We start from the raw sequence: 144,179 nt of genomic DNA on the forward strand, positions 1-144,179 counted from the left end.
AGAACATGAATAGACACTTCTGCAAAGGGGGCATAACAGGTCAATAGACATATGAAAATATTCTCAATATCAATAATCATTAGAGAAGTGCAAATTAAAAACTCATATTAATGATCAAGTGCCTTATGTTTTGAAGTGTTTCCTTTTGATGCAACCAAACTTACACAGTGATTTGCATAGTAAATTATTAACCAGTCTTTTCTTTAAAAAAGATTGTGTTTATTTGCTTTTAGAGAGAGGGGAATTGAGGGAGAAAAAAAGGGATAGCAACTTTAATGTGTGAGAGAATCATTCACCTGTTGCCTCTCAAGTGCTCCCAAAATAGGACATTAGCATATGCATCCCAGGTATGTGCCAGCGAACTTTGGGTTCACAGGGTAAAGCTCACTATGCTGAGCCACACCGGCTAGAGCAATAAAATTCTTTATTAATATTTATGATGTCACAAGTTTTAAAGTGGCAGTTAAGAATTACTGTGAATTATATTCACAATTAATATATTAACACATAGTATTATAAATGAAAATTACTACTTTTTAAAAATTCCATTCCACACACATTTGGAATAATGTGTTTATTATTCCAAACACATTTTGAGTCAAGTCCATTTTAATCTCAGTATTTCAGATAAAAATCACAAAATGTAAGTTTTAGACATTAAAAGGACCACCTATCTTGGGCACTTTCAAAATTTTAGACTTGGAACTATGTACACTTTCCGCTCTTCAAATCCTCTATGAGTGTACAAATAAACTCAAGGAGGATTTGGGTAAACCTGGAAAGGAAATGAACTTTCTCACCAGTGGTTCTAATCAGGTTTTATACAAGTGACTCTGTGGAACTTGACTTTACAGGGTCTAGCTGCATGTCCTTTTATGGCACAAACCACTGATGGTGAAGATACTGGTAATGAACACCACAGTGGAGCCAGCACCTGAAATGAGAACAAATAGAAGAAGACACAAATTAGGATTGACTTGGAGCAAATCGAGGATTCTGCCATGCCTTACTCACTCACAAACTAATGCTCTCCAATTAACCTATGTTCTGTAGAAACATGAGGTTTTTCTTCTGGATACAAAAGTCACTCCCTTTTTATATGGTCCTGTGTCCCATCCTGATCCATCCCACTAGTCACCATTCAAAAAATGTCACCGGATGCAAAAAAGACTATGAAAATACCATAAGTGACCTATGGCAAGAGATTTCAAATAATGACTTCTACAACTGCCTAACTCTTCTACTGAAACTGAGGTTAACAGATTTTATTCTGCCCCCTTCAATAGTGTTGCAGGTTGTCTCAGAATGTGTTTGCATTAGCAGGTGTACAATATACAGTTTTCAGAATGAATTGTATGCAAAATCATGAAAAAATCTGAGTGGGCCTTGGGATTTTGGCTCCTTATATGAATGCCTTATCTGGTCACTGCAAAACACCAATCAGGACCCCTTAAATGGCATCACAAGCTCCTTTAGAGTTGCTTTTCGTGTGCTTTTTGAAACTCATAATGGCCACAGGTAAATAAGCATAAAGATAAGCAATTTTTGAAAAGTTGAAATTTATGAAATATAACAACCACAGTTGGGCCAGCTGCATATTCTGCAGAAAAAAAGCATAAGGGAGAAACCTGCCATGACTTATGCATTTAAGCCATATGAAATTACACAAGGTTTATTTTTTACCATCAAATTTTCAGACATGCAAACTTTGTCTCATACAGATAAGGGGGTACTCCCATGACATGGACTAAATGTTGGCAGAGTCACCTTGAGCCAAGGGGATGACCCGTGCCCACTTTCTGAAAAGCAGGTCTGGAATGTGTTGTTTCATGTTATGCCACAAAAGTGAGAACTTAGGTAGTCATATAAACAATGCTTGTCCATAGGAAGATTGGTGTCATACAAGATTTTATCTCAACAGATTCACTCAGAAATGGGTCTGTGGATAAGAAAGACAGCCAGATGAAATATTTATACATCAAGAGCAGCCTGGATCACCTATGATCTTTAAGTCCACTTTGCTGGGACTCACACCGGGAACCTTCAGATTGACTTCTCAGTCTTCCCCTTGGGGCATGGAAGCAGGACCCCACATCTGCCATCTGGCTGCTCCTGTGCAAGTTGTTTCACTCAAATCATTGAGGCTTCCATTATGCCTACAGGTTCCTTTTTAGCCTTCTTTCAGGAAAGCAACCTTTGTTACTTCCCTGAAAAGACCACCACTAACCGCACAACCAACCAAAGTACCAGGCTTCTCTGGTGGGCACTCACTAGCTTTGCAAGTCAGTCCCAGTTCTGGTAATGACCAGAATCCATACATGCCTCCTTCAGGTGTGACATTCCACTCAAAATCTCAGTGAACAAAGCCACTATTAATGACTGGTCTTACTGGATTTATGCAAAGAAACCTTATGTTATCACTCACTCCTTCAAAATGCTAAATTCTGGAGGGATCAGGTAGTGAGAAAAATACAAAGTGTGAAGGAAAATCCTTCTCCGACCAAACTGAGATATGCCCTTAGACTTCCCTCTGGACTGAATTATAACCTTTTATTTTCAATCTCTCTGGGGTGCATACCATTGCAAGTCATAGTATTTGGCATTTCTCAACATGAAAAACATAGGCCAGTTGTAGGGAATCGCTTGACAGGACATGAAAATATAGTTCAGCATCCACGTGGAAAACCAGTGGGGGCAAGTCAGCAGCAGGATCACACCTGTGAAGAAGTTCTCCTGTGGAAAATCAGGCCTGCATTATACCTAGGCTGCTTTGTGACTTGCTCTTGCTGAAACTCTCTCACCCTGAGTTCAGACAGCAAGCACTTGCTGCATTGTCTTTAATGTAGCTTCCTGAAGTCTGTGTTAGTTCTCCCAAGGACTGAAGTGTAACCAGACCTGTTACTCTTGTCATTCCCTTGCATTTGCAACATTTCTCAATGTACTGACTTTACAAGTTTCAGTTCTAGAAGCCCTTGGGTGCTTCCTTGTCTTAATCCTTATTTGTGTTTTATGATGTGTGTGTGTGTGTGTATAATTTTCTTAAGATCACATTCGAGAATAGCAAATAATGGGTTTTAAAAGCTTAACAACTACAATTGATTTCACAAACAAAAAAGGGGGAGATGTTAGGAACCACCCTGCCTGGTTTCAGAAGCTGTAACACCTGCCATGGCTAAGGCTGAGTGAGCGACCGTTGGACCATAAGCCACTATGGAGACAAAGCTTATCTCCCTGGCAGAGGTGCTCCCTCTGCTCCTTTTACTTCACCCTTCCTGGCCCCCAGTGCTTGATCTGTTAGCAAAAGACAGGTAAAATTCCCCAAGGGCAGAACAACCTAAGACAAGCACAATCACAGGGAGGCCCCAGGGAAGGACTTGGGGGGACTATAGCAAAAGGAAGGGGTGATGAATCCTCACCTCTCAGCTTTGACATAGCCTGAGTCCTCATTCTGTCTCTGAGAAGTCTCCTAATCTCTTGGCCACCTTACTTCCCCTGCCTGACTTAAGCCTGAAACAATGACAGAGGGTAGTGCAGCTCTGTGCTGGAAAGCATAGGTTCCCCAGGTGATCAGGCCTAAGAAGGAATACATGAAATCCTGTGAAACCTGTTTTGCTAAGAATGCTCTCAATTAAATAATAAGGGTCTGAGCAGGAAATAAATTTGTTTCCCAAAGTTTTGTAGCCCTTTAGCTAACAGACCCTGACTCAGAATAAGCCCTAGTAGTTCTCTGTATATTATCTATTGTTTGATCCTTACTGCCTGACAGTGATTGATGAGCTTTACCTATATCCCTGGGCAAAATTAACCTAATAAAAGCCCATTGAAGAAAAGCTCTTGGTCCTTCTCCTTTGAGAGATCGGCCATCTTTCCTCCCCAAGCAGATCATGTCTTGGTAGACTTATTCTCATCCACAGTGGACAGGGGGCTTTGTGGACAAAGCTCCTCCACAGCAGGTCCCCAAGCGCAGTATTTCAGGGAGTATTGATTAGGCATCTAATTCAGGCCCAGGGTCCAAAAAAGCAAATAGTGAGGGAAGGGGTTGAGAATAACTTGCCTATTTTATAGCTCTGTGTGTTGGCTTTAAAAAAAAAGATTAGTATAATAATCAGTGTGTATTTATGAAATCCTGTTGATCATACAATTAAATATTTTATTAAATTGGAAGATTGCAACTTATCTGTAGTATGCAACCTAAATTCAACAAGAGTTGTTTTTTTTTATTTTATTGTTGTTCAATTACAGTTGTCTGCATTTACTCCCCACCACTCCCCACCCAGCCCAGCCAAACCTCCTCCCTACCTTGCTTCCATACCCCCTTGATTTTGTCCATGTGTCCTTTATAGTTGGTCCTGAAAACCCTTCCCCTCTTCCCTCCATTATCCCCTTTCACCTCTCCTCTGATTACTGTCAGACTGCTCTTAATTTTAATGCCTCTAGTTATATATTGCTTGTTTTTTCTTTTGTTGACTAGGTTCCAGTGAAAAATGAGATCATATGATAGTTGTCCCTTACCGCCTGGCTTATTTCACTCAGCATAATTCTCTCCAGTTCCATCCATGCTGTAGCAGAGGGTAGGATCTCCTTCTTTCTTTCTGCTGTGTAGTATTCCATCGTGTAAATGTACCATAGTTTTTTTATCCATTCACTTACTGATAGGCACTTATGTTGCTTCCAGCACTTGGCTATTGTAAATTGTGCTCCTATGGACATTGGGGTGCACAGGTTCAATTCAGGGGTTGGATATAATCCCAGAAGTGGATGTTTCAGAGTTCTTAGAATATAATCTCAGCAGTGGAATTGCTGAATTGAAAGGCAGTTTCATTTTTAGCTTTCTGAGGAAATTCCATACTGTTTTCCACAGTGGCTGCACCAGTCTGCATTCCCACTAACAGTGTACTAGGGTTTCCTTTTCTCCACATCCTCTCCAAAACTTGTTTGTTAATCTGTTTATGCTGGCCATTCTGACCATTGTAAAGTGGTATCTCACTGTGGTTTTAATTTGCATCTCTCTGAAGGCTAGTGATACTGAGAATCTTTTCATATGTCTATGGGCCCTTTGTATGTCCTCCTTGAAAAACTGTCTGTTCAAGTCTTTTGTCCATTTTTAATTGGACTATTTGTCTTCCTGGACTGGAGTCATATGGGTTCTTTATATATTTTGGAGATCAAACCCTTGTCCAAGGTATTATTGGCAAATATCTTTTCTCCCTGTTCAAGTGGGATTCATCCCAGGGATGCAAGGATGTTACAATATTTACATATCAATAAATGTAATACATCACATAAACAAAACAAAAGTCAACAACAGTTTTTTAAAATGGGATCAACCTGTATCCTTGATCAATTTTTCAATTGTGTGTGTGCGCATGCAATATCCCATCCATTTTGATTTCTACCATATATATGTTTCATCACTGCCTAGGATTCCTTCTAAAATCTTGCACATAATGATGCTCCTCTGTTGTTCTTGCTGCTATCTCCCTCCAGCCAACATACCATCTTTTTCTCTGAAAGTGGACTTCACCTCCCACCATCCCCAAGCAGTTTGTCAAGCTAGAATTATTCACTGAACATCCAGAGCCCTTCCACTTGATTGTTTTATCCCACAATGCCAGAAACATCATGTTATGTCTTTTCATCTGTGTTTTATGTGGAGTTTCTCCCAGACCAACTGCTTCTCAATCAAACTGCACTTCAGGCCTTGGTACACTGCTTGGCATACAGTAAATGCCATTACTGGTTTGAAAAATACTAGTAATCTGAATGAGGTACTCATTGTGACAGAAAACTTTAGTCCTGAATCAAAAGCCATTCTCCTCTGAGGGTACACAGCTGGACAGCCTCTCCCAGCCTTTCTTGTGAACACATGGCAGTGTCATCCCCTGCCAATGCAAGAAGAAAGACACTACTATGTGCCATCATACACCTGACCTATAAAATCCTCCCACATCTCTCTCCCTTTGCCATATCAATGGCAAGGATGAAGAACATTCTCAGCAATCAGATCACTGACATCCCAGAAAATGTCATCCTCGCTCTAAAGGGATGCACAGTTATTGCGAAAAGCCCTAGAGGCACACTGCAGAAGGACTTCGGTCACATCAATATACAACTTAGTCTCCTTGGGGTGAAAAAGAAGATGCTCCAGGTTGACATATGGTAGGGAAATAGGAACTGCCACCATCTGGACTATCTGCAGTCATGTACAGAACATGGTCGGGGGTGTTATATGGGGCTTCCATGACAAGATGAGGTCTGTGCACACCCATTTCCTATCAACATCATTATTAATAAGAATAAGGGTACAGGAAACCCTAGTCATTGCTGACAGGAATACAAATGGTACAACCCCTTCAGAAGTTATCTTGCCAGGTTCTAGGGAAGCAAAGCATAGTGTCATCATATGGTACATCAGTTGTGCCACACGGTACTGACTTAACACACAACCACATAAAAAACTAAGATAATACATGAGGCAGTTTTATTCACAAAATAAAGGCCAAAACCTGCAAGGACCCAAGATGATCTTTAATAGGTGAACAATAACCAAGTGTGGCACCGTGGTTCGGGACACCAGAGGCACACAGGCCTACGGCACAGACAGAGGAACAGGAAAGGGAAACCCTGGGTGTCTAGATGGACTAAAGGTGGAGAAAATGTAGATAAACTTGAGCTGGTATAATCTGAAACACAGAAGATAGACATACTCAACCCTGGCTGGTGTAGCTCAGTGGATTGAGTGCGGGCCTGTGAACCAAACGATCGCGGTCCGATTCCCAGTCAGGGCACATGCCTGGGTTGCAGGCTGGTTCCCTGCAGGCCAGTTCCCAGCAGGGGACGCACGAAAGGCAACCATACATTGATGTTTCTCTCCCTCTCTCCTTCGCTCCTTCCCCTCTAAAGATAAATAAATAAAATCTTAAAAAAAAAAGAAGATAGACATACTCAAAAGATGGAATAGGCCCTGGCTGGTGTAGCTCAGTGGATTGAGCAGAGGCCTGTGAGCCAGAGGATTGTGGTTCGATTCCTAGTCAGGGCACATGCCTGGGTTGCAGGTTAGTTCCCAGCAGGGGAAGCACAAGAGGCAACCATACATTGATATTTGTCTCCCTTTCTCCTTCCCTTCCCCTCTAAAAATAAATAAGTAAAATCTATTTTAAAAAAAAGATGGAATAGAATGCAGACACATGCATCCTATTGCAGTGAGAAATGTCAGGTATGGAACCATGTGCAGGCCCAGTAGTTAGAGAAACTTGAGAAAAGATCTGTGCTGCAGGAACAGGGGAAAGTGACACTAGTTGCCTAAAATTAGTTTTAGGAACAGGAGAAGGAGACTCATGTGGGTTGGCATGAGCTGCAGGAACAAGGAATGGAAACTTTTGAGGACTGCATTGGACAGCATACACAGACATACATGGGGTACACTTACATGAGATGGTGCTACTGCCCAGAAGATACTGGCTCAGAGACATGAAGGCTGGTATGGCTTCAGGCATATGGGATGGAGACATTACAGGGCAGATATGGCTGCAGGTACAGAGTTTGTAAATACACTAGGGAAGGCAGGGGATGCCATCTAAATCTGTGCTTACAAGGAAATTATGCATAGTGTTAAACGAATGTATTAGAATGGAAGAAAAATAATCAATCATCAGTTTCCATTCCAAAAAATTAAAAACAGGGACTACATCAAATTAAAATGTTTTTTTCACAACAAAAAAACAACCCACAGATTAAAGAAGATATTACCAATAATACCAATAATAAAAGGTTAATATACAAAATTTAATTTCCAGCTAAGATGGAAGTGTAGGTAGACACACTGTGCCTCCTCCCATAACAAAAACGAAGACAACAAATTTAAAAACAAAAAATAACCAGAACTGCCAGAAAATTGAACTGTATAGAAGTCCAAAAACCAAGCAGTTAAAGAAACATTTATCCAAACCAGAAGGGGGTGCAAAGACAGGCAGGCAGGCGGAGAGGACTCACAGCAAAGCAGTGGCTGAGGACCAGTGCAGGCAAGGCAGCAGCTGGCAGACCCAGTGAGGCAGCAGCTGGCATAGCAGGCAGTTCCACATTTGCATGGGGATAAACTGGGAGGAATAACTGGGGAGCAAGATAGACCATGAAACTCAGGAGTCCAGTGCAGAAAAATAAAGCCTCAAAACTTTTGACTGAAAAAACCTGTGAGGGTTGCAGACATGGGAGAGACTCCCAGACCCACAGGAGAGTTTGCTGAAGAGACCCACAGGGTCCTAGAACATAACAAAATCACCCACCTGGAAATCAGCACCAGAAGGGCCCAATTTGCTTGTAGATAGTGATGAAGGTAACTGAAAGCTGGCCAAGAGCCAAACAATAGGCATTGTTCCCTCTCAGACCACTCCCCCACAGAGTCACAATGTAGCCATGTGGGTTGCCCTACCCTGATGAACACCTAAGGTTCCATCTTTTACTATACATTATAAGTGCACTGAGACAAAAAAAAAATGGCCCAAATGAAAGAACAGATCAAAGCTTGAGAAAAAATATATAACTAAGCAATGAAAAGATAGCCAACCTATCAGATGCACAGTTCAAAATACTGGTAATCAGGATACTCACAGAACTGGTTGACTATGGTCACAAAGTCGAGGGAAAAAAAATGAGGGTATGAAATAAAGAAAAATAAAGGGAAATGTACAGGGAAACAACAGAGACAGGAAGAAAACTGGACTCAAATCAATGATTTGGGGCAGAAGGAAGAAATCATTATTCAACCAGAACTAGGAGGAAACAAGAATTCAAAAATATGAGGAGAGGCTTAGGAACCTCTGAGACAACTTTAAATGTTCTAACACCCAAATCATAGGGATGCCAGAAGGAGAAGAGGAAAAGCAAGATATTGAAAACTTATTTGAACAAATAATGGAGTACTTCCCCAATCTGGTGAATAGACTTCCAGGAAGTCCAGGAAGCTCAGAGAGTCCCAAAGAAGTTGAACCTAAGGAAACACACACCAAGATACATCATAATTACACTATCCAAGATTAAAATCAAGGAGAGAATCCTAGAAGCAACAAGAGACAAGGAGACAGTTACCTAGAAAGGAGTTCCCATCAGACTGTCAGTGGATTTCTTAAAAGAGACTTTACAGGCAAGAAGGGGCTGGAAGGAAGTATTCCAAGTCATGAAATCCAAAGACCTACAACCAAGATTACTCTATCCAGCAAAACTTTCATTTAGAATGGAAGGACAGATAAAGTGCTTCTCAGATAAGATCAAATTCAAGGAGTTCATCATCACCAAGCCCTTATTATATGAAATGTTAAAGGCACTTACAACCAATCAGAACAAGAAGAAAAAAGATGCCAAAAAATGAAGGATAGTATAAGCAGCTCCTGGGACATTTTCAAGCATTCCAAGATTTACATAATAGGGGTACCAGAAGAAGAGAAAGAGCAAGAAATTGAGAATCTATTTGAAAACATAGTGAAAGAAAACTTTCCTAATTTGATGAAGGAAATAAACATTCAAATCCAGGAAGCACAGGGAGTCCCAAACAAGATAGATGCAAAGAGGCCTACACCAAAACACACCATAATTAAAATTCCAAAGGTAAGAGTCAAAGAGACTCTTAGAAGAAGCAAGAGATGACACTTAGTTACTACAAGCTGCTTATACTATCCTTCATTTTTTGGCATCTTTTTTCTTCTTGTTCTGATTGGTTGTTTTTTGCTTATTTATGTTCCAATCATTGATCTGATTCTCAGCTTCATCCATTCCACTGTTTTTTCCCCCTATGAATTGTTCTTTATTTCAATTAGTGTGTCCTTCATTTCTGACTGGATCTTTTTTGTACTATTGAGATCCTCAGTAAATTCTTTGAGCATCCTTGTCAGTGTTTTGAACTCTGCATCTGAATGATTACTTATCTTCATTTTGTTTAGTTCTTTTTCTGGAGTTTTGATCTGTTCTTTCATTTGGGCCAAGACTGTCAACTGATTTCTCAAAAGAAACTATGAAGTCTAAAAGGGACTGGCAAGAAATCTTTACAGTCATGAAAAGCTGGGACCTACAGCCAAGATTGCTCTGCCCAACAAAGCTATCATTTTAAATCAAAGAGAAGATAAAGAGCTTCCCAGACAAGAAAAAACTAAAGGAGTTCATCATCACCACACCATTATTATACAAAATGTTAACGGGACTTAATCAAGAAAAAGAAGATCAAAACAATGAACAATAAAATGGCAATAAATACATATCGACAACTGAATCTAAAAAAACCCTAAGCAAACAAAAACAGAGACAAATCATGGATACAAAGAGCACTTTGATGTCTTCCAAATGGAAGAAGGGTATGGGGGAATTGGGTAAAGAGGTTAGGGGATTAGGAAGTAGCAATAGGTAATTACAGTATAGCCATGGTGCTGTAAAGTACAGCATAGGAAATGAAACAGCTAAAGCATGTATATGCATGACCCATGAACATGAACAATGGTTTGGGGATTGCCTGAAGGAGTAGGGGGTGTTAAGTGGAGGGGGAGAAAAGGGAAATATTTGGGGCAATCGTAATAGCATAATCAGTAAAATATAATTTAAAAAAATAAAATATAGCCCTAGCTGGCATGTCTCAGTGGATTAAGTGCCAGCCTGCAAACTAAAGGGTCGACAGTTTGATTCCCAATCAGGGTACATGCCTGGGTTGCAGGCCAAGTCCTCAGTTGAGAGTGCATGAAAGGCAACCACACATTGAAGTTTCTCTCCCTCACTTTCTCCCTCCCTTCCCTCTATCTAAAAATAAATAAATAAATAAATATTTTAATAAAATATAGGCATATGAAAAGATGTTCAATGTCAATAATCATCAGAGAAATGCAAATTGAAACCAAAATGAGGATATCACATCACACGTGTCAAATTGGCTATCATCAATGTGAGTAAATCAAAAGTGACAACTTTTGGTGAGAGTGTGGAGAAAAGGGAACCCTCACGCACTTTGGTAGAAATGCAGATTGGTGGAAATACTATGAAAAACAATACGGAGGTTCCTCAAAAAATTAAAAATGAAACTATCTTATGATCCAGTGATTCCTCTTCTCTGTACATACCCCAAAAAACTCAAAATACTTTTTCAAAGACTATGCACCCCTATATTCACTGCACCATTAATTCCAATAGTCATAATATGGAAGCAACCCAAGTGCCCATAAATAGACAAATGGATAAAAAAGCTGTGGCACATATATATATGATAAAATATTACTTGGCCATAAAAAAGAATGAAATGTCACCATTTGTAATAGCATGAATAAATCTAAAGGGTATTATGCTTAGAGAAATAAGTCAGAGAAAGACAGTGATTTTACTTATATGTGGAATTTAAAGAGCAAAATAAACAAAAATAGAAACAAACTTATGAGTACAGTGCTCAGACAGAAGGTTGCCAGAGGAGAGAAGGTTGGGTTAAGAAAGGTGAAATGATTAAGGACTACAAAACAGTCACTGGGATGTAAAGTACAGTACAGGAAATATATTCAATAATATTTTAACAACTATGTATGGTACAAGGTAAGCACTTGAAATATCAAAGGGACCACTTTGTAAATGATATGATTGTTTAACCACTTTTCTGTACGCCTGAAACTAATACAAATTATTGAATGTAAACTATAATTAAAGGAGAATTTAAGAGAGAGATATTGGGCACTGTGCTTTCCCTGCTTGGGGTGCAGTGCTAATGCTGACCACCAGGGGTATTTGAGTGCAGGATCCCTTGCTGTCCATTTCCCTGTCCCAAAACAAATGTGTGCTTCCTAACACGTTTGTTAGCATTCTTAACATTTCCTCCTAATATCTAAGCGAGTCAATGTTGGGATGACTCCTCTTATCTCTTGCATCAGCAACTCTATTCTGAGCATGTTAACAATGTCCATGATTTAAAAAATCAATAGCATCCCTGCCCTCTAGGTGCTCACAGCTTGGAGGGCAAGGTGGACAAACCCACAAAACAAAAACAAACAAAAGAACTGATGCCACTTCAAAATACACCAGGAAGCCACCAGAAATGCTAGGCTTCAGCAGATCAGAGGGTCTGAAAAGACTGTACTGATGTGTCATCTCTATTCTCAGCAGCACAAGAGAAAGCCAGTCCTGCACAAGTCTAAAGATAGTTAGCCTGGAAAAAAGCACAACTGAGCAAGGACTGACAAGAATGTATTTGGGCAGAGAAGAGATCAGAAAAAAAAGACCATTTTGACTGCAGAAAATTTAAAAGGAAATAGAAAAGGGTAGGGCCAGGGTCTGGTGCAGGCATGGCTGTATCCATGTCATATTGCCATGTGACGGCATTGACCCACACTTAGTATTTAAACCAATAAACGCAGACTCCCTCAGAGTTTCTGTGGGTAAGGAATCAAGCACGCCTCAGTGGATGGATGCTCCTGCCAGTGCTCTCAGTTCCCTGGGGCTGCGGTCCCAACTGCAGGAGGATCTTAGCTCACTCAGGGAGTACTGGTGGGATTCCATGTGGATGGGAGTTCTGACTTCCTCTCAGTCTGCTGGCCTGAGCAAGGCCTCAGAGCAAGGCCACATGGTCCTCAACAGGTATCAACTCATAACTAGAGCCTTATTCACCAGTGTGATGAGTCTGAGAAAGAAACCAAGAGGGAACATGGTTCTAAGTGACTGAGAGATTCAGCACTGACTTTTTATAACCACATCTTGGCAATAACATTGGATCATTTTGCTCTCCTCTCTGAAGTCATTGAATTCATTCTACACTTAAGGGGAGAAGAATACACAAGGAAATGCCCACCAGAATCTGAGGATCACAGGAAGCCACTAGAGGCACAAGTGGAATGCCCCAAGAGGTTCATGCCTTTCCCAAAATCACAGACTAGTAAGAAGGCAGTCCTAGGTATGAACACTATTCTTTGTCCTCAAAGTGCAGTCCTGCCTGCACAAGGGCTTTTTTGGGAGCTCTGGAGGAGCTTGTGCTGCTATACCCATGCACAGACATGGAAATGGCATGCACCCCTGCCCATACCTCACCCTGTGTGGAGTCAAGGCACTTTTATACTGAGCCAGCCCTAACACAGTTCTAGCATGGCATCCCTTCTCATCCCTTATTTGATACTTGAGAAAATGAGGCCCACAGACAGGCAGACACATGAGAAGCAGACTGGGGAAAAGTTGGGTTCCAACCTGCCAGGTCAAGGCTCTGTCCTTTCCCATAGGTTTGGTGTTAGAAATCAGAGATCCAAATGTTTTGAGAAAGTTTTGCTTATTTCTCCCACATTGGGGATGTTTTTTTTTTTTTCTGGGCATCCAGATTTTGAGCCCCAGAAACACACAAACACATCCACACTCACACGCACAGTAGGTAAGAACTATGTGTTCCTACTGTGTGTTTTTACACATATAATAAGAACTATGGATGGGAACAGAAAAGAAGCATACACACAAAGTGACAGGAAAAAGGAAAAAGACTATAAAGGCACTACCCACATGTGACAGCACTCCTTGTTTTATAGGTATTATTCCACAACTGCCTGTGGATATCCCTAGAAAGTACATGCCAAAATTAAAATTAAGGACTTCTGGCCAAGACCGAGGCATAGGTAGACACACTGTGCCTCCTTGCACAATCAAAAGAAGGGCAATGACAATTTAAAAACAAAAAACAACCAGAACTGACAGAAAATTGAACTGCATGGAAGTCCGACAACTAAGGAGTTAGAGAAGAAACATTCATCCAGACTGGTAGGAGGGCAGAGACGGGCAGCCGGTTAGAGAGGACTTGAGGCGAAGCGGCAGCTGGAGGACCCGGCAAGGCAGCGGCTAGTCGAACAGGTGGTCCCACATTCACAGGCAGATAAACTGGGAGGAACTGGGGAGTGAGACAGACTGGGAAACCCAGGACTCCAGCGTGGGGAAATAAAGCCTCAAACCTCTGACTGAAATCACCAGTGAGGGTTAAGGCAGCAGTGGGAGAAACTCTCAGCCTCACAGAAGAGTTCATTGGAGAGACCCCACAGGGTCCTAAAATGTACACAAACTCACCCAGCCAGGAATCCAGCACCAGCAGGGCCCAATTTGATTGTGGGTAGTGGGAGAAATGACTGAAATCCAGCAGAGAGCAGAGCAAGCACCATTGTTCCCTCTCAGACCTCTCCCCACATACAGAATCACAATGCAGCAATGTGGGTTGCCCCGCCCTGGTGAACACCTAAGGCTCTGCCCTTTACTACATAACAGGTGCACTGAGACCAAAACAAACAAACAAACTAACAAAAAAACCCTGGCCCAAATTGAAGAACAGATCAAAGTTCCAGAAAAAAATCCAACTAAGCAACAATGAGATAACCAACCTAGAGTATGGTCACAAATTAGATTAAAAAATGAAGGCTATGCTACATGAAATAAATAAAAATGTACAGGGAACCAATAGTGACTGAAAGGAAACTGGGACTCAAATCAGTGGTTTGGAGCAGAAGGAAAAAAGAAACATTCAACCAGAAAAGAATGAGAAACAAGAATTCAAGAAAATGAGAAGCTTAGAAACCTCCAGGACATCTTTAAACGTTCCAACATCCGAATCATAGGGATACCAGAAGAAGAGTAAGAGTAAGAAATTGAAAACTTATTTGAACAAATAATAGAGAACTCCCTAAACTGGCAAAGAAAATAGACTTCCAGGAAGTCCAGGAAAATCAGAGAGCCCCAAAGAAGTTGGACCTAAGGAAACATACACCAAGGCACATCATAATTACATTACCCAAGATTAAAGATAAAGAGAAAATCTTCAAAGCAGCAAGAGAAAGGGAGACAGTTACCTACAAAGGAGTTCCCATCAGACTGTCAGCTGATTCCTCAAAAGAAGCCTTACAGGCAAGAAGGGGCTGGAAGGAAGTACGCCAAGTCATGAAAGGCAAGGACTTACATCCAAGATTGCTCTATCCAGCAAAACTTTCATTTAGAATGGAGGGGCAGAAAAAGTGTTTCTCAGGTAAAGTCAAGTTAAAGGAGTTATCATCACCAAGCCATTATATGAAATGTTAAAGGTACTTACTAAGAAAAAGAAGATAAAAAATATGGAGAGTAAAATGACAGCAAACTCACAGTTATTAACAACCACAAAAATAATAACTAAGCAAACTAGAACAGGAACAGAGCCACAGAAATGGAGATCAAATGGAGGGTTATCAGCAGGGGAGTGTGTTGGGAACCACCCTGCCTGGTTCCAGAAGCTGTAACCCCCCATTGCTAAAACTGAATGAGCTACATTCGGACCACTAAGCCACTAAGGAGCCACTAAGGAGACAGAACTTATCTTCCTGGCAGGAGCACCACTTCTGTTCCTTTTACTTCGTCCATAACTGGCCCCCAATGCTTGATCAGTTAGCCAGTGACAGGTAAGATTCCCCAAGGGGGAAATAACTTAAGACAGGCATGATCATGAGGAAGCCCCAGGGAAGGACTTGGGGAGCCGTAGCAAAAGGGGGTGATGGACCCTCACCCTTCCACTTTCTGAGTCCGAATTCTGTCTCCTCATCTCTTGGCTGCCTTACTTCCCTTGCCTGACTTAAGCCTGAAACAATGCCTTAAGCCTGAAACAATACCAGTGTGGGTGCCACCCTGTGCTGGAAAGGGCAGGTTCCCTAGAGTGATCAGACCTAAGAAAGAATATGTAAAATCCTGTGAAACCTGCTTTGTTAAGAATGCTCTCACTTAAATGTTAAGGGTGCAAGCAAGAAGTTTGTTCCTCAAAGTTTATGGCTCTTTAGATAACAGACCCTGACTCGGAATAGGCCCTCCAAGTTCTTTGTATGTTATCTATTGCTTGATCTTTTCTGCCTAACAACAATTAACGAGCTTTACCTGTATTCCTGAGCAAAACGAACTCAATAAAAGCCCATTGAGGAAAAGGCTCTAGGTCCTTCTCCTTTGAGAGATTGGGCATCTTTCCTCCTCAAGGAAGTCATGTCTTGGTAGACTTATTCTCATCCGTGGACCCCTGGGGAAGTGGGGCTCTGTGGGCAGAGCCCCCACAGGAGTGGGAAGGGGAGAGAGGGGGGAAAGGTACAGAGAATAAGTAGCACAGATGGTAGGTAGAAAATGGGGGGGGGGGTTAAGAATAGCATAGGAAATGTAGAAGCCAAGGAACATATTATGATCCATTGACATGAACTAAAGGTGGGGGATGTGGGTGGGAGGGGGTGTGCAGGGTGGAGGTGAATAAAAGGGGGATATGGGACAACCGTAATAGCATAATCAATAAAATATATCATAAAAAATAAAATAAAAATAAAAAATCTCCATGAGTAAACAGGAGACAGGCGTCAAGAGGCACAATGGCTTATCCAGCATCCAGAAGTAAACCTGAGGGTTTGAGTCTGAATACAAGTCTGTTTCAAACCTGGGACCTTGGCTGCAGCAGACCTTCCCTGGAGGCTATGGAGAAAGGTGTGTGGACATCATTGTGTAAAGATATGTTCTTACATAGACAAGGGGGCTGAGTAGTCAGAAACCCAGAGGACCCATTTGGATAGGTATGATTTGAAGAGATGATTCAAGAAAGATGATTCCAGGAAGTCACTTCCTTGGTAATAGAACTTGGAACCCTGTAACTAGGCACCCACATTCTAGTAACAGCCCGAAGCCTGCTTGATAAAGAGACACTTGAAAGATGTTGTCTTGCTGTACCCCAAATTCCCAGGGCTCTTGTTTTAGGAAAGTCTACCATGAGAGCCTTTCCAGATGCTGAAGATGTTTGCAGGACCCTCATCCCCAAAGTGTCTGGTCATTTTCCAGGAGGTTTCCTAAGGTTAACATGAGGCAGCCTAGGTCAGGACAATCCAAGCCAAGTTACTTACCCCTGTGAGCCTTTTCTGGGCAGTCTCCATACCTTCCTGTTCATGGGCTGAGAAGAGGGATGAAGAGAGGGTCTGCCCTGAGCAAAAACAGATTCTTGGGCACTTCATATTCTGGTGGTTCTGTCTGGGTCACAACCCAGGATAGAGCTGGTATGGTGGAAAGGGGATTGGTGAGGAGCCTTTATCTGTGCCAGTGCTCCACTGAGGCCCTCAGGATGTCAATATCATTTCCCTCCTTGGTGGAGGTCTGAGCCCACTGTCAGGGGAGGGAGAGGTCTCCACCATCAGAGAGTAGAATCTGTCTTTTACCTGGAGCTGTGGGTGACTCAGCAATCACGACAAGTGCCAGAACCAAGAACATGCTAACAGCTGCCTGACCAAAGGCAATAGATCCAGTACACTATTCAAGGGGATCAGTGGTATCCTAGGACTTGGAGTGGATACCAATGTATCAAACAGGTGATGCAGACTCCAGCCCTCGGGGTCCATGTGTTGTGCTTGCAACAAACAAATTCACAAGGACTCCAGAAATCCTGTGGAGAAAAAGGGACAGCACAGCTGGTCTCTAAGTGAGAGAGAGGACCCCTACCACTGCCTGGACAGGCTTTTATTGCTTTTCTGGGTACATTACATCAAGGATGGTCCTCATTTACTATGCCCAGGTTTGCTGTAGGTGATTACCTTTTACAGATAACAAAGGAAAGAATGTTGCTAATTACTTCAAAGAGAAGGATGTTGCAAATCAAGGGGAAAAGTGGTTGAACTGGTTACACTCCATACTTGGGAGGTTTAATACAGATTTCAGGAAGTTACTTCAGAGATATGCAGTAAACATTTTCTGCCTCAATTCAGGATGAGGGAGTTTTAGCAAAAGCAAGCCTCAAAGCAGCCTAGGTACAATGAAGGCCTAGTTTCCCATGGGAAAGCCGATCCGTGGGTTTGGCTTACTGTGTGTCAACTCACGCCTGTTGGTTTTCTGATAGAAAACATTCACCACACCAAGCGGATCAGTTCCCTATAGTCAGGGGGGGACAGAGTAAGCAAAAGAAGGCAAAGCAGAATGTTGATTCTTGGAAATCCCTTAAACCAGGTCCACCCTGGGTGAGGGTTGCATTGGGAAGGACGATCACTGCAAAGGGCCTGACAGGACAAAGCAGCCTGGTCTTCATGACCTCACATCTGAACCAGTCAGTAGTCTCCCAATTTCAAATTGACTTACTATGCAGTATGTAACAACTCTTCACTCACAGGTGTGGGGCTAAAGGCCTGAAATACTTTTAGAACCAAGGTGCAGACTCTACTCTCAGATAGTTGAGCAACAATGACAATACCATACAGAGTAAAGACCTACTGTAGTCAGAAGGCTGTATCATTAAAATCGTAATTTTAATTCTCTTCTACAATAACTATTTTTTTAACTATGCTGATTTTGATAATCCTTTAGGATATCAAAGACTTTAGTTACATTCCCCAGGGTAAAACAGACTCAGTGCTTGGAGGGCAGTCGACAGTGGGGGCCCTGCCTTGCCTTGCTGAACAGGAGCTCTCCCCCTTGGACGGACTTCTCTGAGATCTCCTGCCCAACACATGCAACCAGGCTCCCGGAGTTTCAGAGACATTTTCAGTCTTATGAGAGAACAACTTACTATGGAAAGTCTCATATAACAAAGGCCACATGATGGACAAATATGTATAATACAGCATACAGATGGTAAATTTTTATTTTACAGAGGCTTACACATGAATGGAGTGATAGAAAAGATGAAAGTGGACACTCACAGGGGTTGAACATATTTTACACATTTGTTTGAGTCACAAGAACATATTCTCAGTGCCTTACCTAATATTTGGTACTAGCAATGGATTTTCATTAGCTTTCTAATAGAAGCAAAGTGCAGCAATTAACTATTCCTTCAAGAAATTCTCCAAAGATAGGAAACACGTTCTGAAGATGGCTAGCTAGTAAAAGAACCTTGGCGGCAGTGTCACTGTTTTAAGCAGACAGGCACTGCCCCCTGGTGGCCCAATGAGAAGTAGCATGAGTGCTATAGGGCTCATGGTTTTCTCAGCAATAGAAGCCAACATGGAACCAAGACATTTTTCCAAGCTTGCCTCTAAAATCCATTATATCCTGTAAGATTCAATGTTTGGGGGGGGGGGGGGGGAGGTGTACCTTCCAGTGTAATTCATTGTTCTGGCATTTCTCACTGTGAAAAACATAGTCTCCATGTGTAGTATTTCAGGGAGTACTACACTTGGCACCTGAGTCAAGCAAGCCCAGGGTTACACCACAGCAAATAGTGAGGGAAAGTGTTGTGAATAACTTGTCTTCCTTACAGCTTTTTCTGACTGCTTAAAAAGATATCAGTATAACAACCAAAGCATGTTATGAAATCCTCCAAATCATACAAACAATATTTTTTAACTGGAAGACTCCAACTCAACATATGCATTTAATAACATCTAAATTCATAGTTACTTTTTTTTTTTATCAGAGCACCCTATATGCCTGGTCAGTTTATCACTTCATATGAGCAATTATCCCACCCCTTTTGATTTCTACCAAATATATGTTTCACTGCTGCCTTTTAAAATCTCTGACATAAATGGCATTCCTCTGTCATTTCTGCTGCCATCTCCCTCCAGCCAGCATATCTCCATTTTCTCTGAGAGTGGACTTCACCTCATGCCATTCCCAGGCAGCTTCCAAATCCAGAATTATTCACTGACTGTCCAGAGCCCTTCTACTTGATCATTTTCTCCCAGGAAGCGGGGTACATCACACCATGTCTTTTTTATGTAAATGTACACACAATTTATTGAAGCTGTGAATTACAATATATACAGTCTAATGCTAGAATTTCATAAACAATTTACAGTTATTCTCCACACCTCCATTTGTTCCCACAATCTTCTTGCTATTGAAGCAAAATGGAGTAAAAAATTAGAAAAATGTTCCAAGTGTTCATGTCATAAAAAGTTTTTTTTTTTTATTTTTGGTGCTAGTTTCACTGATAGTTGTACAAAATTCTATCTACTGTCCATAAGTCACAGTAAGACAATGAAGCAAAATCACAGTTCATCCTTCATAACCTCTTATAGCACAGATTGTAAGAGGTTTAGGATCACATCTGATACAGAAGTACAGCTTTATCAGAAAATTTATCCATAAAGGAATGAATGTGAGACCTGTCATTCCAGCTATTAAATGTAATCTGACCCAACTCATAATCCAGATAGATGCCAATCCCTCTAGGCTTTTCCTTCAGCACAAGGGCTACAGGAACATACCCTTGTGCCACGTGATGACTATTCTGCAGCTGAATCCTCCAACATCTGTCCCAGTGGGACTGCTTTCTCTTCCTGGTAAAGCAATCTTCACAAACCCCCACAGCCCACTTGGGCTCGTCACCCACCTGGACCTCCCGGTAATGCCAGCCACAATCGAATGCTTTGAAACCCAGGACAACCGATTGGCCATAAATCCCTTTGGATTCCAACAACCTCTGCTTTTTCCTCATAAAGGTCACACACATTTTATCCTCAGATACAAGCAGATTGGGATGTGCTGTCTCAGGATCCAGAGTAACTTCTCTAAATTTCTGTACAACTTTTGGGGAAGCCAAATACTGCTGATGAAGACTGCGCCCTTCTCTCTTTAACTGGGCCATCAGTTGTGGGGTCTCAGGCTTTCACAACTGAGGAGGGCACTCTTGGTCAAGATATTGGTCAAGAATTTCACCCCTGACATCACACTCTTCTCTGCCACCTCCTGTAACAGACCCTTGAGGGTGTAAATGTGGTCTAAAAACGCAGCTGTGTTTGCATTGAGTTTCTGATGCATGTTCTTCCCTTCTTCAATAAGTCTTGAAAGAACTTCCTCTTGCTCATGATCCACAAATTGTGTCAGATATTCAAATTCACAGGCAAATTTCCATCTCCAGTTTTGTACATTCTCAGTTCTAATAGTTCCCCATATGGCGTGGTTACTAGTTTCTGCAAGTCTGCCTTCTGCTTCTTGAGGTCTCGATGTAACTGCTCAGCCTCTGCCTAAAATAAGAGGCAGCCTCCTACATAGCCCTCACATGGTGGCCCTGGCAGTCAGGGGACTGAGTGCACAGGGGACACACCTCTAGGTCCTCTCACAGAAGAGTCCCAGAACCTGGTTGTGCTTCTTGCACAAGTGCCTCTCTTCCTGCCTCTTCTTTTTGTTCCTGGTGGCATGGAAGAAATTGGCAATGTCAGTCATCCTTCCCAGCTGAGTGTGACTCCTCAAGTGCCTCCCTTGGCATGGGTAATGGCAGAGAACAAAGGAAGCTGTGCCTTAGATCAGCCCAAGACTGCTGGATGCAGGAGTGACAGAAGTTGTGCCCACATTTGGTGGTGACAGGGTCTCTCAGGTCATCCAAACATTGGGGCAGTCGGTTTCTGCCTGAAGTGCTGCCAGCGCTGCTTCAACCACCATTAGGCCCTGAATGAAGGACTGGACTGAGGTGGGGGGTTTTCTTGTTTTGTTTTTTCAGGAATTTGGCTCTGTGAGATCTCTCCACTGAGAAGCAGATATACCCTCAGATCCCTGTCCTTCCTGTCCAAATTATTTTTTTTAAGATTTTATTTACTTTTTTTGGAAGAGAAGGGAAGGAGAAAGAGAGGGAGAGAACATCAGTGTGTGGTTGCCTCTCATGTATCCCTCATTTGGGATCTGACCTGCAACCCAGGCGTGTGCCCTGACTGGGAATCAAACCAGCAATCCTTTAGTTTGTAGCCCAGGCTCAACCCACTGAGCTATACCAGGCACAAATTCTTTTTGTCAATTAAGGACAGCCCTTAGTGTCCTACAAGGTACTTAGCGACAGAGGTAGGTATCCAGAAGAGCCCCACTGTCCACCTGCAGCCAGGTATAATAGTTGGAGAACTAGCTGCTCTTGGCAGCTCAGATGTGAATCCAAGCTCAGCAACTCTTTTGGTCCAAAGGCAGTCATGACTCTTAATTACTTATTGGTTTCTGCAGGAGACAGCTCTGGGTAGGTAGGTACAGATGTAAGGCTGGTCAAAGGGCAGGTCTCCACAAGGGTCTTTGAGGACAGTCTGGCACAAGATTGCCACACCATGTCTTTAATTCGATGTGGAGCTTCTCCCAAGCCAACTGTTCATCAAATTGCACTCCAGCCCTTAGCATGGTGCTTAGCATAAAGTAAATACTCATTACTTGTGTTAAAAAAAAAAAAAACCTGTGAATCTGACTGAATTACTCACTGTAGCAGAGAACTTTAGCCTGTCATCAAAATATATTCTCTCTAGCCCTGGCTGGTGTAGCTCAGTGGATTGAGCACGGGCCTGTGAAGCAAAGGGTTGCCAGTTCGATTCCCAGTCAGGGCACATGCCTGGGTTGCAGGCCAGGACCCCAGTAAGGGACATGTGAGAGGCAACCACACATTGATGTTTCTCTCCCACTCTTTCTCCTTCTCTTCCCCTCTCTCTAAAAATAAATAAATATGTTTAAAAAAAATATATATATATATATATATTTTCTCAGTGTGCATGGCTGTACAGCCTCTCCAGCCTCCCTTGTGGCCACATGACAGTGGCATTTGTTGCCAATACAGGGAAAAAATTGCCATGTGCCATTGCAGACCTGGCCCATGAAATCCACATGTGTTTCCCCAAGGTCTTCCCACTCATGCTGATGAACACAGATGGCATGGAGTTCTTAAAGATAAAGAAGGCACATGGTGGAAGAACTCTTCCACCATAGTTCCCTGAATGACGATGTGAACACATGAAGCCTCTCCAAGCTCAACACCCACCCCGCACTTATATTTGCAAACCTATGTAATGATGTGCTGCTGAAATTATGGCAGTTACATGGTAATGCAGCATAACCTAACATGTGAATATGGCTCAGGCTGATGCTTCAGCAGCCATCTGGCACCAAACGAGACCTTGGAATGGACACCAGTGAGTAAGTGCTGGGGCAGAAAAATAGATGATGGCCTCCCATTAGGGTGAGCAGTCAAGACTCAGCAGCGACTGTTCACATCCATAGTTCTCTGGCATGACAACATAGTTCTCTTGTCTATACTCATCCTGAATTTTCTGCTCTGTGTAGGGAAATCCAATCTTAAGGATAGCACTAGCTTTGCCCTGAAGCACTCTTTGAAACTGGAAGTCACTTACCATCCCTGCTATAAATCCTGGTATCTACGATGGTGGATGCAGAGTGACAACACCCATAGGTTTCTAAAGACCCTGAGCTTTCATCTGTTCCGCATCAATTTCATCCTTCCATAGTTGCCAAGCCTCAGTTTTTCTTTGGGGAACTATGCCTTCTCTCTTGAACCACATGATTAAGTGAGGCTGAAGCCCTTTCCTGGCTTCAGGGCAAAAGGGTCCACAGAGCCACTATAGTGCCTCTACCCTTTGAACAAATGCCAGAGGATACCCCTGGTGCCCCTGCAACACTCATCACAAGAAGCTGGGTCCTGGACTGCTTCCAAGCTAGATGCAAGTTTTAGTAGCTCTTCCTCCAACCTACCACTATACATTTCGGAAACTGAGGCCCTGAAAGATGCAAGTACTGGACAAGGCAGAGTGGGTCTTGTCCAGAAAGCAGAGTGGGTCTCCCAGGGCAGGGTTGAACTCTGTCCATGGCATTGACTTTCGAATGAGAGCCCCAAGGTCCCCAGCCCACCCTGTGTTGGGTCTCTTCCATTGGGGATTCACACTGGTACACACACATATGAACACTCATATCAGAGCAGGGAATATTAAAGCATGAGATCACAGCAATTCCACTTCTGGAAATTTATCCAAAGAAACCCAAGATACTAATTAAAAAAACATAAGCACCCTTATGTTCATACCAGCATTATTTACAATTGCCAAGATTTGAAAGCAGCCCAAGTGTCCATCAGTAAATGAGCAGATAAAACAACTATGGGACATTTACATGATGGAATACTAGTCAGCCATAAAAACGAAGAAAACTTAACCCTTTGCAGCATGGGTGGACCTGGAGAACATTATGCTAAGTGAATAAGCCAGTCAGAGGATGGCAATTAATTGCCATATGATTTCACTCATATGTGGAATCTAATGAACAAACTGAACTAACAAGCAAAATAGAGACAGACTCACAGAAAGAGAGCAAGCTGACAGCTTTAGGGGATGCAGGGTGTGGAGAAATAGAGCAAAAAAGAAAAAAGAAAAAGAACTCATGGACACAGAAAAGTATGGCTGATTGTGCAGAGGGCAGGGACGGAGTGGGTAGAAGTGGAAGAGGGTATGGGGGATAAATGGTAATGGGAAAATAAAAATATTTTTTAAAAAATACCTAGGAATTGGGAGTGGAGGGAAGCATAGGGTCAGAGGTGGCATGAAGCCAAAACAAGAAAGAAGTTGGAGACAGCTCTGCCATGAGGCAGGAGCATTCAGTCCCCCAGAACATGGTCATGGGCTTCAGCATGGGAAGGTGGAAAACACCCAGGTGGGGACAGTGTTCCAGGCAGGCAGAAGAAAATGGGAGAAACTGGGGTCTGAAATCCACAGTTCTACATAACAAAACTAGGATAATCCTCTTCCCTTTCCCTACCACCACTCCTCAGGACGGAGAGGGTTAAAAAAGAGAAGTTCTCAAATTCCTCCTCTAAAAATTTGAAGGCTTGCAGTGGGAAACCCTAAGAATCCCACAGTCTCTGAAGCGTTACTGTCAGTTCTCTGTCCATGAACCCCAGGACTCAGGTAAAATGTATGAATTTCATGCTCTGGAGAGCCTTCTGAGCACAGAGGTTTGGCCCCTTGAAGTCCAGGGCTGAGACTATAGCAGCCAGTGGCAGTAAACTGAACAATTTATGTTTGGATTCAGGCAAAAACCACCTAACCTCAGTCCCAGCACCTACTTTGAAATTAAGGACTGAATCACTGTCCCAATCCATATGAGACTGGGTGAGTGAACTAGACACCCCATAGCAGTGCAAACAGGAGAAACACAAGGAAAGCTTCTGAGGCCCCCTCAAGCCCCCCAGATTTTGCATATCTTGCTCATTCGTCTCCCTGAAGCACAGGAGAGCCCATCCTTGGAGACTCTCAAGGAAAGGTGTGTCAGGTGCTATGCTTTTCCTGCTATCACTGACTGCCAGGGGCACTGTGTCCAGTGGGTTCACCTGCAGGAACTGGGGCAGGAGAGTCACTGGACCCCTAGCTTCCTGTTCCTGCTTTGACCCAACACGGACCTCCTATTATTAGCATCCCTCCTTAATCTCTGAGCTGGTCACTGGTGGGATAGGTTCTCTTATCTCTTGCTTCAGCTCTTGGGCCCTGAGTACGTGAATTAGGTCTGTGATAAAAAAAATCAGCAGCGTCCGTGCCCTCCAGGCACTCACAGTCTACAGGCAAGGATAAAAAAACCCAATACACACATACTAATGAAACAAAGAAACAGGTGCCACTTCAGAATACAGCAGAGCGCCACCAAGAGTGCTGGGCTGACCAGGTGAGGAGTGTGAAAAGGCTACACTAAGGTGTCATCTCAATTTCCAGCAGCATGGCAAGAAGGAGCCAGCTCTGCACAAGTCTGGAGATATTTAGTGTGAAAAGGGGCACAATGGAACAGAGACTGGGGGAAAATGTGTTTTGACAGAGAAGAAATCAGAAAGAGGGCCGCTGTGGTTGCAGACAGGTTGGGAGGATTCAGGAGGAAAAGGGAGGACAGCAGGGCCAGGGTCTGGTGTGGGCATGGCCGTATCCATGACATATTGCCGTGTGACAGCATTGCCCCACACTTCATGGCTTAACCAACAAACACATACTCTCTGAGTTTCTGTGGGTGAGGAATCCAGCACGGCTCAGTGGATGCTTCTGCCAGTGTCTCTCAGTGCCCTAGGGCTGCGGTCCCAACTACAGCAGGATCTGAGCTCACTCAGGGGGTACTGACAGGATTCCATGTGGATGTAAGATCTGACTCTCTGTGTCTCCTGCTCTGCCTCAGAGTGAGGCCACGTGCATCTCACCAGTTAGAAAATCGTAACATAAAGGCTTGATCCCCAGGTTGATGGGTCTGAGTGACCACCAATTCAGCACTGACATTTTAAAATCACATCTTGGAAATGACAGCAGATGTTCTACCATCTTAAGTCACTAAATCCAGTCTGCACTCAAGAAATAGGATTACATTAGGATATCCTTACCAGAAGAGGCAGATCACAGGAAGCTACTAAGACAAAGAGAAGGTCTCAAGGGGTACAGTACATGCCTTTCCAGAATCACAGAATGGTCAGAATGCAGACCGAGCTATGAACTTTTCTCAAAAAACAGCAAAGTAGGGTCCTGGCTGAGTGCAACCTGTTTTATAGAAGCTTTAGGAAAGGCCATGCTACTGTAAATGGGTGAAAACATGGAAAGGGCATGCACACCTGTCCACACCCAGCAAGAAAGCAGCTGGAAACAGCTTTATTCTGACTTCACACTTAGGCAGTTCTGAATTCCATCTCTCACTCAATACTTGGGAAACCAAGATTCACAGAGAGGCAGAGACAGGAAAGGGTACATGACAAGCCAGCTTTAGATTTAAGGGTGTTCTGACATGCCAGAACAAGCTCCAGAAATCCTAAAATTTTGAGAAGCTCTTGTCTATTTTTCCCTAGGTGAGGTCCATTCTTTCCTGGGCATCCAAATCCTGCACCTGAAAACACACACACACACACACACACACACACACACACACACGAGGTAAGATCTATGGGAGGATCAGAAGAGGTGATACACAGGAGGTAACAAGAGGAAAAAAACAGTTTGGAAGCACTACCTACATGTGGTAGCACTCCCTCAATTTTATAGGTATTATCTACATAAGCCTGTGGACATTCCTAGGCAGTACCTGCTAGAATAATTCCCATGGTACAGACAGGAGACAGAAAGGCATAAAAGGCATAGTAGGTAGAGTACTTAGGAACAGGTGGAAAGCAAAAAACAATGGTCAAAGCTACTCCCAGGTGTTGGGCCTCAATGGCTGAAAGGTAGTGGCAGGTATGGGAAACAGTGTTAGGCTAAGCTGGGTTTGAACCACAGACAGGCTGGAGGAAAGTAGTCCCTCTGCTCTGATCTTCAGTTTCTTCCTCTATCAGTGGAGATAATGGCCAACACAAACACTGTTGGGCAGATTAAATCGAACGCTGCATGGAACCCCCAGTACAGAACACAACATTTAGTGCTTCTCCTCTAGTGCCACTGACAAAAACAGAAATCATGACCAGCAATGTCGGAAGGTAAATGGCAAGGTCTTTTATATATATATATAATATTAAGATACACCCCCGGTTAGGTTGCATGTAAGAATCAACCAATGAACGCATAAATAAGTAGGGCAACAAATCAACGTTCTCTCCCCCACCCTCTTCCACCTCTCTCAGAAATCAATTAAAATTTTACATATATAAATAAAAGTTAATGCCTGAGTGCAAAGAAATGAAGCCCTAAAGTTCACTGATTCTAGTCTTTTTTGACACTGATTATGGGTCTTTGTCTCAGTTACATGAATTCTGGATCTTATTAGTTTCCTATTAAAATAGGAGAGCTCAATTCACTGACTCTACACTCAAAATAACACCTTAATGATTAAAACTATCTTGCAGTCTTACCCCAGAGAGCAAAAACAAACACCTAGCCCTTTGTATTTCCCAAGTGTAAAAAATACTCTGGCTTCCCAATTGTCAGGGTGAGCAAAAAGTTCATCAATGGCAGGTTTGAAAATAGGGACATACAGAGGAAGCCAAAGGGGAGTCTTTTCTGACTTCTGAAATGGTCTCAATGGAAAGTCCAGCTGGTACATCCAGTTTGTGAGGCCAGATTCTGTCACTGAAACAGACAGTTGAAATGAATGAACACGGAAATTTAGCCAGAGCAGACCACTTTGGGTAAATGTTAAATGACACCAGATGATCATGAGCAACTAACAGAAGGGACAAGGTAAACTAAAAATAAAAAGAGATAACTAATAGCCCAACTTTCTTGTCTGAGGATTCTACATACTTTCACAGGTTTATTTTCCTTCAGCCAAAACCTCTAAGATCTTCAGAGTAAGGTAAGGATTTATGGCAATAGGAGGAAACAGTGTACATATATACATTTCTATCAGTCCCAGCTCCTACATGAACAGACGTGAACTAGACCTTCTGGCATCTCTGGGCCATACTAGAAGAAAAGTCATCTTGGGCCACACATTAAATACATTGCAACATGCAATCACAGAAAAAATCTCACAATGTTTTAAGTAAATTTACGATTTTGTGTTACATCACATTCACAGCCATCCTGGGCTGCATGCAGCCCACAGGTCACAGGTTGGACACCCCTGAACTAGAGAATGGCACAGGCCTCTGCTCCTCTCCCATATTCTCCTCAATCTTCAATTCCCTCCACGGGCTCCCAGGATTGATTACTATTACAGACCTGTCCACTTCTCTCCCACACCTCTCCCACCTTCCAAGAGCTCCTCCATGGTCAGAGATTCAAATATCTATTCTACCAACTCTACTGAACTTCTCATCTCCAACCCCCCCCCCCCCCCGCAAATAACTCCAACTTTCTCATATTTATTTCAGAAGCTCAGACACCTTTGGCTCCTTTTAATGCCTCTTCCCTTCTCTTAGTCTGTTCAGGCTACTGTAACATAAATGTCATAAACTGGGTGGCTTGAATAACAGAAATTTATTTCTTACAGTCCTATAGCCAAAAAAGTTTAAGATCAAGACTGGCAGATTTGGTGTCTGGTGAGGGCCTGCTTCCTGACTTACAGACACCCCTCTTCCAGCTGTTTCCCCACATGATGGGGAGGTTGGAGAGAGCTCACAGGGTCCCTTTTATGAGGATACTAATGCCATTCATTAGGCCTCCACCCTCATGACCTAATCATCTGCCACAGACCACACCTCCTAATACCATCTGATTAGGAATTAGGCTTCAATATATGAATTTGGGAGTAACTTAAACAATTCAGTCTAGCACTGTTCTACCCCCAATTTCAGTCAGCACACTTACTCAGGTTTTTTCTTTTAAGTGTATTTCATCTGTACCTTACCCTGTCATGCCCATCACCAGCTACCCAGCTCACCCTTATAACCTCAAAGACAGCAAGAGCTTCCTCACAGATCTCCCTGCTTTTGCTCTCTCCCCTTGATAACATAACAGAGCCAGGATTCTCCTGCACCTCCTTCTCAAAACAAAAGTATCCTATAGTCTTTCCATGACTACTACTCCAAGTCCAAATTCCCTAACCTGTCACTTTAGGTTTTTCTAAATTTAACAACCCAACCTTGCCATAATTGTTCCCTCCATTTAAAGGGGTGAAATCATCATTTCCATTAAATGTTTGGTACATTTCCGTTTTGGTTTCAATTTTTCTGCCCATCCAAAATCATCTAGTTCCATGCTTCTCTCCTAGTACTATGCATACCTAAATTCTACCTTTCGTGAACCAGTTCAAATGATACCTTACCTCCTAAATTCCTACAGCAACTGTTTCACATTGATTAGCAATTAAGTACTATCATTATGACATCTTGTCTATTAGCATCTTGAATTTTAACTTATACTAGGGAACCCTCAAGGATTGCTATTGAAAAAACAGATTGGCAATTCCTTAAAAAGCTAAACTTAAAATTACCATTTTACCAGACTCCTAGGTATATATCCAAAAGAAATAGAACTATCCATCCACACAAAGACTTGCACAAAATGAGGGAAGATGGCAGTGAGAAAGGTGGGAGCAGAGTCCACATCCCCCTGCTCATCAGGTGGAACACCTAGCCAATCTTGTGAGGAACAAAGTGAACAGCCAACAGTATCCCACATGTATGAAGATTGGAGGCCAAAAACTGTAGAGGACGTTGAAAAATCAGATGGTAAGGAGAAAGCTTCAAGACAATAAGGTCTCTGGGACCAGAGTGGGAACCAGGGAGGCTGCAGCCCCAGGCCCAGCACCCGCTGGGTCTGCCACAGGATTCTTGGGAAAGAGCTGGGTCAGTGGTTCCCTTCCCTGCCAAACAAGGTTTGAGCAGCACCAGGAGGGACCTCGATGCTTGAAGTCACAGAGAGGGAATAAGAACAAAGTGACAAACACACACAAGCAGTGTTCACCCACTAGGACTATGGACGCAGGATGGGAAGAGTTAGGCTGTGATGGGCCCTGACCCAAACAGTCTCCAGTCTGGTTGGAGAGTTGAGCTGTGCAAGAGGACAGGCACTTGTTTGGAGTGGCAGGCTTGAATACGAGGAATTATTCAAAAAGAAGAAAAAAAACAGGCACTCAGCAACTGTTTATGGAATACTCTGGCAGCAGCCGCCCCTACCTCCTGCACCCCTACCCACCCCCCCACTGCCCCCCCCACAGTGGCAGCGCTCCCGCTGCTGCATCGCTGAGGCTGAGCACTCACGCCTGCAGCCCCCGGGGCAGAAGTCACCTCACCTCACAGACATGACCACCACCTGGCCATGGAAGTAGCACCAGCAGAGGCTACACACTCACAGCCGAAGCCCCAGGGATGGGGCATACACCTGACTCCACACTCCAGTGGCTGCCCATCCCGCCCCAGCAGCAGAGGCTGAATGCCCACACCTGCAGCCCTGGAGACCAAGCACACCTGAATCCCACTGCCCAGGGGTGCCTCGCACCCAACCCCAGCACCTCTGAGGCAGCAGCAGAGGAGGCACGCCCACATCCTTAGTGGCAGCCACTATGGCACCACCGCCCTGCAAGGCCAACTGGCTCTCTAAGAGGAAGGCGGAGACACCCTTGAAGAGGAAAAATGCAGGGCTCAGGGACTCATCAATCCTCAGAGTTAACTCAGTGGGGGGTGGGCTGAACTACCCTGGAGAGACTCTGACAGTCCCTAGCATCTATGACAGCAAAGAGTGAGAAGGTGGTTTGTGAGTTACCCCTAATTGGTGCACCTCAAGGACAGCACAACTGGTGGACCAAAGGCATAGACCTGGCACGGAAGGGCACTGAGGGGCTGGCAGCGAACCAAGGAACTGGGCAGGAAGCTGGGCGATGGTGCAACTCAACCTGGCTGCCATCCCTGTAAACCACAGAGAGAAAAGCTACACCAATGCCCCCTCAGCCTGCTACAGCCAGGAACACCAGCAGAACTGGCTTGGCCAGTTTAAAGCCAGCAGGAGGCTTTTATTATTTTTTTTAATTCCTTCTTCCTTCCTTCATTTTTTTTAATTCCCCCAAGTGAGACAATAAAACCTGGAACTGTGAAAGGACCAGGTTAGACCCAAAGAGGGTTCATCCTAACAACTGAGACGGTGAGATAAATTTCACTTTGCTACTCCAGACAGACTTGCAAATATTTGTGTATTTGCAAGTATATTTGTATTATTTGTATATTTGTATTATTATTTTTTCATTATTCTTACAGGTTTTATTTTATTAGTATTTTTTTTATTTCTCTTCATTCTGTTTAGTCTTCTTCCCTTGGTTTGTTAAATTGCATTGACTGACTGGTTTCCCTTGTTCTCTTTCATAATGTATTTTTAATTTTGCTTCTTTCACTTCACTTGGGATCCAACAGCATAGTACTCTAGATTCTGTACTTCCTGTTTTTGCTATTCAGATTACAGATTCTGTCACATGATTGTTGCTCCATTGCTATTGTAAATAATTGCTGTTCCATACAATAGTAGATACTACACAGCAACCCCCCAGATCTTACCTTACTTCACTGTTTTGGGAACTTTACTACTGTTGCGGTGAATTCTATTCTCGTGCACACTAGACATATTTTCTATCCTTTACTCTCACTTTATCTCATAATCTGACCTCCTACAACCTCACTGCTTTATAGATCCAACTCAAAATCCTCACCCCCACAACAAGAGTCTTATCTGTTCTCCACCCTTCCTAAAAAGTGGCAAGTTGGGAAAATATCATGGTTAACATTATACATATCCAAAGGATCTCCTATTTCTTCTCTGTGGGTCAGTACTGTAAATCCCATAAGAATACATTCCCACTGTCTTAAACCATTTTGCTTTCCCCCTCCAAAGGATCACAAAAAAGAGGAGGTGGGAGCTGTGAACACCAGTATACCTGTCAATGAGGAAACCCAACAACAAAAGAACCACCAACAGATAACAACGGAAGAACATGAAGGAGGGAGTGGAAGCTAACCTCAACACTAACCTCAACCCAGGACCAGTCTAGAAATACAATCAAATGGTGGAGAAATAACCTGGAACAAAAATGGAAGAATAGCAAGACAGAAGCCTCAGAGCCTCATACAAACAGAAGAACCAGCTTCAACACAACCTATCCACACCTGCACAACAGAATACAAGACGTAATAGATGGAGTAACCCTCAGTTAACCAGATGAAAGGAAGGTCCCACTAAAGAAAGACCCACCCTGGCTGGTGTAGCTCAGTGGATTGAGCGCAGGCCTGCAAACCAGAAGATCATGGTTCGATTCCCAGTCAGGGCACATGCCTGGGTTGCAGGCCAGTTCCCAGAAGGGGAACCATGAGAGGCAAACGTACATTAATATTTCTCTTCCTCTCTCCTTCCCTTCCCCTCTAAAGATAAATAAATAAAATCTTTAAAAAAAAAAGAAAAAGAAAGACCCAACAACAATCAAAACCCAAAGATATACAGAGAGCCAACATAAACAACAGCCCTAGACCAGTGAACTCAGGAAATTAAAGAGACTGCACCACTGAATCCCACAGATCTTCTACAATAGTTCACACTATAAACCTAGGTAGTCAGAACAGATCAATTTAGGAAGGAGCAGCTAACAAGAAGAGCCTCACAAACAATGGGAAGACAAAGAAACAATCCTGAATAAAAGAAGAGGAAGAAGCCTCAGAAAGAATGCTAAATAAAATAGAGGCAAGTCAACTATTACATATGAGTTCAAAGCAATGGTTTTCAGGAAGCTCAATGAACTCAGAGAATTACCAAAACTACGGGGAAACTATAATAAACTCACTGCAAACTACATCAACATGAAAAAGGAAATAGAAACTATCAGCAAAGGCCAAGAGGAAATGAAGAATACAATTTCTGAATTGAAGAACACAGTAGAAGGAATCAAAAGTAGGCTAGATAAAGCAGAGGACTGTATCAGCCAGCTGAAGGACAAGGTAGAAAAAAACACGCAGAAAGAGCAATAAAAGGAAAAGAGACTCAGAAAGAACAAAGAGAGTTAAGAAAACTGCTGGCTACATGAAACGTAATATTATCCATATAATAGGTATATCAGAAGGAGAAGAAGAGCAAGGGATAGAAAACCTGTTTCAAAAAGTAATGATGGAAAACTTCCTTAATTTAATGAGAGAAAAAGTCACATAAATCCAGGAAACAGAGTCCCAATCAAGAGGAACCCAAAGAGGCCCACTTCAAGACACATCATAATTAAACTGGAAAAATTCCAAGACAAAGAGAGAATCTTAAAGGCAGCAAGGGAGAAACAAGAAGTAACATACAAGGAAGCCCCGATAAGACTAGCAGCTGAGGGGGCTTTCAAGATGGCGATGGAGTAGGACGGAGCAGATACCAGTTCCTAGTACAAAAGGGAGAGAAACCTGTCCGATCGGAGGAGGAGAAACCAGCAAGCCAGCAGTTGCCAAGCATATATGAAAATAAGGAACCAGAAACCTCATCGGTCATGGAGGAACCAGACGGTAGGGAGACAGCAGTGGTACAGTAGTCTCTAGGACGGAGCGAAGAGAAACAGCAGGAATCTCCACCGGTTCCTGGTTGGGGGACCAGCGCCCAGTGGTGAGAGCCCAATGGCACTGTGGGACAGCATTCAGCGCTGAGAGGGCTCCCTCCCTGGGATTTTTCAGCCGGGCTGGCCAAGTAGCCAAGGCAAAGAGGTGTGGAAGGGATTTCAGCTCGCGCACAATTTGGGGGACTAGTCGCCTGACACGCAGTGTATCTGGGCGAGTGCCTGACAGCAACTACGCCAACGTTCAGCGCCCGGAAAGCTCCCTCCCTAGCATTTTTGGGCCAGGACCTGCCAAGAGGCCCAACCAGAAGGGAGCAGAGATTTCAGCCTGCACACAGTTCTGGGTCCAGCGCCTGGCGTGGTGCTGCTCCATCCCTAGGTTTTTTCGGCAGAGGTTGGCCAGGGGACCCACACAAACACAGGAGCAGAAGGGATACACACCACGCAGCGTGCCATGACGTGCTCACAAAGTTTCTAGATCGGCGCCCAGTCCTCGGATCGGCTCCCAGCTTCCAGTCCACCTTCCTCAGATAATCTGGAAGCCCCGGGCGCTGAGGGGTCCTGGGGAAAGAGCTGAGACCCTCAACCCCCTCCCTTTCTGGCCAAGCAAGGTAGGGTGCCAGGAGAGACTTGTTTGATAGAGTTTACAGAGAGGGTGGGGAGGACAAAGGGCCCCAACCAAGGACTCTGCGGTTGCCAGCCCAGGAGAACGGAGAGGTACAGCGTGGGGCTCTAAATCCAATAGACACAACAGCCTGGTCTGCTTCAAACCCAGCTTGGCAGCGAACCCAAGATTGGGCAGAGGGCCTAGAGCTTCCCCACAGAACGGGGGCCGGTCTGTGCTCAATCCCGAGGGAACCAGGCAACTAGGCCGGTGCAGGTGCTCGCAAACACAGCAAACCAGCCCATAGCAGTAACCCCTGGGAGGGGAGTGCTGTGAGGAAGTCCTAGTTCCCCATTGTAGGGAGCTGGGTAGAAGCGCCAAGTGTCTGGATCCTGAGAGGGGCTGGCTTAAAAAAATCACAACAATCGACCCTCAGCCAACTGCAACCAGAATAACCAGTTCAGCTAGTTTGAAGCCAACAAGTGACATTTCCTTTTTTGTTGTTCTTTTTGGGGGATTCTTTTTGTTTGTGTTTTTTGTTTCTTGTTCTTTTTATTTTACTTTATTTTATTTTTATTCTTTCTTTTTTTTTACCTTTCATCCTTTCCATTCCTTTTCTTTAACTTTTTGCTTTTTTAAAGTAATCTGTTATTTCTTTTAAATTTTATTACTGTTTCACCTCCCCATACTTTTGTCCTCTTTTCTCGGATTTTGTTTTATTTCTTCTTCTTTTCTTTCTAAACTTATTGCTCTTTCTTCCATTCCCCTACCCTTTTTTTTCTTTCTTCCTTTTATTTCTTTCCTTGTCATTTCTTTCTTTTACCCACAAGAGTCACAATCAACTTGAAAATATGAAAAGACCAGAGCTGGACCCATAGAAGAGGCCTCCCAATAGTAGAGTCAGAGAGACAAATTGCACATTGCTGTAGGAGAGAAGCCACAAGTTGCTGCATATTTGAGTAGGTGGAAGCAGAAAATGACAGGATAACCGAAAGAGACTGCACCACTGAATTACACAGGCATTCCACCACAAAAGTTCACACCATAAACCCAAGGAGTCAGAACAGATCAATCTAAGAAGCTGAGGCTAACAAGAAGAGTCTCACAAAAAATGGGAAGACAAAGAAACAATCCCCAAATGAAAGGAAAGGAGGAACCCTAAGAAAGAATGTTAGATGAAATAGAGGCAAGACAACTATCAGATACTGAATTCAAAGCACTGGTTATCAGGAAGTTCAAAGAGCTAACAATGAGCTACCAGAAACTATAGGGGAGCTATAACGATCTCACCTCGAACTACATCAACATGAAAAAGGAAATGGAAATTATTAGCAAGGGCCAAGAGGAAATGAAGAATACAATTTCCGAATTAAAAAACACAGTGGAAAGCATTAAAAATAGGGTAGATGAAACAGAAGATCGGATTAGTGAATTGGAGGACAAAGTAGAAAGCAACTCACAGAAAGAACAGGAAAGGGAAAAGAGACTCAGAAAGAATAAAGAGGGATTAAGAGAAATGCAAGACAATATGAAACGTAATAATATCCGAATAATAGGAATACCAGAAGGAGAAGAAGAACAAGGGATAGAAAACATATTTGAAAGAGTAATGAGAGAAAATTTCCCTAATTTGACAAAAGAAAAAGTCACACAAATCCAGGAATCACAGAGTCCCATTCAAGAGGAACCAAAAGCAGGCCCACTTCAAGATACATCATCATCAAAATGGCAAAATTCCAAGACAAAGAGAGAATCTTAAAGGCAGCAAGGGAGAAAAAAGAAGTAACATACAAGGGAGCCCCAATAAGGTTATCCACTGACTTCTCAATGGAAACACTCCAAGCAAGAAGAGAATGGCAAGAAATATTCCAAGTAATGAGAAACAGAGGCCTACAACCAAGGCTACTTTACCCAGCAAGGCTCTCAATCAAGATAGAAGGCCAAATAAAGAGCTTCCAAGACAAAAGAAGTCTAAAAGAATTTGCTGCCACCAAGCCAGCTCTACAAGAAATACTAAAAAAAACTGCTTTAAGGAAAAGAAGGAAAAGAGACAGACAGAGAGGAACACAGGTACAAAAATGGCAATGAATAAGTACCTATCAATAATAACTTTATATGTAAATGGATTAAATGCTCCAATCAAAAGACACAGAAAAGCGTCATGGATAAGAAAGCATGACCCACACATATGCTGCCTACAACAGACCCACCTCAGGACAAAAGACCATCACAGACTAAAAGTGAAAGGCTGGAAACAAATTTTCCAAGCAAATGGACAAGGAAAAAAAGCTGGGGTAGCAATTCTCATATCAGACAAAATAGACTTCAAAAAAAGGGCCATAAAGAGTGACCCAGAAGGTCACTTCATAATACTCAAGGGAAGAATCCACCAAGAAGACATTAACATCATAAATATATATGCACCCAACATAGGAGCACCAAAATATATAGAGGAATAGAAAATCTTAGAGGAATTCAAGAAAGATATAGACAGCAACACAATTACAGTGGGGGATTTTAACACCCCACTATCAAAAATGGACAGATATTCCAAACAAAATATCAACAAAGACATTGCGGCATTAAACAACACCCTTGATGAAATGGACCTAACTGATTGATATATACAGAGCTCTTCACCCCAAAGAAGCTAAATACACATTCTTTTCAAATGCACATGGAACATTCTCAAAGATAGACCACATGATAGGGCACAAAACAAGCCTCAACAAATTCAAGAATATTGAAATCATACCAAGCATTTTCTCTGACCATAAAGGACTGAAACTGGAAACCAACCCCAAAGGAAAAAACCCAAAACACCCAAAATCATGGAGACTGAACGGTATGCTATTAAACAATGAATGGGTCAAGAATGAAATTAGGGAAGAAATCAAAAAGTTTCTGGAAACAAATGAAAATGATCTCACAACAACCCAAAACTTATGGGATACAGCCAAGGCAGTCCTGAGAGGGAAGTTTATAGCAATACAGGCCTACCTAAAAAAAAACAGAAACATTTCAAACAAATGACCTTACTCTACACCTGCAAGAACTCGAGGAACAACAACAAAGACAGCCCAAAGCAAGTAGAAGGAAAAAAATAACCAAGATTAGAGCAGAATTAAAGACATAGAAAATAAAAGCACAATTCTAAGGATCAATGAATCCAGAAGATGGTTCTTTGAGAAGATAAGCAAAATAGACAAGCCTTTAAGTAGGCTCATCAAGAAAAGAAGAGAGAAGACACAAATAAACACATTCAGAAATGAAAGAGGAGAGACTACAACTGATACCACAGAAATAGAAAGGATTGTAAGAAATTACTATGAAGAACTGTATGCCAAGAAATTTGAGAACCTATGTGAAGTGGACACATTTCTAGAAAAATATAATCTCCCAAAACTCAATGAAAAAGAAGTAGAAAACCTGAATAGACCAATAACAGCAAAAGAAATTGAAGCAGTAATCAAAAAATTCCCATCACACAAAAGCCCTGGACCAGATGGGTTCACAGGAGAATTCTACAAAGCATTTAAAGAAGAGCTAACCCCCATTCTTCACAGACTATTCCAAAAAATCCAAAAGGATGCAAAACTCCCAAACTCCTTTTATGAAGCCAGCATCATCCTAATTCCAAAACCAGATAGAGATACAACAAAGAAAGAAAACTTCAGGCCAATATCAATGATGAACATAGATGCTAAAATCCTCAACAAAATATTGGCAAATCGCATCCAACAATATATCCAAAAGATTATAAACCACAACCAAGTGGGATTCATCCCAGGAATGCAAGGATGGTTCAACATTCGCAAATCAGTAAATGTAATTCATCACATAAACAAAAGCAAAGACAAAAACCACATGATCATATCAATAGATGCAGAAAAAGCATTTCATAAGGTACAGCACCCATTTATAATGAAAAGACTCAGCCAAATGAGAACTTAGGGAGCGTTCATCAACATAATAAAGGCCATCTATGAGAGACCTACAGCCAACATCATATTCAATGGGCAAAAACAAAAATCCTTCCCACTAAGATCAGGAACAAGACAAAGATGCCTGCTTTCACCACTCCTATTCAACATAGTATTGGAAGTCCTAGCCACAGCAATCAGACAAGAAAAAGAAGTAAAAGGCAACCAAATTGGAAACCAGGAAGCAAAACTGTCAGTTTGCAAATGACATGATAATAAACATAGAATATCCTATAGACTCCTCCAAAAAACTACTCAACCTAATAAGTGAATTTGGTAAAACAGCAGGATACAAAGTCAATATCTAGAAATCAAAGGCATTTTTGTACACCAACAATAAAACATCAGAATCAGAAATCAGAAAAAAATTCCCATTTGATACAGCAAAAAGAAAAATAAAGTACCTAGGAATAAACCTAACCAAGGAGGTAAAACACCTGTACTCACAAAAGTATACAACACTGAAGAAAGAAATTAAGGAAAACACAAACAAATGGAAGCATATACCATGTTCATGGACTGGAAGAATTAACATCATCAAAATGTCCATTCTACCCTAAGCAATAAAATTACTCGAAATGTCCATATTACCCAATGCAATCCCTATTAAAGTACTAATGACATATTTCACAGATTTAGAACAAATATTTCAGAAATGTATATGGAACCATAAACGACCCTGAATAGCTGCAACAATTCTGAGAAAGAACAAAGTAGGAGGGATCACAATACCTGATATCAAACTGTATTACAAGGCCACTATAATCAAAACAGCCTGGTACTGGCATAAAAACAGACATAGACCAATGGAACAGAACAGAGTCCAGAAATAAACCCAAGTCTCTATGGTCAATTAGTATTTGACAAAGGAGGAGGAAGTATAAAATGGCCTCTTCCACAAGTTGTGTTGGGAAATGTGACAAAAAAATGAAAATCGATCATGAACTTACCCCATACACAAAAATAAATTCAAGGTGGACAAAAGACATAAATATAAGATGTGACACCATCAAAGTCCTAGAGGAAAACATAGGCAGGAAAATTTCAGACATTCCACATGGCAACATCTTCACTGATATTTTCCCTCGAGCAAGGGACATAAAGAATAAAAAAATGGGACCTCATCAAATTAAAAAGCTTATGCATGGCTATAGAAAATAGCATTAAAATGAAAAGAGAACCAACTGTATGGAAAAATATATTTGCCAATGACACCTCAGACAAGGGTTTGATCTCCAAAATATGTAAAGAACCCACATGACTCCACTCCACGAAGACAAATAACCCAATTAAAAAATGGACAAAAGACTTGAACAGACACTTCTCTAAGGAGGACATACAGAGGGCTCAGAGACATATGAAAAGATGCTCAGCATCACTAGCCTTCAGAGAAATGCAAATTAAAACCACAATGAGATACCACTTCACAATGGTCAGAATGACCATCATAAATCAACAAACAAGTGTTGGAGAGGATGTTCAGAAAAGGGGACCCTAGTGCACTGTTGGTGGGATTGCAGAATGATGCAGCCACTGTGGAAAACAGTATGGAATTTCCTCAGAAAGCTAAAAATGGAACTTCCTTTTAACCCAGCAATTCCACTGCTGGGATTATATCCTAAGAGCCCTGAAACACCAATCTAAAATGACCTGTGCACCCTAATGTTCACAGCAGCACAATTTACAATAGCCAAGTGCTGGATGCAACCTAAGTGCCCATCAGTAAATGAGTGGATCAAAAAACTCTAGTACTTTTACATAATGGAATACTATGCAGCAGAGAGACAGGAGGATCATGGATGGAACTTAGCATACTTGCTAAGTGACATAAGCCAGGCAGTGAGGGACAAATACCATATTATATCACCTTTACCTGGAACATAATCAACAAAAGAAAAAAGCAAACAAAATATAACCAGAGACACTGAAATTAAAACAATCTAACAATAGCCAGAGGGGAGGGGGAAGAGGACAATCGGGGGGAAGGTTTACATGAACTACTATAAAGAACACATGGACAAAACCATGGGGGAGGGTGAAAGCAAGGGGGGGAGGGTGAAAGCAAGGGAGGGAGGGAGGAAGGTCTGGCTGAGGTGGGGGGAAAACACAGACAACTGTAACTGAACAATAAAATAATTTTTAGAAAAAGACTTGTATAAAAATGTTCACAGCAGCATGATTCATAATAACCAAAATATTGAAAGGTAAATCCTCATCAGCTGGTAAATGTGGAGTATCCACAAAAGAGAAGACTAATCAGGAACCAAAAATAACATAAACCTTAAAACATTATGCTATGTGAAGACACAACAGACCATATACTATATGATTCCATTTATGTGAAATATCCAGAAAAGGCTTATTTATGTAAATAAAGCCTAGGGAGTGGGAACAGCTTATTTATGAAAATAAAGCCTAAAGATCTTTCGGGGAGATAAAAATGTTCTAAAACTAAAACAACAAACAACAAGTATTGGAGAGGTTGTGGAGAAAAGGGGACCCTAGTTCACTGTTGGTGGGATTGCAGACTGGTACATCCACTGTAGGAAACAGTATGGAATTTTCTCAGAAAACTAAAAATCGACCTGCCTTTTGACCCAGCAATCCACTGCTGGGATTATATCCTAAGAACCCAGAAACACCAATCCAAAAGAACCTATGCATCTCAATGTTCATAGCAGCACAATTTACAATAGCCAAGAGTTGGAAGCAACCTAGGTGCCCATCAGTAAATGAATAAATCAAAAAGCCATGACATTTACACAATGGAATTCTATGCAGCAGAAAGAAAGAAGGAGCTCCTACCCTTTGCAACAGCATAGATGGAACTGGAAAGCATTATGCTGAGTGAAATAAGACAGGTGGTAAAAGACAAATACCATATGGTTTCACCTTTAACAGGAAGCTAAACAACAAAACAAACAAGCAAGCAAAATAAAAACAAAGATACTGAAATAGAGAACAAGGTGACAGTAACCAGAGGGGAGAGGGGAGAGAATTTCAGGGGAAAAAGAGGAAGGATTTACAGGAACTAGTATAAAGGATACATGGACAACTAAGGGGGGTGGAAATGGGAGGGAGGTAGGGAGAACTGGGGGGGGGGGGGGGGCTGGGGTGGGGGTAAAAGATAGAAAATTGTACTTGAACAATTACATTAAAAAATGAAAAAAATGTTCTAAAACTGATTTATTGGGATTGTTGCACTACTTGGTAAATTAAATCATTGAATTATACACGTGATGAATCAATTTTATATGTAAAATGTACTTGAATAGTTTTTAAAAAATTTTAATTACAGTAGATGCTCTAGTATTAGTTGACTGTTTTACCTTTTACCTGTTTTTATCTTTTCTCACCACCCTCTCTGCTGCAATTATACAGTAAACATCTTAAGGGTACAGACCAAGTCTCCCACTTATTTTTATGCTAATTTTAATGTGAAAAGCACCCAACCTAAAACTTTACATACACTGTGTTCATAACTATTTGTGGATTTAAACTGTGCCTTATAAGGCTGTGGAGTGATGCCATCAAGAGCATCAAAGAAGAAATGGTGTGTGTATCTGGAAGTCTGAATCACAGTTGTTCCACTTCATAGCTATGAACTCAAGGCAAGTTTATAGCCTAAGCCTATTCCCCAGGTCTCAAATGGGGGAAAATAAGTAGTAACTACCTTATGGAGTTGCTATGAGCTTGAAATGAGGGGATCTGGATAAAGTGTTTAGCCCAGTGCTTGAAACATTAAGAGCTTGTTGAATGTTGGCTTAAAACATGCATACACAAACCATACCACAAACATTGAAACACCAGAAAAATATTTTTCAAACAGGAAAGTACCTTCGACAGGGAAGGCAACTACAGATTGATCTTTCTTCCTGTCATCCACCAGGCATTTCACCTGTGTCAACTGAAATAAAAAAGTAAATTTTAAAATTATAATTTTTTTTTAAAAAAGAGCAGCCCTGGGACTTTCTTCCCTCCCAAGCCCATTTAAGGTTATTTATCACCAGAAATACTACTAATCATTTAATGAAAGACACTAAACACAGCCCACAACTTCAACATACAATGTCTGCCTCTCCCACATTCTCTCCAAGGTGGGAATTCACTTCCTAGGCCCTTTGGTATTTAGCAGGGCCACATGTCCAGTTCTAATCAACAAGGAGAGCAAGTAACATATCACTTTCAAACCCCAGCAGTTGTGCAAGACCCTCCACAGTTCTTTCCCTCTTCCCCAGCAACTGTTAACAGTCCAGTCAGCAGCTGCTCTGTGAGCTGGATAAGAACGTGAAGCAGACCCCCCAGCAACCTGCAATGGCAGGGAGTATGAGAAATAGTTTGTTCTAGGTCTATGAGTTTTGGGGGTTGTTTCCACAGCATAATCTGGACTTGCCTGACATCGCAAGGCTTTCAGGCTGTGAAACTATCCTAAATCTCTCACCACCCATAAAAAACCTTCTGAAGACTTTATTCTCTGGCTTCTGTGACAAGCCACACTTGCCCTGTGTTATGGCAATCTAACCATATCTCCATTTCTTCGTGTACTCCTACTTCCTCTAACTCACTAAATCCTACTATTAACCAGTGTTTTGTCCTCTGCTCATTGCTGTTTCCATTCTACATGCTCTCCAGGGAGACCTTACCCACTCTATTGGTTTATCTAACATATATGCTAAACCCATCCAAAGCTATCTCCAGGATGGCCAAGTTTCCCTCACACCCAATGTCCTGCTGGACCTAGTCAATCCATAAGCATCATAAATCCAATATATCCAAAAGCAAATGCAACATCTGCCAACCGTCCTCCAGATATGCACTTCCTCCTACAACCCCTACCTCAAATAACAGCACCTAAATCCACTCAGTCACCCAGATCAGAAACCTGACAGTTACACTAGACTCCTCCTTCTCAGCCCACCCTCATTCAACCAATCAGTCCAGTCAACATCACCTCCCTTAAATGTTCATTAGTTTGAGGGGAAGGGAGATTGTTTATTTTTGTTTATGCTTATTATAGTAAACACTAAGGAAAGTTATTTCAGGTTCTGAATACATCTTATTTTGGTGTCAGCAACGACAGTGATGCTCTACCAGAAGAAGCAAATAGTTAAGTCCAGACCAAGAAAACAAGAGCTAAGATCTGTGAGTGCACAATTATAAAATTACTCCAGTAGCAACCTGCATTTTCAGATCATCTCCTTAGCTACTAATTTAAGTACACATCTCAGAACACTGGCAAAGAAGCTTTCATTCTTTATTAAAGTCCCTTAAGCAATATTCATATTACTGTTCAAGTTTAAGATAGGGCAAATCTTATATTTTAAGTTCTTTTCTTCTTCTTCTAAGTCTATGAAGAAAGCACCCACTAATTCATCTCTATTTTCTCTAACCTGCTTGATTTCCTAAAACTAAATAAAGCAATTCTGGTACAGTAAAACCAGAGCCAATGCTTCTCAACAACTTCAGTTAAAATACTTGTAATTTCACAGTCAAGGTAGATCACACAAATGGTACCTGCGAGCTATAGAACAGTTATGTGCCTGCTGTCCTTTTAATTATTTTCACTAATACACAGCAGTTTGCGCTTATCACCCCTGGTCTTTCTGCCTCAAAAATTCAGAATTTACTCTCAACTATAATTGAAAAAAAATTTTAATGTGTTTTAATTTTTAAAAAGAATTTATTTTCCATATACACAAGTTCTCACAGCAGCACACTAAATTATGAAAGAGCCCCCCCAAAATTTTTTTATTGCTTTACAATAAGCTAGCAACAAACACAAATGAATAATTATAAACATAACACTTCTAAAGTCTCAAAGGGAGTTACAGGACCAGAATGTGCTCCTACACTTAAAATGCTTTTGTTGAAACTAAAACCTACAACTTTTGCTGAGAACTTTAATATTCTCAAACAGAATCAATTTACCTAAGAGACAAAGAAAACTATTGTCAAATTTTACTGCCTGTGTGTGATCATGTAATCAAAAGTCCATTATACTCAATTCAGACAGTGCTATTACTGCACAATGCAGATGACCATCCTAAGTATTTTATAGATTCTAACAGCTTTTCTTTCTACAAACTGTTTTACACAAAGAGCTGTCAGGAAGTTTTCTAAAATCCAACAATGTAGAGCAATATATGCCTCGTTTCTACCTCTTTCCTCATGATGGAAAATTTGGTCAGTACTTAATTCAACCTGACAAAAGCTTTGATTTCCATGCCAAATATCCCACTGTATGAACAGGAAACTCAAACTGGAATCAGGCATGGAAAGGTGACGTATCTAAAATCTCCAGATTATTCTGAAAATACTATCACCTTCCTTTCACCTCCAAAAAACTGTGGATTGTCACCATATTAATAACTTTAATCCAACAGTAAAAATGACACAGCAAATATTCTTAGATCTAACTGAAAATGGGGAGGGAAAGGAGTGTGCCAACAAGATTTACGTGACTTGCCCAAAACTATAAATCTAAACCTGTTGGAGAGTCGTTAACTACCTAAAACTGCTTACTCTAAAAAACAGTACCAATCAACTGTTTTATATTGTTTGTTTTTTTAATCCAAGGTTTTTCTCTTTCTTCTGGCCAAAGCACAGCATTTTTCTCTCAGAACACACCAATGAGGCAAATTAACTTCACTGGGTGGCTTTATACTCGCACACCAAACAGTCTAGCTGGCTGCTAGGGAAAAGGTTTCAAATCTTAGAAATTTATCATGTGAAGTGCTAAAGATGTGTGTGAAAATGATTTTTAAATGTCTGCAGCAGCAAAATGTTAAGGCAACATCAGGAAACCAAGGTGTTTAAAACTTTAAGCCCTACCCATCTTCCCTCTCAGTAAACAGAGCCAAATGATATGATGTTACTCAATCCTTTAGCATAAAACCTTACCAATATCTTGAACTTGACTTTGCAGTTTAATTCTATATTTTGATGGCAGTGAGAGAGAACCCTGGACCTATAACTCCCTTGCAAAAAATTTCAACATCTGATTTATTCACCAGGCTTAAAATATAGGAAGAAAATATAAGTTTCCTTTGCTTAACAAGCAACCTTTTTAATTATCTGTTTTCATACTATATCCAGGCTATATCTGTGTATGGATGGCTAATTTGGGGATAGAAAATATCAAGGGCCACTTCCAAAGACTCACAAGACAATTGGTACCGGGGTAAACAAGAAAGGAACTTTACCAAGAGACTGAGATTTGCACTTTTTGAAAGAAGTGAATTAGAGAGCAAATTCAAACAAACAACAAAAAAAATACCTGTCCTTGTACAGGCTATTCTTTTACCCCCAAAGAAATGTCTCAATTCTGATACACACCATACAACTGGCCAAGAAAATAAAGCGTGGTGCTTAGCAATGGGGCAGGTAACTATGGTGAGCAGTACTGTGCTCACCCTCACTGGCAACCACTGAGATCACCAGGGCCAGGTATGGGTAGTCTCCTATTTCTCTACACAAGCTGCTACTGTCTCCTTATTGAAGCCCCGGATGGAGAGATCATAGACCACCTCCTCTACTTTCTTCACATCATACTTCAAGCCATCATAGCGCTTCCTCAAGGAGTCGTTTTTCAGGTTGAGAAGGCGGAAACCAGAATCCAGCTCATTGATGAAGGTGGAGATGTGAAGGGGCCGGGAGTAGTCTCCAGCAGTCACACTGTTGACAGACAGCCTTGACTATACAAGGAAAGAGAAACTGGGATGCATTACATCATGGCTCCTTCTTAACATGTCCTCCAAATCATAATTACAAGACCCTCAGGCAACAAAACTTTTCCATACTGTCTTCGATAATTACATTTTTAACAAATGCTTAATATTACTAAATTAGTAACTTAAGAAACCATTCCCTTTTTGTTGGAGTTTTTATGGTCTACAATTTATTTTTCTTAATTATTATTAGTAAACCTATAGTAAATACCCTGTAACAGGTCATGTTTTCATCTTTAGAATTATTTTTATAACATAATTTCTCAGGAAAGAGATTAAAGAATAAAAGCAAAAATAACTCATAAAGTTATGCAGTTAAGTTGTTCTTGAAAATAATTATATGAATTAACAGTTACCAGGAACATGTTTTGACACTATTTTGAAACAAAGCAGTATTATCACCTTTTACAATTCACACATTAGTAAATATGCACAGCTACCTCATCCTTAGAATTGGCATTTCTCTGATGACCAGCAAAACATAACACATACAGTCAGTGACTATATGGTGATCAACAGATGGTTTATAAACGAACAGACACCCTGAACTTTTGTACCCACTTTAAAACACAACAGTGAAGTGGTAAGATCAAAATAGCAAATGGCTCCAGGACCAGACAGCTTCACTACTTAAATCCATCAACATTCAAAGGAAATTTAAGCCCTGACCACTGTGGCTCAGTTGGTTGGGCATTGGTCCAGAGAAAAACGTTGCCGGTTCAATTCCTGGTCAGAGCACATGGCTGGGTTGCAGGTTCAGTCCCAGGTCAGGGCATGTACAAGAGGCAACCAATCCATGTTTCTCTTCCTCCCTTCCCCTCTCTCTAAATAAATAAATAAAATCTATAAAAAATAAAAAGAAAGAAAATATAATACCTATCCATCTTCAACTTTTCCAAAAAAGTGAAGAGGGAGGAATGAATGCTTTCTAACTCACTTTACATGGCCAACATTATTCTGAAACCAAAACCAGGCAGGGACAACAACAACAAAAAAAGGTTACAGGTCACTATCTCTGACAAACATAGATACAAAGGTCCTCAACAAAATACCAGCAAATCAAATACAACAATACATTAAAAGGATCACACACCATAATCAAATGGAATTCACTGCAGGGACACAAAGATGGTTCAACATTTACAAATCAATCAATGTGGCACACATTAACAAAACAAAGGCTAAAAGCCTTGGCTGGTGTAGCTCAGTGGATTGAGCAGGGTGCTGCAAACCAAAGGGTCACAGATTCCCAGTCAGGGCATATGCCTGGGTTGTCTGCCCAGCTCCCAGTGGGGGCCATGTGAGAGGCAACCACACATTGATGTTTCTCTCCCTCTCTTTCTCCTTCCCTTCTCCTCTCTCTAAAAATAACAAAAAAAAGAAATCGAATATTTTTTAAAAACAAAGGCTAAAAATTATACGAACATCTAAATAGATGCAGAAAAAGCATTTGACAAGATACAACATCCATTTCTGAGTAAAAAAAAAACTCTCAATAAAATTAGTATAGAAGTACCTCAACATAATATAACAGCCATATATGATAAACCCACAGCTAGCTAACTTCATACTCAACAGTAAAAAATTGAAAGCTTTTCCTCTAAGATAAGGAACAAGGCAAGGATGCCCACTCTTATCACTTTTATTCAACATAGTATTAGAAGCCCTAGCCAGAGAAATTAGGCAAGAAATAAAAGGCATCCAAATTAAAACCAAAGAAGTAAAACTCACTATTTGCAGATGACACAATTTTATATACGGAAAATCCTAAAGACTCCACCAAGAAGAACTATCAGAAATAATAAAAACAGTAACACTGCAGGTTAATCAATATACAGAAATCTGTTGCACTTCTCTATATTAACAATGAACTATTAAAAAGAGAAATAAAAAAAGGATCCCACTACAATTACAACAGAAATACATAAGAGCCCAGAAATAAACCCATAATGTATGAACAACTAGTTTACAACAAAGGAGCCAAGAATATACAATACAGAAAGTCTCTTCAATAAATGGTGTTGGGAAAACTAGACAGTCTTATGTAAAAGAAAGAAACTAGAACACTATTGTACACCATACAAAAAATTAACTCAAAATTGATTGAAGAGTTAAATCTAAGACTTGATACAATAAAATACAGACAGTCTTAGTAGTGTTTTTGTGAATATCTCCAAAGACTAGAGAAACAAAAAACAAAAACAAATGGAACTACATCAAACTTAAAAGCGTTTTCACAGTATAGAAAACCATCCATGAAACAAAAAAGACAACCCACCAAGTGGGAGAAGATATTTGCAAATGGGATTAATATCCAAAATATACAAAGAACTCATACAACTCAACAAAAGAAAGCTAATTAAAAATGGGCAGAGGATCTGAAGTCATTTTTCTAAGGAAGACATACAGATGGCCAACAGGTACATGAAATGATGCTCAAATCACTAATCATCAGAGAAATGCAAATTAAAACCACAGTGACATTATCACCTCACACCTGTTAGAATGGCTATTATCAAAAAGATAATTTTTTGCTTTATGTAATGGCTTAATATACAAAGTTCTATAGGGATTTTTGGGTCTTCAAAAAACAGAAGAGGGCTCACTGGGTTTAAGAGATTGTGAATAAAGAAACAATTCCAAAACCAAAATGGAAATAAGCAAACTACATGGCAAGATGCACTGAGAAAAATAAGCTATAATAAAACCTCGATAAATAAAATTAATTAGGGACAAGTTTAGGTGACAATGTAAATAAATTTAAATAATATTTAAATTCTCCATTAAATACAAATGTATTTATTTCAAGGATAAAGACTAAATTGAATATATCTAAACAGTGTGGCCTCATAAAAATCCTTGTGAAAGGTATTGTAATGTAATTGAAAAGTGATTCATAATTGGTATATGAACTAGTAAAAGGGTATCTTTTAAAGAGAGCTTTAAAATTATTTAAGTTGTTCACCTGGCTGGTGTAGCTCAGTGGACTGAGCACGGGCCTACGAACCAAAAGATCACGGTTCGATTCCCGGTCAGGGCACATGCCTGGGTTGCGAGCCAATTCCCAGCAGGGGCCAGTTCCCAGCAGGGGATGCACCAGAAGCAACCATACACTGATGTTTCGCTCCTTCTCTCCTTCCCTTCCCTTCTAAAGATAAATAAATAAAATTTTTAAAAAATAAAATAAAATAAAATTATCTAAGTTGTTCGGATAATAAATACTGGTGAGAACGCAGAGAAAAAGGAATCCTCACATACTGCTGATAGGAATGTAAACTGGTGCAGTCACCATGAAAAACAGTATGGAGATTCCTAAAACAACTAAGAATAGAACTATCATATGGTCTACCAATGTTCTTGGTATTTATCCAAAAAATTTTAAAACATCTATTTGAAAAGACATATACCCCCTATACTCAATGAAGCATTATTTATAACAGCCAAAACATGAAAAAAATTTAAGTGTCCATCAATGGATGAATGAACAAGGAAGTGGTACATTTACAATGGAAAACTACTCTGCCCTAAGAACGCAATCTTGCCATTTGTGACAACATGGATGTACCTTGAGGGTATTATGTCAAGTGAAAAAAGATGGAAAACATGAATGCCATATGTTTGCACTTGTACGTGAAATTTTAAAAAGTAAATAAGTAAAACAAAACAAAATAAACTCATAGATAGACTGGTGGTGTTTACTCAAGATGGGGTCGGAGTGGTGGAAGCAAGCATGCAATAGAGTATATAGATACCTAGTTATAACACTGTACACCTGAAATTTCTAGGCTATTAACCAATGTTGCTTCAATTTAAAAAATACAAAAAAATCAAATGGAAAATTACTAAGCATATTACCAGTTCACTAGCAAGAATTAAAATTCCTGAGAGATAATCTTCTACATCCAGATGAAATCCTTTCTCCCGATCTGGCTCAACTAAAAAAATATTAAAGATAAGGTCATGATATGAATACAAATTAAGCCTTAGCATTTTTTTAAATGTGCACACACACACAAAAATATTTCCTCCAAGTAAATGGAAAAGAAATGGATCACAAACCTTTTCTCATTAACTTTTATTTTTAATTACAGTTGACATAAAATATTAACCTTGCCAACTAGACCTTACTGCAAGTTTTTCTAGCTCTTAAGCAAAATTCAATTTTCCCTTCCATTATTCTCTCAAAAAGTAATACCACAAAAAATGGTACCCATTAATGTCAGAAAATAGCTGTTTTCAGAAGATGTAGGGAGAAGACTGCAACTGACTTCATTGGTTGTCTGGAGAACACAAATGCACACATATAGGCACAGAGACATAAGTGAGGAGACTAAGCAAACAGACAAAATGTTAACAAGTAGTAAGTCTAAAGGGGTGTAAACAAGTGTTCACTGTATTATTCTTCCAACTTTTCTACAGCCTTGAAATTTTTTAAAACTAAAATTTACAAACAAAATACCCAGGTACAAAGAACAAGCCCCTACATATTTTTGGTTTTTGTGTTTCCAAGTAACTGGTTTTCCATATAGTTCTCATTTGTTATAATAAATAGAAAGCATAAGCCAACAGCCCCTCCCACCAAAAATTAGCCTACCGTGCCCAAATCTGCAGATCAACACCAATGAAGACACTTACTGCCAAGAATTTCTGTAACTGCTTCTCGAGTCACTAGTGTTTCTGATTCCAAGTACACAACAAATGCTGCCAGGAAGACCAAGCGCTGCAACACAAACCTCCAGTGCTCATGAAATCTACATGAATATAAGCACATTTATGTTGATGGACTAGAGACCTTTAAAAAAGATATGTTTAGTACAGTCAAATTCAAACATTTTAGAATTGGAATCCATTTTCAAATAAAATTTTACATGAAGCCTCAATATATACAATATGTAAGAGCAATATGACACTTAAATGTATTGGATAGATTCAGTATAAATATTGCAAGTTCAAATTCATGACAATTACTTATTAAGTTTAATATATAAGCATGATCCAATTTATGAATACAAAAATTTACAACTGAAGACTATGGATGACAAGTTTAATGAATAAGAACAATGATACTACTCTGAGAAAAATAAATATTGGCAACTGAAGACTAATGTAAACAACTGCACATCAGCTTTAATACCTAACTCATTCCTACATTTTGAGTGTAGGATATCAAGGTAATCCTGATTCATACATACAAGAAATAACTATCACTGCAATCACTAAATAGACTTAAAACCTCAGGATAATACAGTTAAACTAAGCTGGAAGCCTGAAAAAGAAATGGGAAATCACAACCCCTGGATATTTATGATATGCCTCCTGATTTTCAAATGTAGCAAGAAATTTGGAAAAGATTTCAATGCAGTGAGGGCCAAACAAAATCTTCCAAGAATAAGATCAGCTGTAGGGCGGCCTGGGTGTGATCTCTAAAGACCCTGATAATTCTGCCATCCTGATTTTCTATGCTTCAGTTACTAGCTTAGCGGGGGGGGGGGGGGGGGGGGTTTGACAAACTTTCTCCCTGAAGGCCCAGATAGTAGATATTTTAAGCTTTGTAGGTCACTTTCAGTCTGTGTTACATATTCTTATTTGGTTGTTTTTATTTTTTAACAACATTGAAAATATAAAAGCAATTCTCAGCTTCCAGAGGCAACAGGCCACAAGTAGTCTGCCTATTCCTGCTTTAAACAATGCCATGTGATTGTGCTATCCATTTCCCACATACTAATTCTATATATTGCCCATATTTGTGTCTTCAAGGAATCTTTTTTCAGTAAGAAAACAAACTTAAGCAGAAACTTTAGGTTCTTATATTAACCATATTTCATCAATATTCAGATGCAGTTTTTCTGTTTATCATCTGTGAAATCAGAATTCTTTTTACATGTTTCACAATTATGACTGTCAATAATATTTCTTCCATGGAGGTACATAAAATAATGAACACCTTAAAATAAATGGTAGTGTCAGTTCAACAATATATGACATAAAATACTAGGTAAATATGTTACTTGACAGTGAAATTCAAGCTTTGAGGTTAAAGTCCAATCTATATACATTCTGTTACCTAACCCCATAACCTTAATAGCATACAGTTCATCCAATTTCACAAGTAACTTAAATATACTAAAAAGATATTCTCTACTTTGACTTTACATGACAAATATTTCCAACTGCTTTTTCATTGCAAAAATTATACATTTCTAAAAACAATTTTGAAAATTAAAAAATCACTAATTTTGTCACCCTTAAAATACCACCATTAACAGTTTGATTCTTTTTCTTTCTGTTCTTCTTCTATATAGAGAGATTTTTACCTAATTCTAGGCAACTGTTCAGTACATATTACTTTTCTGCCTTTCTTTTTTTATTTAACATAAAATAGTGTTACTTTTTTTACAAACCTGTAATACTGTTCAGCAGGAAACTTGGTCTTCAAAGACATTAGATGTGTTTTTACAGTACCAAAATATTCTCGAGCTTTCAAACACCTCTTTGGAACTGATAAAAAAAAAAAAAAGGTAAACATAAAAATTTAAGACTTAGAAAATTCCAAACATAGTTCTTGCTTAATAATCTATTCAGTCTACCTGGAAATAAATCAACTTTTTTACAAAACCTCATGATTAAATATGGGATATGCATCTCTTCTTTTCAAACTGGCTTCCAAAATTTCACCTCTAGTTTCTCTACTGAGTAACCAATACTGAAAAACAAATAAAAAGCTTCCTGAAAGGGAATGTTAGGAAACACACTAGTAAGCTATCATAAATAATCTCGCCCTTACAGGAATGTGCACCAGATGCTTTCCTAGACAGTGTTCAAAGGAGGCTTAAAGTTGAACTGCTTCTACCCCTCATTATTTGGTCAAAAAGAAGTTTTATCAATTATTCTCAATTAGGCTGACCAACTACAAATCATTAAGAAACATGACTTGCCTCCAACACCTGTAATTTACGTTATTCCATAATTCTCTATCTGAAAGTGTATTTCAACTCTTTTGGTTGTGCTGGCTACATCTTACAATGGAGGTTCCATGTCATAACTTATTATAATTGATCTCCATTCAATGGGCTAACTGTAAACACATTCAGAAAACTTTACATTGGTCATTTCATATCTACAAATACATTAATAAACCACATTCGGCCTGGCTCATGTCTCTCAGTGGATCGAGTGCCAGCCTACAAACTCAAGAGTCACTGGTTTGATTCCCAGTCAGAGCACATGCTTGGGTTGTAGGCCAGGTCCCCAGCTGGGACCATTTGAGAGGCAGCCAAACCATGTTTCTCTCCCTTTTTCTCCCTCCTCTCCTTTCTCTCTAAAAAATAAATCTTTAAGCCATATTCAATGACTGAAAGGTTGGGGCTTTTTTTAAGTGCCAAATAAAAATTGCTAGAAACACAAGTGAGCTATGATACTACCACCATTATCCTTAGTTCATCCAGCACAATAAAAACATTCCACATTAACACAAAAGTGGAAAATCAACCAAAACACAGCATTCGGTAAACCTGTGAAAACGATCAACTCACTGCTTCTCCAAATTTATTCAACATAAAGCATGAGGGACATTTTTCATAATAAAATGATACAAAGTGGAAATGTCTTCTGGATGGAAAGTAACTCTTCAAATGAGATTAATCAATCATATTAAAATCTTCAAAATCAAAACAAAGCACTTACTGTCTTGAAACCCAGCACCCTGATGGACCCCTTGCAGCAGAGTTAAAATCTCCCGAGCTGTTTGTTCTAAACTCTGTACTACTTTTCGGATTTCCTAGAAAAAAAAATCAAAGTATCATATAAATTAAACATAATTATTATCATAGCCTCAAACCAATTCAAAACACTAACAATCTTTACAAGTCCTGAACTGGTACAGAAAACACCCAGTTTTGAATCCTGACTTTCCCACTTACTTCCTCTATGAGACCTTCAGGGAGTCATTCAAAAGCCTTAGGTTTCTCATGTAACCTTCAGAGGATAAAAAATACCCATCCACCCTAACCATGCCACAGGAACACTAAAAAAATTAAAGGAGATAAGGTATCTAAACCTAATTTGTAAAGAGAAGAATGAAATGCAAGACAAGGGATAGGATTTTTTTCATTCATTCATTTTACAAATATTTACTGAGTACATTTATGTGCTATGCATTGTGTAAATACTGTAGAACCAAGTATAGTCCCCTTCTTTCCGGCAGTGTAGAGGACGCTGAGGGAGACAGACGCTTGAAAAAATAAGAATCGTACAAATTTCTTAAAATGTTAATGCGTTACTAGTAAGCATGACAAGCAAAAAGGTCATCTGAACTGTGAAATCAAGAGATGAATATAAGATAACCAGGAAGAGTAGACCGAAGCACATTTCAGGAACAGCAGAGTACAATTGAAAACTCTGAGGCAGGCAACATTATGGGGAACTGGAGAAATGAAAGGGAGGCAAACTGAACATAATATACAACAGAAGACAGCATAAAATGAGAATGGAGAAACACGCCCACGTGCCTGTGGGCCACACAGTGATGGACTTTTATCCTACGTAGAATGAGAAGCCATAGTTTTAAAGAGAGGCCAGATGGTGCTTTGAAAACAACAAACCTAAAATGCATGTTCTCCGAGTCGTAAGAACTAACCAAGCCATTGACGTAAACTAGTGCTAAACGGGAGGAAAACTGAGATTCAAATGAGGTAGGTGACGCCAAGGAGACCAGATCGGAATCGGGAGCGGGAAAAGAAATGCGCCCTAGGCTGACACCAGAGCGGCTTCCCCACAGCTCTAGACTGAGCGAGGGAGAAGGGCCGAGTGCTCATACCCACCTAAGCAAGGAAAGGGAAAGGGATGGGAAGAGAAGGGGCTCACCTCCCGGATATCCTGCTCGGCAGCCAGAAAGCCCTGTAGCTCCACGAAGATCTCGCTCACAGACATGGCGCGGGCTATCAGCACAACTATCAGCGAGGGTGGCCGGCTAAGTGCATTCACCAGGCAACCAGTTTATAGTGGGTCTAAACAGGCACCACTACCACTTCGTTCGTTAGGGCCTGAGCTGCCGCCGTCGCTGGGGTCCTCCGAGGCCATCGGCGCGCAGGAAACGGGGCTGTCCGCCGCGATGCCTGGGGTGCCGCCCAAGGCCTTCAAAGCGGAGGAGCGCGCTCAAAGGGCTGGGAAAGGGCTGGGAAAGGGCTAGGAATGGCCTGGGAGGGTGGGCGGCACTTCCTGGGGGGATCTTCCTCAACCCACAGCCCGAAATAACTCGAAAGAGGTCCTTCAGGAAAGGTGGGACTGATGCAAGTGGGGCCGTGGCTTGGCGGTGGTGCAAGCACTTCAGTGAACTCGGAAAATGTGTAACTTAGATTACATTCTAGGAATGAGAAAGAAAACAATGCATTATATTTGCAACAGTAAAGGGGAAAATAAGAATACGTGGGGTGAGATGGGGGCAAAAATTTTATTCTTGCGCTTTTAACTCCTTCTCTGTATGTATTGATATTACCTGTTTTTAAATTATATAACTAAACACAACTTGTTCTCCAATGGTCGCTGGTGCCAGCATTCAACGCCAACGGGAATAACAATTTGGGATGTGGTGAAAAAGGAAGCTTTATTCAGTGGAAAATAGCAATTATGATGCAGTACAACTGTGAAGAGGCGCTGGGATGATGCTTCTCTCTGCCAGACAGTTCTTTCTACACTATTTCATGCTGGTCTGCCCTGAGCTGGTTAGCTTCCAGCAGAAGGAAACTCATGCTGAGGAAAATGAGCTTCCAGAGACAGGGGACGGGAGCTGTCTTATGTACACAGAAGGCTCTAACGCACCTGGTTCCTTAACGGTTTGTCCACAGAATTTGCTTTGGCCCACTCTTCCTGGTTATCTCATATTCATCCCTTGATTCCTCATGCAAATAAGGGCTCCAAGTTGTCACAGTCTCACTAGTTCACAAGGCACTGCCCTAATTGGTCCTAATGGAGCCACTCTGGGCAGTGAAAAAGCAAACATAGCTGCACAGCTCCAATTGGATGGGGAAAGACTCAGTCCTATGGGTTGAAATAGGATTCCAGGAATTCCTCCAAATTGTTGGCCCAGGTAGCAGAAACAGTGCAGGCAGGTAGTTCAGCACAGCTTTCTCCATGAAGTGCAGTTTGCATGAGAAGTTCCTGTGTAAACATGGTTGCTAGGATCCAGTTTGTTTTGTTTGTTTTCTAATTTAAGACCACTTGGCCACAGTAGCCCTTTTTAGTAAATATTTTCTTTCTTAGGGTCCGTAGTGTAGAGTAGGAAATTTCTCTTATACTAACTAAATTATCTCTTAAATTACTCAACTAACACCTTCCCCCAATTCCACTTCCTTAACAAGAAGCACTGTGAAGCACTGTGAAGATTTCATTTGTCCTTGCATATCAACTAAGTGATAATTTATTGTTTGCTTTGTGCCAGACATTATTCTAAAACTTCATGAAGGTTCATATTTTATCGTTTTATACTTTTGTGAAGTTGATACTGTTTTTGAAGTGAATTGATCATGGTAACAGATTAATTGACTTTCCAAAGGTCATAGGCAGCTAGTAAGTATTAAAATATAAAACGTAATGATTTCGGACTTCTGGCCAAGATGGAGGTGTGGGTAGACACACCGTGCCTCCTTGCACAACCAAAAGAAGGACAGTAACAATTTAAAAACGAAAAACAACCAGAACAAATAGAAAAATCAAAATGTATGGAAGTGCAACAACCAAGGAGTTAAAGAAGACACATTGATCCAGATCAGTAGGAGGGGCGGAGACAGGCAGCTCAGATGAAAGGACTCAAGGCAAAATGGCAGTGGGTGGACCCAGTGAGGCTGCGGATTGTGAAACTGGCTCGGCATGCAAGGCGGCTGGTAGACCAGCAGCCCCACAGTCATGCCCAGATAAACCAGATAAAACTGGGGAATGAGACAGACCACACAACCCAGGGTCCCAGCCCAGGGAAATAAAGCCTAAGACCACTGATTGAAAACACCAGTGGGGGTTGAGGCAACGGTGGGAGGAACTCCCAGCCACACAGGAGAGTTCATTGGAGAGACCCACAGGGTCCTAGGATGTACATAAACCTACCCACATGGAATCAGCACCAAAAGGGCCCAATTTGCCTGTGGGAAGCAGGGGAAGTGATGAATCCAGCAGAGAGTATAGCAAGCACCGTTATTCCCTCTCGGACCCCCCCCTCCGCATATGCTGCATCACTACACAGTGACAGGGGTTACCCTACCCTAGTGAACACTTAAGGCTCCGCCCCTTAGTACATAACAGCTGTGTCAAGACAAAAAAAATGTCCCCCCAAAAAAGAACAAATCAAAGCTCCAGAAAAAATACAACTAAGTGACAAGGAGATGGCCAACTTATCAGATGCACAGTTCGAAACACTGGTAATCAGGATGCTCACAGAATTGGTTGAATTTGCTCCCAAATTAGGTGAAAAAATGAAGTCTATGCTAAGTGAAATAAAGGAAAATGCACAGGGAACCAATAGTGATGGAAAGGAAACTGGGACTCAACTCAAGAGAGTGGACCAGAAGGCAGAAAAAAATGACCAAACAGAAAAGAATGAAGAAACAAGAATTCAAAAAAATGAGAGGCTTAGAAACATCAAGGATATCTATAAACGTTCCAACATCTGAGTTATAGGGGTACCAGAAGGGGAAGAGGAAGAGCAACAAGTGGAAAACTTATTTGAACAAATAATAAAGGAGAACTTCCCCAATCTGGCAAAGGAAAGAGACTTCCAGGAAATCCAGGAAGCTCAGAGAGTCCCAAAGAAGTTGGACCCAGGAAGGAACACATCAAGGCACATCATAATTACATTAGCCAGGATTAAAATGAAGGAGAGAATCCTAGAAGCAGCAAGAGATAAGGGGACAGCACCTACAAAGGACTTCCAATCAGACTGTCAGTGGATTTCTCAAAAGAGACCTTACAGGCAAGAAGGGGCTGAAAAGAAGTATCCCAAGTCATGAAAACCAAAGACCTACATCCAAGATTGCTCTATCCAGCAAAGCTTTCATTTAGAATGGAAGGGCAGATAAAATGCTTCCCAGATAAGGTCAAGCTAAAGGAGTTCGTCATCACCAAGCCCTTATTATATGAAATGTCAAAGGGATTTATTTAAGAAAAAGAAGATAAAACATATGAACAGTGAAAGGACAGCAAACTCAGAGTTATTAACAACCACACCTAAAACAAAAGCAAACTAAGCAAACAACTAGAACAGGAACAGAACCACAGAAATGGAGATCACATGGAGAGTTAGCAACAGGGGAGTGGGAGGAGGAGGGAAGGGGGAAAGTTACAGAGAATAAGTAGCATAGATGGTGGGGAGAAAATAGACAGTGGGAGGGCAAGAGTAGTGTGGAAAATGTAGAAGGTAAAGAACTTATGACACATGGATATGAACTAAAGGGGGGAATGTGGGTGGGAGGGGGTGTGCAGGGCAGAGGGGAATAAAGGGGGGAAATGGGACAACTATAATAGCATAATTAATAAAATATATTTTTTAACTCTGCAAGTTTATGTCTTTTGCCAAATTTTAGGAGATTTTAGACATTATTTAAGTACTTTTTTAGGCCTGCCTTCTTGCTTCTCTCCTGGGACTTCAATGCCTATAATGTTAGATATTTTCTTATAATCTCACAGCTCCATGAGACTCTGCTCATTTTTTATAATCTGTTTCCCTCTGTTTTCTGAATTGGTAATTTTTATTTTTCTGTTTTCTGGTTCACTGATTCTTACCTTGTTTTCTTCATTCTGCCCAACCACCCTACTTTTCATTTTGGATATTGTATTTTTAATTCTAAAATTTCCATTTGATTTCTCTTATGGTTTTTATTTTATTGCTAAAACTTTCTGTTTCTTTGCTGAGTTTATTTCTTTCATTCATTTCAATTATGTTCATGATTGCTTACTGAAGAATTTTTAGCATGGCTGCTTTAAATCTCTGCCAGATAATTTTTTTGTTATCTTGCTTTTGGCATCTATTGGTTATCTTTGTCACTCAGTTGACATCTTCCCAGTTCTTGGTATGATGAGTAATATTTTATTGAAAACTGAACATTTTAAATTATATTATAAGACTCTGGGTTTTATTTAAACTTTGTATTTTACCAGCTTTTTCTGACACCACCTCAGCAGAGGAAGGGTGATACTGCCTGGTTATTGCCAGATGGGGTAGAAGAGCTGGTTATCCAGTTAGCTTCCATTGATACACAAAGGTAGGGGCTCCTCGTTATTGCTCAATGAAAGTGAGAGTCCAGTGTTTTCATAGAGTGTGGTTTGAATGATCTCAACTGGGCTGAGCAGTAATTCTGTAGTTGATGTTAGCTGAAATGGGCTGAAATAAACTGGACGACTTTGCTGTACTTGGCAGGGCTTGCTTGTGTGACTCAGGGTCAGCTAGTATTAGGCTGCTGTAGGCTGGTCCAGCTAGTGTCCAGCTATGTGCCTTCTCTCTCTTCCTTCTGGGAACAGTAGAAAAGCCCAACAGTGGCTTTTCATGGCAATTATAGAGGCACAAGCAAGTCACTAGAGAGCAATTATAGTGGTCCTTCCTTATCCACAGTGGATATACCAAGATTCCCAGTGGATGCCTAAAACAGCTGATAGTACCAAAACTTATATATATTATGTTTTTTTCTGTACATATGCACTATGAAAAAGTTTAATTTATAAATTATGCACAGTAAGAGAATAACAATGACTAATAAAATAGAACAATTATAATATACTTTAATAAAAGTTATATGAATGCAGTCTCTCTCTATAAAAATACCTTATTTCACTGTACTCACCCTTCTTCCTTTTCTCTTCCTTCTCCTTTCCCTTTTCCTTGCCCTTACCCTTGTTGTTGTTGTTCTTGTTGTTCTTCTTCTTCTTCTCTTCTTCTTCCCCCACTTCCTCCTTCTCTTCCTTCCTCTCCTCCTCCTCCTTCTTCTTTCCCATCATTTTCTTCTTCTCTTTCTCTTCCTTCTCCTCCTCCACTGCTTCCTCTTTCACCTCCTTTTTTTCTCCTCCTCCTTCTTATGATGATGTGACATGATAAAATGCCAAACCTATCCCAGAATCTGTGTGACCATCCCCTACTTGCAGTAAATGTCTTGTTGTCACTCATTTCAAGGATTCTTTCCTGAAGTCTTTCTTAGGCTCAATGCTTTCTGGTTCAACATGTTGCTATCATTTTGAACATGTTTTCTGTTCATGTCTTCCATCCACAAATTTAATGCTTTTTTCATCATAGCTAAGCACTTACCATGCCTCAACTTTTGCTAATTGAGGAATAACAGAAAAACTAGCACAAATTTCTTTTTCCCTCTTCACAATTTCACAGATTTTTTTCTTAGAAACCTTAGCACATAATGTTTTTTTCTTTCCTTATAAGTCAAGAACTTTCACCGTTTCACTTAAAGGAAGCACTTTATGGCTTCTCTTGACATATCCAAGTTGCCAGCATCACTACTATACTTAAGTGGTTATATAATTGCTCAAATAGAAGCTCAGTAAAATTATAAGTCTTAAATTGTGTTTTATAAATGCAGTTTATTTTGAAATGCATCCCCTGAGTCATTGTTTCATTTCCTTCCATTTTCAGACAGTGTAAGGGTTGGATTCTGATTTTTGCTATTTACCAAGTCCCCATAACATGAACAGCAGTAGCAGTTTCACATGAGCAATCTTGTCACTGGTTACATTTGGAACTCAATGTCCATTTCCAGAGACCAGTGGCTGAACTGACTCCAGTGATAGGACTAACATGTTTACCAAATAACTTTTCGTTAAGCCCTCGGATTGCTCTCACTATGCTCAGGTGAAATCCAAGCCCTGTTCCCTAGTGCCTATTGTCCTTCCTGGGCCAGGCCTCTCTGCCTCATGATCCCTGTGTTCCAGGCCTCAGGCCAACCCAGCTCTTCCTGCTCTGCCCACACAGGTCCTCCAGCCTGAAACACTCCCCCTACTCTGAGTCTCACTCTTACTTGCCCCCAGTATTATTTCCTTGGGGAAACTCACTGAGTTCCCATTTGAAGTCATTGCTCCTCTTTCTCATCCCACCTTTCAACTTGCCATTAAAGGCACTTACTTCAAAATACAATCGTACAGTTCTTGATGTGATTATTTGTTGACTGTGCACATTCATCACACAACTCCAGGTTTTCTTTTCTCTGTCTGGTGTTTCTGGAGCAGAGACTGGGGATGCTTAAGGTATTTGGAGGGGCAATTCTTTCCCATTTAATGTATTATTTCAGATTATGCCTTGCTGATAATGCTTAGCAAACAAACTCCAAATCTCAGTGCTCACTACAAACACTGATATCCACTCATGGGTCTGGCTTGGCTGTGCTTAGCCAGATTCAGCTCTGCTCCCTTCTCTCACATCTGGTGCTCATTCAAGGACCCAGGCAGAAGGAGCAATGACTGCCTGAGTACATTCTACTTACGATGAATGGCACAAGAGAATGAGAAGAACAGAGAATTCTGCTTAATACCTCCATCTAGAAATAGCACAGTCTCATATCTTCCCACTTTCATCTGGTCAAAGCAAATCACATGGCCTAAAGTCAGTGGGCAAGGAGCTTGGCTGCACCTACAGGCGAGCACAGCAAAAAAGGAAAAGAAAGATTAAACAGTGGACAAATAATTGGATGAAAACACTGGACTGTCCCACCTAGTACATGATGTTCAGTATCTACAACAGGTGGGTTCTATATATTGATTGTACCACCAAGTCAGCACAGAAACCCCAAATGCCCCCAACATTTCGAAATACTCCTAAGGGGGCTAAATCACCCCTTCCCCACCCCACTGAGAAACCTTCTCAATGCCTGGCAGACACTCAGTAAATATGTGGTTCATGAATTAACTTTGCCAGATTGCCCTCCAGTATAGATGTAACAATTTATGCACTGTTTAAGGTGTAAATGTCTTTTAAAATAACTTTTAAATTTCTTGCCTGTGGATATGTTTTAATTGATCTGAGAGAGAGAGAGAAAGAGAAGGATCAAATTGAGAGAGGAACATTGATCAATTGCCTCCTGTACACACCTCAGCCAGGACTGAACCCGTGACTTAGTCGTGTGCCCTGACAGGGGAACCTCACTTAATTTTTCAATGCATGTTTGAGTTACTTTTTTAATGTATATTGAAATTTGGGAAGGGAATGGTTGTGGACCGCTCTGCCTGGTTTCAGGAATTATAACCCTACCCCCTCTTCCCCCCGTGGCTAAGGATGAGTGAGTGACCTCTGGAATGGGAGCCACAGGAGACAAAGATTGTCTCTGGTAGCAAAGGCTGCCTCAGTTTCCTCCCTGCCCCCAAAGTTCCATCAGAAGTTGAAGGGTAAGTCTCCTCACAGTGGGGAGCAACCTAAGCAGGACTCGACCACTTGGGAAACCTTCATGGAAGGACTGAAGGGGGTGGGTAGGGGCTGCAACAGAGAGCAATGGACTCTCGCCCCCCAGCTTTGTCAAAGCCCGAGTCCCCATGTTCTCTGGGAGAAGCACTTCCTGGCTCTAATCCTCTTAAGCCTGAATACCTGATGGGGAGGGGTGCAGCTCTGCACCTTGCCAGAGTGTGTCCAGGTGGGCAAAATCTGGCTACACAAAGACTTGCTGATAAACCTGCAAAATCTGCTCTAAGAGTGCTTTCATTCATATGATAAAGGTCTGAGAGGAAATAAGTGTTTCCCAAAGTTTCTACAGCCCCCTTTCCTGACAGACACTGACTCAGACTAAGCCCTCAGATTTCTTTGAAATGTTATCTACTATTTGATCCTTGCTGCCCTGTATTCCTGTGTATTACAACCCAATAAAAGCCCCTAGAAGAGGGGTCTCAACACCTTTTTCCTCTGAGAAACTGGCTACTGCTCAAGGCCTGTTTCCTCAGAGAAACTGGCCACCTCTCCTCCGAAAGCAGATTACATCATGTCATGTTTACTTTCATCTGTGGTGGACAGGGGGACTTGTGGGAAAAGTAACCCCCACAGGGAATTCTCTATGATTTTTGCACATTTTCCTATTAAACATTTTACCTTTCCCTATTTTTAAAAAAGATTTTATTTATTTACTTTTTGAGAAAGGGGAAGAGAGAGAGAAAGAGGGGGAGAGAAACATCCATATGAGAAAGAAACATTAATTAGTTACTTGTCACTCTGACCAGGGACACAAATTGCAGCCCAGGCATGTGCCCTGACCAGGAATTGAACTGACAAACCCTTTGCTTTGTGGGATGATGCCAAACTAACTGAGCCACACCAGTCAAGGCCCTTTTATCTTTCTCTTATTCATTTCTAATAACTTTTGTCATTAAAAAAAATAACATTTTCTCATTTTTATAAATTTTAAAACACAGACATTGATTTGAAACACAGACATTGTTAATGTAATTTTATTTGTCAAATGGACATACCATGTTTATTAACCCAGTCAGTCCCTTGTCAATAAGCTATTTTGGTTGGTTTCAATTCTTTCTATTGAAATAGCATTGTGATGGAAGTCTTTGTAAGCCTTTATCAGGCTTTAAGATTATTTCTTTTGATGAGCTCTGGGGGTTTTTTTAGCAGAATTTTATGGTTTTATTAACACAAATACAGTCTGTACACAAGCTGTCTATTCATTTTCTCCACCTCGCAGACTGGCATTGGGACTGGTGACCCTAAGGGCCAGCTGGATGCACTGTTCACGATGGCTTTTCAGCTCTTCGAGGAGGAGATATTGTGAGAAGTCTCAGCACAGTAACATTTGTTACACATTAGCAGCACTTCAAGCTCCTTGACATTGCAGACCAGGAACTTCTAAAAGCCACTGGACAGCATGAACTTTGTTTTCTTGTTGCTTCCGTGATCAGTGTTGGGCATCAAGATCTGGCCCTTGAATCTTCAACACACCCTATTGTCTATGCCTCTGGGTTTCCACCAGTTCTGCTTAATTTTGACATATTGGGCTGACTGGTACTAGATGAACTTCCTAGTCTTCTCTTTGATGATCTTGGGTTTCATGAGGGGTCTGAGGGAAACCACTGTACCCAGTAGGAGATGGTTGCCACCTCTCTAAGCAGCACCCAGGAAGAGAATGTTAGGTTCTTATCTTAAAGTTCTTGACATATTCCACCAAATCACTCTCCAGAGAGATTAAACTAATTTCCACACCCTTGTCCACCAGCTTGGCTGCACTCTTCCCAGTGCGAATATTAGCATTGCAGACATTCTGGGCTGATACAAGGATGAAATTATACCTCTTTTAGTAACACAGAAGATTATACAATGGATGGTGCACTTCTGCAAGTTCTCTTGAAGGGCAAAAAGGGGTGGAAACAAAAGACTAGTTGGGAGGTGTGGCCTGCAGTCTGAGAACAGGGGTTAGAAAGTCAGAGTAAAGAAAGAGAAAAAGCAATGAGCCTTAGGCTGCATCTCATTTGTACCTGCAGAATTTTAATTATAGAGATGATAGAGTGACAACATGGAAAGGCCAATGTCATTAAAAGAAGAGTTTATTACTTACATTTCTCAGGAGAATGGGGCACACCGTGCCATGCAGGGTCACATGGGAAAAGCACCAGGTTTGGTCAGGAAGCAGAAGCAGGAGTGAGAGGAAGGCAAGGCAGAGACTTTATTGGGGTTTCAATAGGGTCAAAGATAAAAATTTTCCCATGATCATGTAGCCACCAATGTTTAGTTTGTCAGAGGATATTTATTGAGGATGCACTGTTGAGGCTAGTGACAGAGATGAGTTTCTCCCCCCTTCTTTCCAAGAAATTATCCGTTTCAGGTCCATCCTCAGAAGCCCTGTGCCTGAGCAGATCTAAGCAGGCAAACTGCAATAGCTCGACCGCCTATCAGGGGTGGCACGTTTGGATGACTCCACAGGAACCAGGCAGAGTGGTAGGAAGGGAGGAGAACAGAGGAGGGGAAAGGTGGGCAAGGCTAAGTAGGCACCTTGGCCCCTTCCAATGCCCACCTTGTGTCCCTTCTTCTGCCAGCCCTCAGGTTCACCCTACAGAGTACTCTCCTCCTAAGGCCCAGCTCCTGAACATTCAACATACCCACTCTCACTTGCTGCCCACCCAGTTCTACTGCTCACCCTACCTCATATCCCAGCCACCAGTCCTCACCGTGTTAGGCTCACCCAGCAGGTGCACCAGCCTATAGGTGATGATGGTGGTAGCATGGAATGACGTGCTATTGTTCTGTCCCAACAGAGGCATGGGAGGTCAGTGGAGAAAAGGGAAGGAAAACATATGCAGTGAGCACACTCAACAGTCCACTCAGGGGAGTGTGGAAGTGCCTGGAGGTATTTTGGTTATTTCAATGACTGGCGGTTAAGAGCTGGGGGACAGGGTACCAAACTAGTATGTGTGGGACAGTCCAGCTGAGTAAAAAACTGTCCCACCCAAGGTGTGGGTAGTCTCTCACCTCTAAATGTCAAAACATAAAGAAGGAAGGGAAGGAGGGAAGCAGAGAAGGAAGGAAAGAATGACAGAAGGAAAAAGGAGGAAAAGGGAAGTGAGGACAAACACACATGGCACTAGCTGGGCATGAGGAAGACCAGCAGTTATTCTGAACATTAGTCATATTGCTGCTGCCCCTAAAGAGTGCAACCTTACCCAAACTCTTTTTTATAGATGTGAAACCTGAGGCCCAGTGAGGAGGAGGATTTCCAGTAGGCAAATGGCCAGGGTTTTACAGATTTCTTGGACACGCTGACCAGGATACCTGTGACCACCTGCTAAGTTCCCAGAGTTATCCTCAAGCCAAGGGCAGCAGAGGCACAGAGGAATGAGGTCAGAGCATGCATCACTGGAAGTCATTGTCAACTAAGAGTTGCCATAGCTCATAGGGTAAAAAAAAAAAAAAAAAAGCAGATTCAGTCTGGACTGCACTGAGGATCTGGGGTTAGACTCTGTCTGTTCCCATTAACAGCTGCCTTCTATTGTCTGATGAAGGACCAAGGAAAGGGTGCCTGGAATTCTTCGTGAACATCTGGGAGTTCTTCCAGCACCTGGACATAGCATGCCAAGACAGGTACATGACAGCATTTTCCTCAAAAAACCATTTCAGACTACAGCAATCATGGAAACCATATTGGTTTCCTAGGGCTGCCATTACAAGTGGCATTACTAACCCTGCAAAAGACCAAAACAGAAGTGGAGTGCAAGGGAGAAGGTGGAGCGAAAAGAGATGATGTCAACTGTGGCGTCCTGAGAGTTTCTCACCTAAGATAGGTTTGAGCTGAGGGAGAGGAGATATTTGATATCAGATTTAAACACCTGGAAAATGCTTCTATTTGCTAACACCTGAACAACTCTCCCCAAGATTTTATCCAGGGGGCCTTCCTCATGCCCAGGTGACTGGCTAGTGCCACATGTGTTTGTCCTTACTTCCCTTTTCCTCCTTTTTCCTTCTTTCATTCTTTCCTTCCTTCTCTGCTTCCCTCCTTCCCTTCCTTCTTTGTGTTTTGACATGTAGAGGTGGGAGAGGAGACCACCCACACCTTGGGTGGGACATTTCTTCACTCAGTGGTCCCACACATACTAGTTTGGTACCCCATTTAGAAAGAGCCTATACAAAGGAGGAGTCCTAAGAAAGAAAAAAATTGCTCTCTGCTTGCTCTCTCCTGACAATTCAACCTGTTCATGAAAACACAGTTGTAAGAAAACACTTAAGAGAAAGAGCTGACCCAGCTACAGAGTTATAGATGGCTAGCCCTGAGGAGTGAGGGTTGAATTGAGCTGAAAGAGACTGGGGAAGGAGACAAAAGCAGGCATGGGAGGCAAGTGCCTCCCAGAGGAAGCAAGCTGGCCCTCATCTGTATAATCTCTCCCATGCCACTCTACCCGACAGACTCGTCTCCACTCATCCCACTCGTACACCTGGGCATCAGCCAAACTTGGCCTTCACTTGTTCCAGAACACTTGTTGCTGTTATCCCCCAGACCAGCTCTGCTTAAACTATTCCTGTAGCCTCCATTTCCCTGCTTCCTCTGCAATCCACTCTTCCACCCTTACTACAGTGATATCCATTACTAGTTTATCCCTTACTAAAGGGATAAACATTCCCAGCCTTGCTTAAAACCCTCACATTCCCTTTCATTTACAAGAAACCTCAAGTTTTAAACCTTGACATGAAGAGCCCTGAAGCTCCAGCCTGGCCCTGACTTCTCTGCCCTCACTCAATTGAGCTCCAGCCACACTGGACGGTTACTTCTCTCCAGCCCTTCGGATGCTACATGTGCTGTACTCCTGCCTATATGCACGTGGGCTTCCAGGTCTTCATGTTCTGCTCCTTGCAGCCTTCAGGTTTCAGCTCAAATTGCACTTCCTCCGTGAGGCCCTCCTGAGTCATCCAGTGTGCTTCTTTCCCACGGGGCTCTGCAGTACCAATCCCACCTTCAAACGTCATTTACCCAGCCCTTCTCCCAGTCTGGAAGTTTACTAAAGGGAAGCAGCACACGAACACACAGGGCTCACAAAACAAGTGAGTGAAAAAAAGAAAGAGAATTAAAGAACGGTTAGCAAGACTTCAAGATCACAGATGTTATTTTGAATTTATTTTTATTTTGGAGTTTTTTAAATATTTTATTTATTTATCTTTAAAGGAGAAGGGATGGAGAGAGGGAGAGAATATCAATGTATAGTTGCCTCTGGTGGGTCCCCGCTGGGAACTGGCCCACAACCCAGGCATATGCCCTGACTGGGAATCAAACTGCGATCCTCTGGTTTGCAGGCCAGCGCTCAATCCACTGAGCTACCCCAGCCAGGGCAAGTTTGTATTTTTTAAACGCCCTCCTACCCTGCTCCAAATTGGCTGACCACAAAGTATGTGCGAACAAGTTACCAAGGCCACTTTAGACAAATGGCAAGTATGAGAGCGAGGCCAAGAGGCCCTCCAGCAGGAGGCGCTTGAGCTCGCTTTGCTTCGCCCCGCCCCGCTCAGCCCTGCCAGGACTCTGCCACGCCCCCACTCCCCTTGCCCCGCCTCTGCGCCAGCGCCAAAGCCGCCTCCACTTCCGCTTTAAAGAAGCTACGGGCTCGTAGTTTCCGGTATTAGCTCGTGGAACTGTTCAGCTGGGACGCTTATGGGCATGGCGGTTTTTGCAGGCCCAGCCAAGCCGCTCCTGTCCCTGAACCCGCAGGAGGAGGCCAGGTTTCACCAGGAGGTGGCTCAGGTTCGCCGGCGCGCAGCTAAGGTGAGCGGCGTCCGTGGACTGCTGGAGGAGGTGGCTGGCGGGGTCTGAGGAGTCTTCTGTGCGGTTCCTTCTCCGTGCGCTCCTCGGCCTCCTCACACCCGTGCTACCTCCAGGGTCTCCCAGGGAGGCCAGCAACTTTACGAACTTGGGGCCGAGGTTCTCGGAGATTAGGAGGTTTAAGCTAACCGGGAAATGATGGGTTTTGCCGGGTTAAGGGTCCTGTGATGGGTTAGGGTCCTCCTGTGGAGCTCAAGGACAGGACGGAAGAGGAGAAAAGGACAGCCGAATGCCCGGACAGGCTTTCTCCTACCGCAGATTAACTCTAGACTAAAGCTGTCAAGTTTCCGCCTTGCCCCCGAATTCTGGAGGTTTGTTTGCCCGGTTAATGATGTGGGGGTTCTTAAAAGACCTTATTTGTCGAGTTTATTTGCTGGATAGGGCCCCTGACATCCAAATTATATTTCCTTTGGTTTGTAACATGAAATACACGTTTGGAAAACTTAGAAAGTTCTTGTTAAGGCAAGTGCGTGATGATTTAGATGGTGAAATGTTTGTCGGCATTGTGAAGGTTAACAGTTGTCTGGGAGTTGTTGGATTGGGTGGATGCGAATAAACGGTCTCCATGCAAAAATGAAGGGTATGTTTATGTGGAGTTCTCTGCCCAGGTAATGTAAAATAATATGTTTGCTTAGCTATTGCGTCAACATATGGATTGAGCACTCACATGGTGCTGGCGCTGAGAAGACAATCTGCTTAACCATTTTCTTGGTGGGAGACATTAAACAATCCTTTAGTTACAACTAATCCTTTGGTAAGTGGAAATATGGGGTAGGTTCTTCATCTCTTGTTTTGGATTAAGCTAGGATTTTGGAAGTTTTGTTGCAATGTGATTTTTTTTAATTAAAGTATTTTCCTGATTTTTATGTCTTCAGCAACAGAAGCAAGAAAAAGAAAAACTTACTCCTGGAGTAATTTATGTGGGCCACCTACCTCCAGCACTTTATGAAACCCAGATCCGAGCATATTTCTCCCAGTTTGGCACTGTTACAAGATTCAGATTGTCCAGAAGTAAAAAAGTAAGATTTTTGTATTGAAGTAGGTTATTTTATTTTATGAAAGTATGTCATCCTTCACAGTTTGAGAGCATGTTCACATGTTATTGCTTATCACACTTCACACCAGAAAAGGGGGACATGGGTGAGGTTTAGAACCTGAAACAACCACAAAAACAAAATCAGTATTAATGTAAATACTGATTTTGCTATTAAATAAAGTTGTTACCCCAGATCCTCAAATTAAATTGACGGTTTTGGTAAAGGAACCATATTTGTCCTGTGGCTACCAAGTCATCTTACATGAACTTAAGTTTCAGGAACAGGTTCTTACCTCTTGTATTAATTAGCCTCTGGTGTATGAATCCCTATAATAGCAAAGTATTTATAGTGAGTTAAGAATTGGGACACTGGAGCCAGGCTGCCTATGTTCAAGGCCTGACCTTTATGAATTACTAGGTGTATGACCTTAGGCAAATTATATACTCTTTCCATGCTTTAGTTTTCTGATTTGTAAAATATTAATAAAACAGCATCAACTTCCTAGGAGTATCTTTCCAAAGATTAAATGAGGTAATGAATGTAAGGTTCTTAGAACAATGCCTGATACACACAGTAAACACTGTGTATGTGTGTTATTGTTATATTATCCTACCTTGTAATTACAAAGGTTTATATGGTTTGTTTCAGTAATAGAGGAATGGCTCACTTTTTTTCTTACCATACACATACACTTTTATTGGTTGTAATCATAGAAACCTCTCTTTGTTGGAATCTCTGTTTTTCTTGATACAGTTTTCCCACAATTTTTCATCAGAGTTAAATTTTACATTTGATTGAGTATTTGAGGAGGTTAGGTATGTATGCATCCATCATCCACCCATTGTCCTAAAATTGCAGATACTTAGTTTTTTCAAAGCAGCATCTCAACATTAAAGGAGATTTTTTAAAGACTTCATTTATTTATATTTAGAGAAGTTGGGAAGGGAGGAGAAAGGGAGGGAGAGAAACATAGATCCATCACCTCTCATACATGCCCCAATCTGGAACCAAAACTGAAATGCAGGCATGTGCCCTGACCGGGAATCAAGTGATTTGATTTGTGGGATGACACCCAACTAGCTGAGCCACACAGGTCAGGGCAAAAGAGGATTTTAAATGAAAAATAACCTGATATCTCATCCTAACCAAAATAATACATTTTCAGTGTATACCTCCCCTTTTTTTCACTTGCCTATTTGTAATGGTTGCTTCAAACATCCTGATGTCTACTTAGAGAATGATTTAGTGACTTTTTAGGTTTCCACCATTTCCTTTTATCAGTTGTTGGCTTGATCTCACGTTAGATCTTCATTCTTTCCAGAACAGATTTTAGATATACTTGAGGTCCCTTTTGTACCCTTTCCCAGTCCTCTGTACTTCCCTTCCTCCCATGCCCAGGAAATTATTGTTCATGAACTCAGTGTTTTTAATTGCTGTATGTGTTTTTACAGTCTTTACTACATGTATCAGTATAGGTTGTATAGTATTATTCTATTATTCTTCAACTTAATTTATTCAACACTCTGTTTTGAGCTTTAACTGTAGTACATTCATTGGCATTACTGTGATCATACTCAAGTTAATCTACCTTCCGGTTGAACATTAGGTTTGTACAATATTTCACTCTTACAGGTGAAACTGTTGGGGACATTCTTTGCTCAGGTATAGGCAACTTTCTCTAGAGTAGTATGTTTCAGACTTTTGACCCTATCGTAAGAAATAAGTTTTATACCAGAAATCATCACACATACACATGTATGTAAACATAACTGAAATAAAAGTCATACGAGACACTACTTTTCAGTTGTTTCAAATACCTTTTTGGCCCTGGCTGGTGTAGTTCATTGGATTGAGCATGGGCCTATGAACCAAAGGGTTGCGTATTCAATTCCCAGTCAGGGCATATGCCTGGGTTGTAGGCCAGGTCCCCAGTGGGTGTACTTGAGAGGCAACCACACATTGATGTTTCTCTCCCTTTCTTTCTTCTTCCTTCTCCTTTCTCTAAAAATAAATAAAATTTAAAAAATAAATAAAAATGCCTTTTTGACCTACTAAATTGATTTTGTTGAGTGTCATGTGTTTATTAGCTATTCGAATTATGTTTTCTGTGAATTGCCTAAAGTATCTTGCCTTATTGCCTTTTGCTAAAACTTTTCTGCATTTTGTGAGATACTTCGTAAAGGTTTTTTTAATATACTGTAATCATTGTTTCCCCCAGCTTTGTTTTTTAAATTTCTCAATTCTACAGAGAAGTAGAAGGAATAATAATAATACAGTGAACATCCCTACCTTCTTCTGAGTTCACCCATTATAACATCCTGACATATTAGCTTCGTGTCTCCATAGCTATAAAAATGTATACACTTTTTTGTTTTACTGAACCTTTTGAAGAGAGTAGCAGTCATAATACTTTAAATACTTCACCATAAATCTACTAGAAATCAGGTCATTCTTCAGAACCTCAGTATAATAGTCTAGCATGTATTCCATTTTCAGATATTCTCTAGTATGTGAGTTGAAGTTGGAATTAAAGGTGCCATAATGTTATTCACTAATAAGACTAGTGTGCATTATTTAAATTAAGCACAATTTAGGAGTTTATTGATGCATTAGAGTTTAATTGTTAGAGTTTTGTGTTGGATTTTTTCATTGCAGACTGGAAATAGCAAAGGCTATGCCTTTGTGGAGTTTGAATCTGAAGATGTTGCCAAGATAGTTGCTGAAACGATGAACAATTACCTTTTTGGTGAAAGACTTTTAAAGTGTAAGTGCTCTTATTTTACCTTAGGGTTGCCTGGTGCCTACTGCTGATGGGTTACTGTGGTGTGAGGGACAGATTTCTTAGCTACTTGGATATCTCACTTGATTTCTGGTATTAAGTGCATTTTTCAGACAGGTTCTGTGTAGAATTTTAAATGTTCCAGGGTAAGAGCTGTTTTTATCTTGAGGTGGAATTAAGACAAAAAACTTTAGGGGTCTATAGGAAGAGCAACTAACCACCTTAATGGGATGTGGAAGGCTTCCCTGAGAAAGTATCCTTTATATGGAAATCTGAAGATATAGGAGAGAGCCGGATTTGGGGGAAGAGCATAAAGATTGAGGTCCTGGCCAAGGGGACAGCAAATGGCAGAACTGGAAGTGACCAACAGTATTTGCCTGAGAGGAGGTAAGGAGAATAGCAAGACATGGGGAGAAAGAGACAGAAGAGATAAGAGGAGGTTGGGTCATTTGAAGTCTTTATAAATCTGAAAGTTTGGCATGTATATCCTGAGGACAGTGGAAAACCATATGGGTTCTAGATGGGATAACATTAAAGGTAAGGAATTACATTTCAGAGCCAGTCGTGAGTGACATTGGCTGAAGCTCTTTGCAATAGAAGCTTTAAGGAGTAGAGAAATGACAACACCATATTAGAAAATCATCCTATAGAAAGTAGAGCTGACTTTACATTCCAGAGCACACCTCTGTGGTTCCCAGTGCCCTTTAGAGGTAGAGTTAAGTTTTTAAGCTAAGTTTCAGAGCTCATGTTGGAGTGTGACATCCCAGGTACTTAAGTCTCGCACATCTGATCGAGTAGCTGATGAGGCTGCCCAAGTAGCATCTCTTTATCTCAGTTCCTATTGCTATGACAGAGAATTCTAGTAGCCTTATTAAAGTCGTGAGTTCATGCTCACATTAAAAACATGGCTCTTGCCAGGAGAAAATGCGCTGAGTAAATGAACTAAAAGGTGTCAGGGGACTACATGTGCAGGGTCAATACTGTGCTGTACCTCCCCTACTTGGTTGAAAACTTTACTTTTTTACTGACAGGTCATTTTATGCCACCTGAGAAAGTACATGAGGAACTTTTCCGAGAGTGGCATATTCCATTTAAGAAGCCATCATACCCAGCAGTGAAAAGGTATAATCAGAATCGGACACTTCTTCAAAAGCTGCGGATGGAGGAGCGATTTAAAAAGAAAGAAAAATTACTCAGGAAGAAATTAGCTAAGAAAGGAATTGATTATAACTTTCCTTCATTGGTAAATATTCCTTCATGAAATATGTTTTGTGGTTTTTCTTGAGGGTGGGCTTTGTATCTTACTAGTTGAACCGTGTTTATGGTTTCATGTATAAAGTATCTAGCTCTGTGCTTACCACATACTAGGGTTTGACTAAATTTTTTAAACATTGCATTGTTTATTGTTATTGTTAGAAGTATGTCAGAGCAGATCCAGTTACAGAAGAGGAAATTCCGGAAAGGGATTAGCTGATTTGCAAATTTTCATACTTTTAAATTGAAGTTAAACCACTAACCAAAATCACAGTGCTTGTAGATTGCTATTAAAAGCGTCATTACCAGAATTAAATGATGTTTGGTATTATATATTATCAGTAACAACAAGACTATAAATTGACTATCCTTTTTATACCATTCTAATTAAAATTTTGTTTCATGTTGTTTTAAATTTAAAATATTCTTAAAATATATATCAGCCCTGGCTGGTGTAGCTCAGTGGATTGAGCGCGGGCCTGCGAACCACACCATCGCAGTTCGATTCCCAGTCAGGGCACATGCCTGGGTTGCAGGCCAGTTCCCTGCAGGCCAGTTCCCAGCAGGGGACGCACAAAAGGCAACCATACATTGACGTTTCTCTCCGTCTCTCCTTTCCCCCTTCCCCTCTAAAGATAAATAAATAAAATCTTTAAAAATCTTAAAAAAAATATATATATATATATATATATATGATTTTACCAGTAAGTATCATCTCTGAATTAAATGAGCCCGAGTTGAACTATAGCAAACCTACTTAATGAAAGTAAGTTTGTACAGATTTTCATACAGCTTATATATCCTTGCTTCTTATATATTCTGTCCTCCCTCTTTGAGACTAAAGAGAGCTTTGTGCCTTTTACTAGAAAACAAAAATGCAGGTCATCAGGGTGTGGCTAGTATAGGTGAAGATCATATTTCTTGTCTTGACTAAATCTCAAGGATACTTTGGATCTTTCATACACCCTTTCTTGGTTAATTTGTTGTAAGAGGCTGCATCTATTCCTAGGTAACTAACTAGTAGAAGACTGAGTTATCTTCTTTTGACTCAATTCTAGGTTGTTAAGTCTTTGCCTAAATCCCAAATATAGTCTTTACCAGAATGTGTTTAAAAAGCATGGTGTCGCAGTCTGTGGGCCTGGTACTTTCATGAACTGTTTAGGAGGTGGGCCACTGAAGCGGAATTCTACAGGCCAGCTCCAGGCTTCAGCCCCACTTCAAGTTCTATAGCTTCTGCCCATTCCTCAGGCCCCTTTGCTAGTTTTTGCTTTTTATTTAAGTTCATTCACTGTATTTGCAGATACTGCTTTTTTAAGTTGAAATGCTCTGTCTCTTAGGAAGGATCTGCTAATAATATGTGTAAGGATGTAATGCTAAGTTAAAAATGTAAATATGTGTTACTGCCAGTTTATAACTTCTGTATGTTTACTTAAGATTTTACATAAAAAGGGAAAAAGCAATACTCCAAACACTGATCTTTGGAAATCCACAAATAGCCAGGTAAAATTTTTCTTTATATTGCATGCCGGGTATTAGAGAAAGAGGAATGGGAAAATATATTCTACTACTATAACTGATAAATATGCAAATTGATGAAGTTTCTTAAAATTTATCGAAGGTTTTACCTAGGAAGAAGGAAAAAAAGATTTCAGTCACACCTAATACTCTTGAGAAGACTGCGAGCAGCCAGGTAAAATTGCCCTCAATATTTTGGGAAAAACAATTTCTGCTACTGTCATTTTGTTAAAATTTCAGATTTAATTTTATGACTATAGCAGATACAGTGAGCTTATTAGCCAAAGTTATTATTGTGAATTTATTATTGCAGTTTTTACCTTTTAAGCAAAGTGACTGATTAGGAAGGAGAAAGGCCACTGTTTTTATAAGTGTAAGATCAGAGTTTTCTACCGTATACCCTATTATAGAGTATGTTATATTACAACTAATTATGAATTTTCATACTGAGTTCAATAAGCACCTAAGCTCTTAATTATGTGCAAATACATCACTAAAAGATGGAAATAGGCCAGAAGTAGTAACACAGGACAACTTGTAAAAATAGAGGGGAGATGTTTTTGGCGGGGGGAGATGGTAAAGTCATTCCTCATATCTTCCCATATTTATGTATTACAATTTTTTATTTGTTGAATCCAGGACCCTACACCAGTTTGTACACCAACATTTTTGGAGAGACGAAAATCTGAAGTGGCTGAAATGAATGACAATGAAGATAATGAAATAATTTTTAAACAACCCTTATCTGGCATAAAAGAAGAAACACAAGAAACTAAAACACCTACACATTCAAGGAAAAAAATACAAAGAAAAAACAATCAGTGATTCTGAATATATCATATATACTTTTGGAAAATGTGATTTTATTTTGAGGACTGAATATCTTTTGTTTTGTTTCTGTATTTAAATAGATAAAGTAGAGTGCAGCTTTTGACAAGATTAGAAGAAACACTGTTGGTTCATGTCCATAAGGAAAGGAATCAGTAATTGTGGCTTGCCTGCCCTAGCTGAAATTTAGGAGTACACACCATCTTACCTTAGGCAAGCTCACAGTGCCTGTGTCCCAGTCTCATAGTTTTTGTTTGCAGATTTCATCGCTGTCTCTAGTGACTCTCCCTGGATAAAAGGGTCACCATTAACTGCAAGTTTAAGTACTAAACTGCAGTGTTTGTTGTTGACGCCAAATAAATAAAACCTTGCTTAATTGACTACATGGTTTTCTGTGTTAGGCTGTGCACATTTAACCTATAAGGATACTTTAGACTTCAATATGAGATAGTTGACATTAGAAATTAAATTATGGAGAATGAGAAAGCAGTTCATCTATTAACAGATTCGTTTATGTATATTTGCTCATTTACTGATGCTAAATTAGTTTTTGGTATACTAGCATGGGTTACTGACTACCATTTTGTATCAGTATCATCAATGTGAAGTTCTATTTGTGGTTCAAATCAGCAAATGAACTTTATCTTTTACAATTTATTTGTATGCAAGTGGCACATGGGTGTCTTGAAGTACAGTGGGTTTTTACCTCAAATATTTTTAAGTTTCTGATGGCCTCAAAATGTACTTTTGAATTAGTTAATCCAGATTCATAAAAAACCTGCAGTCAAAACATTTTTTTATCCAGTATTTGTTAAATCTTTAATATGATAGTGACTAAGTTGGCTGTGTTTGTGCTATAAGAGTTTAGTTCTGACAGAGACCATATACAGTACTCATTGCTAAGTGGGGCTGGATACAGTACAGATGGCAGTGACGTGGTTTTAGTGTGACATACGTTGTGTGCCACGTGTATTATGGTGCTGTGAAGTTTATGTGCTTTTATTACTAGTGCATATCATATCAAAAGAACAGAAAATGAACTTAAGTGCACAGTGGACTGGATTATTTTCTGAATTCCAGTGGCAAAGCATTGTGTCTGTTTTGTAGTGATACTTTAGCTGTGCTTAAAGAATATTGTTGATTTTACCAGAGTAAGCACTCATCACAATATCCCCAATTTACAAAAACAGCAACAGTCAGAGAATTAAGTATTTTAAATGGGTATCTCAGCACTGTTTTTTTGATATAAAAAATTACCACAAGGCTGTAACTAAACTTTGTAAGTGGCTTGTTAGCCAAGCAAGGAAAGCCCTTTACCAATGACATGGTACTTAAACAATGTTTGATTGTACCCACTGTAGAAATAGGTCCAGACAAAAAACTTTTAAAGATGGCCTTTAAGCAAGAAAGTTACCTGAAGAGTTAAAGCAACACAGTAGTCAATTTAAAGACAAGAAAAATGACTTCCGATCAAGATGGCATAAGGCAGATGTGGCTGGCTGGCCTCTTTGCACAAGCACATCAGAGTTAAAATACAGAACAACCGCTCAAAACTCAGAAATCAAGTTGAATGGAAATCTGATAATTATGGAATTAAACCACATCTATCCAGCTGGTAGGAGGGGTGCAGATAGAACAGGTCAGTCCCACACATGTGTAAATGGATAGAAGTTCAGGAGGGGTATCTGAAGCAAGGAATCCCAGTTCCATACCAGGCCACCCAGCCCAGGATTCCAGTGCCAGAAAGGTAAGTCCCCACAGCTTAGGGCAGCAAAAACCAGTGAGGACTGAGTCAGTGGAAGAAACCTCTGGAGCCCCAAGCAGTTCCTCTTAAAGGATCCACACATGGGCTACTAAGACATTCCTTCCCACTAAGCTCTGGGGCTGGGGTAGTAGTTTGAGTCACCAGTTCCATATAGGGACACACTGAAAGGTCTGGCATCAAGGTGAGCAGAGGCCGTTCTTTGTTTTTTAAACCCCACACAGCCAGCAAGCTGGTGCCATATCTAAAACTCCATCAACCTGGATAACACTATTTGACTTGCCTTTGACATGTCCAGAGACTGTATCACTCAACTTACAGGCCTACCCCTGCTTTTCCACATGAAAGGTTGGTCTTGGCTCCTGCTTCACAACTTTCTAAATTCCATCAAATGAGCAAGACCTGGCCTTAGTGGGTCCGGGCCCAGCACTAGCAACAATCAGCCTAGATTCAGAGCTTGGCTTTCCCTGGGAATCTCCAAGCCCAGCACAAGTATTGAACTCAGATTGCTTTATAGGTCAGGCAGGGTGGCCCCAGCAAAACATAAGAAGCAATGGACCTTGGCCTGCACCACCTAAGTACTCCAGGACCAGCATACTGAACGTACAGCTACAGACTCCATCAGAACACCACCACCCTGCCCCTGCACAGCTGATACTCCATGGAGGGTTGAGGTTGCTGGTCAGTGGTCACAGCCAATCATTGCAGTTGACTGGCCTGGGTAAATCCCTCCCATTGACCTGCCAACAGCAACCAAGGCTCAACCACAAGAGAAGGATGTAGTCAGCCCACACAGAGGGCAAAACTTGAGTACCCAACTCCCTAGGTGATAGGGAGGCTATGCCACTGAACCCTATGGGACACTTACTATATAATAGGCCACACTACCAAGACACGGAGTCATAGCAGCTCTACCTAGTACATAGAAACAAACACAAGAAGAAGGCTGCCAAAATGAGCATGGCCCAAATGAAAGAACAGATCAAATCTCCAGTATAGGGAAAATGAAGTAAGTCGAGCTCCCTCACCTAGTTGTCTGGGCAACGAAGAGAAGCAGCATTTCCATACTCTTGAGAATGGGCCCACATACACAGAATCATGCTATTATATATCTTGGCATCCTGCCAGTTTGTGTGCATTTAGTATATAAGGGAGCTGGCACTCCCTGCAGTGTGATGTGGTGGGACACATAGTGCAACAGGACAGAGTCTGCACTTTGCAATACAGTGAAGTTATATATTTTTTAATTTATTTATTTAATTGTTCAAGTACAGTTTTCTATCTTACTCCCATCCCAGCCCACTCCCCCGCCCCAGTGCTCCCCACCTCCCTCCCATTTCCACCCCATTTAGTTTTTGTCCATGTGTCCTTTATACTAGTTCCTGTAAACCCTGCCCCTTTTCCCCTGAAACTCCCTCCCCTCTCCCCTCTGGTCATTGTCAGCCTGTTCTGTATTTCAGTGTCTTTGGTTATATTTTGCTTGCTTGTTTATTTTGTTGTTTAACATCCTGTTAAAGGCGAGATCATATGGTATTTGTCTTTCACTGTCTGGCTTATTTCACTCAGCATAATGCTTTCAAATTCCATCCATGTTGTTGCAAAGGGTAGTAGCTCCTTCTTTCTTTCTGCTGCATAGAATTCCATTGTGTAAATGTACCATAGTTTTGAGATCCATTCATTTACTGATGGGCACCTAGGTTGCTATCAACACTTGGCTATTGTAAATTGTGCTGCTATTACATTGGGGTGCATAGGTTCTTTGAAAGTGATGCTTTAGGGTTCTTAGGATATAATCCTAGCAGTGGAATTGCTGGGTCAAAAGGCAGGTCAATTTTTATTTTTCTGAGAAAAATTCCATACTGTTTTCCATAATGGTTGTCCCAGTCTGCAATCCCACCAACAGTGAGCTAAGGACCCCTTTTCCCCATAACCTCTCCAACATTTGTTGTTTGTTGCTTTTTTTGATAGCCATCCTGACCAGTGTAAAGTGGTATCTCATTGTGGTTTTAATTTGCATCTCTCTGATGGCTAGCGATATTGAGCATCTCTTCATGTGTCTTTGGATCTTCTGTATGTCCTCCTTGGAGAAGTGTCTGTTCAAGTTCTTCACCCACTTTTTAATTAGGTTGCTTGTCTTCTTAGGGTGGAGTCTTGTAAGTTCTTTGTATGTTTTGGAGATTAAACCCTTGTCTGAGGTATCATTGGCAAATATGTTTTCCCATATGGTTGGTTCCCTTTTCATTTTAATACTGTTTTCTTTAGTGATGCAGAAGCTTTTTAATTTGATGAGATCCCATTTGTTTATTCTTTTCTTTATGTCCCTTGCTCTAGGGGACATATCAGTAAAAATGTTGCTGCTTGAAATATCTGAGATTTTACTGCCTATGTTCTTTTGTAGGACTTTAATGGTTTCACGGCTTATATTTAAGTCCTTTATCCACCTTGAATTTACTTTGGTCTATGGTGTAAGTTGGTGCTCAAGTTTCATTTTTTTTGCACATAGCTGTCCAGTTCCCCAACACCATGTGTTCAAGAGGCTATTTTTACTCCATTTTATGTTGCCGCCCCCTTTGTTGAATATTAATTGACCATAGAGACTTGGATTTATTTCTGGGCTCTCTGTTCTGTTCCATTGGTCTATGTGCCTGTTTTTATGCCAGTACCAGGCTGTTTTGATTACAGTGGCCTTGTAATACACTTTGGTATCAGGTATTGTGATCCTTCCTACTTTGCTCTTCTTTCTCAAAATTGCAGCTGCTATTTGGGGTCTTTTATGGTTTCATATAAATTTTTGAAGTGTTTGTTCTATGTCTGTGAAATATGTCATTGGTACTTTAATAGATATTGCACTGAATCTGTATATTGCTTTGGGTAGTATGGACATTCTGATGATGTTAATTCTTCCAATCCATGAACACGGTATATGTTTCCAATTGTCTGTGTCTTCTTTGATTTCTTTCTTCATGTTGTGTACTTTTCTGTATACAGGTTTTTTACATCCTTGGTTAGGTTCATTCCTAGGTATTTTATTTTTCTTTTTGCTATATCAAATGGGATTTTTTTCTTGATTTCTGCTTCTGCTGTTTCATTGTTGGTATACAAAAATGCCTTTGATTTCTGAATATGGACTTTGTATTCCACTATTTTTGCCAAACTCATTTATTACGTTGAGCAGTTTTGGGGTAGAGTCTATAGGATTTTCCATGTACACTATCATGTAATCTGCAAACAGTGACAGTTTTGTTTCCTCCTTTCTGATTTGGATGCCATTTATTTATTTATTTATTTATTTTTTTGTCTGATTGCTGTGGCTAAAATTTCCAATACTATATTGAATAGAAGTGATGAAAGTGGACAACCTTGTCTTGTTCCTGATCTTAGTGGAAAAGATTTTAGTTTTTGCCCATTGAATATAATGTTGGCTGTAGGTCTGTCATATATGGCCTTTGTTAGATTGAGGAATGCTCCCTCTATTCACACTTTGCTTAGTGCTTTTATTATAAATGGGTGCTGTACCTTATGAAATGCTTTTTCCACATCTATTGATATGATCATGTGATTTTTGTCTTTGCTTTTGTTTATGTGATATATTACATTTACTGATTTGTGAATATTAAACCATCCTTTGCATCTCTGGGATGAATCCCACTTGTTCATGGTATATGACCTTTTTAATGTATTGTTGTATGTGGCTTGCCAATATTTTGTTGAGGATTTTAGTGTCTATGTTCATCAGCAATATTGGCCTGAGTTTTTTTTCTTTGTTGTATCTTTATCTAGTTTTGGGATTAGCATGATGCTGGCTTCATAAAAAGAGTTTGGGAATCTTCCGTCATTTTGGATTTTTTGAAATAGTCTGTAAAGAATAGGAGTTAGCTCTTCCTTAAACGCTTTGAAGAATTCTCCTAAGAAACCATCTGGTCCAGGGCTTTTGTGTGTCAGGAGTGCTTTGATTACTGCTTCAATTTCATCTGCTGTTATTGGTCTTTTCAGGCTTTCTGCTTCTTCATCGAGTTTTGGAAGATTATATTTTCCTAGGAATTTGTCCATTTCACCTAGGTTTTCAAATTCCTTGGCATAAAGTTCTTCATAGTAATTTCTTACAATTCTTTGTATTTCTGTGGTGTCAGTTGTAATCTCTCCTTTTTTATTTCTGATTGTGTTTATTTGGATCCTCTCTCTTTTATGCCTGATGAGCCTGCTTAAAGGCTTGTTGATTTCGTTTATCTTTTCAAAAGAAAAGCTCCTGGATGCACTGATCCTTAGAATTGTGATTTTAGTTTCTATGTCATTTAATTCTGCTCTGATCTTGGTTATTTCCTTCCTTCTACTTGTTCTGGGCTGTCTTTGTTGTTGTTCCTCGAATTCTTGTAGTTGCAGGACTAGATTGTTTATTTGAAATGTTTCTATCTTCTTTAAATAGGCCTGTATTGAAATGAGCTTTCCTCTCAAGACTGCCTTTGCTGTGTTCCATAAGTTTTGGGTTGTTGTGAGTTCATTTTCATTTGTTGTGCAGAAATTTTTTTTATTTCTTCCCTAATTTCATTCTTGACCCATTCCTTGTTTAATAGCATGCTGTTCAATCTCCATGATTTTGAGGGTTTTGGGTTTTTTCCTTTGGGGTTGGTTTTCAGTTTCAGTCTCTTGTGATTGGAGAAAATGCTTAGGATGATTTCAATTTTCTTAAATTTGTTGAGACTTGTTTTGTGTCCTATCATGTGTTCTATCTTTGAAACTGTTCCATGTGCATTTGAAAAGAATGAGTATTTAGCTTCTTTGGGATGAAGGGCTCTATGTATATATAATCAGTTAAGTCCATTTCATCTAGGGCGTTGTTGAATGCCACAATATCTTTGTTGATACTTTGTTTGGAAGATCTGTCCATTTTTGACAGTGGGGTGTTAAAATCCCCTATTATAATTGTGTTGCTGTCAATTTGTTTCTTTCAGTCCTCTAAGATTTTTTAAATGTATTTGGGTGCTCCTATGTTGGGTGCATATATATTTACAATGCTTATGTCTTCTTGGTGGATTTTTCCCTTGAGTATTATGAAGTGATTTTCTGGGTCTCTCTTTATGGCCCTCTTTTTGATGTTTATTTTTTTCTGATATGAGTATTGCTACCCTGGCTTTTTTTTCCTGTCTGTTTGCTTGGGAAATTTGTTTCTAGCCTTTCACTTTTAGTCTGTGATGGTCTTTTGTCCTGAGGTGGGTCTCTTGTAGGCAGCATATGTGTGGGTCATACTTTCTTATCCATTCAGCTATTCTATGTCTTTTGTTTGAAGCATTTAATCCATTTACATATAAAGTTATTATTGATAGGTACTTATTCATTGCCTTTTTTGTACCTATGTTCCTCTCTGTCTCTCTCTTTTCCTTCCTTTCCTTAAAGCAATCCTTTTAGCATCTCTTGCAAAGCTGGTTTGGTGGAGGTGTAGTGTTTTAGACTTCTTTAGTCTTGGAAGCTCTTTATTTGGCCTTCCATCTTGATTGAAAGCCTTGCTGGGTATAATAGCCTTAGTTGCAGGCCTCTGGTTCTCATTACTTGGAATATTTCTTGCCATTCTCTTCTCGCTTGGAGTATTTGTATTGAGAAGTCAGCAGCTAACCATATTGGGGCTCCCTTGTGTGTTACTGCAATACAGTGAAGTTCTGAGAGCTCCTAGAGGAAGTGGAAGCCTTGGAGGCTGAGGGAGACAAGACTGAGCTTCACAATACAATAAAGTTAGGAAAGCTCTGAAACAGAAGCTTTAGAGGCTAGAATCTGCAACCTGGAGGAAGACCTCCAAACAGCAGAGCCTTCCTTGTCAATCCCCCTCCCCAGCCGTGGTCAATGATTTGGAAGAAGAAGAGGGGAATTGCTGATTCTATACCCTCTTTCCTTCCCATCCCAGCATAAACTTGGAACAAAGTTGCCAAGGCTGACTGGGCCAGAGGACTATGGCCCACGTCAGGTGCTCCAACAATGGCAGTGGCTGGAGTTACAGAAGCGGAGGCAGTGGCAGGGTGGACTAGGAAATGCATTAGCAGTTGGGAGGGATGGTGTCTCAAGCTCCTTCTGTCTCACAGTTAAAGACTGAGCCTGTATGGTTGCGAGCTGACCAACATTTCTTGTGGCCTAAGAATAAGGAGGTGAAGAAAAGTTCCAGGGGTGTGATCCATGGGGGCCATCCTGTGTGTCTGGAAGACTGTAAGGCTGTGCCAACCTCCTAAGAAGAAGGAGAAAATATCCTTTGGAAATTTGAATAGGGGGATGGCCAAAGAACCCATCTACAGGGGATGAGTGGGCCAGAAAAAAGTGAAAGCCAAGTTGCTTTCCCTGGGTATTTTGTGACTGGGCCTCCCATGAGTATACTGTTTATTTGTTTCCTATTCCTGAGTATATCCTTGGTATTGATGTGCTCCAAAGATTGTGGCTGCAAATCAGTGTGAAAGAGCTCCAGATATTTTGGGGCCTGCTAGTGTACTGGAAAATGTTCACGCCCCACCTCACTCAAGATGTTTGCCCCTTGTACCCTTTGGTAAAAAAGGGAGCAATCCAGGACTGGATTTCAACCTTGTAGTGAGTGTTCCAAGAAGCAAAGCACATCATTAAATGTGCTCTGGCTTTGCATGCCCTGGATCCTGCTAGACCTTGTGCACTAGATGTGCATGTGACACAAGAAGAATTTAGGTGGGGTCTGCAGCAGTGATCAGAACAGCTACTTCAACCCTGGGGATTCTGGTCCCAACAGTAGGAGGAAGCAGAGTTATGGCACTCCCCAATTGAAAAGCAACTGGCTGCAGTGTATGCTGCCCTGTTGGCTACAGAGGTTATAATAGGAACTGCCCCCAAAACAGTAAGGACCACTTACTCCATTGCAGGGTGGGTCCAAGACTAGATGGCCAAGCCTCATAGTAGAATGGCCCAGACATCCATGTTGGCCAAGTCGGGGTGGAGTGGGGGGCTTATCTGCAGCAAAGGAGTACTCTGTTCACTAGCCCCCTATGGGCTGAGTTGCAGAAAGTGTTGTTGGGCTGTGTTACCTATGTAAATGAAAAATTTACTGCTCCTGCCCTTATAAAAGAAATAGAAGCTAGCCCCTTTTGTGAAAGGCAGGCACCTATTCCCCCAGATGCATGGTACACTGATGGATCCTGTGGGGTCAGCCTGCCATGTGAACTGCTGTGTCAATTCAACCAGAGACATGATCTGGTTTGACACTGGAGTAGGCCAAAGTAGCCAGTGGACAGAACTGTAAGCTGTGTGGCTCGTGGCTGCCAATGAAGCACTGCCCCTATTTGGACAAATAGTTGGGCAATATACTGAGGACTGACATTATGGATCTCTACGTGGCATGCAAATAAGTGAATGGTTATGCATAGACCACTATGGGGGCAGGCCTTGTGGCAAGACCTATGGGAATTAGGCCATCAGAAACAAATCACTGTATATCATGTGACTGGGCATGCACTCCTTCCTTCCCCTGGGAATGAGGCTGACACATGTGTTGGGGGGCTATTATCTTGTTACCCTTTGGGGACAAAGAATGGAGAGAAACTTACAAATAGTGCCCTGGGTGATTGGGACATGGCCCCCTATCTTAAAGGTGACGTACCCTGGGCCCCCAGACCACAAAATGCTTCTTTGTGGCAACTTTGTGATTTTCCTATGGCCCATTATGAGTTCTCCACTGTTGTTACAATTGAATGCTGAGACCCCAGTTGAGGCATAAAAGGTCTGGTGGTTCACACCCAGGAAGGCCCCCTCTGCCAGCCGCCATCTTATCAACTGACCAGAAATTTACTTCTATACTGCCTGAGGATCATGATTCACCATTGTTAGTTCTAATAACTGTTTTGTCTTTTCTCCCCTAGTGTGCAAAGGAATGCCTTAGTGGACTGGGTTTATACCTATGCCTTAGTGACTAACCAATCAGCATGCTAGGTCTGCACTGAATCCCCTCTGAGCACATATGCTGGCCTCCCATTATGCATCTCTCCAGCTTCTGTCTCAAATTGGACTCTGTTACAGCACCAGTGGACCAGTGCAGACCTGGGCCAGCATCTGTGCTGGGGTAGAGCAGTGGTGTGACTGGCCTAGCCATTGGTTGGCTTCTTCCTGTGGAGTGGCTCAGGATTGGCTCATGACTGAGAACATGGGATTAGCTGGGCCCTCTGGGCTAAAAGTCTCAAGGAATGGGCCCTGGTGGGCTGAAGTCCTGTGAGTCTGTGTCAGAGACATGCTCTTGAGCATTGCTAGGATGCACGGAATAGTGCATAAATTGCAGTTCCCACTGGGACCCTTTGGGTGTGTGGCTCATATGTGTGGCATTACTTGCCCAGAAATTGGACAGGCCATTTTACCTGGGGATGGCCCTATTTGCCTGTCTCCTAGTCCCTTGTTGCTATAGTCTATACTGCTATTGTGGTATATGGGTGCAGACCTTTGCTATCCTCACCAAGGGATCCTCACACAGGACACACTCACATAGATTGTATGCTGAGGAACCCTGAAGGGGTGGATTGTAGGGAAAATAAAGTCAGTCAGGCTCCCTCACCTAGATGTCTGAGCAACTAAGAGAAGCAGTATTTCCATAACCTTGAGAATGGGCCCACATGCACACAATCATGCTTTGTTATAAAACATATGGCACCCTGACAGCTTTGTGTGCATTTAGTACATAAGGGAGTTGGGACTTCCTGCAGTGTGACATGCAGTGACACATGCACTGTGACTTAGTTTATGGCATGCATGGATCACCCCACCCTTAAATAAAGGTGTGTTAAGCCTTCCCATGGCTCTGCAAATATTCTTCCATCTGCCTGAATCCTGTGAACCTGTCTAGCCTTGAAAGATTGTAATACACCCAGAAAAAGAACTAAACAAAATATACATAAGCAATTTTTCAGGATGCAGAGTTCAAAACACTGGTAAGGATGCTCAGGGAACTTAGTGAGGACTGCTACAGCATTTAAAAAAGATGCAGTTAGAAATAAAGGACACACTAATTGACATAAAGAACAATTTACAGGGAAACAATAGTAGAGTAGATGAAGCTCAGAATCAAATCATTGATTTGGAAAATAAGAAAGCAAAAAGCAACCAATTATAACAAAAAGAAAAAAAAGAATCCAAAAAATGAAGTATAGTACAAGCACCCTCTGCAACAATCTCAAATATTCCAACATTCACATAGAAGGGGTGTCAGAAGAAGAAGAGAAAGAGTAAGAAATTAGAAATATGATTTCCGGCTAAGATGGAGGCATAGATGGAAATACTGTACCTCCTTGCACAACCATATTTAAGGACAACAAAGATTTAGAAGCAAAAACAACCAAAACAGACAGAAAATTGAACTGTACCAAAGTCCAACAATGAACCATTCATCCAGACCAGTAAGAGGGACAGAGTCGATGGCTGGTGGAAAGTGGTCCTGACAGGAAAAGGCAGTGGTTAGTGGACTAGGCAGGCAAGAAATGAAAACCCAGTAAGGCTCACAAGGCAGCTGGCTGACCACAGACACACATTTGCATACAGATAAACCAGGCAGTTTTTAAATCAGTCAGTGAGACAGACCTCACAACCCAGGGCCCCAGCAATGGGAAATAAAGCCCAAAAGCACCATTGGAAAAACTTTCAGGGTTTGAGGTGCCGGGAGATGCTCCCACACTCACAGGAGAGTTCATTGGGAAGACCCACAGGGTCCTAGAATATACACAAGCCCACAACCTGAGAACCAGCACCACAAGGGCCCAATTTGCTTGTGAAAAGCGGCAGAGGGGACTGAAATCCAAGAGAGAGCAGAACAAGGGCTGCTGCTCCTTCTCTGACCCTACCCCCAATCACAACCCAACAACTGGGTAGACCCACCCTGATGAACACATCAGCCTCTGTCCCTCACAGGTAACAGGAGTGAACAAACCAAAACATTATGCCTCTAGCAGAAGAATAGCTCAAAGCCCCAGAGCCAATACTTCTAAATGACAAAGAGATAGCTGACCTATCAGATGCACAGTTCAAAACACTGGTGATCAGGATGCTCACAGAACTGGTTGATTTTAGTTGCAAATTAGATGAAAAAATGAAGGCTACACCAAATGAAATGAAGAAAAATGCACAGGGAACCAATAGTGATGGAAACAAAACTGGGACTAAAATTAATGGAGTGGACCAGAAGAAAGAAAGAAACGACCAAATAGAAAAAAATGAAGAAACGAGAATTCAAAAAAAAAAAATGAGGGGAGGCTTAGGAACCTCCAGGACATCTTTAAACCTTCCCACATCCAAATTATAGGGGTACCAGAAGGGAAAGAGGGAAAGCAACAAGTGGAAAACTTATTCGAACAAATAATAAAGGAGAACTTTCTCAATCTGGCAAAGGAAAGAGAGTTCCAGGAAGTCCAGGAAGCTCAAAACGTCCCAAAGAAGTTGGACCCAAGAAGGAATACACCAAGGCACATCATCATTACATTAGCCAAGATGAAAATGAAGGAGAGAATCCTAGAAGCAGCAAGAGATAAGGGGACAGTCACCAACAAAGGACTTCCCATCAGACTGTCAGTGGATTTCTCAAAAGAGACCTTACAGGCAAGAAAGGGCTGGAAAGAAGTATTCCAAGTCATGAAATCCAAAGACCTACATCCAAGATTGATCTATCCAGCAAAGCTTTCATTTAGAATTGAAGGGCAGATAAAGCGCTTCTCAGGTAAGATCAGATTCAAGGAGTTCATCATCACCAAGCCCTTATTATATGAAATGTTAAAGAGACTTATCTAAGAAAAAGAAGATAAAAAAGATGAACAGTGAAAGGACAGCAAACTCACAGTTATTAACAACCACACCTAAAACAAAAGCAAACTAAGAGGACAGCTAGATCAGAAGCAGAACCATAGAAATGGAGATCACATGGAGGGTTAGCAACAGGGGAGTGGGAGGAGGAGAGGGGGCAATAAAATACAGAGAATAAGTAGCATAGATGGTAGGTAGAAAATAGACCAGGGGAGGGTAAGAATAGTATAAGAAATGTAGAAACTAAAGAACTTGAGACACATGGACATAAACTAAAGGGGGTAAATGTGAGGGGAAGGGGTGTGCAGGGTGGAGGGGAATGAAGGGGGGGAAATGGGACAACTGTAATGGCATAATTGATAAAATATATTTTAAAAAGAAATTAGAAATATATTTGAAAAAATAATGAGAGAAAATTCCTCTAATTTGGTAAAAGAAATAGACATGCAAGTCCAGGAAAAACAGAGAGTCCCAAAGAAAATGGATGCAAAGAGGACCACTCCAAGAAACATCATAATTAAACTGCTAAAAGTTAAAGAGAGAATCTTAAAACAAACAAGAAAAAAAAGAAGTTAGTTACCTACAAGGGAATTTCTATGAGCTGATTTCTCAAAAGACAGTGTGCAGGCCAGAAGACTAGCAAGAAATATTCAAAGTCATGAAAAGCAGGCACCTACAGGCAAGATTGCTTTACCCAGCAAAGCTATCATTTAGAATTGAAGGGCAGATAAAGAGCTTCCCAGACAAGAAGAAACTAAAGGAGTTCATCATCACCAAACGATTATTATATAAAATATTTCAGGGACTTTATTAAGAAAAAGAGGATTAAAACTATGAATAATAAAATGGCAAGAAATACAAACCTAGATCAATTAAATAAAAAAACAAACAAACAAAGCAAACTAGAAGAGCAGAAACAGAATCATAGATTTGGAGGGCATTTTGATGTTTGCCAGATGGGAGGGAGGTGTAGGAGAATGGATGAGGAGGTGAAGAGAATAAGAAGTACAAATAGGTAATTATAGAATAGCCATGGGGATGTAAAGTACATTATAGAAAATTCAGTAGCCAAAGATCTTATATGCATGACACATGGACATGAACAATGGTGGGGAGGATTACCTGAGGGACTGGGGGTACTTGGTGGGGGGCAGGAAAAGGAGAAAAAATCAGGATTATTGTAATGACATAATAAAATCTAATTTTCAAAAAACAAGGTATATTAAAATAGTGACAGAAGGAGACATGTTGGGGAAAACACAAAAATAAATATAAAGGAGACTTCTGCCAAGATGGAGGCATAGGTGGAAGCACTATACCTTCTCGCACAACCAAGTTTAAAAACAACAAAGTTTCAGCAACAAAAACGCAGCCAAACTACAGAAAATTGAACTACGTGAAAGTCTGACAACAATGAACCCTTCAGCCAAACCGGGAAGGGGGGCAGAGCCAGCAGCAGAGCAGGGCTGGGCAGGAAAGATCCATCGGACCAACTTGGGAGCGCGACCCAGGTGCACAGGCAGCTGTGGGCAGATCCCAGGTGTGGAGTAGCAGAGGGCGGACCCACTGAGGGCTGACCGCGGTCACACATTCGTGCGCAGATAAACTGGTGAAGGAGTGAGCGGTGAGACGGACCAAGCAGGCCCCAGTGGCAGGAAGCAGCAGAGGGGACTGCTATTGTCCCTCTCTGACCCCACCCCCACATACAGCATCAAAAACCAGCGACCTGGGTGGCCCTACCCTGGTGAACATCTAAGACTCCGCTCTGCCCCTCATATGTAACAGGCGCGAACAGACCAAAACATTAAGGCTCAAGAAGAACTCAAAGCCCCAGAGCCCATAACTCTAAGCGATGAAGAAAGAGCCAAACTTTCAGATGCACAGTTCAAAACACTGATGATCTGTGAGTGTTCTGCTCACAGAACTGGTTGATTTTAATCACAAATTAGAGGAACATATGAAGGCTAAACTAATTGAAATGAATGGAAATGCACAGGAAACCAATAGTGACTGAAACAAAACTGTGACTCAAATCAAAGGAGTAGACCAAAAGGAGAAAAAAAATGACCAAACAGAAAAATATGAAGGAACAAGAATTCAAACAAATGAGGAGAGACTTAGGAACCTTCAGGACATCTTTAAATGTTCCAACATCTGAATTATAGGGGTACCAGAAGGGGAAGAGGAACAGCCATGAATAGAAAACTTATTTGAACAAATAATAAAGGAGAACTTCCCCAATCTGGCAAAGGCAATAGACTTCCAGGAAATCCAGGAAGCTCAGAGAGTCCCAAAGAAGTTGGACCCAAGAAGGAACACACCAAGGCACATCATCATTACATTAGCCAAGATGAAAATAAAGGAGAGAATTCTAGAAGCAGCAAGAGATAAGGGGACAGTCACCTAAGGAGAGTTCCCATCAGACTGTCAGCTGATTTCTCAAAAGAGACCTTACAGACAAGAAGGGGCTGGAAAGAAGTATTCCAAGTCATGAAATCCAAAGACCTACATTCAAGATTGCTCTATACAGCAAAGCTTTCATTTAGAATGGAAGGGCAGATAAAGCGCTTCTCAGATAAGATCAAATTCAAGGAGTTCATCATCACCAAGCCCTTATTATATGAAATATTAAGGGGACTTATCTAAGAAAAAGAAGATAAAAAATATGAACAGTGAAAGGACAGCAAACTCACAGTTATTAAGAACCACCCCTAAAACAAAAGCAAACTAAAAGGACAGCTAGATCAGGAGCAGAACCATAGAAATGAAGATAACATGGAGGGTTAGCAACAGGGGAGTGGGAGAAGTTATAAGGGAGGAGAAGGTACAGAAAATAAGTAGCATAGATGGTACGTAGAAAATAGATAGGGCGAGGGCAAGAATAGTTGGGGAAATACAGTATCTAAAGAACTTGAGACACGTGGTCATAAACTAAAGGGGGGAATGGTGGAGGAGGGATGTGCATGGTGGAAAGGAATGAAGGGGGGAATAGAACAACTGTAATGGCAAAATCAATAAAATATATTTTTTTAAAAAGAAAAAATATATAAAGGTAAATTATTTTGAATATTTTTCCATGGCTCTTGAGTTAAAAGACTTTACTATACTTTTCAGCTAGCTATTCAAAAAATCAATGCCACATTTGAAGTGCCAGAGAGACCAATCCATCCTGGTTTGCCCAGAACCTTTCTGGTTTGAACATTGGAAGTCCCATGTTGTGGGAACCTTCTTAGACCCAGTCTGTGGGGACAGTCTGTTGCCCTTGAAATGACAGAATTAGCCACTATGTATTGCCTGTGTTGAACAATTATAAACAAAAATATTTTCAAAGTTTAGAAAAAATTCATTCAGTACTACTGAAGAGGAATCTTCCAAGATGTACAACAGCTGATGGTGACAAAAAAAAATAATGTGGGACAGAAAAAGGCTTAGAAAATGTAGATTTTGTGAAAATATAAGGTGTTTAAAGCCTGTTCATTGTATTATTGACCAGCAAGTCCTTAAAAAATATGTGAACCTATCCTGCATTATTGAACCAATTGTGGCAGTGGTGTGCTTCATGTGTTGTGGACTTGGCCATCATTGATTCCTTGCACTTCTGACAAATAAAAGCTAAATATTATGACTTGCCCTAGCACACAACAATTTGATGACTTTACAGTGGTAAAGTTTTATTGAGACTTTCTTACTTCAGGACCAAGGCTGCAAGTTTCTGAATGAGAAGAGCCTCCCTTGAACACTGAATGGCTTTGGAAATTAGCTTTTGCTGCAGACTTGTTTCTGAATGAATTTAAGTAAACGAATTCAACTTAAAATTGCCAGTCAGAGAACCACTTATATTTGACCCTTCTACAGTGCTAAAGTCACTTTGATGACAACACCTGAATAAATGTCATACTGCTTTATATGCTGTCAAAAGTTAAAACGAGACCTCCATACCCACACAAATTTGCAGCAGATATCTTTTCTAGCCTCAAACTGTTATAGGAAAATGAAGCAACCAGACACCGAGGGATTCTGGAGTACGAGGTTTATTAAAGTGCACGGGCCCAGAGGATCAATCTTCAAATTCTGAGCCCCGAACAAAGGATTCTTGGGGTTTATATAGTCTACGGGGGTCTTCCCGTCTATGCAGCAAAGCGAGATACAGAAGCAGAATGTGGTAATTAGTTCTATCTACGGGGCAGAAGCAGAGTACAAAGACTAAATGTGAAAATTAGTTCTATCAGTGGGGGTGCTAGCCCCAGTCCTTGTGACTATCCTGCTGTTTGCTTTTCCCAGACAGCCTTATCGTTCTCCCAGGGCGCCTTGGGTTTGGGGTGAACAAAGATTTTCCAAAGCTTCCCACATCATTCCCCCGTTTATGCTGAAAAACACTAGTGCTTGTTTTAGCATAACAATATTCTTGTAAGGATAAACAAGTCCCCTCTTTTCCTGGATTTAGAGTATTAATGAGGTTTCTTTCCTCATCATTTTTCTCCTCCTGTGATCTACTATCAGGGAGGGGTTCTGAGGCCTTTTTCTACTTTTGGACTATTATATACTTCTTTGTAGAACTACTTACATAGTTCTAACAAAGCAACCAAAGATTTAGAACAAAAAGAATACAGATGGTGTAAAGACCAGGTATTTCCCTTGTTATCACCTATAATTCCAGTTATATTATTGCAAAAGAGCAGTCAGAAACCAAGTTTTTCAATCTAAAATACTTTCATGTCTTTGCCCCCTACTTGCACTGTCCCAACTCTGGGTACTGTAAATCAGGAAAGAGTACACATCTGTGTTTCAGGTCACTGGCACCATCAGCTGTATCAGGCAGGATCTCTAGTTAATCTAAAGTTATGTGGCATTCTTTCATGGTCTACTGGCAAGAGTTCTTTTGTACCAAGTTCTAGTCAAAGTCTCTCTTGCTTTCTAGGCCACTCCGCCAAAGGGGCACCCCAAAGCCATGTGGGCTTCTTCTACTAAAGCTTCAGGGGTCCTCACTCTGCCCTAAACCGTGTGGCTCCCTCTTTCACCTGGGTAGTTATCCCCTCATGTCCTGGAGCTGATCTTTTCTAAGCTCTTATACAGGCCTCTCCCCTCAGGGGCTCTGCTCCTAGTTACATCCTGGGTAAGTGACTTCATTCCCCCAGCTCTAAGCCTGGCCACACTATTTAACACATCCACGAAACTAGCCAAAGTCCACAGATATGTCAAATAATCACTCTAGAGGTCAGCTGAAAAACTGTTGCCATGCAAAACAGCTCTCAATGGCCCTGCTCCATTTGTCCCTTCCCCCTAGGGGGTGGGGTGAGGACACCTCAATATTTCTTGGACACCCCGAACTCTGGACCCTATCCTAAATCCTTTCTGGGGGCCCCCCTTGGATGCACCCTGTATCAATATTCCTCTTTTCATATTTACACCCACTTTATAATCATATAAAGGAAAATGGACAAAGGTCTTCTTGTAACTGCTTCCGGCTAGAAATGGACGCTGTCCTACCTACCCCTGGGTCAGGGGTGCCCTGAAAGAGGGGGTGCAGCATGGAGGGAGTCCTTCCTGTAAGGGGAAAGACCTTACAGGGTCCTGGTCAGTTGGCTGTCACCAGGAAGTTGCAGGCTTGGTGTCCAAAGGCTGGCATTACTGGACTGTTGGCATACTGGTCAGGTTGTATTCTGGAGGTGACAGATTAAGCAAGAAATTGAAAGTACAACTAAATTATAACTATTAATTGACAAAGGCAGGAACTTCAGTAAAGAATGACTTATCTAGTGGAAGGTGCACAAGGCATGCTATACCTATCTAAGACTCCTGTGGCCTACTATACTTCACTCGGGCTGAGGGGAATATATTGAGATTTCTCTCCTTTTAGATTTCTGAGCCTCTTCTGTCCAAGCTATCAAGACAGAAAAGGGAAAATCAGTTCTAAAGTGAAGCCCACAGACTGCCCCAACCTTTTATTAACTTAACTACTTAGTTCAACCAAACCGTTGATTCTCAGGAGGGCGATGACAAAGATGGGCTCCTTAAGTGAGGCTTATATTGCTACTAATTACTCATAGGCATAGGCATACGCCCTATGAAAACAGAACATACAGGTTAATTCACACAACAGTCTCCAAACCAGTCTCTGCGCCTGTGAGACTGTCTTTTGGGAAGATATTCCATTGCAAGGTCCTTTGCACCTGTAAATTGTACATTATCAGTGATATCACAAACCTGGTTTCAACTCTTTAATGAAAACAAACTTTCAAGACAGTTAGCTGCACCATTTTGATGTCTAATATTGAGCATTGCGATTGTCCTTGAACTACAATTTTTCTCCTTAAGATCACCCTCACTGTTATTACAGGGACTACTTTGGGTTCTGCTTTTGATTTTGGCTGTTTGATTGCATAAACATACCAAGAGCAGCCTGGATCACTTGTGATCCTTAAGTCTGCTTTGCTGGAACTCACACAGGGAACTCTTAGATTGACTTCTCAGTCCGCCCCTCAGGGCACAGAAGCAGAACCACACATCTGCCATCTGGCTTCGCCTGTACCAGTTGTTTCACTCAATTCCTTGAGCCTCTATTGTGCCTACAGTTTCCTTTTTAGCGATCTTTCAGGAAAGCAACCTTCATTTCTTCCCTGGAAAGACTGGCATGAACCACGCAACCAACTAAAGTACCAGGCTTTTCTTGTGGGCTTTCACTAGCTTCACAGGTCAATCCCAGTTCCTCAGGGCTTTCTGGTAATGACCAGAACCCATATATGCCTTCTTCAGGCATGACATTCCAGTCAAAGTCCTGATTAACAAAACTACTATTAATGACTGGTCTTATTGGTTTTATGTAAATAAACCTTATGTTATCATTCACTAGTTCAGAGTGCCAAATTCTGGAGGGATTAGGTAGAGAGAAAAATGCAAAGCATGATGGAAAATCCTTTTCCTTCTGATACCTAGTAAGATTGCATCTACATGCCTTATACTTTCCATTACTAACTCTACATAATTCTTTTCCAAAACTTTTGCAAATTTCTACAACCTTTTACATACCCTATTCTATCTGCACAGTTTTCCACAGACTTTCAGCAACATCCAAAAAAACTTTTACATCCTTTCATATACTTCTTTATTTACAAATCTTATACTTTCTATTGTTCACTTTCTTACAGAGTATGAAGCTTCAAATTTTTCTGGAATCCTCAATTTCCTTTCTAAGAGTAGATACAGAGCAAAACCCGAAACACAGAGTTCTGAAACAATACACAGGTAGAGGCATTCTCTTGCACCAATGCGTCCACTGGCAGAGACATGCTCCTTCAGGCCCAGTCTCATGGCAGAGACATGCTGCTTTGCCTAGGGCTGAAACACTTATCAGCCCCTAATGACCCTTCCTGGGTCCTGGGTGGCAAAGGCATCCTCTCCAACCAGCTATAGTGACCTTTTCTAGGTCTTCAGGTACACAAGGTTTCTGATCAGAAACAACCAGTGGCAGAGAAATTCGCTCTTTTCCCACAAAACCAGAAAACAAGTAGTTGAGGTTTCCTTTACTCTAGGTTTAAACTTTCATATCTTTTATACATATTTCTACTCATCTAGATTTAATCATCATTCTCTTTTAATCTTGGTTCCTTTCCCACACTGGGAAAGACTATACTTAAACTCAGTGTTTAAACTCAGTATGTGGCAGCTAAAAGTCCCTAGCACTTTAGGTATCCTCTACTAAAAGTCCCTAGATTCGCAGAGACATTTTGCATCTTTCTGAATCTTAGACGTTGTAAATACCTTATAAATCAGGTGGTCACTCTTGGACCTCAGTTCATGACTTTCAAAACCAGAGCCATTACTATTAGTGTTGCAGGAAAATGAAGCAACCAGACACCGAGGGTTTCTGGAGTATGAGGTTTTATTAACGTGCATGGGCCCAGAGGAGTCAGTATCCAAATTCTGACCCCTGAACAAAGGATTCTTGGGGTTTTTATAGTTTACAGGGTCTTCTTGTCTACATAGCAAAGCGGGATACAGAAGCGGAATGCAGAAGTTAGTTCTAGCTATGGGGCAGAAGCAGAGTACAAAGGCTAAATTCAAAGGTCAGTTTTTAACAGCAGGGGTGTTAATCTCAGTCCTAGCTAATGCACTGGTGTTTACTTATCCTACACAGCTTCATCATTCTCCCTAGGGCGCCTGGGGCCTGGGCAAATAAAGGTTAAACAAAAGTTCTTCAAAACTTCCCTTATCATTATAACCGGTTACACAGAGAACCTGACTGCTGCAGTGTCCACACAGCAGTAGCATGCAGCCTATAATCTAAAGAGAAGCCTTATCCAGGTCCAAGATGGCAACACCCATGCATGCTCTGTCCTCCAGGTGGGGCACTCATGTGGCTCATCCATTTTACCTACAATGGCAGTACCCCAACTCTGGTTCCACTTGCCTGGGAAGGTCTCAGGACTCCAATTTCAGGAGCCCAGGAAGCCCCCAAGGCCCTTTCCACCCACAGGCCTGGGGGCACCACAGAGCTGCCCTCCATCCACTGGAGGTGGTGCACTGAGGCTGCAGTCACCAATGCAGGTGGAGAGCAGGCTCTACCCACCTGTGAAGGTGAGGGCTCTGCAACTCCATTTTCAGGAGCCAAAGCAGCTCCTGGCAATCCCTTCTGCAGTGGGTGAGCAGAGCCTACTTGCAGAGGCTGCAAATCTATGGTAGAGACTTCTCCCACTTGCAGGGCAGGAGAAGCCATACTGGGCCTCACCTCCCTAGAAAGAAGTGTCACCACATGAGTTACTGCTGTCTGGGTCCCCCATTATCTATTCTGAGGATGGGAGGAGGTCTCCTAAAGACTAATTCACATGGGGCACAGCCCAAAGTGCTAGGGGTACTCTCAACCCTAAGCAGCGCCAGCAGCAGCAAATCACTCCAAGGCAGTCTAGCCTCCCGGTGGAACCCAGCCAGAGCTTCCCGAAGGGTCCCATCCATGCACTCTACCCTTCCCGAGCTCTGGGGTCAGCATGCAGTGTGCCCACCCTGTCCCAACCTGTGCCCCTTCTTCATGGACACCCGGCACCCTGTCTTCATTAGCAGTTCAAACAGCTGGCAAGGACCCTCCCAGCACCAGTCTCAGTTTGATGTGGCTGAAAGGAGGTTATCTACACACCAATAACACTGGGTCAGGCTCCTTCTCCATAAATGATTTTAGATCTCTGGCCAGGGCCTCTCCTAGGGGAGTGGGAGATTTTCTGAAGCCCTGTGGCAGTCTGGTCTGGGTCTAAGCCAGCTAACCTGAGGACTGTAGGTGCTTGTAACCCTGGTCTTTGTCACCCACCAGTGGGCTTTTCTTCTTTCCTTTTGGGGAACTCTCTTTTCTAGTACCCCTTCTCTCTGCAGTAGGTGCATTGGTCTCGTTCCGTGCTCCAGTGTGCTGGTCTATTTCTTTTCTTAGGCAATCTGGCAGCTCCCTGCTCCCGGGAGGTATCTGGTTTCCTAAAGGATCCACTGCCAGGGCCGCCAGCACAGGTCCAGGAGGTCTTTACAGCTCATTCCTGGATCAATCACGGGGCTTGGCTGGGGCAGCCCTGCTTGTCTCCCTGGCAACCTGTTTATCAGGACCAGGTGCAGGGGGCCAGCCTACTCCAAATGTTGGCTACTCAGAGGTGCAAAAGATCTCTAACTGACGGGCATCTGTGCTTGGTTCCTGGCCCCGGAATCAGTCAGTTTTGCAGCATGCAATCTAACACAGTGGAAGATCCCCTGCCCATGGTGATCCTCCCAGAACGACGCAGACAAACAAAGGGAAGAACAAAGGGAAGGGGTTTCATTTCGCCCACCTGGCCTGCTCCCTCGCGGGACGAAGTTGGTCTTGGCTAAGGTTGCCCCAGCAGAATTCGGGGTTAGCTGCCAACCGTTATACCATATGACCTGACACAGGAACCGCAGGTTGGGGCCCACTCTTGCTCCATAGGACCAGCCTGTGGAGCCACAAACACAGTCACTCACACTTTCAGTCTCAAGCACTCTGAGTTTAAACAATCCCTCCCCGAGTGAAGGTCAAGTGGTCGGACTCAGCATGAATCTGACCCAAATTTCTGATTTGAGGTGACCAGCCTCTCTCCAGTCTCGGGTCAAGTCCCCGGGGCTCTTACCGATTTGGCACCTCTGGTCTCGGGTCAGGTCGTAGTCCGAAACCCTCGCTTCCCGCCTGGAGTGCAGGCTGGCAGCCGTCACCCCAACCGGATGAGACTTGAGAAATCTCAAGGCACGTGCACCCCCGCTTCCCCAGTTGGACCTCTGGCAGCCTCCCCACTTATCCAGTCAGCAGCAAGTCGACTCAAATTTGTATAAGGTCGCTTCCCGGTTAGGGAACCAAATGTTATAGGAAAATGAAGCAACCAGACACCAAGGAATTCTGGAGTACAAGGTTTATTAACGTTCACAGGCATAGAGGAATCAGTCTCCAAATTCTGAGCCCCGAACAAAGGATTCTTGGGGTTTATATAGTCCAGGGGTCTTCCTGTCTACGTAGCAAAGCGAGATATAGAAGCAGAATGCAGTAATTAGTTCTATCTATGGGGCAGAATCAGAGTACAAAGACTAAATGTGAAAATTAGTTCTATCAGTGGGGGTGCTAGCCCCAGTTCTTGTGACTATCCTGCTGTTTGCTTTTCCCAGACAGCCTTATTGTTCTCCCAGGGCGCCTGGGTTTTTGGGTGAACAAAGGTTTTCCAAAGCTTCCCACATCAAAACTACAGTTTCAGACCTCCATACAAGTGCAAAAGAAATGTTTATGCTTCAAAATGTATTTAACTAGTATTGCAAATCTACCACATTTCAGCTGAAGGTGCAATGTAATGAATGACATACTAAAAGGCAAATAAATATCAAGACAAGAAACTAACGGAGTTCTATAAATGCCTTACAAGTGAGGAATATACTAAAAATCATATGATTGGGGATTGATCAGTACTTCACAGTACCTATCTGTGTGAAGAAAACATTTCAAAAGATGAAGTACACATACCTACGTTACTGGTTTGATCCCCATTTGTGGTGTGTACATGAGGCAACAGTTAATGTTTCTCTAACTCTATCTCTCTCCCCCTGCCTCCTTCTCTCTCTAAAATCAATATATATATCCTTGGGTAAGAATTTTTTTATAAGATGAAGTACATAAAATGTTATTACAGATTTGTATTAAAGATGAGCATTTGCAAGTAGCTTTGATGATAGAAAACATTAACTTCACACCTTCTACAAAAATGAACTCAAAATATATCATAGACCTAAATGTGGGCATGGGGAGGTGCTCATCCACCACAGATGAGAATAAGTCTACCAAGATGTGGTCCACTGGGGAGGAAAAATGGCTGATCTCTCAAAGGAGAGTGGCCAGGAGCCTTTTCCTCAATGGGCTTTCATTGAGTTCAGTTTGCATAAGAATACAGATAAAGCTTATGAATCACTGTCTAGCAGTAAGGCTCACACAATAGTTAACATACAAAGAACTCTGAGGGCTTATTCTGAGTCAAGGTCAATTAGCTAAAGGGCTATAAAACTTTGGGAAACAAACTCATTTCATACTTGGACCCAAAATTGAGGGCATTCTTAGCAAAGCAGGTTTCATAGGATTTTATGTCTTCTTTCTTAGGTCTGATCGCCTCAGGGAACTGCCCTTCCCTGCCCAGGGCTGCACCACCCTGGCATTATTTCAGGCTTAGGTCAGGCAGGGAAAATAAGGCAGCCAAGAGGTTAGAAGACTTCTCACAGACAAAATGAGGACTCAGGCTGTGTCAAAGCTGAGGGGTGAGGGTCCATCACCCCCTTTCTCTATAGGCTCCCAAGTCCTTCCCTGAGGGCCCCTTCATAACCGTGCCTATCTTAGGTTGTCCCTCCCTTGAGGAATCTTACCTGTCATTGGCTAACCGGTCAGGCTCAGGGCCAAGCAGAGTGAAATAAGGGGGGCAGAGGGAGCGTCCCTGCCAGGGAGATAAGCTTTCTCTTCTTGGTGGCTTATGGTCCCAAGGTCTCTCAGTCAGCCTTAACCATGGGGGGTTACAGCTTCTGAAAACAGGCAGGGCAGTTCCCAACATAAATGTAAAACATAAAACAATAAAACTTATAGAAGCAAACACTGGAGAAAAATCTCCATAACCTGGTATTATGCAAAGAGTTATTAGACATGAGGCCAAAAGTGTAATCCATTTTAAAAAATTATAAATTGAATTTAAAATTTAATTTACTCTTCATTTAAGACACTGTTAAGAGAATGAAAAGATAAGCTACAGACTGGGTGAAAATATTTGCAAAGTACTTTTTACCTAGAATAGACCTCTCAAAACAGCCCAAATTATCCAGGAACCCAACTTTTTCCTCCTGACCATAAATGGAAAGTAATATAGACTATTTTCATCACTTGTATTCCCATTAAGGACTCAATCATGATTTAAGGTATGTGATAACTAACATTTAATAAATCTTTGAATATATCTGGTACTGTGAACATTTTAAATATATTAACTCAATGTACAAAAACCCTACAAAGTAGATATTACTATTCTCATCTAAGACATTAGGAACCTGAAGCCCAGGGAGCTTAAATAACTTGCCTGAAGATAGTATGTGGTCAATGTATAGCCAATTAAGCTAAGGCCTTAAAGTTTCCTTTTAACAGGAAGAACATGAATACTAGGTTGTTAGTGGCCGTGTTAAAAAAGAAGGATGTGGAGACTTCCACCAAGATGGAGGCATAGGTGGATATACCGTGCCTTCTCACACAACCAAGTTTAGAGACTACTAAATATTAGCTACAGAAAACACAGCCAGAACACAGAAAATTGAACTTTTCAGAAGTCTGTTAACAACAAATTCTTCAGCCTGACCAGTAAGGGGCGAAACCAGCAGCTGGTGGAGCGGGGTTGCACTGGAAAACTTGGTCAGACGGACTCAGGTGCTCGGAATCCAGGCACAGGGTTGGACCTAGTGAGCGACCAAGCGAGCGACCTCGGGGAAACAGCAAGGGAGCAGGGCTGCGGGTTGACTGTGGTCGCGCATTTGTGCTCGGATAGACGAGCGAGGGAGTGGGTGATTGGACCGGGACTCAGTGGTCCCCTCAGCAAGCGGCAGGGAGGGCGCCGCCATTTCCCTGCTCTGACCCCACCTCCACATACAGCATCATAACCCAGCAACTCTGAGTGGCCCGGCCCTGGAGAACCACTTAAGGCTCTGCTCCTTACCCAACAACTCAAAACAGCAGAGGGTGCTGCCATTTCCCCGCTCTGACCACGCCCCCACATACAGCGTCACAACCCAGCGACCTGGGAATCCAAGGCGCCCCTCCTCACACTTAAAGTGCACAAACAGACCAAAAATAGCTCAAGAAGATCTCAAAGCCCCAGAGCCTATAAATCTAAGCGATGAAGAAATAGCAAAACTCTCAGACGCACAGTTTAAAACACTGGTCATCAGGATCCTCACAGAACTGGTTGATTATAGCCACAAATTAGACAAATATATGAAGGCAAAACTAATTGAAATGAATGGAATTGCACAAGAAACCAATAGCAATGAAAAAGAAACTGGGACTCAAATCAATGGAGTGGACAAGAAGAAAGCAAATAGTGGCCAAACAGAAAAGAGTGAAGAAGCAAGAATTCAAAGAAATGAGGAGAGTCTTAGGAACCTCCAGGACATCTTTAAACGCCCCAACATCCGAATTATAGGGGTACCAGAAGGGGGAAAGGAACAGCCACCAGTGGAAAACTTATTTGAACAAATAATAAAGGAGAATTTCCCCAGTCTGGCAAAGGAAATAGACTTCCACGAAATCCAGGAAGCTCAGAGAGTACCAAAGAAGCTGGACCCAAGAAGGAACACACCAAGGCACATCATATTACATTAGCCAAAATTAAAATGAAGGAGAGAATCCTAGAAGCAGCAAGAGATAAGGGGACAGTCACCTACAAAGGAGACCCCATCAGACTGTCAGCAGAGTTCTCAAAAGAGACCTTACAGGCAAAAAGGGGCTGGAACGAGGTATTCCAAGTCATGAAATCGAAAGACCTACAACCAAGATTGCTCTATCCAGCAAAACTTTCATTTAGAATGGAAGGACAGATAAGGTGCTTCTCAGATAAGATCAAATTCAAGGAGTTCATCATCATCAAGCCCCTTATTATATGAAATGTTAAAGGGACTTATCTAAGAAAAAGAAGTTAAAGAAACATGAACAGTGAAAGGACAACAAACTCACAGTTATTAACAACCACACCTAAAACAAAAGCAAACTAAAAGGACAGCTAGATCAGGAGTGGAAACATAGAAATGAAGATCTCAAGGAGGGTTAGCAACAGGGGAGTGGGAGGAGGAGAAGGGGGGAGAAGGTACAGAAAATAAGTAGCATAGACGGTAGATAGAAAATAGATGGGGGGGCAAGAATAGCATGGGAAATATAGAATCTAAAGAACTTGAGACACATGGTCATAAACTAAAGGGGGGTTAATGGTGGGGGAGGGGGATAGGGTGGAGGGGAATGAAGGGGGGAACAGAACAACTGTAACAGCATAATCAATAAAAATTTTTTTAAATAATAATAAAAAAAGAAAAAGAAAAAAAAAGAAAGATGTGAAATCTTTGCACTTATAAGGCCTGGTGGCCTTTTGAAGTGGAAGCAGAAATGGGGCACCTGGAGAAGGGTGAGAGGAAGATACAAATGAGAGTTCCATTCTTTATGTGCTCAGCTGTGATATATTGAAAACACTGTAACATTAGGTGGCAATAGATCCCAGGAACCTAAACCTACTATCAATTTATTTTACTTAAAGAGATTGGTGAGATAGCATAATTCCTAAGGGATTTAGACCTTAATGTTAACAAACTTAAAAAAAAACCAGAAACAAAAATCCCACCTCCCTGAGAAGCATCACTAACACATACAGCACCAATTTCTAGAGTGCAGAAACTGCTACTATGAAATGACTCTTAAGAAACTGGATGCTTACTAAACACCCTTTGGATAACTAGTTACTGTTGAAAAATATATTTGCCAAAGGACTCCAAATCACCGGCAATACAACATACTGATGACATAAACCATAAAAGTTTTAACTTATCTAATTCCATGTAAATGTATGAGTAAATATAGTTTAACTTAATTGTGCAATAATGTGAGCAGTTTTATTATTTGGTGTTCCCTAGTGCATATTAGAATTTGGTGGCTCTGTTTAAAAAGAAAATTTCAACTGGTTGAAAGACGGTGAAGGGATTAACCAAACCACATACATGCATAACCCACAGACACAGCCAACAGTGTGGTGATGGTCATGTAACAGGGCAAAAGCAAGGGAGGGTGCCAAATAGGGATCTGTAAAGGGGTCCAGAAATTAGTGTCCAGAAGATACTAGAAATATATATATATATATATATATATATATATATATACACATACACACACACACACACACATACATATATAGGATGTTCTCACCCCCACAAGTCTGAGCTGGGGGATGGGATACATGGAGCAGGGTCACTGAGAGCTGTTTTAAATAGCAACAGTTTTTCAGATAACCTCTAGAAGGGTCATTTAACATATCTATAACCTTTAACTGGTTTCATAGATATGTTAAATAGCTGTGGCCTAGCTTTGAATCGGGAGAATAGGAATGACTTCAAACTATGATGTAACTGGGAGGTAACTCCCAAGGGTTACAGAGCCTGTGTAACCAGAAGTCCGAAGAACTACGGACTTCTATTTCTTTTTCTGAGATATGGTCCCCAGACTGGGCAGAGGGAAAAGGAAGGATTGTGCATTTCAGGGTATTCTAAAGGACTTTGGGATCAAAATGAAAACATTAAGTCATTCCTCTTAAGTTTTATAACTCTTTAAATAAATAATTTCTTTCCTTTTCATCAGTCTCTGGCATTAAGAGACATCTTTCCCTGGTGGAGGGCAAGGCTAACCTAGTATGGGTGTTACCAAGCAGAGGTCCAAGAGGGGGGCAATATTTGGCCCACCCAGGGGTGCCAAAAAAACTGTTAAAGAACAGATACATGGGGACCCCCCAGACTCTAGAGGATGGTATGCTAATACTGTCCACACCCTACTACTGGGCCCGATCCTCTGTCGCCAATTGGAAAGACATCTCTCAATGCCAGAGATTTGTGAAAAGGAAATGAAATGTTTATTTAATGCTATTCAGGCCTAACACTTCCATTAAAATATCAAAGTCCTTTAGGGTATACACCTATACACACAGTGCTCCCTTCTCCCCCATCCCAACTCCAGGTACCGTAAATCAGGAAAAGAGCACATGTCTGTTTTTCTAGGCCACTGGTATCATCAGCTGTGTTGACGTCCAGGCAGGATCTCCAATTAATCCAAAGTCATGCGCCACCTTCCACTGGCAAGAAGAGTTCTTTGTACCAAGTTTCAGTCAAAGTCTCTCCTGCTTTCCAGGCCACGTGGTCTAAGGGAGCGCCCCAAAGCCGCGTGGGCCTCTTCTACCAAAGCTGCAGGGGTCCACACTCCACCAAAAGCGTGTGTCTTTCTTCTTCATCTGGCCATAGGGATCTCCATTCTGGCAAAGCTGCATGGTTTTCCCTTTCACCTGGGAAAGAGGGAGTCTGCACTCTGCCAAAACCACATGGCTCTCTCTTTCACCTGGCCAAGAGGGGACCCTTACTCTGCCCAAAACCGCATGGATCTCTCCCCAATGGCTGCTGTGTCTGGGTTTAAATCCCCACACCAATCTTCCTCTGTACCCCTATTTCTGACTCCTCCCATGATCAGTTACACCTGCCAGTATTTCTCTATTATTACAAGTTCACTGGGCTGCCATCGTTAGTCTGGGCAGGTATGGCCCAATGTCTTAGAGCCAATCTTCTCCAAGCTTCCATGCAGGCACTGTAACTCAGGGGACCTGCCCCCCAGTTACATTTGGGGGGGGAAGTGCCTTCATCTCCCTAGCTCCAAGCCTGGCCACAGCCATTTAACATATCCAAGTGACCTGCCAAAGGCTATAGATATGTTAAATCACCATGCCATGGATTAGCTGCAAGGCTGTGGCTGTACAAAACAGCCCTGCATGTTCCTGCTCCTTGTGTCCCTTCCCCCAACTCACACCCGTGGGGGAAGGGGTGAGGACATCTTATATGTCTCTCCAATATTCCTATAAACATTGAGTTCTGGACACCATTCCAAATCTTTTTTGGGGGCCCCCTTGGCTGTACCCTCTATCATGGGTGGGGGACCCCCTGGAGCACAAGGGTAGGTCTATTAGGTAATAGTATATCATTCAGCCCCTACCCTCAGGTCTGTTCTTTAATAATCAGAGGGCAGGAGGGGCAGGGGCTGGGTGGAGGTGGCAAAGAGGGAAAAGTGGGGACATCTGTAGTAGTGTCAAAAATAAAAATAAAATAATTTTAAAAGAAAATTTAAAATAAAAAAGAAAATTTCATGTAAGAGAACTTTTTCTTATTACCACAATCTCTGAGTGGTATTTTTAGCCAATGATGTTCAGAGTATTTCCTATTTTCCACTCTCTGCTCATTTAGGTTTGTTTCACTTATTTATTTATTTAGGCCTGAATTATTAGCATGGAGTAAAACACTGGACTTAGCATTTGAGGTTTTTTCTACTTCCATTAATACACTTTTTAAAGAAGTAATTTTTATTTATTTATTTGTTTGTTTGTTTGTTTGTTTGTTTATCTTTAGAGGGGAAGGAGAGAGGGAGAGAAACATCAATGTATGGTTGCCTCTAGTGCGTCCCCTGCCGGGAATTGGCCTGCAGGGAACTGGCCTGCAACCCAGGCATGTGCTCAGACTGGGAATTGAACTGCGATCCTCTGGTTCACAGGCCTTCACTCAGTCCACTGAGCTACACCAGCCAGGGCCCCATTAATACATTTCAACGTTTTGGAATTATTTTTTCAAGTTATATCTTGGCAATACATTTCTAGCATTTTTGCTCCCCAAAACAAACAAAGGAAAATCCATAGCTGCTTGGGAAGTTAGGAATTAACTAGGGTCAGGAGATAATGTCCCATTTATCTGGTTATAGAATGTTTCACATATTTATCTACAAATTTCTCCAGTTCCAGTAACCAATTTGCTTTATAATTAAATTACTTACCAAGTAGCCAGGTGGCCAGCTCTGCTTCTATTTGTCCTAACGGAAAGAAGGAAATAAATTTTTATTTCATTTGGCAGTGGTATAATGGAAGTTCCTTTTTTGTGCTGATAAGTGGCCAATTTTAGAATCTCCCCTGTTAAAAATAAATGCTGTCGACCGTACAATGCCTGGGAAAAGAAATTCAGACATTTGATACTTGCCAAACATAGTTTCCATAGCAAGTGTGCCATGAATAATGCCATTGTCTTCTGGTAGCTCCATTCACAGGTGCTCCTGTGGTTTGAGTGTTCCAGAGTAAGTGCGGGAGTGCCAGTTTGGAGGCAAGCAGAACTTTTGCAAAAGGAGCCCTGAAAAAAATCCTAATTATCTGTCCAAAAGAGAAACTATTCAGGTGTTTTCTGGCAATTATACTGGGTAATCATTGGCAATTTTTTAATTCTAAAGGATTATGTCAATTTTCCTTTTATTTTTGCTTTAACACTTAGCTAGATGATAAATATTGTTGCCTTTTTCTAATACACTTTTTAAAAAATTTATTGCTGATTCATGCCTGGTATAATAAAAAAGGCTAACAAGTAGTTTAGTAAATGAAAATTGCATAACTCTTTCCCATGTTGCAAATTTGTACTTAGCTGGTTATCTGATTTGATGTTAATGTAGAAACAACCATATAAAAGCATAGTTATTCATCTGACTCATTATTTATGAATTCCTTGTGACCTTTTTCCTTTTTCTTTTTAAATTTAATTTATTAGCTGAATAGGTAATACATACAAAAGGTACAAAACTTCAAATGGTTTCAAAAGGTATGGAGGGAGAAATCAGTCTCTGTCCATCAGTTGGTCACCCTATTCCCACCCACTGGCATGTTACTCAGTAGGGAATGGCTCTCCCACTTCAGCAACTGCAGCAGCTGATCTCACCTTCTCACTCCCTAGGGGTGCTATTCTCCCTCATCTGGAAGTGCTTGCTGCTCCATCACTTGAATAAAAAGCACTTGTTGATTCCCCCCTTTTTTAAGTTTATTTTTAAGTATATTTTATTGATTATGCTATTACACTTGTCCCATACTTTTCTCCCCTATATCCTCCCTCTACCATGTACTGCCCTTGTCTCCAGCACCCATGCCCTTAGTTCATGTCCATGGGTCACACTTTGGCTTCTGTCTTTCTCATCCTATTCTTAACCTCCCCCTGTCTATTTTGTACCTACCAATTATGCTTCTCATTCCCTGTATGTTTCCCCCCATCCTCCCCCCTTCCTTTCTCTGCTGATAACCCTCCATTTATGTGATTCTGTTCCTCTTCTAGTTGACTGCTTAGTGTTTTTGGTTTTGTTTTTAGGTCAGGTGTTGATAGTTGTAAGTTTGTTGTCATTTTACTGTTCATAGTTTTTTATCTTCTTTTTCCTAAATAAGTCCCTTTAACATTTCGTATAATAAAGGCTTGATGATGATGAACTTCTTTAACTGGACCTTATCTGGGAAGCACTTTATCTGCCCTTCTATTCTAAATGATAGCTTTGATGGATAGAGCAATCTTGGATGTAGGTCCTTGCCTTTCCTGACTTTTAATACTTCTTTCAAGTCCCTTCTTGACTATAAATTTTTTGTTTGTTTGTTTGTTTCTTTTGAGAAATCAGCTGATAGTCTTATGGGAATTCCTTTGTCTCTCTCCTTTTCTCTTGCTGCTTTTAAGATTCTCTTCTTACATTTGATCTTGGGTAGTTAAATTATGCTATGTCTTGGTGTGTTCCTCCTTGGGTCCAACTTCTTTGGGACTCTCTGAGCTTCCTGGACTTCCTAGAAGTTTATTTCCTTTGCCAGGTTGGGGAAGTTCTCCTTCTTCATTTGTTCAAATAAGTTTTCAATTTCTTGCTCTTTCTCTTCTCCTTCTTGCACCCCTATGATTCGAATGTTGGCACATTTAAAGTTTTCCCAGAGGTTCCTAAGAATCTCTTCATTTTATTGAATTCTTTTTTCTTCATTCTGTTCTAATTAAATGTTTATTTCTTTCTTCTGTTCCAAATCACTGATTTAAGTCCTGGTTTTCTTCCCATCACGGTTGGTTACCTGTATATTTTTCTTTATTTTACTTTGCGTAGCCTTTACTTTTTTTATTTTATGTCCATACTCAATCATTTCTGTGAGCATCCTGATTACCAGTGTTTTGAACTCTTCACTGACAGGTTGGCTATCTCCTCGTTGCTTAGCTCTTTTCCTGGAATTTTGATATCTTCTTTCATTTGGGTCATATTTCTTTGTCTCAGCACACCTGTTACATTGTAAGGGGTCGAGCCTTAGTTATTCATCAAGGCGAGGGAACCCACTTGGCTGTGTTGTGGCACTGTATATGGGGGAGGGGTCAGAAAGAGAACAATGACATTTGCTTGGCTCTCACCCCACTCTCAGTCACTTATCCAGCTATCCACAAGTGAATTGCACCTTTCTGTTGCTGATCCTCAGGTGGGTGGATTTATGTACATTCTAGGACCCTGTTGGTCCTTCCAACAGACTCTCCTGTGACTGGGAGTTTCTCCTGCTACCTCAATTCCCACAGGTTTTTACAACCAGAGATTTTGATGCTTTAGTTTTCCATGCTCAAACCCTGGACTGTGCAGTCTCTCTCATTCTCCAGTTGTTCCTCTTGTTTGTCTGCATGTGAATGTGGGACCACCTGGTCTGTCAGCTGCCAGCTGCTGCTCTGCTACATGTCCTCTTCACTCTGGCTGCCCATTTCTGCCCTTCCTACCAGTCTGGATGAATGTTTCCTCTCTAACTCCTGGGTTGAGAGACTTCCATAGAGTTTAATTTTTTGGCAGTTCTGGTTTTTTTTGTTGTTGTTGTTTTTAAATTGGTCATTGCCCTTCTTTTGGTTATGCAAGGAAATGAAGTGCATCTACCTATACTTCCATCTTGGATGGAAGTCTCTAATTTCCCTTTTTTATCCATTTTCTGATTATTGTCTGTCCCCGCCAACACCAAGTACTCACATTTCTAAGGGCAAAAGCTTTGTTTTTCATAGTTATATCCCCAATGATTAAGAAAATTCTGGTAATCATATTTGTTTCATTAGTACATTCAAAACATATTTGTGAGTGTCAGGTACTGGGGGTTAGCAGTAAACAAAGCCAGGAATTTTTTTGTCCTCAAGCAGCTTACATTCTAGTTTCATGAAACAAAGCAATTATCAAACAAATAGAGTAAATATATGTCATGAGAGAAAGCAGTTAGTGTTGTGAAGAAAAATAAAACAAGAAAATGGGACAGGAACTATTAGGGCTGGGTGTGGGATTGCCATTTTAAGGGGATGGTCAGAGAGTTTCACTTCAAAAATGACATTTGAGCAGAGACTTCTTAAGGAGAGGAGGGAGGGAGCCATGCAGAAATATTGGAGGAAAAGCTTTTCAGGCAGAAGGGAATAGAAGTGCAAAGGCCAACAGGTGGAAATGGTTGTGTGTATTCTAGAAATCTCAGGGAGACCAATGTAGCTGGAGCAGAGCTGACAAGAAAGAGAGTAGTAGGAAATGAGGTCTTCAATAAAGAGAGAAAGTAAAGAGATGCCAGATGGAGTCCAATATAACTCTTGAGTGGAATGCATTGGTTGATTTACATTTTAAAAAGATTACTTGGGCTGCTCTACTGAACGTCAACTATAAAGACACACAGGAAGAACTGGGTGCTCTTGCAGTCATCCAATGGATGTCCCTGGTTAGTTGGACAAGGGTGATAGCGGCGACTGAGATAAAAAGTACTCACATTCTGGACATATTTTGAAAGTGGCCAATAAGATTTGCTGATGAATTTTATATGGGTGTGAGAGAAAAAAAAGAGTTGAGTTTGACACCAAGGACTTGGACCTGACCAACTAGAAGAATGGAAGTTCATTTACTGAGAATGAGGAAGAGCCAATGTTTGAAAGAAAAGTGGAGGTCAGGAGTTACATTTTAGATATAATAAGCTGGAGATCGATGTGTGCAGCTTGTGATACAAGTCTCAAGTTTACAGGAGAGTTCTGAGCTGGAAACATAAACTTGGGTTATAATCCATGAGATTAACTGAGCTCACAAAGGAGCAGTGCCCTGGAGCACTCTAATGTTTAGAATTTTGGCAATAAGCAGGAACCCCCAAAAGGAGAAATAGTGAGACTGGAGGAAAGACAAGGTGGAGGGTCCCAGAAATCAAGCAAAGAGAGTGTTATCAAAGAGGAAGAGTACTCCACTGGGCCTTGTGCTGCTGGGACACCAAAGGAGACAAAGGCTGAGCATGCATTGTTAGATTTAGCAATGTGGCAGTGACCTTGAAAAGGATATCTAAACTTGTTTTCAGACCCAAGATTCTATATTTATTATTCTAGTTTATACAAGTTATCATATTTTCAATTGAACAATTAAATAATGAAAGAAAAGTCAGATCAGGCTAAAGTGGTCCCTTCGACAGAAGTACATTGACACCTCCCATATTGGAGAGCAGCGGTAGGAAACTTGTAGCCCTACAGTTGTTCTCAAAGTCATTACTGCCCTTGTCATTCCTTGGCACATTAACTCTGCTTAGGGACTGTGGCTTTAGGATAAGAGTCAGGATTCAAAACCAATGTAGTCTATCTCCAACATCTTCCTCCTCATTCCATTTGTATTTTTTTTTTAAGAGAAAGATGTTCTCAGCCCTGAAACTTTTGGAAGTTACAAATCAGTTTCTTCATTGTTGCTCTGCTTTAGAAAACTTTGACACTGTCCTACAGGATGTTGTTTTATTTTTATTTGAACATTTTTGTACTGCTGATTGGTCTGAAAAACATCATTCTTCCAATCCATAATTGTGATGCTTAGCATCCAAACTGGCATAGCATAATTCCTCCCATTTGGGTCTTTGACTTTTCCTTAACCATGCATCTATCCTTGGCTTTTATTTTTCTTACTGTCCCTTAGGGAGTTCTATTTATATGCCATGAATTTGACCACAGACATTCATCAATGGCGTACCAGAATTTCATGGGCAGGGTGCATTCTTTCCTAAGGGCACACAAAATAACAGACTTACGATCCCCAGGGGTCTCCATTTTAATAAATTATGATACAGCCACATGCAAACTGATATGATAAGCACCTATGCTGCTGCAGGTGCCCATTCTGTGTGCCTCACAGCCCTCTGCTTATCTCTACCTCCTATCTTAGCTCCCAGCCCACCATTTTTCTCAATAAATATTAGCTATTTGTTATTTTTTAAAGATTTTATTTATTTATCTTTAGAGAGGAATGGAAGGAGAGAAGGAGAGAAACATCAATGTGTGGTTGCCTCTTGTGAGTCCCCTGCTGGGAACTGGCCTGCAACCCAGGCTTGTGTCCTGACTGGGAATTGAACCGCGATCATGTGGTTTGCAGGCGCACGCTCAATCCACTGAGTTATGCCAGCCAGGGCTCTATTATTTTCTTATTACCTCTATTTATACAATGGAAATATTTCTCAGTAACTCATTTTACATTTTTGGTACTCTGCAAACCAAAGTATTGCCTTTTATTTCTTTTCTCACATTATTAATTTTCCCTCCCAGAAAATAAAATTGATATACATTATATAAAACCTGGACCCAGTGTTGGTGGAGGCAGGAGCCCTGGGGAGGAAGTCAGGGATCTGAGTCCTCTTCTGAACACACAGGAACTCACTCTCTGAGCCTGGGTTTTTGTATTATGGAAAGAAGGCACTGAATTGATTAACCTCTAAGGTCCTTTTAGCCCTGACTTCTGGAGTTCTTCATTTGACTCCACTGCACATCCGCACTAGAAAAATTCTGCTGCCCCCCCGCCCCCCAGTTTGCCCTGGGGAGAGAGAGCTCTGAGACCAAGTGGACCTGAGGAATCTGTGCCTCTCTAGTGTGGAGCAAAACCTCACCTCCCAAGACCGCACCCCTCTACCACTCAGGTCTCCCCCAGTAAAGAGAAGTCTAAAATCCAGAGAACCTTTCTGAGGTACAAATACTGGGACATGGGAACATAGAAAAATGAGCACAAGCTTCTAGGAGCCAGGAGACACCCCACTGTAGTGACTATTTACTTATTTGTCTCCTTAGGACTGGGTTTTATTCAACTTTGTGCCCACCCTCACCCCCTCTTCCACAATCAGCAAGCACAAAGTAGGTACTCAGGAAGTGCCCAGTGAGTGAATATGTCATACACGGGTGAGTAGTGACAGTATAAGTGAAAGATATGCCCAATTAGCTAATTGAGAAAGATAAAGCAAAGGAGGAAGTTATCTGATGCCACCATGGGAGTTAGAGAAGATATAAGATTCAGAAAAGGACAACATGCTGAGAAATTATTAAGAAACAAAAAAGGACTGTGGAAGATATGTGTGTTGTTTTTGCTTGCCCAATACTCTTTCCTTGCATTAGCACCCCAATTTTCCTTGAGTTTACCACATATTCCCATTATTAACCCATGTGATTTGAATGGAGTGACTCTAGCCCGGGGTGTTGTAGGTGGCCACTAGACCCAGCTGCAGGGGCAGGCATGTTACAAAATCAGAGTGGCTTCTCTAAAACTTTTGATGGAGAAATTGAGAATAAGCAAGCTTTCCATGGGGTCTCTGAACTCCCGGCATACAGCTTCGGAGCTTCTGGTGCACCATTTATCACCACAGGGATCTCCAGCTTGAGAAGAAAGCCAACCCTAAAGAAAGCTGAACAAAAAGACAGAAGGAGATGGATTCCTGGCATGGTTCACTTGTTTGAATCCCTTGCTCCAGCTAAGCCCAACATCCCATGGACTTTTCAGTAAGACATACCAATCATTTCTCCCTCCCTTAAATGAATTTGAATAAGGTTTCTACCACACACAACCAAAAATATGCTGACTAACACAAGCAGACAGATTTTCCCAAACAGTCAGTTTTGAAATAGTTGCAAGTTTAAAAGTGTAAAGTGCTATCATAACAAACAGCACTGGAAATTATACTATCACAGGTAAGCTAGAGAGCAGTGCTGGGGCAGGAGAAGGTGTTCAAAGCCTTCTCTGGTCCTGCTGGGTTTGCGTGGCCTGAGTCCAGGGGTTGCTGTGAGCTGCAGAACATTCCTCTCAGTCCAGTGACTTCAGGAAATAGGAACCCCACTCTGCCTGTCCTCCTGGTAGCAGGTGCTGCTGTCTTTAAAACAACACTTCCAAAAGTCTTAGCAACCTGATAGCTAGGGCTCTCAGGAGCCTATGGGGGTGGTTGACACCTGTTTGGTTAGTGAAGTACAAGGAGGCCCATACATATTGTTGTCACCCTGAGTGTAACCATTAGAAAAATTTCTCCATCTGCCCCACACGTTTACATTGTAAACATGTCTCACATAACAGCCTTTCTTTTTCTGGCTAAACATTACCCACAGCTGCTTGCTAGATGAGAAAATGCCCAACAAATCACCAAGCAGGTATGTGTCAGTAAAGAATTTCCTACTAACCAGTGGGATGTTGACCATTTTAACAGCCTGTGGGCAGGAGGCCATAAAGTCACTTGTGGGGAGGGTGTGGGGTAGTGAATAATTGTTCCCTCCAGTTGGTACATGAGTCAGGAAGCAAGGGCTTTCTCTAAGGCTATAATAACCAGGCAGTGGGCAGGCACTTAAGCAGACAAAATAGACCCAGTGTTAAAGTTTTCATTTGTTTTCCCCCCAAAGTCATGTTTCCAGATTAAAAATTTATTCTGCTTCCCAGTGCATTGAAACTTTCCAATGTGCTCCTCAGAAACAAAACAGAAGAGAGGAGAGATTTAAGATAGCAGAAGACTAGGTGGATATTATGCTCACCTTCTCCCAGGACCAAACTGGATTTACAACTAAAATTTAAAGCAATCAGCCTGCGTAGCCAACTAAAGACTAGCTAAATAAAAATCTTATAAGCATGATTTACAGAAGAAACTACACAAGATTGGCAGGAGAGACTTCTGGTCAAGAAGCTGGCGTAGGTACACATGGTTCACCTCCTCACACAACCACATCAAAATTGCAACTAAATTATAGAACAATCATCACTCAGAACCATCAGAAATTAAGTTAAGTAGAAGTCTGATGACTACAGAGTTAAAGAAACCACATCCATCGAAACTGGTAGGCATGGCGGAGCCACGGAACAGTTGGTCTCACATCCATGTGTGGTGGATAAAAATTCAGGAGCTATAGCTCAGGATTGAGGAGTACCAGCCCCACACCAGATGCCCATCCAGGGTTCCAGGACCAGGAAGATAAGTCCACATAAACTCTGGCTACAAAAATCAGTAGGGACTGAGTCAGTGGGAAAAACTGCTGGAGTCTCAAGCAGTTCTTAAAGAACCCACAGATAGATTCACCTACTTAGACTCACTCCCTCTGAGCTCCAGCAATAGTCTGACAGCTTAAAAGGCACCATGGGCATAGAAGGAAGAACTGAAGTGTCTGGCAACAAGGCAAGGGGGGACAGCTTTGTCCCAGACAGAAAGGTGGGTGGAGGACATTGCCCCTTTTTTAACCTGCCACTCCCAACAGAGCCAAAGACCTGGCAGGTAGGTGCCATATCTGAGACTCCATCAGCCTGGCTAACATTGTTTGCCCCATCCCAGAGATCCTCTGAGCCTCTGTCCCATCAAATTTATGGGCTCACTCAAGCTGTTAACAGAGACTTTACCATATGAATGGGTGGTCTTGGCTCAAGCTTCACAACTTCCTAAATCATCTCAAATAAGCAACAGTCTATCTCAGAGGCAAGTGGCCACCAGCCACCATGCTTCTTGTCAAGTGGCCCCAGGCACAGCACTAGTAGCAGCCAGCCTTGATTCTCAGTATGACTTTGCCTGGGAATCTCCAAGTCCAGCACAAGTAGCAGCTATCTGCAGATTGTTTTACATCTCAGGCAGAGTGGTCCTCAGAAAAACACAGGTGGGGGATGACCTTGGCCTGCACAACCCAAGAAACCCCAGAGCCAATGCACCCAATGGACAACAAGAAACCAAGCAGAGAACCACCACCTGCCCCCACAGAGCTGATCCTCAACAGAAGCCAGAGGTTGGTGGTCAATGGTCACAGTCAGTCCTTGCGGCTGACTGGCCTGGGTGAATCCCTCCCATTAACCTGCCAACAGCAACCAAGGCTCAACTGCGAGAGGAGGGTGAACTCAGTCCACATGCAGGGCACACCTCGAGTATCTAGTTTGGGTGATAGGAGAGTCTGCCGCTGGATCCTACCAGGCACCTATGATATAAGACCACACAATCAAGACATGGAGTCATAGCAGCTCTACCTAATACACAGAAACAAACACAGGGAGGTTGCTAAAATGAGGACACAAAGAAACATGGCCCAAATAAAAAAACAGATCAAAACTCCAGAAAAAGAACTAAACAATATGGAGATAAGCAATCTATCAGGTGCAGAGTTCAAAACACTGGTAAGGATGTTCAAGGAACTTAGTGAGGATCTCAACAGCACAAAAAAGATCCAGTCATAAATGAAGGACACACTAATTGAAATAAAGGACAATTTACAGGGAACCAACAGTAGAGTGGATAAAACTGAGAATCAAACCAATGATTTGGAACATAAAGAAACAAAAAACAACCAATCAGAACAACAAGAAGAAAAAAGAATCCAAAAACATGAAGATAGTGTAAGCAACCTATGGGACAACTTCAAGCATTCCAACATTTGCACTGTAGAGGTGACAGAAGGTGAAGAGAAAGAGCAAGAAATTGGAAATCTATTTTAAAAAAATAATGGAAGAAAACAGCCCTAATTTGGTGAAAAAAAATAGATGTTCAAGTCCAGAAAGCACAGAAAGACCCAAAAAAGATGGATGCAAAGAGGGCCACTCGAAGACATAAAATAATTAAAAGGCCAAAGGTTAAAGAAAAAGAGAATCTTTAAAGCAGAAGGGGAAAAGAAGTTCATTACCTACAAAGGAGTTCCAATAAGACTGACAGCTGATTTCTCAAAAGAAACTTCACAGGCAAGAAGGAATTAGCAATATTCAAAGTTATGAAAAGCAGGAACCTACAGGCAACATTGCTCCACCCAGCAAAGCTATCATTTGAAATCAAAGAGCTGATAAAAAGCTTCCCAAACAAGAAAAAACTAAAGGGCTTCATCATCACCAAACCATTATTATATGAAATGTTAAAAGGACTTATTTAAGAAAAAGAAGATCAAAACTATGAACAATGAAATGGCAATGAATGCATATCTACCAGCAACTGAATCTAAAAAACAAACTAAGCAAACAGGAAGAACAGGGACAGAATCAGGGATATACAGAGTGTTTTGACGGTTGCCAGATGGTAGTGGGTGAAGAGGTGGAGAATTAAGAAATACAAATAGGTACTTACAGAATAGGCATGGAGCTATAAAGTACAGTATAGAATATGGAGTAGCCAAAGAACTTATACACATGTCCCATGGACATGAACAATGGTGGTGAGATTGCCTAAGGGTATGGGGAATGTTGAGTGTTGGTGGGCAAAGAAGGAGACGTTGAGGCAACTGTAATAGCATAAACAATAAAATATAATTTTAAAAAAAGGCTGGCAGGAAGGACAGAGACACACACATAAAAATGACCCTGCTGCCTCAGGCAGAGGCTGAGATTCCAGAAGGATGATATCTCAACTGCAAACATCTCTGCTGAACAGTGTGGGGTCTCAAGCTTATACTGGTGTCCCCATCGCAGAGCACCTGGGCCCAGAAGAGGTGCCCACATAACATCATGCTGTGGCAATCAGGAGGGATTCTGTCTGCCAGGGAGAGAGGAGTCTGCCAGAGGCATAGGTGACTACCTAATGGGCCAATGCACAAAATCTCATTTGCAGCCACTCACCCTGGGCTCTGGGGGAGGAAGAGATGAGACTAGAGTTGTGTGAGGAGACTCTGGGGTTTGTGACTCTGGAGATTGAGGTGAGAAGACAGCCACTGGGAACTCAGTGCTGACTCACTCTCATGCACACAAACATCATCTCTCGTGGGTAGAGCACTCCCTTTCTTACCACATAAGCCAGAGAATTGCAATAGCCCCACCCTCTGGATTTCTTATTGCCCCATACTATAGAGCTAATGTCCTACTGAAGAGTCAGCTGCCTGGGCCAAGGTGTAGCAGTCAGGGCAGACTCAGGGGGTGTCAGTGACTCAGTGGTGCAGCTTGGGGTGAGGACATTTCCCCCACTTTCCATGAACTTGACACATACCTCTCCCTCATGGGAAGATCTCTACTCTACCCTTTGGGATCAAGGTGACCCCACCTTCTTGACTCCTAGGTAGCTCTGCCCTGCTGAGTCTGGGCAGAAAGTGGGACAGACTGAGTTGTGTAGCTCTGTGCCAGACCACTCCTCCCAACATCTCCCAAGCCTCACCAGCACCATCCTCTCATGGGGAATCCACCAGCTCCACCTTCTCAACTCCCAGGAGTTCCATCTTGTTGAGGCCAGGCTTGCAGAATCTTGGACAGACTGAGTTGTGTGACTCTAACATGGAGACCATTCTTTCCTTGTAAGCCCTTCTGGTGCAAAGTCCTTCCATCATGCAGCCAGATCTTGATCTGTTTGGACCTGATAAACTCTGCTGGCCTCACCTTAATGACTCCTTTAGACCCCACCCTACTACAAAAATCTGCAGCTAACCTTGGTGTTCCCTCAAACATTTGCTGAGTGGCCTCAGACCCAGCACTGCCACTTAGTTTAAATCTATATCAGTATGGCGAACACCACTTGCCCCCATCTAGTGACTCACTGAGGACCTACCTTATGCAATTCAAATGTCACCAGAGGCTCTTTCAGTGACTGAGCCAATCAGGCAGCCAGGAGGCAGAGGTGGGTGAAGGTGAATCTCTGGCAGATTTCAGGGTGACTTGGGACTTTTGCTGACCAGTCCCTGGGCCTAATGCTGGTAAAAGTCAGCATTGGTGTGCAGCTTGAGTCTTCTGTTGAACACCCAGGCCCACCAGAGGCAGCCAAAAAGTGTGGGTCACTGTGTATCTCCAAACAGGTTGCCCAGGACCAGTCAAAGGTGGCATCTGACATTTATCTGCACTAGAGTCCTTCCAAAAAACTCCAAGAATACATCCTGTCACCAGCTTCAGACAACATAAGAGCAGGACATATTAGCTTTACAAGTGATATATCTGAAGAAGGATCTTGGCAGGCAACAAAATCTGTTGAGGCAAATTTTACTTTACGTGGTCAACACCTACACAGTAGCTCACACACTATGGTCAAGGTGAATCCTTGTCATCAGGAAGCCTAAGGGTTGACCCCACACACAAATAGGCCACTAGCAAATAAGCCTCAATTACAACAGGAAGGCCCATATAACCCACACAAGGGAGATTTCTGGATCATCCAGATCATGTTATCAGGAGACTGCTCCTGTGTCCCAGAGGACACCTACTACTTAAGGCCACTCTACCAAAACTGGAGTCAAGGGAGATCTGCATAAAGACATAAAAAAACAAACACAAAGAAGTAGCCAAACTGCAGCTACAAAGAAACATGCCCCAAAAGAAAAAACAGGAGAATCTCCAGAAAAAGAGCTAAATTAAATGAGGCAAACAATTGACCAGCTATACAGTTTAAAAAAAATGGTTATAAGGATGCTCAAGAAACTTAGTGAAAGCTTCAACAAAAAGATAGCAAACATAGAAAGGGACATAGACACTGTAAAAAAGGGACCAATCAAAAGTGAAGGATATAATATCTGAAATGAAGAATACATTGGATGGAATAAACAATAGGTTGGATTAAGCAGATCATCAAATCAGTGATTTGGGAGATGAGGTATCAGAAAACACCCAATTAGAGCAGTAAGATAAAAACAGAATTAGAAAAAGTGGGGACAGTGTAAGAGACCTTTGGGAAAATATGAAGCACAACAACATCCACAACACAGAGAGGTACCAGAAGGAGAAGAGAGAGAGAGCTCGGGATCCAGATCTTATCTGAAGAAATGGTGACTGAAAACTTCCTAACCTGAAAAAGGAAAAAGCACAATCCAGAAAGTGCAGAGTCTCAAACAAAATAAACTTAAAGAGGCCCACACTAAGACACCTAATAATTAAAATGGGAAAATTTAAAGACAAAGAGAGAATCATTAAAGCAGTGGGAGACAGGCAATTAATTACATATAAGAGAGCTCCCATAAATCTGTCAGCTAATTTCTCAAGAGAAATGGTTAAGGCCAGAAGAGACTGACATGAAATATTTAAAGTGATGAAAAGAAAGGACCTACAAGTAAGATTACTTTACCCAGCAAAGCTATCATTTAAAATCAACGAAGAAATAAAGAACATTCCCAACAAGAAAAAGCAAAACAAATTTGTTACCATTGAACTAGCATTATATGAATTATTAAAGAATCTTTTTAAAATTTTTAATTGATTTGAGAGAGAGAGAGAGAAAGAGACTGATTTTACTGTTCCACTTACTTATGTATTCATTGGTTGATTCTAGTATATACCTTGACAGGGGATCAAATTGCAAACTGGTGTCCCAGGATGACTCTTTAACCAACTGAACTACCCATTTAGGGCCTTTACAAGTCTTCATTAATAAAAAGAAAGAGGAGGAGGAGGAAGAGGAGGAGGAAAAGGAGGAAAGGAGGAAGAAAGTGGAAAGAATAAAATGCAATGGATATGTACCTATCAATAATCACTTTAAATGTAAAGGGCTTAAATGCTCTAGTCAAAAGACATATGGTAGCTAAACTGATAAGAAACAAGATATATATAATTATATATTATTATATATCATATATTATATATAGAATTATATCTATATTATATATAGAATTTATAAATATATAAAAACAATATATATTTATATAAAAGCAAGGCTTATATATTATATATAAATAAGATATAGATATATATATATTCTATATATATTCTATAATTCTATATTCTATATATATATTCATTCTACAAGAGGCCCACCTCAGAACAAATATACACACAAACTAAAGTAAAGGAATGGGAAAAATTATACCAGGCAAGTTAAAATTAAAAAATGGTACAAGGTACAGGAGCCGGAAACTCCAAGCCCCTGTGACGGTCCTGGGCACCAGAGGAGTCAGGTACTGGAGCTGGGACATCCTCGGCCCCTGTGCCGTAGCCATAGCCACGGGCCTGGGCAACAAAAGAGTCACTTGCAGGAGCTGGAACACTGGAGGCCCCTGTACCACTGCAATAGCAACGGGACTGGACACTGGGGAGTCAGGTAGGGGAGCCAGGACACTCCAAACCCCTGTGATGGTCCTGGGCAGCAGAGGAGTAAGCTATGGAGCTGGGACATTCTCAGCCCCTGTGCCACTGCCATAGCGACAGGACTGGATGCCAGGGAGTCAGGTACCGGAGCCGGGACACCCCAAACCCCTGTGACGATCCTTGGTGCCTGGGAGTCAGCTACGGGGGCCGGGACACTAGAGGCCCCTGTGCCACTGCCATAGAGAGGGGCCTGGACGCCAAGGAGTCAGCTACCTGAGCCAGACACTTCAAACCCCTGTGATGGGCCTGGGCACCAGAGGAGTTAGCTACGGGAGCTGGGACATTCTTGGCCCCTGTGCCACTGCCGTAGTAACAGGACTGGGTGCTGGGTGCTGGACGCTGGCAGAGTCGGCTACTAGAGCCGACATTCAACAGTGGTAGGCAACCAGCGAGGGGACCAGCGCGAGGACCAGCGTGAGAGTAAGTGGAGATGGAGAACATCAAGAAACTTGAAGGAGTCTGCACCACTGAACTTCACAGGTATCATACCACAGAAGTTCACACCATAAAACCAGGGTGTCAGAACAGAACAGTTTTAGAAGCTGAGACTAACAAGAAGAGTCTCAAACAATGGGAAGACAAAGAAACAATCCCCAAAGGAAAGAAAAAGCAGAAACTTCAGAAAGAATGTTAGATGAAATAGAGGCTAATCAACGATCAGATATTGAATTCAAAGCACTGGTTATTACGAAGTTCAAAGAGCTCAAAATGAGCTATCAGATACTACAGGGGAACTACAACGATCTCTCTGCAAACTACATCAACATGAAAAAGGAAATAGAAAATATCAGCAAGGGACAAGAGAAAATGAAGAATACAATTTCTGAATTGAAGAACACAGAAGAAAGTTTCAAAAGTAGAATACATGCAGCGGAGGATAGGATTAGTGAGTTGGAGGACAAGGTAGAAAGCATATCTCACAGAAAGAGCAAGAAAATGAAAAGAGGCTCAGAAAAAATGAAGAGGGATTAAGAGAAATGCAAGAAAATATGAAACGTAATAATATCCGAATAATAGGAATACCAGAAGGAGAAGAAGAAGAACAAGGGATAGAAAAAGTATTTGAACGAGTAATGAGAGAAAATTTCCCTAATTTGATAAGAGAAAAAGTCACACAAATCCAGGAATCACAGAGAGTCCCAACCAAGAGGAACCCAAGGAGGCCCACTTCAAGACACATCATCATCAAAATGGCAAAATTCCAAGACAAAGAGAGAATCTTAAAGGCAGCAAGGGAGAAAAAAGAAGTAACATGCAAGGGAGCCCCAATAAGGTTAGCTACTGACTTCTCAATGGAAACACTCCAAGCAAGAAGAGAATGGCAAGACATATTCCAAGTAATGAGAACCAGAGGCCTACAACCAAGGCTACGTTACCCAGTAAGGCTCTCAATCAAGATAGAAAGCCAAATAAAGAGCTTCCAAGACAAAAGAAGCCTAAAAGAATATGCCTCCACCAAACCAGTCCTACAAGAGATACTAAAAGGACTGCTTTAAGGGAAGGAAGGATAAGAGACAGACAGAGAGGAACACAGGTACAAAAATGGCAATGAATAAGTACCTATCAATAATAACCTTAAACGTAAATGGATTAAATGCTCCAATCAAAAGACACAGAATAGCTGAATAAATAAGACAGCATGACCCATACATATGCTGCCTACAAGAGACCCACCTCAGGACAAAAGACCATCACAGACTAAAAGTGAAAGGCTGGAAACAGGTTTTCCAAGCAAACGGACAAGAAGAAAAAGCTGGGGTAGCAATTCTCATATTGGACAAATTGGACTTGAAAAAAAAGGCCATAAAGAGAGACCCAGAAGGTCACTTCATTATACTCAAGGGAATAATCCACCAAGAAGACATTAACATTGTAAACATATATGCACCAAACATAGGAGCACCCAAAAATATCAAGAAAATCTTAGAGGACTTCAAGAAAGATATTGACAGCAACACAATTATAGTAGGGGATTTTAACACCCCACTATCAAAAATGGACAGATCTTCCAAACAAAATATCAACAAAGAGATAGTGGCATTAAACAACACCCTAGATGAAATGGACTTAACTGATATATATAGAGCCCTTCATCCCAAAGAAGCTAAATACACATTCTTTTCAAATGCACATGGAACATTTTCAAAGATAGACCACATGAAAAGACACAAAACAAGCCTCAAAAAATTCAAGAAAATTGAAATCATACCAAGCATCTTCTCTGACCACAAGAGACTGAAATTAGAAACCAACCCCAAAGAAAAAAACCCAAAGCACCCAAAATCATGGAGACTGAATTGTATGCTATTAAACAATTAATGGGTCAAGAATGAAATTAGGGAAGAAATTAAAACATTTTTGGAAACAAATGAAAATGATCTGACAACAACCCAAAACTTATGGGACACATCCAAGGCAGTCCTGAGAGGGAAGTTTATAGCAGTACAGGCCTACCTAAAGAAGATAGAAACATTTCAAACAAACAACCTAACCCTACGCGTGCAAGAACTCCAGGAACAACAACAAAGACATCCTAGAGCAAGCAGAAAGAAGGAAATAACCAAGATTAGAGCAGAATTAAATGACATAGAAACTAGAAGCACAATTATAAGGATCAATGAATCCAGGAGTTGGTTTTTTGAAAAGATAAACAAAATAGACAAGCCTTTAAGGAGGCTCATGAAGAAAAAAAGAGAGAAGACACAAATAAACACAATCAGAAATGAAAGAGGAGAGATTACAATTGATACCACAGAAATGGAAGGGATTGTAAGAAATTACTATGAAGAACTGTATGCCAAGAAATTTGAAAACCTAGGGGAAATGGACACATTTCTAGAAAAATACAATCTTCCAAAATTCAGTGAAAAAGAAGCAGAAAATCTAAATAGACCAATAACAGCAAAAGAAATTGAAGCAGTAATCAAAAAACTCCCATCACACAAAAGCCCTGGACCAGATGGGTTCACAGGAGAATTCTACAAAGCATTTAAGGAAGAGCTAACCCCTATTCTCCACAGACTATTCCAAAAAATCCAGAAGGATGGAAAACTTCCAAATTCTTTTTATGAAGACAGCATCATCTTAATTCTAAAACCAGATAGAGACACAACAAAGAAAGAAAACTTCAGGCCAATATCGCTGATGAATATAGACGCTAAAATCCTCAACAAAATATTGGCAAATCACATCCAACAATATATCAAAAAGATCATACACCAAGACCAAGTTGGATTCATCCCAGGTATACAAGGATGATTCAATATTCGCAAAGCAGTAAATGTAATACATCACATAAACAAAAGCAAAGACAAAAACCACACGATCATATCAATAGATGCGGAAAAAGCTTTTGATAAGGTACAACACCCATTTATGATAAAAACAGTCAGCAAAGTAGGAATACAGGGAGCATTTCTCAAAATAATAAAGGCCATATATGAGAGACCTACAGCCAATATCATACTCAATGGGAAAAAACTAAAAGCTTTTTCACTAAGATCAGGAATAAGACAAGGTTGTCCACTTTCACCACTTCTATTCAATATAGTATTGGAAGTTTTAGCCACAGCGATCAGGCAAGAAAAGGAAATAAAAGGCATCCAAATTGGAAAGGAAGAAACAAAACTGTCACTGTTTGCAGATGACATGATAGTGTACATGGAAAATCCTATAGACTCTACCCCAAAACTGCTTGACCTAATAAATGAGTTTGGCAAAAATAGTGAAATACAAAGTTCATATTCAGAAATCAAAGGCATTTTTGTATACCAACAATGAATCAGCAGAAGCAGAAATCAAGGAAAAAATCCCATTTGGTATAGCAAAAAAGAAAAATAAAATATCTGGGAATAAACCTAACTAAGGAGGTAAAAAACCTGTATGCAGAAAACTACGCAGCCCTGAAGAAAGAAATCAAGGAAGATACAAACAAATGGAAACATATACCTTGTTCATGGACAGGAAAAATTAACATCATCAAAATGTCCCCACTACCCAAAGCAATATACAGATTCAATGCAATACCTATTAAAGTACCAATGGCATATTTCACAGAAATAGAACAAACACTTCAAAAATTTATATGGAATCATAAACGAGCCCGAATAGCAGCTGCACTTTTGAGAAAGAAGAACAAAGTAGGAGGGATCACAATACCCGATATCAAACTGTATTACAAGGCCACTGTAATCAAAGCAGCATGGTACTGGCATAAAAATAGGCACATAGACCAATGGGACAGAACAGAGAGCCCAGAAATAAACCCAACTCTCTACAGTCAATTAATATTCGACAAAGGGGGCAGTAACATAAAATGGAGTAAAAATAGCCTCTTCAACAAATGGTGCTGGGAGAACTGGACAGCCACGTGCAAATAAATGAAACTTGAGCACCAATTTACACCATACACCGAAATAAATTCAAGATGGATAAAAGACTTAAATATAAGCCATGACACCATTAAAGTCCTAGAGGAGAACATCGGCAAGAAAATCTCAGATATTGCACACAGCAACTGTTTTACTGATATGTCCCCTAGAGCAAGGAATATAAAGAAAAGAATAAACGAATGGGATCTCATCAAAATAAAAAGCTTCTGCATGGCCAAAGAAAACAGTATTAAATTCGCAACACAACCAACTGTATGGGAAAATATATTTGCCAATGATACCACAGACAAAGGTTTAATCTCCAAAATACACAAAGAACTTACAAGACTCCACTCTAAGAAGACACCCAACCCAATTAAAAAATGGGAAAAGGACTTGAACAGACACTTCTCCAAGGAGGACATACAGAAGATCCAGAGACACATGAAGAGATGCTCAATATCGCTAGCCATCAGAGAGATGCAAATTAAAACCACAATGAGATACCACTTTACACTGGTCAGGATGGCTATCAAGAAAAGCAACAAGCAACAAATGTTGGAGAGGTTGTGGGGAAAAGGGGTCCTCAGTTCACTGTTGGTGGGATTGAAGACTGGGACAACCATTATGGAAAACAGTATGTAATTTTCTCAGAAAAATAAAAATTGACCTGCCTTTTGATCCAGCAATTCCACTGCTAGGATTATATTCTAAGAACCCTGAAACATCAATATCAAGGAACCTATGCACCACAATGTTCATAGCAGCACAATTTACAATAGCCAAGAGCTGGAAGCAACCTAGGTGCCCATCAGTAAATGAATGGATCAAAAAATTGTGGTACATATACACAATGGAATTCTATGCAGCAGAGAGAAAGAAGGAGCTCCTACCCTTTGCAACAACATGGATGGAACTGGAAAGCATTATGCTGAATGAAATAGGCCAGGTGTTGAAAGACAAATACCATATGATCTCACCTTTAACAGGAAGCTAAACAACAAAACAAACAAGCAAGCAGAAAAAAAAAAAAAACCAAAGGCACTGAAATAGAGAACAAGGGGACAGTGACCAGAGGGGAGAGGGAAGGGAAGTTAAGGGGAAAAAGGGGGAGGGATTTGGAGGAACAAATAGGAAGGACACAGGGATGAGAACTAAGGGGGGTGGCAATGGGAGGAAGGTGGGGAGCAAGGGGCAGGGGAGGCTGGGATGGGAGAAATAGACAAAAAACTGTACTTGAAAAATAACTAATAAAATTTAAAAAATAAAAATAAATAAAAAATGGTACAGTAGCAATACTTAGATTTCACAAAATAGACTTCAAAACAAAGGCTATAATAAGAGACAAAGAAAAAGACTGTATAATGACTTTTAAATAAAGCAATCCAACAAGAAGATATAATAGTTGTAAACATTTGTACATGCAATTCAGGGAGAACTAAATATAAAAAGCAAATCTTTTTTAAAATTGATTTTTAAAGACAGAGAGAGGATGGAGGAGAATGAGAGGAAGACAGAGATAAATGATTTGTTGTTCCACTTACTTATGCATTCATTAATTGATTTTTGTATTTTCCCTGACTAGAGATCAATAACCCACAACCTTGGCACATCAAGACAATGCTCTAACTAACTGAGGTACTGAGACAGGGCTGTAAAGCAAATCTTGGTGGACATAAAGGGGGAGATGAAGAGTGATATAGTCAGAGTAGAGGATTTTAACACCCCATTGACATCAATAAATAAATCTTCTAGAAAGAAATTTAACAAAGAACAGTGGTCTTAAATGACACTCTAGATCATGTGGATTTCATCAAAGAATTTCACAACAAAGCATATGAATACACATTCTTTTCAAGTGCACATGGAACACTTTCTAGGATGGACAACACATTGAGATACAAACACAAGTCTCGATAACTTTAAGAATATTGAAATTACATCAAATCTCTTCTCTGACCATAATAATAATACAAATAAGTGGAAACACATACCATGTTCATGGATTGAAAGAATTAACACCATTGAAATGTCCATATTACCCAAAGCAATCTATAGATTCAACATAATTTCTATAAAGATACCAATGGTGTATTTTACCAAACTGAAACAAATATTCCAAAAATTAATATGGAAAATTTATATTTATATGGAACCACAAAAGACCCTGAATAACCTCAGCAATCTTAAGGAAAATGAACACAGCTGGAAGGGTCATGCTACCTAATATCAAACTATACTACAAGACCATAACAATCAAAACAGCATGGTACTGTATAAAAACAGACACATAGATCAATGAAACAGAATGAAGATCCCAGAAATAAGCCCACACTTTAAGGTCACTTAATATTCAACAAAGAAGGCAACAGCATACACAGAAATAAACCCACAGCTTTATAATCCATTAGTATTCAGCATAGGAAGCAAGCACATACAATAACCTAATGATAGTTTATTCAGTAAATGATTTGGGGTAAATTGGATATATACATGCAGAAATATGAAACAAGACCACCTTCTTATACCACACACAAGAATTTCAAAATGGATCAAAGACTTCAATGTTAGCTCCCAAATCATAAAAATCCTAAAAGAAAACATAGGCGGCAAAATCTCAGGCATTGCTTATAGCAATATTTTATCATATATATCTTCCCAGGCAAGGAAAACTAAACAAATGGGACTAAACTGAACTAAGAAAAGTTTTGCACAGCAAAGAAAGCCATAAAAAAAAATAAAAAGAAAACCCACAGAATGAAAAAAATAAAAAGAAAACCCACAAAACCCATATTCATTTGTGAATATGCTCTTTTGTGAATATGCTCCTACGTGGGACTACATTTATGGGTAGTCCCATGTAGGAGACCATTCTGCGTGGCGTGGGCCCAGCTCACACTCAGAGATGCAAGGACCTACACCTATGGATAGGTTCTCTCATGGGGAATCAGGCCTGCAATGTGCCTAGGCTGCTTAGAGTCTTGCTTTTGCTAAAAACTCCCTCAACTCAGATTTGTGGCAAACATTTACTGCAAAATAACTTCCTAAAATCCACACTAAACCTTGGAAGGAAGGTTTTGAGTATAACCGGTTCAACTGCTTTTCCCTTTTCATTTGCAAGTATCCCTCTTCTGTGATATGATTAGTGGCATTTACTCCTTTGTTTTCTGTAAAAGATAACCAGTTAAAGCAACCTGTGCATAGTTAATGAGGACCACCATGTAATGTGCCAAGAAACCCAATAAAGGCCAGTCACAGCAAGGGTTTCGGCTTTTGTTCCCCTTGAGAGAAAAAGCATGCTGTTCCTTTCCCTCCACAGGATTCGGTAGTCCATGTGAATGTCTATCCCCCATCCACAATGTCTCAGACCCCACAAGCCAGGGTCAGCATCAGCTGGTGCCCATGAACATGGACCTAGGACTATGAGTCGTCACTGTGGACAACACACCAACTTGGTTGGAATGCACTTGCATCAGCTCAGGTAAGGGCCGACGAACCCGAGTGCTGTTTGGGAAATGTTGTAGGGTGTGTTGGATTTCAAAGGATAAAGACTTTCTTTCTAGGTTGCCCTCTCTTGTGACCACTTTGCAACTGTACCTTTTTTAGTAAGCAGGAGCCTCGCTCCCTCTCCCAGGCATTTGCCACAAAATCGCAGGCATGGATGGAGTAGTTAAGAGCCACAAGGGTCACAAGGGTGCTCACCACAATACTGTAAAAACACTAGCTGATCCCCATGGCAGAACCCCCAACTAGGTCTGAACTTGGGAGAAAGAGCAAAGATTTTCCCTTTAATCAGCTTTAAAAACATCAATTAGTTACAGGACAATTTACAAGCATCTCAGCAAATTCCTTCTTTTAAGCCCCCTCTTGCAATCTCTTCAGTTTTGCCTTTTCCCTCTGTCCGCCTGCATAAGGATTTAAAGGTGCAGATGGAGAGAAAGCAACATTGAGACTGGTTTTGTAATCACTGTGCTTGTGGTGGGAAAAATTTCAGAAAAAAGTTTATTTGTTAAAAAATTTCTTTAAAGGTTTCTGTGAATCCTCAACCATGGAAAACGGGCTCTCTAAGGAACAAGAGAAATATTTTAAGCTAGCTCAGCAGCCTTTGGGGGCAGCTGAATGTCTCCCTGATAAGGGATCTTTAGACTTAGTTATTTAGGAAAAAGTTGGGCAGGAGTTGAAATAACACAAGGTGGTGTGAGATAAGACTCTAGGTTAGTGTCTCACTCCCTCCCTTAGAGGATTTAATTTGAAAATACTGGTTTGCTTGAATTTTGTTTTTGTTTTGAAAGGAACTGCTCACTCTCAAAATATTTTGCTAAACCTCTGGTAAATAGAATGAAATCTCTAATGTTACATCATAAGGATTCTACTTAGAAAGAATTTAAATTGATTGTTTAAAGAAGGGAAAAAGATCTCACTTCCCTTAGACAGTAAAAAGCACAGCAAGAAAAATAATGAGAAAACATGTCTTTTAACCACTCTGAATCCTCCTTCTGGAGGCTGAGGGACTGCTTTAGTCCTGAGAACAAGCCATGTGGAGCTTAGTATCCTACCTCCCTCCTCTCCAGCCTCCCTAAAGTTGTCAAGGGCACTAGATAATGAGACAACTCACTTCTGAGCACACTCAAGGAATGCAGTAATCAATTAGAATTAACAACAACAAAAAAAGTAAATGTATTTGCTAAACAAATTATTAAAGAGTGTCTTTCCAAGCTAAGCAAATTATTAAAGAATGTCCTGATTGCCAAGCCCTTAGCAAGGCACCCCCATCTACAGGAATTAATCCTCAAGGACTAGTTTCTCAAACAATTTGGTAAACAGATGTCACTCATTATGCCCCCTTTGAATCACTCATTGCGTCCCCTTTAAAAAATTCAAATACGTTAATATTTCTATTGATACTTACTCTGATGCCTTATATGCATCTACTTTAACAGGAGAATCTGCTAAAAATATACAAGCCCATTGGCTTGAGTCCTTTAGGGTGGCCTCAGCAAATTAAAACTGATAATAGTCCTGGATACCTTGCCCAGTCTACTCAGATCTTCCTTCAGCACTGGAATATCCAACATAAAACAGATACCTTATAATCCAACAGGCCAGGCAATTGTAGAACGGGCTCATCATACTTTTAAAAATCTTCTTAAAAATAGAAGAGAGAGTCATGAATTATTCCCCCCAAATTTGATTTTATTAGCCATGTTTACCTATAATTTTCTAAATTGTGATGAATGACTCTTTACTCCAATTAAGAAATATTTTCAGAAGAAAGAGCCAAAATAATCTTACCCTCAGGTTTTATACAGAGATTCGCTGGGAAGATGGCTCTTGGCAAGGCCCTACAGATCTCTTAACTTAAGGAAGAGGGTATGTGTGTGTCTCCATCCCTACAGGTTCTGTCTGGCTACCAGCCAAAAGAGTAAAACCTTATCATGAGTGGGACAGACACCAAGCTCTGCTACTTAGAGCCAAGAACCAATCGACTGACAGACCAGATGGCCCAGCTGACCCTGAACAACCAGAAGGAAAATGGACACCCACACCATCACTCATGGGCCTGGGTCTGCCAACAGAGGAGGATGGGGCCTGCCCCAATGACAGAGGCTGAAGCTCCAGCACCTCCTGCAGAAAACAACAACCCCTTGGTGTCCCATAGTGTTCAATGGTTGAACCCTAAAAACTGGTCCAATGGACTGAATTTATGGGTTTGGGTCATGGCAGTCCTTGGATGCCCCTTTGTCTTAATCCTTAGTTGTGCTTATGATAAATATAGAGGTTATTTTCTTCAGATTGCATTGGGGAACAGCAAATAGTAGGTTTCACAGGTTTAACAGCTACGATAGCATTTACAAACAAAAAAGTGGGGAGATCAGATGTTGGGAACCTCCCTGCCTGATTTCAGGAGCTATAACCCTACCACGGCTAAGGCTGAGTGAGAGACCTTGAGACCCTAAGCCACTGAGGAGACGAAGCTTATCTCCCTGGCAGGAGCACCGCCTCTGCCCACTTTACTTCACCCTGCCTGGCCCCCAATGCTTGGTCGCTTAACCAATGATGGGTAAGATTCCTCAAGGGAGGATGGATGTAAGATAGGAATGACCACATAGAAGACCTCAGAGAAGGACTTGGGGGGCTATAGTAAAAGGGGGTGATGGACCATCGCCCCTGGGCTTTGACATAGCCTGAGTCCTCATTCTGTCTGCTAGAAGTCTCCTAATCTTTTGGCTGCCTTATTTTCCCTGCTCAACCTGAACCTGAAGTGGCCCTGTGCTAGAAAGAGCAGGTTACCCGGGCAATCTGGCCTAAGAGAGAAAGCATAAAATCCTATGAAACCTGCTTTACTGATACCCTCAATTTAAATGATAAGGGTTCAAGCCTGAAATGAGTTTGTTTCCCAAAAGTTTTATGGCCCTTTAGCTATTTGACCCTGACTCAAAATAGGCCCTCAGAGTTCTTTGAATGTTATCTGTGTGATCATTACTTCCAGACAATGACTGATGGGTTTAATCTGAGAATGTGGGTCTTTGGAACCACTGGTTGCTTACTGATTATAATAATGCTCTGTGTACTTTGACGCGTCTGCGAATTATTTTCCCAGGGTCCTATGAGAGACCAGCAAGTACCAAGCTTTGTGGGATCAATAGCAGTCTTAACTAAAAGCAAGAGGGGAGATGTAGGAGACCAGTCTGAGTGGTGTGGGCCCAGCTCACACTCAGAGATGCACAGGACCCATACCTATGGATAGGTTCTCCCATGGGGAATCAGGCCTGCAATGTGCCTAGGCTGCTTTGAGTCTTGCTTTTGCTAAAAACTCCCTCAACTCAGATTTGTGGCAAACATTTACTGCAAAATAACTTCCTAAAATCCACACTAAACCTTGGAAGGAAGGTTATGAGTATAACCGGTTCAACTGCTTTTCCCTTTTCATTTGCAAATATCCCTCTTCTGTGATATGATTAGTGGCGTTGGCTCCTTTGTTTTCTGTAAAAGGTAACCAGTTAAAGCAATCTGTGCATAGTTAATGAGGACCACCATGTAATGTGCCAAGAAACCCAATAAAGGCCAGTCACAGCAAGGGTTTCGGCTTTTGTTCCCCTTGAGAGAAAAAGCATGCTGTTCCTTTCCCTCCACAGGATTCGGTAGTCCATGTGAATGTCTCTCCCCCATTCACAATTACACAGGTCCCATGAGCTGGAGTTCACATCAGTCCCATATTTGTGTGCGAACAAACTAGAAGGAAAAAATGGGGAGCAAGACAGACCATGCCATCTGGGGTTCAGCATGTGGAAGTAAAACCTCAAAACCTCAGACTGGAAGAACCTGTGGGAGTTGCAGTGGTGGAAGAATATCCCAGTCTCACAGGACGTTTCATTGGGGAGACCCACAGGGTCCTAGAATGTACACAAACTCATTCACCTAGGAATCATCACCAGATTCTGGGAGGCCAGAAGGACCCAATTTGCTTGTGGTTAGTGAAAGAAGTGACTGAAGGCTGGCCAAGAGCCAAGCAAGTGGCATTGTTCCTTCTCAGATGTCTCCCCCACATACAGCACCACAAAGCATTGACTGTAGGTTGCTATGCCCTGGCAAATATCTAAGGCTCTGCCCCTTACTACATAACAGGCATGCCAAGACAAAAATTATGGCCCAAATGAAAGAACAGATCAAGGCTTCAAAAAAAATACAACTAAGTGATGAAGAGATAGATAACCTATCAGATGCAGAGTTCAAAACACTAGTAATCAGGATGCTCACAGAAATGGTTGAGCATGGTTGCAAATAGAGGGAAAAATGAGGGCTGTGCACAGTGCAATGAAGGAAAATGTACAGGGAACCAATAGTGAAGGCATGAAAACCAGGACTCAAACAATGGTTTGAAGAAAGAAATAAATATTCAACCAGATCAGAATGAAGAAATAAGAATTAAATGAAGAGAGGCTTAGGAACCTCTGGGACAACTTTAAATGTTCCAACATCCAAATCATTGGGGTGCCAGAAGGACAAGATAAAGAGCAAGAAATTGAAAACTTATTTGGAAAAATAATTAAATAAAAAACTCCCCATTGTAGTGAAGGAAATAGACTCCCAGGAAGTCCAGGAACCTCAGAGAGTCCCAAAGAAGCTGGACCCAAGGAAGCACACACCAAAGCACACCATAATTACATTACCCAAAATTAAAGATAGGGAGAAAATCTTAAAAGCAGCAAGAGAAAAGAAGACAGTTACCTACAAAGGAGTTCCCATAAGACTATCAGCTGACTTGAGAAATCAGCTGATTTCTCAAAAGAAACCTTACAGGTAAGAAGGGGCTGGAAAGAAGTATTCAAAGTCAGGAAAGGCAAAGACCTACATCCAAGATTACTTGATCCAGCAAAGCTATCATTTAGAATGGAAAAGCAGATAAAGTACTTTTTATCTTGGCCTCTGGATATGGTCAAGTTCAAGGAGTTCATCATCACTAAGCTCTTATCATATGAAATGTTGAAGGGACTTATCTAAGAAAAAGAAGATGATCAAAAATATGAACAGTAAAATGATAGCAAACTCACAACTACCAACAATTGAACCTAAAACAAACAAACAAACAAACAAACAAAAAACAAACTAAGCAAACAACAAGAACAGTAACAGAATCCAAAAATTGAGATCACATGGAACCAGAAGGGGAAGGAGTGAAAGTGGGAAAATGTACAGGAAATAAGGGATATAAATGGTAGGTACAAAATAGACAGAGGAAGGTTAAGAATAGTATAGGAAATGGGGAAGCCGAAGAACTTGTATGTATGACTTATGGACATGAACTAAAAGGAGGGGGCCATGCAAGTGGGAGTGGTGGTGGGCAGGGTGGAGGGGAATAAAGGGGAGAAAAATGGGACAACTCTAGTAGCATAATCAATAAAATATATTTTAAAAATAGGGACAAAATAAATAAAGATATATCATTATAAAGTACTGGTGATGAAAACAATAAAATTAAATTAAAAATCAGCTTTATTGATATGTAATTTTCATACAATAAAATTATATTTATTTAGTTTTTTACTTTTAAGTGCACAGTTGAATGAGTTTGAAAAAATGCCTACTTTTGTGCAACCAGTACCACGATCAAAATGCAGACTATTTCTACTATCCCAAAAGTAGTCCCTCATTCACTGTAACCATTGATTTCTAAGTGCAGGGTTTGCCTGTGCTATAATGTCATATGAATGAAATCATACAGCATGCACTCATTTTTGTCTGTTTCTCTCACAGAACATAATGCATTCCAGATCATTCATTTGCCCATAGTTTGTCCTTTTTATTGCTGTGCAGTGTTCTGCTGCATGTGTGAAACACAATTTATCCCTCCTCAGCCAGCTGATGTGCATTTGGATTGATTCTCGTTTTACACTATCATTAATAATGCTCTAAACTTTCATGTGCAAGGCTTTGGCTGAATGTAGGTTTTTATTGTTCTTGGGTAAATCCCTAGTTTCTGGGTTAAATGATAAGTGTATTTTAATTTTATACGAACTTACCAAACTTTCATCTTTCCAACAGCACATCTTTGCCAATACTTGGTATAGTCAATCTTTGTGATTTTAGCAATTCTGATGGGTGTTTAGAGATATCTCATTGTGTCTTAATTTCTGCCCCATATTTTCACAGAGAATTTTGGGCTGAGGACAGCCACAGCTTAAAATGATGCACTCATGGTCTTATCTGAAAGACAGAGCTGGAGGGAATTCCCATGGGTCCAAGACAAAACAGGAGGAGAAAAACCTGCCTTCAGGAGGACAAACTTCATACTTAGATTTGTTTCAAAGTATAGTTTACTAGGAAACCCATTACTTACCTGTACTGTTACCAAGACTAATGTTACCAAGTCTAAATGTGCAGCTGCTCTGGTTTTGAAAGAAGAGGACTGAGTTCCATTCACTGGGCCACAGTCTTGACCTCGACCTCCCTGAATCCCCTCAGCATCTCTTCAGAACCTGATCAAAGAATAGTTGTATTAACAGTGTGTGAGGCACCATCCCAAGCATTGATGATCAGCCCTCACAGGGTTTACCATCCAGTGGAGAAGATGATACCAAAAAAGCAATTATGCAAGTAATGAAAAGCAAGTACAGTAACGCATGGTTCATAATAGACTGACTTACCCCAATATTGGGGATCAAGTGTGCTCAAACATTCCAAAGAGAAAAGAAATTGTTCAAAGCTCTGAGGAGAATCAGCCAGGGTGAATTTTTTGAGTCAATATGGCCAGAGCCTAGTAAAAAAAAACAGGCCCAAGCTCATTGCAGTAGGATATGGCTCGGGCCTTTGTATTTTTGCCAAGTTCTTGCCATCCTGTTAACCACCAAATTTGAGAACCACAGCCTTATAATAATAATGTGTTGGACCAACTCTCCCACACTATGCCAACCACAACCTCACACTGGGTGGAGCTCAACTCTTTTTCTTAAGACTTTACTTATTTATTTTTAGAGAGAGGGGTGGGGAACAAGAAACATCAATGTGAGAGAGAAGCATCAGTTGGTTGCCTCTCATATGCACCCTAACTGGGATCAAACTGGAAACCCAGGCATGTGCCCTGACTGGGAATCAAACTGGTGACTTTCACTTTGAGGGACAATGTCCAACCAACTGAGCCACACTGGTCAGGGCTAGGAGCTCAACTCTTATTAGATCTCCTGGTCTAAGTCTCTATTTTGTGCAGTCTTCTATCATTTTTTAAATCTTTTTCCAGGTTTTGTGGATTTTTTATTATGTGTATTTATTTTAATTTTTAATTTATTGATTCTAGAGTGAGAGAGGAAGAGGAGAGAGAGAAAGAGAGATAGACTTATTCCCCTTATTTATGCATTCATTGGTTGTTTCTCGAGGGTTCTAGCCCTGACCAGGGATAGAACCCTCGACCTTGACGTATTGGGACAATGCTCTAACCAACTGCTCTACTCATTATTTATTTTTTCCCTTCTTTTTTTTTTATTGATTATGCTGTTACACTTGTTCTATTCCCCCTTTATTCCCCTCCACCCTACCCCCCATCCCCACCATCACCCCCCCTTTAGTTTATGACCATGTGTCTCAAGTCCTTTAGATTCTATATTTCCCATGCTATTCTTGCCTCCCCCATCTATTTTCTATCTACTGTCTATGCTACTTATTTTCTGTACCTTCTCCCCCCTTCTCCTCCTCCCACTCCCCTGTTGTTAACCCTCCTTGAGATCTTCATTTCTATGTTTCCACTCCTGATCTAGCTGTCCTTTTAGTTTGCTTTCGTTTTAGGTGTGGTTGTTAATAACTGTGAGTTTGCTGTCCTTTCCCTGTTCATGTTTCTTTAACTTCTTTTTCTTAGATAAGTCCCTTTAACATTTCATATAATAAGGGCTTGGTGATGATGAACTCCTCGAATTTGATCTTATCTGAGAAGCACCTTATCTGTCCTTCCATTTTAAATGAAAGTTTTGCTGGATAGAGCAATCTTGGTTGTAGGTCTTTCGATTTCATGACTTGGAATACCTCTTTCCAGCCCCTTCTTGCCTGTAAGGTCTCTTTTGAGAAATCAGCTGACAGTCTGATGGGGACTCCTTTGTAGGTGACTGTCCCCTTAGCTCTTGCTGCTTCTAGGATTCTCTCCTTCATTTTAATCTTGGCTAATGTAATTACGATGTGCCTTGGTGTGTTCCTTCTTGGGTCCAGCTTCTTTGGTACTCTCTGAGCTTCCTGGATTTCCTGGAAGTCTATTTCCTTTGCCAGACTGGGGAAATTCTCCTTTATTATTTGTTCAAATAAGTTTTCCACTGGTGGCTGTGCCTTTCCCCCTTCTGGTACCCCTATAATTCGGATGTTGGAGCGTTTAAAGATGTCCTGGAGGTTCCTAAGACTCTCCTCATTTCTTTGAATTCTTGCTTCTTCACTCTTTTCTGTTTGGCCATTATTTGCTTTCTTCTGGTCCACTCCATTGATTTGAGTCCCAGTTTCCTTTTCATTGCTATTGGTGTCCTGTGCAATTCCATTCATTTCAATTAGTTTCGCCTTCATATATTTGTCTAATTTGTGGCTATAATCAACCAGTTCTGTGAGGATCCTGATCACCAATGTTTTAAACTGTGCGTCTGAGAGTTTTGCTATTTCTTCATCACTTAGATTTATTGGCTCTGGGGCTCTGAGATCCTCCTGCGCCATTCTTGGTCTGTTCGGGCCCTTTAAGTGTGAGAAGCGGCGCCTTGGATTCCCAGGTCGCTGGGTTGTGATGCTGTATGTGGGGGCGTGGCCCGAGCGGGGAAATGGCGACCCCCTCTGCTGCTTCTCACAGCTGGGTGTGGAGAAGCAGCACCTTAGGTGGTTCACCTGGGCCGGGCCGCTCAGAGTCGCTGGGTTATGATGCTGTATGTGGAGGTGGGGTCAGAGCAGGGAAATGGCGGCACCCTGGACTACCGCTTGCCGTGGGGACCTGCCGGCCCGGTCCAACCGCCCACTCCCTCGCCTGTCCACCCTCGCACAAATGCGCGACCTCAGTCAACACGCAGCCCCGGGCCCGGCTGTCTCCCCCGAGGTCGCTCGCCTGGTTGCTCACTGGGTCGCTCACTAGGTCTGACCCTGCGCCTGGATTCCACCGGCCTGAGTGTGTCTGGCCGAGTCCTCATGTGCAACCCCGCTCCACCAGCCGCTGGTTTCCCCCCTTACCGGTCAGGCTGAAGAATTTGTTGTTAACGGACTTCCGAAAAGTTCAATTTTCCGTGTTCTGGTTGTGTTTTCTGATGCTAATATTTAGTTTTCTCTAATCTTGGTTGTGTGAGAAGGCACGGCACATCCACCTATGCCTCCATCTTGGCGGAAGTCCTCCCATTATTTATTTTTTAAATCAACTTTATTCAGCCATTTTTTACACAGCAAATTTTACCAGTTTTGGGGTTCACAAATCAATGAGTTTCAACAAATATATAGTTATAAAACCTCAATCACCCCAAAAGTTCTCTCAAGTACTTTTACAATCAACCCTTTTCCCTAACTCATGAACCTGAGCAACCTCTGATCAGCATTCTGAAACATATAACTTCATATAAATAAAATCATACAGTATGAGTCTTCTGTGTCTAGCTTCTCATTTAGCACAAGCTTTTGAGTTTCATTTATGTTGTATGTAACAGTAATTCATTTCATTTAATTACTAATAGGTATTCCTTTGTGTAGATTACTACAATTTGTTCACCGGTTAATGGGTATCTGAGTTATTTCCAGTGTTTGGTCTTTGTGTGGACATGGTTTATGTCTTCTGGGTAAGAAGTGGAATTGGTGGGTTATATGACAAGTGTATGTCTAACTTTTAAGAAACTGCCAAACTGTTTTTTTAAAGTGGCTGAACCATTTTGCATTCCCACTGAAGTGTATTAGAGTTCTAGTTTCTCCACATCCATACCAACAATAGTATGTTAGTCTTTTTAATGTTAGCTGTCAAAGATTGCATTTTAATAAAATTATAATTTTTATTAAATTATAATAAAATAATTATAATTACTTTCTTTCTGTTACCAGAAAACAGGTTGAAAGGGACAAAAGACTGGTTAGGTGGCTTTTGTAGTAGTCTAGGTAGATGGCTTTGAGGGGCAGTTAGAAAACCTCTGTAGTACTTGTATATCAGTAGGGACTGTAGGAAAGAGATAAAGAAAATTTGCCTTTGAAAGAGCTGAGTGCACTGCATACACAGAGGAAATGTACTCGACTAGAGTTGGACAGTGATAAAGTCAAAGGAAACTCCTGATTTACCAAGACATGCTCCTGACCCTGCTTTGGGGAGTGGGGACCCCACCAGGGGAGGAGGAGTGGGCAAGGCAAAGAGATAGTACCTATCTCTTTGGCTGGAATGATAAAGTAAATCCTTATAGGAAAGAAGTGATAGGCAGTGGTTTAGTTATCTTTTGAAATATAATAATACTCGTGTATCACAACAGCATCCCAACTCAATTAATTCATGTTGATTGAAGTAGCTCATGTTGACTGAAAAGACACTCCCCTCAAGTTACTTACAGTTTAGTGAATGGGTGAAGGGAACTGACTATATTTTTTAACGTTTCTGCAGGAAACTGTTTCTCTGAAACTCTTATGTCTCTATTTATTTGTAACCTCTTCCTGAGCAAGCCTAGACAATAGAAAGAGTAGCCATAAAATCAACATCACTGCAACTCTTGGACAAGGTGAAGTTCATTGTATTACCTTTGCAAGGATTAATTAGAATATTTGTTATCTTCCAGGATTCCAGTAGGAGGTTATGCTAAGGATTCAGGCCCTGAGTGGCTCCATCCTCAGTTCTGTTTCCCCAAAGCCACACAATCACCTGTTTCACCTTCACTCTCAGAGTGGACTGAAATGGAAGTTACCACAGAGAGTATGTGATGAAGACTGAGTGGTTATAAAAAGTATGCCAATCAACCACACAGCTCCTAACTCACTAGATTTCTCAGGAGGCCAATCAACTGTAAGTTTCCCTTAGAGAAAAGTGTTCATTTATTGAGAGAACAGAAAGTGGAACTTTGGCTGAAACCATTTTGCCTTCAATGGACATTTTGTTAATCCCTTTGGTGCATGAAATCAGTTCCCAGAACACAGGGGTTATTAATAACTGTAGAACTTTTTCCAAGTCTCCAGATCAATTGACAGAAGCCTCTGGTTACTTCTTTCTGGATGCTTCTACCATTTAGAGTTGGGAAGTGGCCTTCTTGTTGGACACATACAGTTTTCCACCCAGTTTGGGAATTCTACAGCACCCCCCACCAAACCCCAACCCAGCAAACTGAATCTGCCAGGAGGCCTTGCTCACTCTCATACCTTCTTAAGCAGGCTCAGCTTGGCTGGCATCTTTGCTTCTGTTAAGATGCTTCTGCTGTCTCCAGTGAACTGCAGTGTGTACCTCTTCTTCCAGCTGGCTCCTCACTGCCAAGTGCAGTCCCAAGTGTTGACAGGGATCTGTGGAGCCTGCCTGATGTAGAATGAGGTCACTCTGAGCTGACTCCTTTCTTTATGGATTCCTCAACCACATTTTGCTGTGGAGGCCCCAGAGTCAGCTGCTGGGCAGGTGCTAATTAGGGCCTTAATCTGGAGACATTGGGTGGGTACTTCTCCAGGAGGAGCTCAGATCTCAGCAGCTCCCTTGGCAGGGGGAGTGTCATAATTATATGTCTTCCTCCCGAGCTTACCCTCAGCTCTCCTCTTCTTCCTCTTTCATCCCTTCTAGGGGTCTAGCCAGGCCTGTGTCTTTATCAGGATATCAACTCAGGAAACTCTGCTCCTCTGACTCTTACCCTCCAACATCCAGGACACTCACCTGGCTGTAGCCACATCATCAGAGCTGGCACACTGGCACCTAAACCCCGCTTGGGACACTGGGGTGGATAGGCCTCGGGTCACCTCCCTGGCCCAAGCCTGTTAACTCACCTGTGAAGAAGCAAAAATGAGGGCACCTGCCTTGTGAGGATGAGTAACAGTGGGAGCAAAGAACTTCCCACACCAGCACCCAATAGTTGCATATTAAGTGACTACCAAGCACTGACTTCATCATTCCCCCAAAGCTGCTCATACTCCTCTACTTCCTGTCTCTGCTAATTGAGTCACCAGTCTTAGTCACTCAGACTGGATGACAAAGCAGTATTTTTTTTTTTTATTTCAGGAAACTTGGCTATGACAGTGATGTAAAAAGAAAAATCACATGCTACAGCTTCAATCTGGTCTCCTGCCTATGGTCTATCTTCTTAATCAAAAGAATAAAGGAAGGTCTATGAATGATATGAAAGTTAACTAGAGCTCCAGTGAAGTGTCTCTGGACACTTGAGAATAGGTTTCTTCAATCTTATAACTTTTGTAAGTGAGTTTAATCTCACCACGACAAGATTGGCTGCTAGTAGTTCTTTTCTTGGATTGGTTGCTTATGCATACAGAGCAGTATTCTTGTACATAATTCATTAGTTTTTTTTCTTTTATTGTAAACTATACATAACATAAAATTTGCCATTTTAACCATTTTTAAATGTACAATTCAGTGGCATTAAGTACACTTACATTGTTGTGCTAACACCATCCATCTCCGGAACTTTCCCACCTTCTCAAACTGAAACTCTGTACTCTTTAAATATTAATTCTCTATTCCTCCCAATACCAACCCATGGCACCCACAATTCTACCTTTGGTCTTTACGAATGACTAGTCTAGGTGCCTCATTCAAGTGGCATCACACAATTTTGTGTGTATGATTTGCTTATTTCACTGAGAATAAAGTCTTCAAGGTTCATCTATTATTGTAGAACATGTCATAATTTCCTTTCCTTTTAAGGCTAAATAATATTTCATTGTATGTAAACACCACATTTTAAAAATCAATTTATTAGTCTATTTTCTAAAAGCATTTTTGGATAGAAAAATTACTGAACGGAGTTTTAACCCACAAATTAAAAAAGAGTGTAGAGTGAAATCTTGTCTCTTCTTGGCCCAAGGATGGGCCAAGAATTTTCCCTCAGTTGTGAGGTAAAATTCCAATTTCCCTTCCTTTCTCTGCCCACTGACTAGCCCTGGCTTCTTCCCACCGAACCTTCAAGTTCTCACTGGTTTCTCTGACCAGACTCTGCCTTTTGGAAGCCACCCAGCTAGGGCTGCCACTGAGGCTGAACTGAGGAGCCCTTGCCCTCACTGTCATGTGGCCTTCAAGGCTACCCACCACTGTTATGGTTGACCAGTACAGCACAGGAACCCCAAATGGGGATGTCTTCCTCTCCAAATGTCTGGAGATGTAATGGAGCAAAATGGGGCTCATTCACTTGGCGCATTGATGCATAATCCAACAACTAGTGTTGAAGGAAACAGGTTTTCATTTACAGGATCCCAATCTTGAGGGGGGGCGGGAACTAAGGGCACTCCTGCTCAGAGCCTTGTTCTTTCACAAGGCACCTCCCCCAGTCTCCACCCCATTACAATTTCTCCCATTTAGACTCTGAATCCAATCTTATAAGGACAAAGGGCAAGGGTCTTGTAATGTTCTGGAGCTACTTCCTGCTGGCATTGGTTATAGTCCTACCTACCTTTGGGTCCAGGGATCCCTAACAGAGTGGGAGGGGGGGTGGAGCAGAGGGTGGACTTCATGCACGGGGAAGGACCTGGCACAGTCCAGGTCAGTTGGCTGTTCCCAGAGAACAGCATGCTCAATGTCCAAAGGTTGGCACTGCTGGACAAATTGGCATCCTTGTCATATTATGAGGCTGACAAGCAGGTTAGAAGGCACAATTAAAACCATAACCACTAAATGACCATGGCAGGGACCGATCCTTCAATGTCCCATATTAGGAAATAGAGTGGCTTCTCTGAAGGAAGGTGTGCAAGGTGGGTCATACCTGTCTGAAGCACTTCTACCCACTATACTTAGCTTGGGCTGAGGAGAATATTTTAGGATCCCCCTCATTAAACCTCTGGGCCCTTTCTGTCCAAGCCATTAGGACAGAAAAGGAAACCAGCTTTAAAGTAAAGCCCACAAACCACCCCATACTTCACCAACCCAACCACTTAATTCAGCCAAACTATTGAATCTCACGAGTTGTCGATTCCAATGAGCTTACTTAAGAGTGAGGCCTATAATGTGCAGACAGTTATTCAGGTAATGAGATCATAGGATTACACCTATGAAAATAGAAGAAATAAAGCCCTGGCTGGTGTAGCTCAGTGGATTGAGTGTGGACCTGTGAACCAGATGATCGCGGTTCGATTCCCAGCCAGGGCACATTCGTGGGTTGCAGGCCAGTTCCCAGCAGGGGCCAGTTCCCAGCAGGGGATGCACCAGAAGCAACCATACATTGATATTTCTCTCCCTCTCGCCTTCCCTTCCACTCTAAAGATAAATAAATAAAATCTTAAAAAAAAAAAGAAAAGAAAATAGAAGGAATAACACACATTAATCCACACAACCCACAAACCAGTTTATGAGGCTGTGAGACTATTGGAAAGACATTCAGTTGCAAGGCCTTTGCTGGCATGGCATTTAACAATGGCAATTTGACAAATCCTTCTCACCTATAATTTGAGCATTTCTAGTGATGTCACAAACCCAGTTTCAAATTTCAAATGACAACAAACTTTGAAGACAGTTAACTGCACTACTCTAATGGACACCACTGAGCATTGTGATTTTTCTTGAACAGGATTTTTCTTTTTAAGATCACCCTCATTGTCATTAAAGGGACTTCATTTAGTCCAGTTTTAATTTTGCTTGTCCATTTGCAGAAATACAACAAGAACAGCAATTGATCACATATGATTTTTAAGTCTGCTTTGTTGCAATTTATACAAGGAACATCTAGATTGACTTTTTAGTCCACCCTTCAGGGCACAGAAGCTGAGTCACACACCTGCCATCCAATCTTGCCTATAGCACCTACTTCTCTCAGTTTCTTGAGGTTTCCATTCTGCCTTAAGGTTCATTCTAGACATCTTTCAGGAAAGCAACCTCTGTTCCTTCCCTGGAAAGACAGCAAGGGCCATACAACCAAGATTTAACCAAGGTACCAGGCTTTTTGTCCAATGGCCTTTTACTAGCTCAATCTCAGTTCCTCAAGGCTTTCTGGTAATAATCTTCTTTAAGCATGACATTCCAAGTCAGAGTCTTGGCTGACAATACCACCATTAGCAACTGGTCTTATTGGTTTTATACAAAGAAATCTTAAGTCGTCACTCACTCCTTTAGAATGGCAAGTTCTGGAGGGACCAGGTAGGGAGAAAAATACAAAGCGTGAAGGAAAATCCTTGTCCTTCCAAATTATGTTTCCATGCATTATACATTTTATTACTAAAACCATACAATTTCTTTTCAAAACTTTTACAAATTTTACTTTTTTTTCTTTTTAAAATTTTATTTAAAAATATATTTTATTGATTATGCCATTACAGTTGTTCTATTGTCCCCCTTCATTCCCCTCCACCCTGCACACTCCCTCCTCTACCACTCCCACCCTTTAGTTTATGACCATGTGTCTTAAGTTCTTTAGATTCTATATTTCCTCTACTATTCTTGCCCTCCCCCCATCTATTTTCTACCTACCATCTATGCTACTTACTTTCTGTAGATTCTCCCCCCTTCTCCTTCTCCCACCCCTCTGTTGCTAACCCTCCATATGATCTTCATTTCTATGGTTCTGCTCCTGATATAGTTGTCCTCTTAGTTTGCTTTTGTTTTAGGTGTGGTTGTTAATAACTGTGAGTTTGCTGTCCTTTCACTGTTCATCTTTTTTTATCTTCTTTTTCTTAGATAAGTCTCTTTAACATTTCATATAATAAGGGCTTGGTGATGATGAACTCCTTGAATCTGATCTTATCTGAGAAGCGCTTTATCTGCCCTTC

The 144,179-nt window shown here is 41.3% G+C and overlaps 2 protein-coding genes and 2 pseudogenes across 8 annotated transcripts; 1 reads left to right on the forward strand and 3 right to left on the reverse strand.

Annotated features, from left to right (window-relative positions):
- Window positions 1-206: 206 nt before the first annotated feature.
- On the reverse strand, window positions 207-55,197 carry TSN (translin). 6 transcript variants are annotated; one of them, XM_053666545.1, is made up of 8 exons: window positions 54,762-55,170; window positions 53,583-53,676; window positions 52,301-52,397; window positions 50,535-50,650; window positions 49,755-49,834; window positions 45,699-45,866; window positions 42,010-42,079; window positions 209-934 (listed from the first exon to the last, which is right to left on the reverse strand). In XM_053666545.1, exons 1-8 carry the CDS (start codon window positions 54,825-54,827, stop codon window positions 858-860), a joined length of 768 nt encoding a protein of 255 aa, XP_053522520.1. In that variant the 5' UTR covers window positions 54,828-55,170; the 3' UTR covers window positions 209-857. The 6 variants fall into 6 exon arrangements, with proteins under 6 accessions (XP_037001249.2, XP_053522520.1, XP_053522521.1 ...); XM_053666546.1 differs by lacking the exon at window positions 42,010-42,079 and having other exon boundaries at window positions 210-934; window positions 54,762-55,168; XM_037145354.2 differs by lacking the exons at window positions 42,010-42,079; window positions 45,699-45,866 and having other exon boundaries at window positions 207-934.
- LOC128627619 (tripartite motif-containing protein 75-like) lies at window positions 18,334-30,167 on the reverse strand (annotated as a pseudogene).
- Window positions 55,198-63,526: 8,329 nt separating the features above from the next.
- LOC119049363 (60S ribosomal protein L32-like) lies at window positions 63,527-65,120 on the reverse strand (annotated as a pseudogene).
- A 2,816-nt stretch (window positions 65,121-67,936) lies between these two features.
- Window positions 67,937-75,951, forward strand: NIFK (nucleolar protein interacting with the FHA domain of MKI67). 2 transcript variants are annotated; one of them, XM_037145352.2, is made up of 7 exons: window positions 67,937-68,101; window positions 69,034-69,177; window positions 71,851-71,959; window positions 73,006-73,217; window positions 74,663-74,728; window positions 74,847-74,918; window positions 75,383-75,951. In XM_037145352.2, the coding sequence occupies exons 1-7, from the start codon at window positions 67,991-67,993 to the stop codon at window positions 75,566-75,568; spliced, it is 900 nt and encodes a 299-aa protein (XP_037001247.2). In that variant the 5' UTR covers window positions 67,937-67,990; the 3' UTR covers window positions 75,569-75,951. The 2 variants fall into 2 exon arrangements, with proteins under 2 accessions (XP_037001247.2, XP_053522525.1); XM_053666550.1 differs by lacking the exon at window positions 74,663-74,728.
- The last annotated feature ends 68,228 nt before the right edge of the window (window positions 75,952-144,179 follow it).

The sequence above is a fragment of the Artibeus jamaicensis genome, unplaced genomic scaffold (genome assembly GCF_021234435.1).
Source record: "Artibeus jamaicensis isolate MK-2021 breed Jamaican fruit bat unplaced genomic scaffold, CSHL_Jam_final contig_463, whole genome shotgun sequence".
NCBI classification, from domain to species: Eukaryota; Metazoa; Chordata; class Mammalia; order Chiroptera; family Phyllostomidae; genus Artibeus; species Artibeus jamaicensis.

Bases quoted from the DNA above. Each gene is read 5' to 3' on its own strand.
- TSN (XM_053666544.1), bottom strand. From the start codon at position 54,827: ATGTCTGTGAGCGAGATCTTCGTGGAGCTACAGGGCTTTCTGGCTGCC. The intron at 50,651-52,300 runs GTTTGTAAAAAA...ATATTCATGTAG, and splicing joins CCTGCTGAACAGTATTACAG to ATTTCATGAGCACTGGAGGT. The intron at 49,835-50,534 runs GTAAGTGTCTTC...ATATTTTTTTAG, and splicing joins AGTTACAGAAATTCTTGGCA to TTGAGCCAGATCGGGAGAAA.
- NIFK (XM_037145352.2), top strand. From the start codon at position 67,991: ATGGGCATGGCGGTTTTTGCAGGCCCAGCCAAGCCGCTCCTGTCCCTG. The intron at 71,960-73,005 runs GTAAGTGCTCTT...TTTTACTGACAG, and splicing joins TGGTGAAAGACTTTTAAAGT to GTCATTTTATGCCACCTGAG. The intron at 74,729-74,846 runs GTAAAATTTTTC...AATTTATCGAAG, and splicing joins GGAAATCCACAAATAGCCAG to GTTTTACCTAGGAAGAAGGA.